The 144,179-nt window shown below is 37.6% G+C and overlaps 4 protein-coding genes and 1 long non-coding RNA gene across 9 annotated transcripts; 3 read left to right on the top strand and 2 right to left on the bottom strand.

Moving 5' to 3' along the window:
- Positions 1-15,364: 15,364 nt before the first annotated feature.
- lhx3 (LIM homeobox 3) lies at positions 15,365-23,120 on the bottom strand. 2 transcript variants are annotated; one of them, XM_043240459.1, is made up of 6 exons: positions 23,051-23,120; positions 18,704-18,875; positions 18,419-18,621; positions 16,994-17,145; positions 16,271-16,442; positions 15,365-15,896 (listed from the first exon to the last, which is right to left on the bottom strand). In XM_043240459.1, exons 1-6 carry the CDS (start codon positions 23,118-23,120, stop codon positions 15,469-15,471), a joined length of 1,197 nt encoding a protein of 398 aa, XP_043096394.1. In that variant the 3' UTR covers positions 15,365-15,468. The 2 variants fall into 2 exon arrangements, with proteins under 2 accessions (XP_043096394.1, XP_043096393.1); XM_043240458.1 differs by lacking the exon at positions 23,051-23,120 and adding an exon at positions 20,633-20,732.
- A 22,178-nt stretch (positions 23,121-45,298) lies between these two features.
- On the top strand, positions 45,299-70,692 carry gpsm1b (G protein signaling modulator 1b). Its single transcript, XM_043238496.1, has 14 exons — positions 45,299-45,462; positions 56,085-56,306; positions 56,403-56,538; positions 57,306-57,448; positions 60,173-60,296; positions 60,436-60,551; positions 60,937-61,092; positions 61,185-61,293; positions 61,373-61,487; positions 62,444-62,514; positions 62,756-62,920; positions 65,859-66,015; positions 66,515-66,720; positions 67,377-70,692. The coding sequence occupies exons 1-14, from the start codon at positions 45,404-45,406 to the stop codon at positions 67,569-67,571; spliced, it is 1,974 nt and encodes a 657-aa protein (XP_043094431.1). The 5' UTR covers positions 45,299-45,403; the 3' UTR covers positions 67,572-70,692.
- On the bottom strand, positions 65,921-73,616 carry LOC122344878. 2 transcript variants are annotated; one of them, XR_006250942.1, is made up of 4 exons: positions 72,883-73,616; positions 72,130-72,167; positions 67,369-67,576; positions 65,921-66,059 (listed from the first exon to the last, which is right to left on the bottom strand). It is a non-coding gene; the product is annotated as an uncharacterized LOC122344878 (long non-coding RNA). The 2 variants fall into 2 exon arrangements; XR_006250941.1 differs by having other exon boundaries at positions 72,130-73,616.
- A 123-nt stretch (positions 73,617-73,739) lies between these two features.
- Positions 73,740-82,907, top strand: ak1 (adenylate kinase 1). Of its 2 annotated transcripts, none has more exons than XM_043238497.1 (7): positions 73,740-73,866; positions 79,420-79,457; positions 80,666-80,701; positions 81,689-81,852; positions 81,949-82,065; positions 82,551-82,742; positions 82,821-82,907. In XM_043238497.1, the coding sequence occupies exons 2-7, from the start codon at positions 79,451-79,453 to the stop codon at positions 82,887-82,889; spliced, it is 585 nt and encodes a 194-aa protein (XP_043094432.1). In that variant the 5' UTR covers positions 73,740-73,866; positions 79,420-79,450; the 3' UTR covers positions 82,890-82,907. The 2 variants fall into 2 exon arrangements, with proteins under 2 accessions (XP_043094432.1, XP_043094433.1); XM_043238498.1 differs by lacking the exon at positions 73,740-73,866 and adding an exon at positions 77,092-77,115.
- Positions 82,908-88,863: 5,956 nt separating this feature from the next.
- Positions 88,864-129,206, top strand: eng (endoglin). 2 transcript variants are annotated; one of them, XR_006251000.1, is made up of 15 exons: positions 88,864-89,046; positions 89,420-89,580; positions 101,810-101,949; positions 113,875-113,991; positions 117,603-117,783; positions 118,137-118,302; positions 118,667-118,760; positions 120,425-120,611; positions 121,285-121,421; positions 122,591-122,812; positions 122,907-122,970; positions 126,182-126,289; positions 126,397-126,476; positions 126,621-126,668; positions 126,833-126,926. XR_006251000.1 is itself a non-coding variant. In XM_043239534.1 (14 exons), exons 2-14 carry the CDS (start codon positions 89,523-89,525, stop codon positions 126,967-126,969), a joined length of 1,659 nt encoding a protein of 552 aa, XP_043095469.1. In that variant the 5' UTR covers positions 88,876-89,046; positions 89,420-89,522; the 3' UTR covers positions 126,970-129,206. The 2 variants fall into 2 exon arrangements, 1 of the variants encoding a protein (XP_043095469.1); XM_043239534.1 differs by lacking the exon at positions 126,397-126,476 and having other exon boundaries at positions 88,876-89,046; positions 126,833-129,206.
- Positions 129,207-144,179: the final 14,973 nt, after the last annotated feature.

Raw genomic sequence — 144,179 nt, 5'->3', positions numbered from 1 at the left:
ATTTAAAGCAACAGGAAATGCTAAATTAACCAACAAGCAGTGACTAATGATCGATTGATATTATAGCGTTATGCTGCTTGGTTGCATGCATGAAACTTCTGGCGGTCCCGTGCCTCATTGATTCGGTCGTTGGCTGATAGATGCTGGGCAATTGATTTGAATTTAATTAACAATTTGAAGGAGCCTTAAAGAAAGTCTCTTATTTTCCTGCCTTTCCAGCCTCTTGCGAGAGGCAAAGCGGAGCAGTGACTCATGGGTAATTTATGATGTGATCAATAAGTCCTGGCCTAACATCCATAGTGCGAAATAAGGAGGCCGGAGAGCTGTCAGAGCCCGGCGCGAGACGATGGGAGAACAGAGGAGAAGATGGAGGAGAGAGGAAGACGAATGAAAGGTTATGAGCGGCGCGCTGAAAAACACACCGGAGCAACAGACTAAGCGGCATGCTGGTGGGGTTTCCTTCAGAAAGTTCTAGTGGATGGCGTGCATTTGTTGGAGTCTCCATTAGAGGGCAACAGTCGGTCTATCTGTCAGGATCGTTATAGATTCGTACTACGTGAGAACACAGACCAAGGCTGCAGAACCGAAGGAAAGCTGCAGACGGCACTTTATATCGTGAACGTTCCAGATTTATAAGAGGAAGCAGAAGCTGTTTGAGAGCCAAGGTGAACCCACAACACGAGTCAGACGCGGTGACCTCTCTAGCAGCGGTTACTGACCTGTTTACACATACGGCCTTCAGATGGAGTCATGCTGGTCTGTGTGTGTATGTGTGTGTGTGTGTGTGTGTGTGTGTGTGTGTGTGTGCCGCTACCACTACTTTTACTGCCGCCTCATAAAAATGCTTTATAACATATCTTGTAATGCTGCACATTAAGGCCCACTGTTGTTGTTTCATGCAAGGTCATTTTAACCCTGTCTCTGAGTCCCACATACTTCTGTCTGAGATCATACGAGCACTTTATTTGAAGAAATTTTTTTAGAAGAAGTTTAATTTCACCTTATTTGTTTAGTAATTATACATGGTTTAGTATTATATGCTATTTTGTATAGTTTAGTATTATATTTTATTAATTTTTAGAATTTGCTTTTATTTTTATGTTTAACTTTATATTTTATTGTTAGATTATTTACAGAAGTAATATGCATATGTCATTATTTAATAAAATATTTAATATACAAGCCATTTTAATACATTTTTACGTTGACTTTAATTTACATTTTTATTATTTTATTTTCATTTTATGTACTTGAACTATTAATTTTAGTGATTGAACTTAAACCAAACTTCAACTAGTATTAATGAAAAAAAGAACTTTACTTTTTTTTTTTAAATAATTAAATAAATAATGTAAATGTACATCTTTGACCCAGAGTGTTCTGTTCATATTATTTTAAGTTTTTTATACAAGTTCAGTAAAATTGTAGGCTATAAGCTTAACATTCATAAGAATTAACTCTTCCCTATAAATATTTGACAAATAACCGTGTGCTTTCACTTTTGCCTTTTAAATGGGCAGCTGATGTATTTAAGTATTCCTTCTGACAAGGAAGTTGTATATATATATATATATATATATATATATATATATATATATATATATATATATATATATATATATATATATATATATACACACATGCTGGGCAATGATTAATTGCATCCAAAGTAAAAGCTAAAAGTTTATGTATATAAATAAATATGCATATGTTAAATATATTTATATATAACATTTATATTATATATATTATATTATATATATTTATATATTCATATATAACATTTTCTGATTATAAATACATACATGCTAATACATACAATAATTTGAATAGTATTTTCTTGTAAACCGTGTTTCAATAAATTTTGTATTATTAGCAACTTTGAAGCCTTATTTTTACAGTACTTCAGACAATGTCACATTATTATCAGTGATGTTTGTTAGACTGAAGCGTGTGAGTTCAGATGGATTACTGCTTCCCAACAGACCTACTTTTTTTTTTTTTTTTTTTTTTTTTACCTTTTTTATGTTTTAGCATCATAATTCTAGCCCGTCATCTTGATATTTTATTATAACTCGCGGTGACATTTAAGTCCTTGAGCTTCCTCATAATCTGGTCAGCTCACCTCTTAACCCGCAGCTCCACATTAATAAAAGAAATGCATAATCCAGTGTTTTGAAATAGCAGATTTGCCAGTTGAAATCCAAGCGTTGCATGTTGGATTAAGTGTGTCCGTAAGACGAGGCCAAAGAGCAGCAGCCCGACAATGACCTCTGACCCCTGAGATCTTCTGCAGAACAGCCTTCAGCTTCAACAAGTTTGCAGAGAACAAAAATAATGTGAGTCATAAGTGAGTCATAACTCACGAAACTATGCATTACTGCTTAAAATACATTCACATTTTCAAAAGAAAAAAGGGAAAACACAAAAATCAAATGATGTGGAATTTTGTTTGCTATTTTTCAATGCTAAAATTCACTTTAAAAAATAAAGTGCTATTTTTTAAACTATATTAAATATTATATTCAAATATACAAATGGAATATGAATTATGTTGCAGCCACAAAAATTCACAAATCACTTTGAAAATTGACATTATTTTTATTTATTAAACATATAAAAAAGTGGACATTTTGTTGGGTTTAAATATTATAATTGTTTTTGGCTCTTGATTATTATAATAGTTTTCCATGCAGTATCGACCTCCGGTGTAAGTTTTGCATTGTACAAAATCGCACGCTCCTTATGAATTATCATGAGATTTTTGTAAGCAGTGTTTATGAAGCCACTTTTAGAACATTTAGAAATGTCTACGGCATTAAAAAAATCAACTTATGGATGCGTTTCTAGTGCGAAATAAACATTGCAGGAACCTAATAATAGACTGCCCCAAAAGCCCACTTTAATTTCATAAAATTAAAGTGGGCTTTATGTGAAGTTGCACAGTGGACTGGCCAGCTAATATAAGAAAAACTGCATAAATATGCTTGATACAAAAAGTAAATGTCATCACAGTAAGTGTGCCTTTAGGTTTTAATGATGCATATCTGTTTTGTCAATTATTTATTCTTTTGTTCACAGTTGTTCTATGTGTTTAATGCGAGAGCATCTGCCCGGCAAATAAGCGCTCTCATTTTAATATTCACGTATTTATTGTACTCATTCCTTTAATGCGGATAGACATGCATATGCACACATGCATCCAGTATGAATTTTATGCAAAACCTCCCCATAACTCTATAGGACATGATGGGACACACGAGTCCTTGTAATTTCATTACTTAAAAAGCTTGTGTATATGTTATGGAACAAAAGAGGGAGGGTCTTATTTGACCTGTGTGTGTGTGTGTGTGTGTGTGTGTGTTTGAAGGGGATGTCTAGATCAACAGAGTGAACCAGCACATGACACATTAAATAAACCGAGTGGCTTTCCCAAACATTACAATAATCCATGAGCTCAGATTGAACATGCATTACCGCTGCAGGTGGAACAATCTCAGGAATTATAATATCCGAAGAAAAAGCCGCTGATGTTTGCTTGTGCTTTGATCTCCAATCATCTCTAATATAAAATCACCCGTCCTATGTCTCGCGCGATCTCCAGCTCTATTAGGAGATGAGCTGAAGGTTTTGCTGCCGTTTGATGCGAGTCAGTGAACATCCAGAGTCTCTGGAGAAGAGCCTTTGAACCACACATCAAAAAAACACGAGCCGTCTCAGGCCATCCCTCAGAAACACGCCTCCCTTCATTTAGGAAGTGTTTTTATGAAAGAGTTTGAAGAGTGAAACTGCATTAGCTGAAGATCAGCAACTCAATCGCCGCTGATCATGAACCTCAAACTCGTGATGCCAGTATTGCTGTCATCTTCTGAGGTACCTGGCGTGTGATCGGGAGAAAATTAAAAAGGAAAAATTCAAATGCTGACGGGAAAACGAACGAAGACCGAATGAATGTAGATCAGTATATGGCATGTTGAGACTCATTCATGTAATAAAAATCCATTAAGATTCATTCTTACTGTACTGGATTGTAAAAATTTATGAGCTGCTCTTACTTTATTTCACCCTTAATATGATTGGTGCAACAGAAAGCGGGGATGGTAATATAAAAAAATGTAAAAAGAAAAGAAAAGAAAAATGAACTGAAATAATGTATATGATTATATATAAAAAGTCTAGTGCTGTCAAACAATTAAAAATAAGTTAATTGCATCCTTATATAATAAATGAGTGTGTATATATATATATATATATATATATATATATATATATATATAACAATAAATGACAAATATTATATTATTCACCAAAATTATAATATTATATAATGACAATTAAATAGTGCTGTATTTTACACTTGAATTAAACAATTTTATTTAGACATGTCTACATAAAACACAATTTTCTTATAACATCTTATTAGTACGTGAGAAAGAAAAAGACTATGTGTTTTAATATGAAAGCATAATAATGTAATGACTAATGTAACTGACATATAATCATTGCTAATTTACAAGCATAAATAAGTCCTAAAGAGGCAAAGAAAAGAGTTGTGCACCAGAACTACAGACAGGTCTCTCAGCACACACACATGCACGCATGTGCACACGCACACACACACACACACACACACACACTCACTCTCACACACACACTCACATGCAATTCTATTAATAAAGGGACTGCCAATCCATAATGTGGAAATCATGTTGCCCGGTATCGATCGGTCAGGCACGCAGAGGGTGTGTGTGTGAGTGTGTGTGTGGGTGGGTGGCTCAGACACTTCAGTCTATTGGATTGAGATTCTCTCGCCATCTAAGGGTCAGAGATCGGAGCGTGTCTGTTTGATCAATATCATGGCCAACCTGTGTGATCATTCACCATAAATACACACACACATACACACACATGAGCGCAGCATGAAGACAGTCACCACAAAACTCTGAAGAACGGATTCAGATTCAAAACACTGATACAATCAGCTATTTTATGCAGCTGAGTGATTGCACGCTATGAAATTACATTTAGACATTTAGACAATTTTGCTTTAGGCAAATTGAGCAGTAGCAAAAATCATTTGCTAAGTACCTCACTTTCTTAAACATTAATGTAAAAACAGCACATGTATTCAAGTGATTTACACGGAAAATGTCACCAAAGAAGACAAGCACAGACCATATCTGCAACAGAAATCTTTAATTATGAGACTAAAACACACTTTGGTTCCACCTCTTAACAGGCAGTATGAAAACCTTTCATCAAAGAAATTTCATCAAAATGAAAAAAAAAAGGCTGCCTTTCTTTGGAAATAAAAAACAAAGCAAATGAACAAAAACAGAGATGAATGCAAGCTAAGAGTCAGAATTGTGAGATTAAAAAGAGTCGCAACAATCTTTTCCCCTTGCAGAACCCCCCAAGAATTGTGAAATATAAATATGAAATGAAATGCAGAACAGCCAGATTTTGAAAATAAAAAGTAAAAAAACAACAACAACAAAAACACACACGTACAAAAAAGATATAAACTCTGAATTACATGATATAACCTTTTAAATGCAAAAATAAATCAAATTGTGAGACAAAAAGTCGCAATTACCTTCTTTGTTTTTTATTCAGAAATAAACACAATGTAAATCCAAAATTCTGACCAAAAAAACATTGTGTTCATCAGTGTTTGAAACGGCCTTCCGTCAGTTAGACGTCTAATCTATATATAAATACCAATCAGATCTGTTAATAGCCATAACTGCATGAAGCACGTGCTTTAGGTTATCCGAGGAAACATTATATTGTGTGTTTGTGTCGTCCTTCTCTGTGTCCTTCACACACCCTTGAGCTCCAGCTCATTTCCATATGGAATGCAAACAAGTTCCTGTCTGTAGCTCCGCCCCTTCCCTTCCCTTCATCATCACACTCTCACACACACACACACACACAGATGCACATGTTTCCTCCAGGCATCCTCCATCTCTCCTGTATCCTAGTGCGGATTTTTGCGCCTGCCGATGAGGTTTCAATGAACAGCAAGGTCAGAGACGAGCAATCTATTCAATGCACTCTCTTATTAGGGATATAAATAATTTGGATCAGGACTGAACCTTGAACCTTGAACTGTGAGCCCTGGAGAAATTTATCTCTATCTGTCAGTGCCTGCGTCTTCTGTCCGTGCGCTTGATAGTTCCATTAAGACAATGAGATGAATCCAGCCATTCTGCATATGCAATATTCCCAGCGTCCATTCTGTGAGAACAAGGGAAGTCTCTCTCACCTTGGCTGTGAAAGGCTCAGAATACGACACTGATCTACAATGCATCTGCAGACCTTTATATATATATATATATATATATATATATATATATATATATATATATATATATATATATATATATGTACATTTGAACCTTACCTTAAGTCAATATTATCTAATGCTTACTATGCATACTCAGCTAATGAAATGTATAAAAGCATTCTAAAATATGTTGAGTATATCTTTGCATTATATAAACGTACTCAAAAATAATTTTGCTCAACTTAATTCAGTTATTTTCTTAAAACCAGTTCATCCGTAAATTCAAACAGGGGTAGAAAGAAAAAATAATTAGTCAAATGTGGCAAAAATGTACTGTAATAACTTCTTAAATAAAAAAAATTAAGTAAAAAAAAAGCAATTTCTTCTTTATTTGAGTTAAACAACATATAGCAGTTTATTCAAATGAACACAAGGAGAAACACTTTCAAACCACGTTATACAGAATGTGAAACACTAAAAGTCCCTCTCTTTTCTCTCTGAGAAACAGCAGCTCGTTTCAACATTCGGTCTCTCCACAAGCGGTTTCATTTAATGCCAATGCAAAAGATTTATTTACTGTCAAAAAACCCCAACCCAGATACAATCAGCTATGAAATTACATTTAGACTTATTTTTACATTTAGACAAATTTAGCAGTAGCAAAAATCAGTAGTTTCTTTTCAGAAGCCGTGCATTTAAAACACTTTTCTTGCACCCCAGTGAACTTCTCGTGAACACGCTCTCAGCCCTAGAGCTTCATAAGCATTTACGGTTTTCTCTTATTTGTACTTTTCTTACTCAAGATGGCGGCGTCTGTGTCTGCGGCCCTGATCCACTTTGGACAAAACGGCAAAATCATAGACAGCATGATGAGATTGCTGCTCTATTATTAATCTTCAATAAATACATCTTGACCTGAGGATTACGGCCCCCGCCCTTCCTACATAAGACCATCTTACTGACATGAATTATGAAAAAACAATGAAATGACAAACAAATGTTCCCGACCTAGATTGTTCCAAAATCTGTGTATTTCAGTCCGGGGGATTTAGCAGAGTTCAGTGCTTCACTACAGGACAGAGTTTGCGACGATTATGGAATTAAAACCATATGAAAATAAATACGTTCAATCCAGTATGATCACACTTGTTGTGCTGCTTAATGATTGATTGGTTGATTAAAAAACATGGAAGAGGTCTGTCCGAATATATTTTTTGTTTTCGATCACCAAGGGTATTTTAAATTGACCAAAAGTGACAGTAAGATATTTGTAATGTAGCAAAAATTTCTAATTAAAATAAATGCTGCTATTTTTTACTTTCTAAATCAGTTCATCCTGAAAAATCAAACTGGGGCAGAAAGAAAGAATAATTAGTCAAATGTGGCAAAATATTGGGCGGCACAACTGTTTCCTTTAGCAGCAATTCAAAATATTAGAACATATTAATATTCATGTGACATGAACAATAGAGTAATGATGCCGATAATTCCACTTTGATCACAGGAATAAAAAAATATGTTCACATACAAAACAACTGTTTTAAATTGTAATAATATTTCACAATAGTACTGTTTTTACTGTATTTATGATCATATTGCAGCCTTGTTGAGACTTTCTTAAAACAGTTAAAATCTAACCGACCCTTTTCTTAACTCAAACCCTTTTCAACTTACACAAAATAACAGTTCATCATTTTATTGTCTGATTATGTAGGTTATATGCAATCATATACCACTAATGCATTGATCCACTTTGGACAAAACGGCAAATTACATAGACAGCATGACTTTGCTGCTCTAAACCTTATATTGAAAAAAAAATTCAACCACCACATCTTCAAAGTTCCTGTGGTGCATTCAGAGCATGCAAAATCAAACAATTAGTCTTTTGGAAACAATTCCTTCTTTCCATTTCCATATCAACAGTTGTATTGACTTACCTGTGTGCATTTTAATTAATTTGAGGATTTATGGATGTTGTTTATAGTTTAAACATGGAAGAGGTTGTCATGTATTGTTTTCGTCCATTGTGTTTTTAAATTACAGTCAATAAGATATTTGTAATGGGACTTTCTAGAAAATGGATTGCTTATACACTCAGTGGGACCTTCCTAGAAAACAAAGGGAATACGTTTATAGGTAAGATTCACAATATGGTTTGCAGTCACATGTATTTAACAGTTAAAACACAGTCACCTAGTTTTACATTATAACAGATTCACTATTCTTTCATTCTAAAAAAATATCTGATTAGACTAAAAAATTGTAATGTATTTCAAGATGATGTCATCAGGAAGAGAATGATCTTTGTATGATTATGTAAGCATATAAATCATATTAAAATGCTTCTGACAACAAATATGTTTTATTTATTAGTCATACACGGGATTTATTTCTAATTACATCTCACATCTCAAGTTGTTCCTGCATAAATGTTTTAAATGCTGTCGACATGATATTTCATGTGGGACCTAAAAACAAAGGGAATACAATAGGTTAAGATTGTAGTTAACGTCATCTAACATTATAACAGATTCACTATTCTTTCATTCTAAAAAGCATCTGATTGGACAAAAACCGGTGTGGTTCAAGATGATGTCATCAGGAAGAGATTTCTCTTTGTTAGCTTTAGTTAATAAAAGTAGTCGTTCATTTTTAGGTCATGTTAGTTCACAGTAAATCAACTAATGTTAGCAAACACAAAATTGTGATTTAAAAAATGCATTAGCAAAGGCTCAACTTAACATTAACTAGTATTAATAAATGCTGTTCATTCTTAGTTTGCGTTAACTAATTTTGCTAACTAACGTAACCCTTATTGTAAAGTGTTACCATTTCACGTAAAAGCATTTATCGAAATGTTCCGAGACTCTGCCCAAGATCACCCCGAAGAGCAGTTATCATTAAACAATAACATCTGAATGACAGAAGTAAATGCAGGTGGGCTGGTTTTTCCACGCTGCTTTCATCCTGCCGTCTGCTGCCACGTAATGAGAGCGGTTCTGAACTGGGAAAGAGACCCGCCACCTGATTGATTTGTTGTCAGCCCAACAACAACACAAGCAGGAATTAATGTGCCACATGTGCCGCATATTAAGACGATGTGCAACAACGAATAAACCTTGTGCTCTTCACAGCACGTCTGACCATTTGAATGAAAGCTAGATGAATGCATTTAGCTGTGTATCAAAACCTAGTAAGCCGCCTAACTAGAATGCATTTATAGGCAACATTCGGTGTGTTGGGTGCAGTTGAACATGAAGGATGTGAACAATGTTAAAGCTAAATTGTGATGTCTTTTAAGCTTCTCTTAAGGCTTAGAGTCAGAAAACATTTAATTCAAACCTAAAGAGAATAGTTTTGGTGTGTTTATTGGATGGTTACTTGGTAAATTCAATGCTCATTTTAATGGTTATTGGAATTTTCTGGTTATTATGTGGTTACTTGTGGTTCTATGGCTTTTCCATTATGTTCAGTGATTGATGGCTGCTTGGCTGTTGTGGGTTACTGTCAGGGTTACTTTCTGGTTGCTATGTTGGTCTGGCTGGTTGATAGGGTGTTGCTGAAGTGGTTTTTACGTAGGTCATCATGTTCATCATCTGGTATTTTTCTTGCTCATTACATTATAGCCTTGGAGAATATGGGCAGGTAGAAAATGTGCTTCTCAACAAGCCACATGATTTGGTGTTTAATACTTCCTTGGAGTTTATACTTCGATTCATTATTTCAATGACTTTGTGCAACAGCAATCTTAGTGACGGACGCTGCAAGCCGCTAATGCACATCCCCCTTTTTGTAAAACACAAAACATTCATTATTGCTTTTGAGCATTTCAAGTAAATAAGTCATTGGTTAAATCGCAGAGGGAGTAAAAATGAAACTCGTTTTATTAATCGGCATCCTCACGCCCAGCTGTGATAATAACACTGTATTCAAATGAAGCGGTAATGAGCGTGTCAGCGTGGCACGTGCCCTCAGACCCCGGTCCAGCTTACGAGACGCAAGCGTGGGCGGCACAGACCGGACCGATGCCTCGTAACGCATGCCGTGATTTATCATCACATCAAAACGGCAGAATCAATCAGCACCAACAGCACCAACCTACAGCTGTGCTGTGTTAAAAAATGACCTCCACGTACAGATGCACAACTCAAGATTGATATTCTAATGGCATGTGTGTGGGCCGCTGCAATGTGGGTATTTCACACACACACACACACACACACACATACGCGCGTAGTCATTTGGCAGTGGTGAGGAATGGGCTCTTCACAGCACGCCGTAATTGAAAAGTGTGGCGTCTGCGGGGACCATCTGTGTCTGTGTGCTGTGTGGGTCTGAGCGGGGCAGACGACGGCCCTCAGGGAGCTGTTAACACCTCATAGACATAAAGGGCCCCTGGGGGACAGCCGAGCACTCAGAAGGGCCTAATGAGATAGCTGGTGATTACTGAGGTTCTGGGAAATAAATGAGCACGATTATCAGTCTTTATGAATCTGCTTTTGGAGCCGGCGCTTCAAACGTTTGAGTGGAAATTCTTTGTTTCTACTCTTCTCTGAGAATAACACACAGGGAGAGAAACACGAGAGTCAAATCGCGAATTTACAGAAACGTCACACATCCAGCTTGGTAAAGAATGTGAACTCTGAGCACGATCAGCTGACTCTGTAGTGTTTGTGAAGCATCACTATCACCAGCAGGCCTGTCAAGTCAAGTGTCTTATTAAGGAGAGTTTTGCTTTTTTTTTTATCACTTGCCGGAAAACAGGTGGAAAAATCCTGAAGGAGGAATCCGAACAGTATTTTAGGACCAGAAGTTTAAAAAGGGGTCACAGAGGATTTAAGTTTTCTGCTAAAAATCCTTGAACCAGCCTTTTAAAAATTGCTTATAAAACGCTTATTATGCTACATTATCACCAAATCTTGCATTCAATCTTTTTGTTTCTTTCAGCTGGCATGTGTTTTGTGTTTCGTTTCGCAGCTGATTGGTTATCATCTGCCTCACTGACCTGAGTTTATGCACCTCAGTTTTCGAGTGAACAATGCTAAAACGATCCACAAATAATCCTTAGAGCATAAGCTTAAATCAGTGAGACAGATCATTAATCAGCTCAAAAGGAAATGCAAAACCTGATGTGCTGATTGTAAGAAAACAAGTTGTTAGAAAGATTGAGTTTCTTTTATGCATTATTGCATTTCAGACTTATAATCTCTTTTTGTGTAGATTTCTTGATTTATTTGAATAAATGAAATATGTTGTCGGATACTGCTACAAGAACATTTTTGAGTTTGGAATTGTTGAGAAAACGAATGTACATCCATGCATTTTTTTTTTTTTTAATGCATAACTGCACTGTCCTAATTAACACTACTTTCTTTTTCGAGTACTACTACTGATTTATACTAAATAAGTTCTAATAAGTTTTAATATGTGAAGTGAACTCTGCTATCTTATCAAATCTCAGGAATGGCGACAGCGAAAAAGATGAGCTCTTAACATCAAACTAAAAATAATAACTAAACAAAAGTGTGCGAACAACAGTAATGCTAAAACAGTAACTGTATCGTTTATTCATGTTGCTATGCATGCTGGATTATTGTTCGGTTTAAAAAAAACCTTCTTTAGCTCTTTAGCTAGCTTTGACTGGTTTGCGTAAGATTCGGGCGAATCCTGTTGATCATGTGTTTTCTGTACGGCGTCTCCTCCTCCAGCATGACTCTCTCATGCATCAGGGGATATTACTCATTAGCAGAGTTAATTGATTGTTTACTCATGAAAGTCGTTGAGTGCTGTAGTGTATCCCAGAGGCCCTGCAGACACGGGGCCGCTCTGCGTCGGCTCTGACTGGGTCTTTAGGGCTGCTCCATTAGGCCTGAATGCCGAGGGTGACGTGTGGGACCCTGGGGAAGTGTTACTGCCAGCACTGATTTACTCCGGCCATCTGACGCCAAACCAGCTGTGAGATCCTCCCACATGTACAGTAGCTTTTCCTTCAGCTGACCGGAACACTGTGACTAACACTGTCTTATTTGGACACATAGCACCATTACACTTGATTTAGAAGTGATTTAACATGCTTATGAACAAAATATTATGCATCAACTGCTTTAGCAATATCACAAACTACTGGCACATTGTGCAGTATGTTTGATCATGAGATGAAATAAACGTAAATCAAATTTCACCAAAATATTTAGTATTGTGCCCAAATGAAAAGCTTTTTAGATATTAATCTCAAATTTGGAGCACAACTTTTCAAAAAATAATTATATAAATATAATTAAATATCATTCCTTTGTGCATTTTCCATAATTCGAAACTTTTTTTGCTTCACTGTAGCTTCACTTCACTAAAAACACAAAATATTAAATACAATTTTTTTAACCAAAACACTGTACATTTATTTAAATTAAATTAAATTATAAAATGGAAGAGATGTTTTCACCCATGAAAATAAAATTTGTTGGTACATATCAATATATTTCATTTCATTCAATATTTGTGGCTTGAATAAAGGTAGATCATTTAGATTTTTACCATTTTAGGTCTGTGACACACACACACACACACACACACACATACATATATATATATATATATATATATATATATATATATATATATATATATATATATATATATATATATATATATACATATATAACTATATTTAGGTTTAACTGGAAATATCTTTTTACACATTATATATCACATGGTAAATATATCTCTATGTACTGTTCAAGCTGAGCTAAGTTGTGAGCATTATGTGCCACATTTAGTTCACATGATCAATGACTTATATTTATATAATACAGAATCAAAATTTGGAGACTTTTTATCTCACAAACCTATGATGTATTTAGAAAAAATTATTTTAAATGCTAATGTTCTGAAGCATTGAAGCTGAAGAAAAAGCACAGAGCATGCAAATAATTAATGGCCAACAGGCCACACACACACACACACACACACACACACACACACAACAAGGAAATTCACTTTACACATTATATGCTTGGAAAACAAACCGCACCTGTGCGAAGTGCTGGAGTTAATGTGAGTGTGGGAAGGGTAATCTCTCAGTACGGTTCACACAGCGGACATCTGCATGTGTAATCTGTGCTTTGTTGTGTCTCAATCACACACCTGTCACGGCAGCATCTGAGGTGAGAGGAATAAAAACCCGCCTTAAAACTCCTGTCTGTCTGCTTAATCAGTGTGAACAACCGTTTTACTGGCAAATCCGCCGGAGCTGCTGGTGGAAAGTGCTCTGTAAAGCGTCCAGAGCTCAGGCCTGCTTAGATTAGCTTTGCTTTTACATTTCATTGTCTCTCTGGGCTGAGTCCCACATGCCTCACGTTACATGGATCACAATTAAAGCTACACCAAATGAGAGAGGCCAAGTTAATCTTATTTAGAAGTCTGAGAGAATGGTGAAAATTCAGTATCAATACTCTAAAACGGAACCAAAGGTTTAGAGTAAACAGAACATTTTAAACAATTATCAACAACGACGTATAAGCCCTCTTTATCATAAACACCAGGCCTATAAAAAATTAAAAAATACTACTTTTTTAAAAAAGATGTTAAATGTATAGGCTACCATATGACTTGCTTTCTTTTACGCTGGCACCAGAAAGTTGCGCGGCTGGGTCGCGCGCAATGACGGCGTCAAAATATAAACTCATTCGAACCACCATTTTGTTTAATCACTAAGTTATATTTAACCGGTTCGGCGCTTTTTGAGGGCTCTTAACAGCCGCAAAGATCTCCGAGTCAAACGCGGTTGAGGTAAAAACTCGATAGGGAACCCATCACACATCCGGGCAACTGACATGAAAAGCTCCCCTCAGGTAAATCAAAACTTATACGGACATGAAAGCTGCATAAAATAAAATAGACCTGCCGCTCACAGAATTACGTTTGTGCGATTGTATTAAATTGCGAAACAGTAAACAAACCGAACCCTGACATGCTAATAGATTGAATATTTCTGTCCTTTTAAGGGTAAACAACGCACTTATCTCCAAATCGACATGTTGCGGTAGCGTCCGCCTCGAATTTCTCTGCTAAAGAGGCGTTGAACTCTTGATACTCCTCTGGTAAAGAGCCAAACCGGCGATTCGCCGACTCAGCCAGATCCGGGTCCATTATCTGTGCCCTGATATAAGATCGATGTGATTAATCTCGGAAAAAAAAGAAATAAATATCCAAGCCCGTTCCAACGCTCTCGCTGCCAACGAGCCACTGGAGAAACCTTCCCGGATCAGATGGCCGCTTCTCCGCTTTAGAGAGCGCGGAACAATGGGGAGGCTATAAACGGTACAGAAATTTGCATCCTTTTAGTAAATGAAGAAATAAAAAAAACTAAAAAAAAAAACACAAGCCCACGGCGTTAAAGAGCTCTGCCAGGAAGCGACGGCTGCTTGAGGATTTCACTGACAAATTTATTAAAGACCTTTATGACTTAACCATCATCAGAGAGAATAAATAAGACATAAAACATTTTTTTTTCACATAACACGTACGGGAACCACATCGCCTCGGCCAAACGTTTCCGACACAGTGAAATGAACGGGACACGTCTGAAAACACACAAATGCATAGAGAAAGTCCTACTGAATAGAAAGAGACAACATCTACAACTTGTCTATCCCTGTTGTGAAACATACAAAGTCTCTGTGATCATATCGTCTAAGGAGGTTGTATAAAAATAAAGACTCCACATTGATAAAATGTTATATAATGTATATAGACATTTGGCAACGACCAGACACTTGGACCAAACTGGTGATATTACATTTATACACATCAGTAACAGCAATGATGGATGATTTGTTTGTTTTTTTTGGTGCACCATACTATACTGTAACTGACTCGAATTCTCATCTTGAAGAAGAAAATAAAATATTTGCATTGTCGTATAATTAAAAGTCGAGGTCTAGGTATAGTAAAAGTTGGTGAGGAGCTCCAGTAGTTGCTGAAAGCTCTCCACTAAATGTCACGTTCTTGTAGAACCAGCCAGAAGTTCAAAGCCTTGGCGAGACTTTTTAGCTCAAGTCTTGGGTCCATCGCTAACCAATTTTTATAGAAGATACGAGCTTAATTCGCTTTGTAATCCTTGTCCACTGTTGGAGATCTGCTCCGAGTCTCTTTCCAAATTTGCATCTTCAAAACTATCAGAACTGGGCATGATCCACTTCATCCAACCAGGACGCTGGGCTCGCAGGGAAGTCCGGGTACCCACCGCTGCTTCCCGTGGACAAATCAGAGCTCGGCCCATTCCCCCCGGCAATCATACGAACTCCGGGAGTCATGTTCTGGCCTCCGCTCTGACCCACCATGGGCAGGCCGGACTCTGGGTAGACCAGGCTGGAGATGAGGGGCTGGTGTCTGGGAAGGGCTTGTAGTGAGCCCGGAGACTGCGGGAGGCTGTAGGGGCTGCTGGCCTGGATGTCGTGGTATTGCTCCTGCGAGGGGATGATGGCACCGTGCTCCAGCGGGAAGGGTGGATGACCTCCACCCTGACGACTCAGAGCCGGAGAGCTTTCGCTCAGACTGCTGTAAATGCCATTGGAGTGACCCAGCTCGGACATGGGCGGCTCATCTTCATGTAGAACACGGCAAGGGGAAAAAAAACAAACATGTATGCTTAAACATACATCTGCACTCGTTTATGCATTGCCATCAAGTAGAACATTTTTTTTAGATTACTAAAAATCTATTTACACTAAGAAGTGCTAAACTGAAGGATTCTTCGGGGATCCTGAAAAGCCCCTTCTGGAGCCTTTTATGAAGAGAGTGATGGATGGATGCCAGAATTATAACCAAACATATCACTGCAGAACTGGCATAGCTCTCACTAGCTCGTTTATTTATTAAATATTTTCTATGTTCTATGCTTTTTTTAATCATTCACGAACATCCTGGGGTACATCACACACAGTCACATTTATATAGGATTTTTGGGATCAAACCTACCTGTGAAAGAGACCTCAGCATCGCTGTCCATGCCCTCCTCTTGAGTGCTGTCTTTATCTGATTTGGAGCTCCCGCGCGACCTCTTCATGTTTCTGAAGTACTGTCCCCATCTCTGTCTGCCTGCGTCTTTTTTCAGTCTTTTCTCTTTTGCTCTTCTGTTTTGAAACCAGACCTGGGGGTTGGGGGGACATGGGTAAAAATGAGTAAAATTATAAATTAATTGAACGCTGGTGCGCGTGGATGATCTGATAAACTGTAACGTTTTCTGGGTGATTCGGTGACATTTACTGCGCTCCGTTTTACAGGTTAATAACACGAATGCGCGAGGCGCTATAAATAATAGGCTGGCATAAATAATAGGAAATAATACACGAAAAGCATGAAATAGATGATACTTCAATATATTTATTTTGCGAATAATAGCGTGAAAATATAAGGAAAATATAAAATCTGTGCGTCTTCATATGCGAGTAGCCTATTATAAAGGACTGTTTTTTATTTAGTGTTAACTCCATTGTCAGTAAACCTACGCAAGTGTGCTTCGTGTGGTAACATTTCGGCTATTAACAGATTTTATTTAATTCAGATCTATTATTTGATGTCACGGGGAAAAAGTGGCATTTTTAAGGGTGAGATAAATAACCGCGTGAGCCTAGTGTTGTTGTACTGCGCGTTTGCTGTGTTGAGGATGAGCTCAGAATGTAGTTTAGGTGTAGCTGTTACCTGCACCACCCGCATGTCGAGCCCGGTCTCCGACGACAGCTGCTCCCGCACGTGGCGCGCGGGTTTCGGTGAGTTATTATACGCGTTCTTCAGCGTCTCCAGCTGTTTGGCGGTGATTGTCGTGCGCGGCCGTTTAGCTGTCGAATCCGCCTCTGTAAAGTAAGAAACATATTTTGACTCATACGAAATTGATTTAAACGAATTGATTTCTTATTTTTCAAACAGGCTACGAATTTATGTTAATTAATACGGCATCATTAAGGCATACTGTGACAAGGTATTCTATTCTATTCTATTCTATTAATTTCAAATAATATCTAACTTTATTCCAGCCCAAATTACATTATTATTATTATTATTATTATTTTATTTTATTTTTTTTTTTTATTTTTTTAATTAGGCTAAACGAATGCAACTCAAGCTGTAATATCCTTAAAGAAACAATTCCACATTATACGTTCTGTTCGAATCTGAGCGTCGGTGAAGAGAAGGCACTGAAGGTCTGTATTAAACATTTAGAATGCACTTATTCAGTGTAATGTAAGTTTATCTGCTCAATGAATGACGCTCAGGGTCCCTTCAAGACCCCGTTCCTAAATAATTCACAACGAACGTTCCTTCCTTGTAATATAAGAAACTAATTTTAATTTAACAAACGAATTTATTTCTTATAGACACTGGGATCTATTCTTATTTCGAGATATATGCTCATTTCATCATTCTATTCTATTCTATTCTATTCTATTCTCTATTATTTTCATCACCTTTTTCTTATGTTTTTTTATTTTGCACTAAATGTTTTGCACACACTATGATGATGATGATTATTAAGCTAAAACCTTCATTAGGTAATCAAAATATGTTCTTCTATGGCGCTGTTGTTAAACCCCTTTTTTGTGTATTTCCACATTTTTATTCTATTAGATGTCAACTGAAACGCATGTTTTGAACGTTTAGAAAGCACACATTCCGCGTAACGCGCGTTTATCCACCCAGTGGATGGACGGCACTAAGGGCCTTTCCGGAATCCATTTCCAAATAAATCAGTACGCAGTCCGATTCGGCCAGTATTAAAGCGCTGAATCTGGCTGAAAAGTGCCCCGAATGCATACCGTGTCTCTCCCCGGCTCCATAGATCAGCTGCAGCGCGTGCGTTCAGCGCTCGCCAGGACGCTTCTGTACACGGAGCTGGCGCGTATCGATTCGGAGGCTGGCGAGTTCGCAATTACCTGAGCCGGGTCAAATGTTTATGGACGAGCCCGCGACCAGCGAGATTAAGCTCAGAGTTAAAAGCGGCCAATCAATGCGAGGTCGTCGAATGAAAGAAGTGAAACAATTAAGACTCAGGGAACTGTGCCCGCTCGTACAAAAGCGCGCATTTTCACAACCACCCCCGGATAAAAAAACGCACCCGTGCGCGCGTACCTCTCTGTTTGGCGGTCTCATAATCGGCTTTGCACACCAGTCGACTGTCCTCCATCAGGTAATACTCGTCTCCCGTGGCCAGCTGCCTCTTACATACGATGCAGGCGAAGCAGTGCAGGTGATACACGAAGTCCTGCGCCCTCCGGACCACCTGTGTCGGCGGGATGCCTTGCTGGCACGCGGCGCACTTGGTCCCGAATCTCCTGCGGGAGAAATAAGGTTAAACACCCGAAGCGTGCGCGCGAACGACCCGAAACCACGAGCAAGCGCTAATGAAGGACTTACTTGAAGAAGTCGTCTTTGCAGTAGACGCTGTCGCCCCGACTGAAGCATTTGTCGGCCAGCTGAGACTGACAGTCGCTGCATTTCAGGCACTTGCTGTGCCAGTGTCGATCCAAAACCTTCAGGATAAAACGATCGACTATGTGCTGGTTACAGCCCGCGCAAACTGGAATATCTGCAAGGGGGACAAAACAAGAAAGCGGTTAACGAAATGCATTAGCAACCTTTTTGCGAGAAACAAACAAATAAACAAAAAAAAAAACGGTGCCCATAAAAAAAATAACAAAACGTGCAAAACGGCCTGAGTAATTTGAACTTCGCTTTCATTTGTGCTTTAATTATATCTTTTAATTATTTATCTTTTTAATTATATGTTTGTTTTTTTAGTGTGGTTTTATTTACTAAACGTATATATTACAAAAATAAATACATGCAAATACATAAAAAAAAATTTTGTCTGGTTGTTTGTTGCAAATTGGCCATATTTGGAAGAATAAAGCGAAGGTCTTCTCAGAGCACGTGATTTCATCTTAGTAATATTCCCAAAAATATTCGCATGAAAGAGAAAAGAAAGAAAGTAAGAAAGAAAAAAGTAAGAAAGCTCATTGGAAATTATAGTCAAAAGTGTACCAGATATAGGCTATATTATTATTATTATTATTATTATTATTATTATTATTATTATTATTAAATGACTAATAATAGTTGTTATTATTATTAGGTAGTATTACTATTATTTGAAGAATATGCCTAATAATCATAATAATAAAAACATTATTATTATACAATGTTACAGCATGTAAGCACAGACCTGCGATAAATCACAATGCAACTGAAGGTCACAGTAAAGCACACCAGTAAACAGCTTTTATTAAAGTAATCATTCTCTTTAACAACTTTAATGCGTTTATTTAACATTGTGTGCTTAAGTACTTATAATGTGAATCTTCAGTCTGTCTTCGAAAACCTTCGAAAAGCAGCACCCTTTCCATTACGCACGCGCACAAAGCACATCAAATAACAACAAGATGAACGAATATAACACTAAACGTAAACAGCTACGCTATTAGACAGTTATAAACAGTTTTCGCTCTTGAGTAGATGCCACGTTTCTCTGTCGGCGTCCTTAAATAACAGATCTCTGTGACCATATGACTGTCGTAAATATCCAAAAATATTTTTAACTCTAACATATGCGATACAATTAAAGCACTATCCCCTCACCGCTCGAGATGATGTTATTAATAACAACAACAACAAAAAAAATTCGATAAAGCAGGCCGCAGTGCGCTGTATCTCTCGCTTCTCTGACATCAACACGCGCGTCACGAACAGGTGCACTAGTACCTATCAATTATTCAATCAACCCACAGCTCTAATTATTAGCCTATAAAGGACGGAAATACAGCTTCTGAAATAGCTCCGTCCCGCATCCTTCACTCAGAATGAGTGGCTGTTTCTGGAAAAAAATGTCAGTATTTCCCAACACTCATTCGTTTTATTTCGTTTTCTATTTGTACACCAAGGACTTTCCCCATTTGGATACAAGTCGAACCCCTATTTTGCACCACGGTGTCTTTCGTGCGCGTGAAAGTGCAAACGTCGCCGATCTGTGGAAACAAGAAAGACGCGGACATATGTTTTTCGTGAGCCGCTGTTTAAGATTTAATCCCACAGAAACACAATCATTCCTAATCCTGAGCATTAGAGCTGCGTTACGCATGCGGGAGAAAATGAACTCTACCGAGAAAAGATCTGCTCCACAATTACGAATCGACTGTTAAAACTAAACACAAAGAGTGCTAAACAAGTCACAAAAGTGCATTTTTAAATTAAACAGTAATTCGATTGCTTTCGGCAAATGCGCAGGATGGGACTAATATTTTGAGTCGCTGCGTATTTTTCGATCTGTGAGTTTTATCCGTGCTGTACCTTTCCGTAACTCCTCTCTTTGCGTGAGTAAAGCCAGCAGCATCTCCGTGTGATGAGAGGACGGCTCTTTCGGCGAATCCCGAGCCTTATTCTGCTCCATTTTCATAACTCCGATCAAAAAAGTCAAAACGCGCGCGATAAAGCAACTCTCCAAGCTTCACGTGCGGCGCGGAATCGTCGGAAGGCGCGCGCGTGTCGGAAACGCATCCATCGCGCGGCGACTTTCTCAGTCTTGTGGCTCCCGACGCGCAAAAGAAACGCCGCCCCGTTGCTCTGGCGACTGATAAAACACACGAGCATCACCTGGACGAAACCAGCACAGTTTCTGCGACAAACGTCGATAAAATATCCAGTGTCCGCATAATCCTTTCAGCGGGCCTACTTTTGCGCGAGAGACAAATGCAGTTCGCGCTATTTTCCTTAAATGCGTTTCCCAAAAGCAGCGTCCATCACACGCGCACCTGTCAGATCCCGGACTAGACCTGAAGTGGGCTGTTCACAGTGCGCAAAACACACACACACACATACCACATTTGCAATTAAAGGAGAAACGTGAATGCTAAAAATAAGACTGAAACATGCGCACGGAGACATTTCCAATGCGCGCAAAATGCATTTATAAAATGCGCACTTCGACTCAGGTTAACTTAAAAAGTAAAAAGTAAAAAGTCTAATCAAATACCAGTGTCTGATTTATTTTTTAAACGCTTTAAAACAATTTCTCCGAATGTCTTATTTTTATTATTAGATGAATTATGCAGATTTATCCACTATTGATGGACGAGAAAGCCTGGCACAGATGCACACGTACACTAAACTTAAAAACGCGCAACAGGCGAATTAACGAATGAATGCTTAAGAGTTTCACGCGATGCCAACGCAAACAGTAAAAATGAATGAAAAAACGCACTTTTTTTTATCAACCCGTAGTTTGGCAAAGCGGAAATTAATCGTGTCCTTTCGAGGTGCGCGCGAACCGAACTTTTAAATCCAGATCGTTCCGTTTCTCTCACATCGATTCGGGCCAGACAACCGTTTGCTGTAGGAAAGAGAGGACGGTTGCGTGAAATGCTGATCGAGCTGCTCAAGCTCCAGATGAATGTTATTGACACTGATCTGCTGTGTCTGGGGAAATCAGCTTTAGTGCCACTGCGGCCGCCGCATGATAAACTCAAAATCAATGCCACATTTGCTTGGATTTCCGCACTTTATGAAGCGCACATCGGCGAAAGGTGCCGCAACGTTCCTGCTTACTTTCAGCTTTATCATTTTTATGTCATATTGACCTGTTCACCTTTGATGTGGCAAAATCTCCTCAGTGAAGGCGGGGCGGGAAAAAACCCAAAACATTTGACAGCTATTTCCGAGCTCGTCGTTTTGACGGCTCTGTAACTTGTTTTATTTTGTTCAATGTTTTTTAAAGGTTGCTGTATTTTACAGTTTTGTACGTGACAGCTTGTAGCTACCGAGCAGGCTAATTCATTCGTAGGGCTGCTAATACTGCGTATTGTTACTGTAAAAATTACTCGGCGTGTGTCACGCGCATATTAAAGAAAACCAAGTCTCTCGCGAGAAAACATAAATACTCTCCAGGACAGCCCTAAATCGGGTCTCCTCCGGTTCAGGTGCTGCACCTGTTGAGGGGAAACCCGATACCCGCTGGTCTCGCGGACGGAGCTTCGGTCCGCTCGCGGGTCTCTCGTGACAACCCCGACCGCGTGCGCTTCACATCTGTTCCGCGCGCTGACAATGTTGCTCATTACGTATTCATACGGCGTCCTGCAGGCGAGTGCTCGGAGCAGGGACAGTTGTCAGTGGGGCAAAAAAAGACGACTTTATCAAGACGCGTCAGTGGGTTTTACGCGTGTGCGAATAGCTGCGTGTCTAAAGAAGAAACGCTTGACCTTCAGAGCCGCACTTCATCCACCAGACACTCTCCAGAAGGGTTCACGAGGTTCATCGAAGACACGTTTACTTCTCTTTAAACGCTCTTGAGCTGAAGCAAATGATACTTTAGAGGTTAAAACGTTCATATAATTTCGAATGCACTAATACTGACTTTTAAAGAAGTCTGGAACACAGTTATTTCAGCGTCTTAAAGAGAGCCCCTAATGACATTAGGGTGTAGTGAATTTATCAAATAGCGCCTACATACATTTTTTCCGTCTTACGAGTGAGAGATAACACGCAAATTACGATTAAATTTACTCTCTCGAACAGGCCTAAAGCTGTGATAAATACTAGCCCATATTTTGTAAAAAAAAAAAAAAAAAAAAAAAAAAAGTAGCTACAGGCAGATTGTCTTTGGTGTTTTCGATGACAAGAAAAAAAGCTCATCGGGAGCGAGTTTTCTGCTCGATCTCCACGTTAAACGGCTCAAAGGAACCTGCGTTAAATGTAGAGAAATAGCTCTCTTACCTTGACTCGAACTGTATCTGTTGTAATTCCCAGCATTTTGACAGCTTGATCCCGGATGTTCCAACAACATTCTGACGCAAATAAAAAATAAACTAACAGGAAACAAAAGCGTTAAAACGAAAAACTATGCAGCACTGTTTAAAATGGATGGAGAAAAAAAATAAAATAAATAAGAGCTAAAAATAATTAACGGAAAACGGCCCGGGCGTCGGTCCCTCGGTGTTTCTGGGCTCTACAACTTTTCAAATGTCTAGATTGAGTCGATGTGTTGTTCAGGAGGTCTGAGGGAGGAGGAATCCTGATGACCTGCGGTTGTTTAGCATCACAAAAGCGCAGGAGCGGAGCGCGTCACGCGCGTGTGTGTGTGTGTGTGTGTGTGTGTGTCTCTGTCCGCGGTGCTGAAGGAGTTCCTACAGAGGCGTGAACACACCGACCGACGCCCCCACCCACTGCACCCCACCCCGCCTCCGCCTCAGACGTTTCCCCGAGCATCTCAAACGGAACGTGTCCATCTGACACGGTCAGGGGCTGGAGATAAAAACATCCCGGGACCATCGGGACAGCGAGCAACGTCTGTTTCCAGGGATTCAGGCTCATTTCATTCTATGACAATAGAAACGTGAGAATTATAATTAAAGAACGTTCTTATAAGATAGAATAAAACTGTCCCTGTCACGTTATTAGAAGGTTGAATTAGGATTATTAAAAATGAAAAACCAAAAACTGAAAACTTTTATCCACCACAGACAGATAAATAGATAGATAGATAGAGAGATACATAGACAGATAGATAGATGGATAGATGGGTAGATAGATAGACAGATGGACAGATAGATAGATAGATAGATAGATAGAGAGATAGATAGATAGATGGATAGATGGATAGATGGATAGATAGATAGACAGATGGACAGATAGATAGATAGATAGATAGATAGATAGATAGATAGATAGATAGATAGATAGACAGATGGACAGATAGATAGATAGATAGACAGATAGATAGATAGATAGATAGATAGATAGATAGATAGATAGATAGATAGATAGACAGATGGACAGATAGATAGATAGATAGATAGATAGATAGATAAATAGACAGATAGATAGATAGATAGATAGATAGATAGACAGATGGACAGATAGATAGATAGATAGATAGATAGATAGATAGATAGATAGATAGATAGATAGATAGATAGATAGATAGATAGACAGATGGACAGATAGATAGATAGATAGATAGATAGATAGATAGATAGATAGATAGATAGATAGATAGATAGATAGATAGATAGATAGATATGGACAGATAGATAGATAGATAGATAGATAGATAGATAGATAGATAGATAGATAGATAAAAATTAAGGAATATCTATCTATCTATCTATCTATCTTTTGTAGTTCATGAAAATTGTAGGAGCATACTTTTTGCTTTAGTTTTTAATAATCTTAATTTAGTCTTCAATCTTAAGCCTTTTTAACAAGATGATCCCGGTCATTAAAATTTAAATAAACAAATAAACATAAACGTTTGTTCTAAACGATGATTATTCAGATGTTAAGCAAAAATGAAATGAAATGTGTAACAAGTTTGCCATTTTTGTAGATATTAACGAGAAAAGGAAATATGCAAATATGTTTTTGTCTACATCAGAGATAACTTCCTGCAATACATATCAAAATAAAAATACATTTGAATCGTATCAAACAGTCATGGTACAACAGTCACACTGGCTAGTTGACTATGGATAATATTTCATGATCAGTTGGTCACACGCACACACGCACACACACACACACACACACACACACACACACACACACACACACACACACACAAACAACTGGCCTCTTGACACACTTAAAAATTCAGACCTACTAGCATCTTACCAATACACTCCCTCAATAGAGCGTCCCTCTCAGGTCTGAGCATCTCAGCTCTTGTCTCTGTGCTGTCCCTCTTGTTTCACTCGATTTCAGGAAATTGCTAAAGTGTTAATGCACCTGGGGCCCACTTACAGGGCCATCTCAATCAGGCTTTAATAGAGCTCTGTGGCATTTGCCCCGGCGTGTGTGGCCTGGTGGCAGAGCTTCAGCTCATCGCGCACATGCAGGAAACAGCGCGTCCTCTGAGCTCAGCGAGAGACCCTTGAGGATCCTTGTGTTGTGAGGAGCACACCGCAGATCAAAACTATATATTATTCTGGAGTGGAATGTCCAGCTTTTTTAAATGATTGTGCATTTAAGGGCTGCGAACATCAATGGTCCGCGCATATGTGTCTTTGTGAGGAATCGGGTGATAGAGTCGTCTCGAGAAACAGGACCAGATGAAAGCTGGTGCATCATCATGTTCCAAATAAACCAAAGCCGTGCCATCAACTCCTGCTGTGAGCTTTTTAAAGGAGTAGTTCTCTAAAAAAAAAAAAATCAGGTCACCCGAGATGTAGATGAGTTTTTGTTTGTCAGTTTTTAGAAATTTAGCGTTATATCGCTCGCTCAATCAATAGATCATTAGCAGTGAATGGGTGCCATCAGAGTCCAAACAGCGGATAAAAGCCATGCACAAGCAATCCACGCATCTTCAGTCCATCAATGAACGTCTTGTGAATCTTAAACCATCATCATGGAGTTTTTAATTTCAAACCATTGTTTTTAGCTAAAATACAAGTCGCCTGGTCTGAATCAAGAGAAAAATCTGCACACCTTTTACAGTTCAAAACAGCTCCAAACAAACACGTGGGTAGATTTTGATGCGAAAAAAGACAAGGAGGTTGTTTTTTATACTTGAGAAAGCTTATGGATGTTTTGACTCTCGTTCTGACGGCACCCATTCGCTCTACGTTCATTGCTGAGCAAGTGGTGTGATGCTACATTTCTCCAAATCTGATGAAGAAACGAACTCATCTACATCCTGGACGCCCCCGAAGGCGAGGACATTTTCAGAGCGTCTTTACTTTCGGGTGAGCTATTCGTACAAAGGCAAAGCCAGAATTCAATGGCAGTGTGGTTTCTTTCGTACGAGTAGCAGTCACGCAGTTATTCAGTCCTGCTGGGTTTATGAGCAATATAAACTAAATCCACTGGCATGCATGCAGTAAAGATGGCAGCCCTGAGTCCTTTAGCATCTCCTTCCTCTTTTTAACACACACACACACACACACACACACGCTCTAATCTGTAAGACTGTAAGTATAAGTCTTAAATTCTGTCCAAGATATTATCCATTCTAAATCTGCTAATATTTTGAAACTCATCATCATATCTTAGTGTCGAAAAATAAATGTGCCGGCAGGGTGGATATAAAACAGCAGGTGCCCGGAAGCGCAGGCCACAAATCAAGTTAACAATCTGTAACGATGACCTGCGAGTATTGAAAGGCAGATTTGAAATATGATTTCCATTCCTTTACTTCACTAATGTACACGCGCTCGGAAATATCCTAAATAAGATTAACGAGTTTGCTAAGAAAAGGCTGATTTGCTCTGTAAATTCAAAGCGAGACTCGGAGCTTCTTTGCATGCATAAGCGGCGCATTACTGCATGCGGATATTGATTGCAGGGTCGTTATGAATTTACAGCATGCTTGAGGAACAGCACACGCGCTGAAACATAGCGTAGTGACGCTGAGAGCTGCCCCCCAAAAAAACACCAAACCATTACAGAGAAAACAAGAGCAGAACCAGTCTCCAGAAAAATCCTGATTGTAATTAGTGCTTTGCATGAACTCTTTCCTATGTTGAAAGTTTGTCTAAAGTTCTGAAATTAAAAAAATCTAATTCTGTCATCATTTGCTCACGTTGGTTACCAAACATTTGCTGGTAGCCACTTTTTTAAATGGTATTTTTCCCATACTGTCAAAGTCTATGGCTACCAGCAGATGACTAGTTACTTTTTTTTAACTTAAACTGAATCATGGATTAATTGCAACTTATATTAATAGTATTCTTATTCAATGTTTAATACCATAACGATACGAAAAAAACTTGTTTTATGAGTCCAATACTGAGTTTTACATTATAAAGGCCTAATAATACGGTGGCTTTGTTCCAAATATCATAATGGTATGCCATTTGTCAGCAGCATGCACTTAATATCTGCATGATTTGTCAAAACGGGCATTACACGCCGCAGAATGTGCATTTGTTATTTTAAAGAGCTTAAAGAGATTTTTTACTTTACTTTATATGATTATGCTGCAACCCGTTACGTTTAATGTTGCTTGTATGAATTAATGTTTGATTTGGTTCATATGATTTTCAGTGTGACAGCTGAAGTAATATCAGTTATAAATATCATTATGCTTCATTTCCTAATCCTAGCTCGTAATTTGATTAGCAAAACTGTAGACACTTTATATCATGTGCTATGTATACTGTACAGACCATTAATCCAGTATGCTCACATTTACTGCTAGTGAGTTTTCAGTATGGTTAGGTTTAGGAGTAAAGGGTTAAGGATAAGGTTTTAAGGGATTTTGCAGTTAGGTTTTAGGGTAATGTCTGTGTTACGGTTAAAGATAAAGGAAGTACACATGTTAATTAAATGCAATCCTGTGTATAAACGTATTATGTTCAGATGGATAATTACACAAGGCCAACTATTATAAAATTTGACCCTGGACTACAAAACCAGTTTTGAGTCGCTGGGGTATTTTTGAAGCAATAGCTACAACTACATTGCACGGGCCAAAAATCATTAGGATATTTTGTAAAGATCATGTTCTATAAAAATATTTTGTCATTTTCCTACCATAAATATATCATTTAATTTTTTACTAACGACATGCATTGCTAGGAACTACATTTGGACAGCTTTAAAGGTGATTTTTTTCAGTATTTAAAATTTTTTGCGCCCTCGAATTCTAGATATTCAGACGGTCGTATCTCGGCCAAATATTGCCCTATCATAAAATCAACGGTAACCTTATTTATTCAGCTTTCAGATGCTGTATAAATCTCAGTTTTGAAAAATGTACACTTGCGACTGGTTTTGTGGTCCAGGGTCCCCAAATGTGAAATAAACATTATCAAATGGATGCTATTTGCTAAATTAAACACGCAGCATAACACGCGTATGACAGGTTTATGGTTGTGTTATGATGTATTCTGTTTCACCTACTACTTTTATCCAAGTATTCCAGCAAAACACAAGCTATTAGGAGTAAAGGAGGAAAAATGAACAATTAAGAGTATATGAGAGTTTATTAAAAAAATACTGTAAAAAATGAGTATGTTTTTCTATCTCAGACATTATTTAATAATGTCATGTTTAATTTATTTCTTTGTAAATCTAAATGCATTTTCTAAACAAAAATGTTTTTTTTTTAAAAGTAGAATAGAGATTTTACTAACTACTAACTACTGCTAACTACATTTTTATGCACCAAAATTTCACGTTTCTTTGTAACATTTTCCAAAATTTGTGTTTCCCCTGCCAAATATTTATCATATGCAGCTTCAATATTTGTGCAAATTTCATAAACTACTGGGTTGCCATGTATGCATGAGTCCTTGCGCATATGCATGCGTTCGCAAGCATGTAAACAAGCGGCGTGTGCATGGATGCTGGAGTCTGGTGGTCAGAGGCTGAGCACGCTGGTCCTGACACCAGCTCTCCATTGTGTATCTGTCATAATCAATCACGCCTCTGAATAGAGCGTCTTGTGCGGGGAAGGAGGGCACCAATCACACGCCTCATTAAACAGGCTTGGTTACTCAATGCAGTGGTGATCCCGGGACACTCAGCCTGTTGCCGTCTGAGGGAACACCAGCCAGACTGGAATATGGAGGCTCGGGGGTCTTGGATAAGTTATTTGTATCCGAGAGCAAGCGAAGGCGACATTCTCCCTAGACATCCAATAGCTGCATCCCGGCCGTTTTGAGGCTCCGTCGATGACCCGTGTGGCTGCATGTCTGGCTAGCCGTTAGCCTAGCTGCTAGCGCAGTAAACTCTCATTGTTCTGAAAGTGTGTCCATCTGGCAGTTTCATTGGTGAGCGATGGCTTTCAGAGCAGCTGGCTAAACTGCCCAACCGCTCTTGTCCGCGCGTTCCTGACCGCCCAACCGCCACCAGAGTGTGCTGACCATTCAGAGGGTCAGCGGGCCGCGGCGGGTCTGGACGGGTGACACCATTGAGCCTTTTGTTCACTAGTGTCCTACTGTAACTGTCTGAATATGATTAGCTGTGGTGCACAACCCCATTAAACAGAGTCAACGGTGACAGTGATACCTACCACTTCACTCAGCATCAACAACAAGCACAACGTGCCAGTTTTATTTAGAATTATTTTGCTATTTATGCAGTTTTTTTGGTTGATTCATTTATTTTACTCTGTTTTTTTGTTGTGAAGAACACAAAGAACACACTTACACTCAAATGTTTGAAGCCAGTAAGAATTTATTTATTTTTGGAAAAATGCATACATTTATTTAACATGCATATCAAATGGATCAGCAAAGACATTTTTAAATACAAGATATTTCAGTTATATGCGGTTCTTTCGAAGTTTTTATTCAACTGCAAAGGCTGAAAAAATTTTTATTTACCATGATTTCCACAAAAGCAGCAAATCAGAACATTAGAATGATTTCTGAAGAATAATTTGACACCGAAGACTAGAGTAACGATGCTGAAAGTTCAGTTCTGATCAAAATATTCACATAGTTATTTGAAATTGAACTCATATTTCACTAATTGCACTGTATTTTAACCCTGGTGAGCAGAAGAGACTTTTGAGGAAATTTTTGAATGAAAATGTGAATAAAAACAAAAATTTACATGAATATGTACAAAACATAACAACATAAGGGCATTACATTTTACATGATTAAGATGCTTTTATGAATGTTTGTTGATAAGTTTCAAGGTTTTATATTACTTATATTTTAGAGGACCAGAAGTAAATATATAAAGATATATATTTCAAACGAAAGCTCTCGATGAGCTCTTTCTACTGGCAAACGTATATTGTCGGCCATGAGTGTACGCATTTTTATTATAAATGATTAAAAGCTGTCATATCAAAGTATGGTTTTTGTTTTGGCCCTCCACTTACACCATTCTGATTCTCAGCCCTGGAGTTATTAGTTTTAGTTTACTACATTTTACAGTTTAGTTAACTATAACATCCCTGTTATTTACAGACTCAAACTGGTAGTTGTTTGATGCAGAACCTCCAGCTTATCAGTGCGGCGAGTGTCGGTTTCGAGATGCCGCTCGGTTCAAAGGGCGACTGCACTTCTACTGACATCAGCCTCCTAATATTGAGATGCTAATGATGGAGCGCATAATGGCACAAAGGCAGAATGCTGTGACTCTCTCCACAACAATGGCCTTTAGCTCACGGCCGACACATTTACAGCCCAGCATGTGTCGCTGGCTTCATCCGGCAACAATACGAAGCCACAACTGCCCACCGCTGAGGAATCTCTGCACTCTCACTGGCCTTTTTATTCCTCAGCGCAACTGCCTCATATTTCATGTTGCTTTGAGTGACCCTTAAGACCCCTTCTTTATTTGGAGGAGTTTGTCTAAAAGAGCAAAGACAACACACGTCAGGTCAGACACATTATTAGAGGTCAAAGTTCAAAGCCCTTAAGAGAAGTTAACACGTCCTTCTGGACCGGCTGAGCTCTTTTGTAGGTGGTCTGATGTTTTACCTGCAGAAAACAAAAATGATTTCACTTAAGACAGTTTGGTCTATATATATATAAAAAAGCATAAGAGATGAATGTCTTGAAGACCTGTTATAGTTCCCCCTCGAAAAAAAACATAATTTGCATAAAGAAAGCAATGGCTATTGTTAGGACCATTACAAATAATTTTACCCCACCCGGATGCTATACTTTTAAATTATTATTATTTTTATTATTATTATGAGAATAATTAATTTGAATATTAAATTAGAATCTCTCTAGACTACAGTAATGACAATTTTGAGAGAAATTTGCTTAATTTCACAAATAATAATGTCAGATAAAATAAAATAAAGCCTATTAAAGTCAAAACAATATTTTGATTTCAGACTGAAATATGATTATTTAAAGTTGCTCTTCAACGGAAATCAGTCAAACTAATTAAATTATTGCAGAACTTAAGCAGGGTTAGCGCTAAAACTAAACTTGGACCTGAACATTAACTGAAAAAAATAATAAAATAAAATGATGATGATAACGATAATAAACACTTTTCAACTAGTTGATATCAGTATTTCTCATTTTGTGAGTAACTAAATATACTGAAATTTATAAAAAAGTATAAAAAACTAATAAAAATTTGAAAAACACACAACATTAAACACTAAAACGTGCACGTTAAAATGCACTAATTCATGTTATTTCTTATTTAGATTCCCCCTTTTTTTCGGAACCTAATATTTTTTACTTAAAATGTAAATGCGTTTATTAATGAACACATTTGCATGGTCACAGTTCTGTGATGCTAGTTAGTGGTCACACGACATGCAGGTAAGTTTCTTTTAATAATGAAAATATATAATTTGATATTTTAATGATTTTCTTTATGCTGTTAATGTCAACAAATACAATATATATCCTTTCCCTTAATGTTTTATGTCAATATGGTGCAACATTATCCTGTTTAAATCAATACGATAAGCGTGTTTGGTCAAGAGTAAACTAAAATATCACCAAATGTGTAATGTGATGTAAGTAACTACAATTTGCAAGTAGTCTATCCAGCATGCAAATAACGTTTTTAGCCTAAACAGATATCTTTTGACCATTTCAATCATGTTTTAAAGCAAATGTTCTTTAACACATGCAACCCATTCAGGTGCTTTAGTCAGCAGAGAGTGTTTTAGAAAATCATCGGGGCAGCTGATCGGAGCAGGACCGACTCACATAATGATGGATGTAACGTATCAGCTCCAAAATGAATGGATTTATTATGTGCAATTCATTTGTGGCATGTCAGTGATTTCGGGACGAATTTGCTGCCGCGAGGAGCTCCGGGGTCAGCCGTTTAAAAGCCTGCATTCATCAGCGTGTCATTATTGTACGTCATTAACGCCGAGCCGCTCTTGATTAGAAAACGATTCATCCAGCTCTCTGCAGATCACACAGGTGTAGGAACAGGAGGACATTCCTCTTTTTTTCCTCCGGTGGTTTATTGAATTAGTTTTCGTGGAGATTGAGTGACGTCTTTCGTACGCACTAACTAAAGGAGAAGCGGACGGAGGGGGTTTGTTTTGGGAAGGGGAGCCGGTCTGGGTCAAGAGGGGGACGTGTTGTGTTTTTTTTTTTCTTTCTTTCAGGGGCAGCAGGATTTAGGAATCGTCTCCCAGCCCATAATCCCGCAGTCTCAGACTCGTGACCCACTTTCCTGGAGGAGCGGTGCGGGTGATGGGCCGTCCGGCCGGCGCGGAGAGGCGCTCGCGTGCGGGGCGGGTGAGCCGGAGGGCAGCGGGTCAAAGACAAACGCAAAGGGCAGAGCGCGGGTCCCCGGGGGCCTCATCCTGAGGAGGAGAGATCTGCAAGGGTCACTGAACTGCTTCTGAACGCGCTGCATCTCAGACAGGAAAGATAAGCGCGTGGCGATCAAATGCACCGAAAAAGCTAATTAAAAGGGACAGTTCATCTAAAAGAAATGTATTCTGCCATCGTTTCATTCCTAAACCAATATGAGATTGTTGTTTCTCTGTTGAAAAGAAAAGATGTTATTTTAAAGAATTTTGCTAACCAAATACTGTTCAATGTATAGAACAAAATACTATGGAAGTCAATGGCTGCCGTCAACTGCTTAGTATAGTTATGAACATTTGTGTTCAACAGAAGAAACAAATTTCTTATTTTTCGTACTTTTTTCACCCCTTTAATTAATGCATGCTTTTTTTTTTACCAGTTTCTTTTTCAATTTATGCACATGATTTATCATTTTCGGTTGCCTTAGAATCAAAAATGGGTCGAAACCGACCAATCATATCGATCCTTAATCATCTGACATCAAATTTTTGCTGATACCAACGCAACGCAATCTGTGTCTTTGCTAAATCAACCTCACAATCATTTAGTTTTAACCAGTTCAGTGCGCAGAAAAACAGATCCTTAAACCTGAGGAGCCTGGATTTCTGCGAGATCCCATTCAATTCCTTCTTATAATCCAGCATTTAGTGCAGATCATCCATTGACATAAAGGGATAAAAGAGAGCGCTGCATTATCTTCGGCCTTCTTTATGGAAATGGGACAAAGACAAACAGGAGCTCATATCGTGGTGACATGCTGTTTTGCTCGTCTCTGGACACTCTTTTGTGTGGGACTGGAAGTGTGTGTGACGGGCTCTGATAATCCCTGTCCCTGATCCACCTCCGGCTAAAGTAGGCCAAGATCCGGAGGAGAGCATCGCCCGACCTCAGCCCAGACACGGGCATTAGACTGCTTCTGTACTCAAAGTGATGCGATGAAACTTCAAAATGATTCAGAAGCGAGGGCTAGTGTGGGTTTTGAAGAGCTCGTTCCTTTGTTAAATAATATAGCAAATTTAATTTATGACAGAGTCCTGCAAAATCTCTGCTATGGATCCTGTTATTGGTCTGCTTTCACAGAAGTCTTCATGCAATATAACATTATTTATTAATATGTTTGAGTTGGCTTTATTTTTGCCATTTTGATCCAATTCTTGCTATCAACAAACTATTATTATTAGATATAATACAATTAAGCTATTTTAATATTTAAATAAAAACGTATTTAAGTTTATAATTCAATTCAATGTCATATAATATTACTTAACATTATACTTAATTTTAATTAATAAAAAACAATTTAGCAGTAGTTTTACTTTCAGTTTTAGATAACAATATAGATATTAAATATTATAGCTTTCATAAATGTTGAGTTTTCTGTGCAAATATGTCTGTAAATATTTTTAAAATTTTTTATTTTAATCCAATAAACATCAAATTTTTCTGAAATAAAATGATTTAGAATTTTCTTAAAAATGTATTTTATTTCCGTAAATTATTAGTTATAATAATTATTAATTATAATTATTATTATAAGATTTATTATACATTTTTATTTTAATGTTCCTCATGGTTCACTTTAACTTTAAGTGAAATAGATATTTAAGAGATATTTGAAATGCATAGATGACACACATGGTCATGCCACGGGGTCTTCATAAGTTCACGATGCATTGCAAACATGGAGGCACAGGAATAAGCTAATGCTAAGCTAAAGATGCAGCTGTGCTGATTTGGCTCCATCTGCTGAAACCTGAGTTTGTCATAAGGTTACTTTTGTGATGGTGAACCCGCTGCCATGGTGACGGCAGTAACTGAACCCGGCCAGCAGCGGTCCGTCTCTCTTCAGCATCTGGTCAGCAGCCAGTCTCCTTCTCAACAGGTAACGCAAGACATGCTGGGACGCCAGACAAATGCTCAGTGCAACCGACAGGCCAGAAAATATCCACAAACTTATTTTTTACAAAAGTACATTTGTGAAGTGTTTTCTGCTTTCACAGAAGAATACATCTCTCTCTCTGCTTTCCATCAGACAGGTTTATTGTTTCTGAAATACACTGCAAAAACCGTGAAGGAATAACTTTCACATTAAAGTTAAGTAACAGCATTCACATTACATCTTTTTGCACTTTTGGATCTCTCAGATGCAGGTGCATCTCTGATAACCACAGAGTGAACAAGTATACTCACATAAAGGCAAAAAGCAATTATAAATAAAACATCCATAATCCATAATAACGCTTCCAAAATCCATCTTCTGTTCTGCTTCTGTTGTGGCTTGTAAACAGTGCTTGATCTCTGCAGATTTCTCTGCAAAAAATGTCTCAACGATGGATTTTTTCTTACAAAAACAGCTTTTGGTCTCTCAGGATGTTAATTGATGAATTTATGCGGCACGGATTACTTGTGGATTACTGTGATGTTTTGATCAGCAGTTTTAGGCTCTCATTCCGACGGCACCCATTCGCTGCAGAGAAGGGTACATTTCTCCAAATCCGCAGAATAAAGAAACTCAGAAGAACTTTTTCAGTAAATGTCCATTTTTTGGTCAAACCATTCCTTTAACAGGGTTCTTCTATAGTGATCTGCCGGGATTTATCAGTGAAGTCCTCCACATTGCCACATGCCTTACGGATTAGAGTTTCATTCCCAAACTCGCGACGGCATCACTTGCATTGCAGCATTGTTGTCCAAAGAGTAAACGCAGCATCAAATCACTTCCTGTTTTTCTCATCCGCGAGAAAGTACTGTCTGTCTGCTTTCAATGCAGAGGTCAGGGTTCAACTTAACCTGGTCAAAGCGCGTACAAACACAGACCATCATGGATGAAACTATAACAACAAACCCTACTTCCTTTTCTTTTAGAGACTAAAAAGTCCTCTAGAATTTTAATGTTCTTTAATGTTTCAGCAGTTTACAACACAAACACATCATTTATTCAAGCATTCCTTTTACACTATACCACCATAACCACACAGCTGTTAGCTTAAAGAGCGATTCCTACCAGGTTTAACTTATACATAGCTATTGTGGTTGATTCAGGTAAATTAAATGATGCTTAACGCTTATCTACAGTGTTCACCTTCTGTTAGCGGTGGACCGTAGTCTCAGGGCACGTTACTGAGCACTGACGGCACCCAGGAGGAAATCTTGAGACTGTATGAAGATATGACATCATTCTTTCTTGTTTTGCAGCCCACAAAAACAACACAGTCGGAAAAACAAACACAAGGAAACAATAAGCATAATACAATAAAATAACAGCAATATGGATTAAATCGAGATGAGTAAATCGTGAAATTCATCCCCCTTGGCGCTGATCCCCACGTCCAGTATATTTTGCATTTCGCACACCAGGGTCAATATCTTCTCAACATGCAGGAAACTTCTCTAGTCAGCTTACCGGAGCGGTCCGAACGACATAACACGCATTACTGCTAGACTAAAGCGCATTGGAAGTCAAGGCAAAATGGCCATTAGCCTAAGGAGCTTGTCTGCCGGCCGGAGGAATTGTCTTGGGATTGTGAGCTTGGGTGGGAGTTTTAAAAGGTTTTAGAGGAGGGCTAAAAGTCTTGTACCGTGAGCGGATCCAAAAGATGTGGCCGAGCGGAATGAAAACAATGCCACGGATTTGCCAGCTCACCGCCCAGAGTCCCTCCCTTCCTCTCTGCCGGCTTTGGTCCAGCGGCGGGGCTTTGGGAGGATTTGCAACTTTCTCATTAGGTAAATTGGTTTGGTGGCTTCCAAACTGTTTGGCTTGACCAATGACATCGGGTGCATGTATCGCTTACTCTCTCTGTCACACAAGAGGCTCTGTACGAAAGATTTTAGTGCTTGGAAATGTTTCTTAGCCGCTGCTAAACGTCACTGGAAACAGATGAGGCTTAAAGCGCGTGCTGTTTGTTTTCTTGATTTTACGAAGGCACAATGTTTTGTTTTCATTGTGAATGTAGGCTACACAAATAAAAGCGAACATCCTTATCTGTATGACCAAAAATTACAGCATTTTATGGACTTTCAGCAGTTAAAAGGAAGTGATGACACTAGGCCTATACGTTTCAGTTTTAAACAAAATAGACTCATTTGCATTTTTTATTATTGTATATATAATTTGTACTATAATTTTACAGCTATTTATATTTTTTTTCTTTGATTTTTATTTTACAGTAAAATTGCTGGCTTTTTTTCCTTTCAAAGCAATTTTGACTGATATGTGAACATTAGAAGTTATACCCATGCAGCAAGCGTTTAAAAATAGCAAATAAGGAGTGGCTTTTTTTGCTAGGAATGCATTTTTAAATATAACTTTTACTGGTAGAACGCAAAAGTCGTCACAAATTCGTTGCATTCAAGACAAATAGCAAAAAATAGGGGTTCACTTTATTTTGATCTTCCTTTATGAACATTCTTTTGACAATAAGTAACTTTGCACCTACATGTCAACTAACTTTCAACTATCAGTAGCATTAGTGTCTGTTTGTAGAAAATCACAATAAAGAGTTAGCAGATAAAAATAAGACTTACTTATACTCTAATGAGAGTTAGTTGACGAGTCAAAAATTACTTATTGTCAATGAAAATGTCACAGAATGTTCATAAGGGACCAATTAAAATAAAGCGTTACCGAAAATAGTTCTGAACCAAAATAAACTATATGGCACGGCACTTCTTGAATGTTTAGAGTTAATATAAACTATTAAAGGCTATCTGCTGTAAGGATGTTTTTGCAACTGGAGGTAATAGTTTAAGCCTAATGAAAAAAAAATGCTGCCATCTGTGGTTGAAACATAAAAGTACACACATTACTTGCAGAGAAGCCCTTTTTTCATCCATCTGCACTATTGGTTTTGTTGTTGTTGTTGTTGTTGTTGTTTTGATTTGACAATAGGGGTCAAAGGGACGTGTTCGGTGAGTGCCATTAAAATTATGACACTTTTCTCAGCAGTGTTGGTTGTCGTATACTGCGGCCATTCAGAAATAGATATCCAGTTATCCATCATGTCTGGAAACAGAAAAAATCTACACTAAAAATACAGTGGTATTTACAAGCAAACATGAGACGAAACACATTTGATGTGTGGCCGAGTATAGTGTCCCATAATCTGAATTTCACCCGTCTAAGTGCACACACACCGTAGTGAACACACACCCGGAGCAGTGGTGTATTCTAGTTGCTAAGATTCATTTTTCATTAGCATACGCAAGCATGCGGGTATTTGTGTGGTTCTACAAAACAAGTAGAAACAATGGTATATATATTTTAGAACTTAATGTTCACCACAGCATAACAATGCAATAAACAATAGCAAGTTAAAGCTAATAGTTAGAAAGACATTAAAACACATGCAGGAGTAATAGTGTACGCTTTCAACACTTCATAAGTTACTCAACTTTGGTCAGACGGGGAAATCGAACCCGCGGCCGTTTGAACCAATGACGTCGCACGGAAAAGCTTGTGCATATTTTTCTGGTCTGAAGCCAATTTTAAATTGATGTTCTCGTTTCTGGACATGAGCATATATTTCTGTTTTCATTTGCAAATAATGCTATTTCCCACAGTGATCCACATACATAAACCAGAAACTCTTGATCTTGGGACCTTTTGACTGAAAGTGGCTACACTTATATTCTAATCGTTGTCCATAATGACTGCATTGGAAACAAACGGAAAGCAAATTAGCAAAATCAAAAGCAAATATCATCCTCAAATTTGAAACACAGCTTGTTTAGATTCGTGGGCTTTGCTTGTCTTTAAATTTTATGTGAAATGAATAAGCAAAATAAATAAATCTGTGAGGAGAACCAGAGGGTTATCAGAAATTGTGTGCTCCCCAGTTTTTGTTTCAAAAATTTGCACCTTGCTTTGAAATAAAATCTTCACTTGAATTTAGTAAAAATGATACAAAAAATCATTAGACTTAAATTAGACACACCTGAAGACCCCCAGCTAACATGGAACTTTTTCTAACGTTTATGATAGTTATGGAACATTTTTATAACTTTGTTGCTATGAAAATGTTCTTAGATCAACATTTTCAAAATGTCTTTATGATGTTATATGTACTGGATGTATATTCTAAGAAATGAGTACCTTAGAAAACTAGATATTTTGACATAAAACTGAATATTATAAATAAATGACCAAATAACAGTATTTTGGGTGGAAATAACATTTGTAAAACGCTGTGAGAATGTTCCCACACTGTTTTCATAGCCTCCATTTGTTATACCTGGGGAACAGATCAGTGCTTAAAAGATATAGAAAACATGTATCTACTATCAATGTCTGTTTATCAATGATTGAACCATTTTTTCTTTTTGTACTCCATGTTTGAGAGAATTACCATCCACAGGTTTTTTTAAACTCTGCTGAGGGCACAACATTGATAGAAAAATGATCTGAAGAAAGAAAACAACAGGATCCGAGCATTAAAAGAAATGTGAAAAGGACAGATGGTTCATACACTTACTGGTGGACGGTAAAACAAACACAGTAAAAGTTCATTTGGCCATTTTGAACCTCCAAGCAGCTTACTGAAATCTCATTTTGTCTTGGCATTTTCTTTTTGCTCTGTACAGTAATAAGCTGTGCCGCTGTGATGTGACATAATATGTGACCCTTGGATTAAAAGATATGCTCGATGGCAAAACAGCCTGTTTTTCTTTCCTTTCAAGACAATAAGAGAAAACAAATCCAGAAATGTGCTCTTCATTATCTCATATCTGATTCTGAAGATAATCAAGGACATTCTCTGTGTGTATATATATATATATATATATATATCATATATATATATAATTAAAAAATATTTACATGTATATATTTATAAGTTATATTATATATATATATATAATATATATTCGTTTTGTATTCTATATATATATATACATGTGTATTTTTGTGCACAAATATATATATATATATATATATATATATATATATATATATATTATATAGTTATATTATATATATAAAAAACTATGATAAAAATTATTTTTTTTTTTTATATATATAGTAATTTAATAAATTTAGTGATTTTGCAAGTCACATAAGAGCAATTTTATGAATTAATAAATTTTATAAAAGTGATGGGGATTTTTATATATTTATATCAATATATAATATATATATATATATAATACATATACATATTTTTATTAATATTAAATGTAAATTTACATTATTCTCAAAATTATTATTATTTATTTTTGCATAAAAGGCTGTGGTTTTACACAAAACATCGTGACAATGCTTAATAATTAGTGAAGTGGTTGTGTGATAGTATCTCTGTTAAAAATGACACATTTTTACGGTGCCTGCGATGTTCAAACACATTTTCAAAATAGATTATACATACATCAAGAAAAAGAATAAATACTGCCGTCACGAAAAATAATAAACATGGCCACGTGATTCTCTGTAGGATAATGAGATAAAAACCAAATATCATATACGACATTTTCAATAACAGTAAAATACTATTATAGCAGCATTAAGTGTAACTCTAATCTTCAAGAGATTATTTTCTCTGCTTGTTTGTAAGAGTGCAGATTACATTAAATAGTGTTTACTGTGCAAAAAAAAAAAAATCGAGTTTTCTTGAATATGCAGATGAAATCTGTGAATGGTGTCCTTACATGCTATTCAAGGAAAATCCCTAAAAACATACTGCTGTTCTGCTGACTCTGGTCTTAGATGACAAGAGTCCAGGAAGACCTGCATTTGACAGGCTCATTAAATAATGATCCCTTAAGCCCAAGCTGCTCACATATTTCATATTTGCCCTGCATTTTCAGCCTTGATTTTCTTAAATGGAGGGTATTAAAAGAGCAAGTCTTTCCAAAATCCTGCTGCTGTGCTAAAAGAACAGATGATTTGATTCCTCTTAAGATTCATTAAATAAAGAGTTCCTTAAACCCGTACTGTCCCGTCCGGCACTCTGCTGATAGGATACGAGAGCAGATTATTACCCGAACATACAATAATTATTTCCTTATGATGGGGAAGAGGGGGTGATTTGGGGTCGAAAGGCCCGTGTCACAAGATGCTACAGGCAAAAACAATAGGAGCGCATGCAGGCACGCCACGCGCCACCACAGATTAAACCACATTATTCCTTAGAGTCAAAGACAATCTCCTTATAAACAGTCCACAAAAGTGTCATTGTTAAGGCTCACGCAAGCATAAACTGTGTGTGTGTGTGTGTGTGTTTGGGTGTGTGTGTGTGTGTGTGTGTCTACTTTACCCTTGCTTTAACATTATATATATATATATATATATATATATATATATATATATATATATATATATATATATATATATATATATATATATGTTTATATGCCTCTATGGGTTCTGGGCCCCCTGGACAGCATGCATTGGGGCGATTGGGGTTTGGTAGACATTGCGATCATGGTCTGCCAGGTTCCCTTTCATACTCAAGTCTGTACAGTTTCACATCTTCTGAACATGCAAAATGTACATTTATTATTTATTATTAGCATAGCCTACGTATGTTTGCCTCTGTACATGCTATTCCGATGCAGCTAAATTCGAAATAAAACCATTTTTGATTTATATTTTTGTTTTCAACGGTATATTTTCTGTTATTGTCAGTTAAAATGAAAATAATAGTGACTAAATCACGACCCATTAAGAATACATAACCATAACCTTTGAAATTCTGATTTAATTGAGCCGCCGTCTCAAATAGCAAACATATGAGATAAAGACAATAGCTCTGCTGTGATTTTGCCTGTACTTACATTCAAAGCAGCACTATGTTAAGTTCTGGAAGACGCAAAAGTGCAAAAGAACAAAAAGGTTTCTAAAGGCGGCTGAAAAGTCGCTAAGCTAGCAGCAATGACAGCGTCGCCATTAATTTATCCAACCACCGGTAAGACCACGAGTCAAACAGGAAATGCAGAAAAACAAACTAAATTATTTTATTCATTATATGTTTTTGTTTTTTAATTATAGGGTGACCTGACATGTTTTTATGGAACAGTAGCATAAAAAGTTAATTTAACTACATATAAAAACTATTATTGGTCAATTTTTTTGGTATTTTTTTCAATTTAAGATGCTATCACCTTTTGTCACGCTGATAAAAAATATATAATTATTAATAATAATGAATTTTAGCTTATTAAAATGAATAAAATAATCAAACACACCTCAACACCGTTAACAAGGTCCTCAAAGTCACAAAAAATAAAATAAAATAAATACACACACACACACACACACACACACACACACACACACACACACACACACACACACACACACACACACACACACACACACACACTAATTATACATTGTTTATTATTGTCGTTAGCTGTACGTTACTGTAGCCCACCCATACAAATGCAACCACGTTTGGTTTTTTAGAGAAAAAACAATGCTTTGTATGAATCCATTGCCCCCTCTAGTGGACAATATACAACAGCACACAGAAAGAGGACAAACGCTGCGCTTCATCTCATAAAACACACCGTGAATCCTGCTTCTGAGCTATAACCGCTATGACTCGTCGGGGAGCATTATGAAAATGTCACGGAAGATTTATGATCCGGTTATTTTTGAAGAGTGTATCGGACGACGCGATTGTGACACACAGGCAGACATGAACAGCCACACGTTTATTATCCAAACATCCATAACGCGCACAACGAGGCGTATTATTCCCCTGAATTCCTCAGGAAAACCCCCAGATCTGTGACAACTCAAACAGAGACGGCCCCAGAAGAGCTGAACACAAGCCACAGACATTCTGCCATGTAAAGCCAGAATTATGACGGAAATAATGTTCAATTCAACAAGCCCCGACCACACCGGAAAAACGAAGAGGAAAAGAAGAAGAAAAGGAAAAAAAGGGAAAAGAAGAAAAGATCTTCATCCAAAGGAATTTTCACTTGCTCACACCAGGGGGCAGTCAGCTGCTGTTTACGACACTGTTGATGTGACAACAGGGTCAAGGTTATTGTTGTTAATATTTAAAATTAGAGTTTAATATTTTTCATTTTCATCGCATCCATATATATATATATATATATATATATATATATATATATATATATATATATATATATATATATATATATATATATTTGAGTTAACATATAATATAGTATGTATAACCTACTGTGTATATTTATTATAAATACAAACACATGCATTTATATAGGCTATTTAATAAAAATAAGTTTTATAATATATATATATATATATATATATATATATATATATATATATATATATATATATATATATATATTCTCAAATACTGTGTGTGTTTTTATATATACATAATAAATTTACACAATTAACTGCTCAACAGCTCTAGTTTTAGTAATTTTGCTGTGTTTTTGTGTTACGTTTTTTACACCGTAAGCTACAACAGCCCTTCTACTAATATTCAGCTTTACCATGTTTGCAAAACCATGGCAACTAGAGGAAATAAAATAAGATTTTTAAACAACGGCACAAAGGCCAAAGTAGGTTTTTAATGTACAACATGTCTAGCAGAGTCTCTCAGGTTTCTATGGGAACAGGAGCTTCTAACGACAGCTGCAGTGCAAGGACTTTATCAGCGTTTGCCTGTTTTATTCAGAAGACGGGACTGCTCCAACACACTGCATGTTGCAGTTGTTTCTCCCATTTAATAGTAACTGAGCCGTCTTTCAGTTGTTCAGTTTTGCTCATTTTCGCTTCAAAAATCTCACGTAATTTCCAGTAAACGAGAATAGTGAGCATCGAAAAATCCTGAGTAGTGACGCCCGCCTCAGAAAATCCCGAGTTTAAATTGCCGCTACTCTGTCAGGTAAGGGAATTTAACAACTTCTAAAACACAACTAGTAAAGCCTTTCAAAACACCATTGAACCAACTGAATCAATTGCTTCGTAAAACGATTCACTTTTTGAAAAAACCTGAAAGGCCGCTGGCTAGCACCACCTGCCGGTCAAAACATGCAATAAATTAAATGCAATAAAAGCTCAGCCCAAACGGGTATATTGAAAGTAATTGAATAAAAGTGTATTTGGTGTCTAAAGACATTGCGGTATTGGTGCTTAAAGTACATATACTTCAAGTACCAATACCACAGTGGCACTGCGTTTGAATGCTAGCTGAGCTAAAGCTGAACGTACCTTCCAATGCTTTATTCAAATAAACACCTCAGGCTTTCGCTGCACGTTCAGAAAATTCTGAAATAGTCCTCGACCTTCTGCAGTGATGTTTGTTAGATAAAGCCATTATTTGACATGTCTGCACTGACCTTCAGTAACGAAACACTCAAGCCTGGAAAACAATAACAGCACCAATTTAATGGTTAGCAACAAGGCTATAAGTGCATACATTATTTAGGTTTGGCAGAAAAAGTTCAGGATTTTCTGGCCCTTTTAATGTTTATGATAACACAAATGAGCTCAAGGTGACATTAGTTTGTGGATATCGTTACGTTATGAGGGCCGAGGGGGATGTGCGCTTCTGAAATCAAAGGCCGCGTGTCCTCCCTCCGTCTCATTCATCTGTTGACAGACAAAACCTTTGATGCACAATTTGTTTTTCTCATTTGTCCTGAGGGTTTGAGGAAAGCGTTACGAATAAGGGTTTGACAAACACTCAGGTAGCGTGTACACTAAATACAACGGATCTGCTTGACAACATCAGCTGCTGAAATCGTTTAGATCTCCAGTTGGCTTTAAAAGGGTTTAAGATCTTAATGCAAATCTTAGTCAAAGTTTAAATGATCACTACATGTGCGCTACACGGTGAAATACTGACTCATTAGTTTCTCCTTTGTTTCTTGAAAACACATTTAAAGCTGTAGTTCACCCAAAAATGAAAATTTTAGCCTAATGTTATTTGAAACCTGCCTGTGGCATGCAAAATTAGAACTTTTGTAGGATATTTTTCTATTTAATAAATAGCTCAAAAACAAAATGAAAGAAAACACCTCTAAAAGATCATAATGAGCATGAGCATGATTTGAGGAGTTGGGCCTGTCACTCAAACTAAAAATGGCATGACTTCAGAATATTTATAATAATAATAAAATTTTCCTCTTCTCTAATTTGCTTCCTAATCTATCTGCCTAGTAAACCTAGCATTGGACAGTATATTGTGAATGTTGCTGGCTTTTTGGTGAATTGCAATTCTTTTGTGAGTGCATTGGTTAAAAACTTCTGCTAAATGCATAAACACATATGCAATACAGTGCCCATTATAACTTTTTAATATTCTTTTATGTTTAACAGAAAAATAACAGCATGCAGGTTTTGAGCGTCGTGAGGGAGAGTAAACAATGACGGGGTTTTCGAGTCTTCTGATCTTCGAAAGAGCAACAGACCAAGAGTGAAGAAAGTGCTCCTCTAGATGCATGAATGAAGGTAAGAGCTATGAGTGATTCAAAAAGGGATTTATTGCATGCACCCAAGGAATCTGTCTTTGTCCAGTGCGCAGACAAAAATAACAATGAGAGATATTGAAATAAAGATAAAGTAAAACTGTACAAATTTTACAATTGTGCAGGGGAATGAGAATAAGAAAAGAGATAGCATATATTTGTGTAAGAGTGTATGCAGCACATTTACATTTACAGTCTCTCACACTCACACACACACACACACACACACACACACACACACACACACACACTCTTTGCTTCCTGCTCACCAGCGTCACTCAGAGGAGGGACTTGCCTTTTATGGTCTATTGGCACAATACCTCACTTCCTCAGCAGCTGCCATTATACACACACACACACACACAGGACTGAAGTGCGTCTGCTCAGAGCCCCAGAGGAAGAGGGAAGCAGTGAGCAGCTGGAGTTTCTCTACGGCTCCTACAGCTCACCAATGGCTCAGTCGGCGGGCAGCATGGACTCGGATCTGGCCAGCAAGCGGCTCCACTCGAGGTAGGAGCTCACGCCGAGGGGGGATGGGGGTCTGATCTGCTGCAGACCAAAGAGAAAGATCTACTCTTAATAGGGGGGGGAGGAGGTGGAAGAAAAGCAGCAGCGGGAGGAGAGGGTCTGCCGGCTTGCGTTTGCGCGAGGGAGGGCCCGTCTTCAGCTTGTAGACGTGGGCTTGATTCTCTTGAAGACAGTGCTGTCAGATTGGCAGAGACCGGCCAGATTGAGATGGCAAACGCCACTGTTTGGGCTCATTGTGGTCTGAGAAGGGATAAAACCCACATAAGACAGATTAGACACGGCAGGGAAGCGATATTCAACTCACACAGGCAGTTTCTCTCTGTTTACGGAGACATTTGCATGTTTGCCAGTGCTCTTTGCACCTCTTCCCTGGTCTTTGCATACGTGTCGAACAGTTACGCCGCTCTGACAGATCTCACTGTTGCTGCTGAAAGCGCCAAACGACATTCTTGAACAGCTGATTTTGACTTGTTCCGATCACGTTCAGTGACACTGGAATTATGCATGCTTGCATATTTCATATGAATGTTTAGGGGGATTTTGTAGTGCATGAGACCGGAAAGCAGAACATTTATCCGCTTCTGCATGGTCAGCGGTGAACAAACTTTCTGACGCTTGGGAAAAAATGTTTGGGATGACAGTGATGTTGTAATCATTAGCATCTCATTTGAGTGGTATGTTGTGGTAACAGCATTGCGTCATAAGGAATAAGAAGCACTATAATGCTGTAAGACAGCACACAATGAATAACAAAGAGAGATTTGCAGACCATGAACGTCAGTTCATAGTGATGTGTGTATGTGTGTACGTCACGTCTCATAGTGACCATAGAAATCTCTCTCCGTTCGCGCGTGTGATGTCAGAGAAGTGAGTCATCGACCTCCATTGACTCAAGTTTGTCGTTCGAGATTCATTTATTACAGACGTCTATAAGTATCACAGGAAAGAGTCTGAGCAACACAAATGTAATCCGTGTTTATAATGTGAGAATCATTTCGCACTGAAATTTAACACTGAAACCTTTTGAATAAATCAATGCTGCCACAGAGCTTGTCTGATGCAACTAGAATAAACTCAATAGTTGATAAATTGTTAATGTAATGTATTAATTTAGCGTTCAGCTTGGTTAGCAAAGGTAATCAAGTCTACAGATAAAGCCAATAGGACTGGTCTTAAAATAGTTTAAATAAATAAAGCTATCGCAAACCTATTGAGCTTTATATTTACTATATTTTTTGATATTTTTAAATCGGTAGTCCACTAATATCTATGGCAAGTATGGTTTTTGTACTCCATATTTAGCAAATTTGGGTTTTTATTAACAATATTTACAAAGTAAATATCTCAATTATTTATTAATTAACTTTTTTTTCAATTAAGAATCACATTTTGATTGATTAAGTTTAAAATTTGCCTGCTTATATCAAATGATAATCGTGTAACATTTAGTGTCCTGTAATAAATATAATAAGATATAATAATATATTGATATGCTAAGACAGATTAAAATGGCTACTAACAGTTTTGACTGGAAAATTTAATTTCACATGGTTTATAGTCAATATTCCTATGCTTACTCATAAATTGCCTTATATTTTAATTAAAAAAGTGCTTTGTTATATTTATAAAATTAATTAAACCCATGATCAAAAACAAGCCCCTTTTGAGTGATTAGCAAGATGCTAAAAGTTCTCCTTGGCATTGCTATATTGACTAATATGTCTCATTGTATATATCATTGTGCTTATTGTCAAGCTTTAATCATCATCATAGAAACGAGCCATTTAAGTCTTGCAGACAGGGAGGAGTTAAAGAGTCTTGATATCGTCGGTCTGTCTGTGGAACATGACAAAAACAGCATCCTGTCACTGAAGGTGCTCTTCTGCCTGGAAATGATACTGTGCAGTGGGTGATGGACATTGTCCAATATGGACAAATGCTTGCTAAGGGTCCTCCTCTTCCCCGCAGATGTTCTTCACCAACCACAGAACCAGCCTTCTTTACCAGCTTATGTCATCCTTCGTCTTAATGCTGCTTCCCCAGCAAACCACAGCATAGAAGAAGAGGACCGGCTGGCAGAACATCTGCAATAACTTCTGACAGATATTAAAGGAACCAAATCTTGTCCCTTTCTGTACAGTGCATTTACCTTTTTTGATTTGATTGGCCATCGCAGTCATTTTGACATCGACAAGTTGTCAGGTTTAGGGCATAAATAGAAATGTTTACAATTTACTTTGCAGCAAAACAAATAATTTTGTGAAAAGGATTGTGAATAGCCAGAATTCCAATAACAAGAGGTGCATAAGGAAAAAATACTTAGCTTGAAAGCTAGCTCCTTAATTGTGCCGAGCAAGGTTTTTGATCATGATTCAGCTGTTGATGCTTTCAGAGTTTGAACAGGTTGTTGTGTCAGTAATAGGTCATGAGGACACACATGCCACAGTGTTTTGAGAAGTAATATTTCCTGTTTTCAAACCGTGTTTGAGTCCAACACACTGACTGTAAGAAACAGCTCACATCTCTTCATTATAGACTGAACAAATGGTCCAGTTCATGACAGGTTTAGCCGCAGGAATGATGGCTTTTCAGGAGCCTGTGGCTTTCTCATCATCTAGAGAAAGAAATGTATTAGGGTTACGTTAAGTTTTGTGTTATGCTTCATTTGATATAACTTAAATGACCGACATTATTGTTAATAATCAGAATTGGGAATTGTACATATCTGCAGCTATAACTAAAACTTTCTTTTTAGATGTGCAGTGGTCCTATTTGGCAAGACATACTCTTTTAATTTTACAGTTCTTCCAAATTTCAAGCACTAAATCGAAGGCAAGCTTAGTTACCGCACACTTGTGGCTAACTTGTGGAGACTATAAGTGTAAATCACACCATTTTTGTTATAGTTCATTGTGTTTCTGAGCCGCCTGTCGTGGCTTCGGGGAGGTGTTTTATTTGGCCAGTAACCTACAGTTTGTATACTTGGCTTTGAACTCCTTTTAACTTTTTTACTAGCTGAATAGTCTGCTGCTGACTGCAGTACACTCTGTATATACTGCAAACTAGTTTTTATTAATAGTACACTTGCAGCAATGTAGCAGTTATAAACCTATACTGTCACTGATGTCACTGAGGTGATGTCATAGCTGACACATGACCTCATTACATTGTGCTCAACAAACGGTCCTTGATGATAGGCTTCATCTCGCCCCGTCTCTTGTAAACTGCTTGTTTTGGCAAATACAGTCCCGCTGTTCAATGCATAATCACAATTTCCACAGTAACTATACTACATTGACTTACTGTGTCAGTGAGTGTATAACCTTATTACATTCAGTGTAATAATGTCAGAGCACTCAGCTAATTACTAAATACTCGGATACTTAATCTTAGTTGTTCCAAATCTTATTAGCACTAATTTGGGATTAACCAGTGAATAATCCACAAAACTATTAGAAAGAGCAGCTGTGCAGACCTGTCTGAAGCAACCAAAGCAAATTTATTGTAGAAATCAGAAATTATTTACATTCAGCATACATAAGGTCTAGTGTTCTACATTTTCATGATGAAGGCCCTCGCTTGATGTTGTAAAATGTGAAGCGTTAAATATTCATGCAGGATCTCGGCCTTTAATTGATAGAGCGAGGTTGTGAAACACTGTGGAGCGACGCTAGATGAATGTCTCACACACACTTATGCTGCTGAGATCAAAGAGCGCATGTCAGGATAATAATGGCCTTTTTTTGAATGCACGTCACATGCTTGGTGACATGCGTTTCCTGAACTGCATGACCTACTAAGCCTCTCAATGCGTGCCACATTCCCGATCTAAAGACTTCAATGTAAAGCCAGCAGGTGCTAATAAAGCAGTATATTTCACATGACATGAGCAGGAGTGCTGCACAAGGCCGCAGGAAATGACAGACAGCACCCGCTTTTGTGAAATTACTGTTATATGACAGTTCATTTGGAGGTACTTAGATTTAATATAACATCCACGCAGTTTGTTTTGTTACTTAACGAATGCACACTGCATACTCGTTTCATTCCAGTCAATGATTCAATGACGCAATAATGTGGCTTGTTTTGTAATTTAATGAATGAGTGTTTTTGAAAACAAATGGTTGTTTGAGTGATTCAGTCACAAATTAATGCATTCTAAATGAATCAGTGTTTTTGGAATTAATTTGGTTGAGAGAACAATTCAGCGACTAATTCATGCAGCTTGTTTCGTTCATTAATGAATCAGTGTTTCTGAATATATAAAAAATCCACCATTAACACACAGAGACAGTCTGTCTCGAACAAATGCAAACAAGCAGAATGATACAAACAGTTCCGTTGGACTGTATATCAGCCCTTTTGAAATGCTGCTCCAATTCATTTGATTCAAGGACCAAACCGACTGTTGTATAGACAGCTAAAAAAATGTTCCTAGATGTTTTCAAAGTTATGAAAATAATTCCCTGATAATAGTTCTCTGAACATTCTGTTTTTAAAACAGTTTTTTTTCTTTATTATTTGATCTTTAAAGGCAAAATTCAGTTTTATAATTTTGAAAACATTGTGGTAATATTAAGATAACATTTAACAAAATGTTTTTACAATTGTTAGTCTAACATACAACTAAAACAGTTCCCTGAACATTGTATGAATAAAAAAAGTGTTTTTGTGTTGAGAAGGAACACTATTAAAGACCAGATATCTTTGAACAAACATTTTGAGAGAACCTTACCAGAATCTTAGCCAAAGTTCTGAGAATGTTCCCTGTTAGCTGGGTATATGTTTGATTTGTAACTTGCAATTTGCAAACCGCAGTCATGCCACAAATGTTCTAGAGAAATTTGATTTATCATTCTGGTGGTTTGTATGTAGAGCTTCATGTTTGTCATGTGAAACACAAAGGGCTTCTTGGGTGTCCAAACAGAATAAAGCATAGGGTGAAACCAACATCGGATTAATTTAGGCAGATTAGATGTATTCAGTATGTGTGTGTGCAAGTGTCTGTTTTTCATCAAGTTGTTACTAACTGTGCAACGACTGCATTTGTAGATGTTTTGTCATGGTCATCTCCTGCGTTTGAGCTCTTTGGGTCAGCAGAAACAGGATTAGTTAGCCTGTGCCCTAGGTGTCCTTCAGGAGAATTAGGGCAGCTTCCAGCTCTCACGGGAGCAGTCGTCCTGTTGGTCAGCGCTCATGTGGGACATGCAAATGGATGTAACGACTTCAGAAGGAAAAGTCAACTAGCAGTTGTTTTTGAAGTATCAGAGAAGTTTGTTGGTGATTTTGGAGAGGACAGTGTGCATTTTCCTCAATGGATCCTACTGAGAACTGTCTGACTGGCTATTGATCTGTAATTACATAGGAAAGATGACACCCTGGTCACAGAAAAATGCTGCAACTCATGGAATGGGATTTTGAACTATCATCATGTGATCATCATGTGTTGTAGTTTTCCTTGCTCATTGATTTGTTGTGTTGCTTTGGGACTGTGAGTTTTATATATTGTGGATGATGACGACTGAAGCTTTTCCTCTGAGTGGGGCTCAGATAGCCTTGTGTCGTCTGGTTCATCGTGGCCCCAGACCGCAGGGCACGCTGAGACCTCTGAACCAGGAACTTGGGCTCTATGTTGAGAAGACACGCACCAAACCTAAATGCAGGTACACATGAATGTTTTATGGAAGCTTTTCTATTATGTAGTTAAGGAAGAATAAGGAGCTGACCAGTCTGAACAAGCTGGTAATACATGTATATACTGTAGATGTATGTCTTAGAATAGTTTCTGTTTGTATGTGAGACAAGTGTGGTGCTAATCTGCAAGAGAAGGTGCCAAAACACCATACTAATCAAGCAATACAATTGTTTATTGTTGATACGCAGCTGATGTCAATAATAATGCTAATAATGCTAATAAGTAAATGCATAAAAAGCATAATAATAGTCAGAATCAAAATGCATGAAATAGGAATAATCATAAACCGGTGCATGAAACAATAGTGATAATCATAAAAGAAGAACGATGATGAATTAATGGATTAAGGTTAATAATCGAGAATATATAATACACAAATTCAAACCTACTCTAAAACCCAAGCAGAAAAATACATTATTATACTACTTAAGAGACGTGCATTCTCAAAAGATTGGGGAGCCGTCACAGTAGAAGACTAACACGTATGTCTTAGAATTCTAGTCATTGTTAATATCATCTCAGAAGTTTCGCAACCATTATCCTTGGTACTTCTCAATAGGCAGTTTATTCTACACTAGTTCTACACAACTTTATCTTGAAGGTCAATATCTTCTCAAGAAACCAAGGTGTTCCCAGAAACAGTGATGAGCTGCAACAAAAGAACAATTATTTCTTGTATTATGTATAATATGTCCAATATCGTTATATACACTAAAATAAATACATATTAATCATATTTACAAAGCATGAATAATGCATTAATACATAATATATCAATGTGCTATGTTATACTCAAGTATATTATTTAGTATATTATTGTCACGGTGTGCTGTGGGAAGCATATGAAGATGACAGAACTATTAACAGTCTTTTAATAATCCACAAAAAGGCAATTCTAAACAGACGGGTAGCAACACACACACAGTACGATGAAGTAGACCCGACGAAAAACACTGAACAGGAAAAAACTTATAAAGGGGAGATAATGAAGATAATTAAAAATAATAAAGATTATTAACGACACACATCTGAACATAATGATACAATCACGGAAGACAGAAACTATGTCTCACAGAACACATGGGGAATGCAAACAAACAAAACAGGTAGGCTGGGCTCCGGGTCCTGAGTGGGGCTGGTGTCGTTGTCCGCAATGTCCACAGTGAGGATTTGCAGGACACCAGCATCTACTCGATGAAGGCAGCCGTGCTCATGTGGCAGCGTTCAGTCCAGTCAAATAGAACGAGCAGAGGCAGCTGTCTGGGTAATACACAAAATAAAACTAGCTGCTTAAAACCTTTTTTTATGTTCTGGTCTTCTGTCACGGTGTGGTGTGGCAAGAAAAGCACGACGATGACAAAAAAAACATTAACAGTCTTTTAATAATCCACAATAAGGCAATTCCAAACAGAAGGGCAGCAACACACACACTCACAAGGTACGATGAAGTAGATTGGACAAAGCACAAAAAGGGAAGGAACTTAAAAAGGGGAGATAAAGAAGATAATTAACGACTCGCACCTGAACAATCACGGGAGACAGAAACAATGGAGACATGGAGAATGCAAACAAACACAAAAACTGTCCAGGGGTGTGACAATTATAAATTTTTAACTGAATGAATTAAAATGTAATTGAAACAATTGAAAATAATGTAACATCAACACTTATTAAATTAAAATGAACTGAAATAAAAATTAACTGACTATATCTGAATAATAAAACTATCTGTAGAGATGCTACATATAAGGAATTGAATTTGTTTCATCATTGATTAATTTTACATTACATTTTATCAACATTTATTACTGTGACACGTTTTACTCAATGACCTGTTAAGTTGACAATTGTCTTTGTATTTTACTAAGTCTTTACATCCACCATTTTCACTTAAAGAAGGAATGTGAGCTATATTTAGAGAGCAGAAGGTCACTAGGTTTGCAGGGTCTCTTTTCATACCAGACAGAAAAAAACCCACTTAGAAACCACCCAAACCAACCCACCATGACAGCCACATAGTGACACTGTCATTGTGATTATTTTTGAAAAGTCAAGCACCAATAATATGATTTTAGAAAATATGAAAATGGTGTGGTGTTATTTTTATTGAAGATCCAGAGAGGAAAGAAACAAAGCAGAGGTGGATGTGAACCCATCTACTGCTCCAGCCAAAATACTTTTCTAACCGCAGCACTGAATAAATCTTGTTCTTGCTCTACAGCAGCCAAGCCAAAAGCATGACTGTTTCAGACATTAATGGAAAAGAAGCAAAACCAGTGAGCTGCTTGTCAAAGCATGGTGATATAATTGCTTTCAGACAGTGAAGCTGTGAGGCTCCTAGAGCGCGATGGAAATATGTTTTGTGTTCATCTATAATGAGAAAAAAGACTGATTGAAGCAAAGCTGAATACCATATAGTCATACAACACTTGTGTTTTGTCTGGATGTGCTTCAGTCTCATTTTTGGGTAAAATCTTGAAACTAGTATAGTGTGAGAAAATGTGTATCATCAAAGTTACTCATCCAAACATAAGTAGTTAATTAAATAATGTGCTGTTTTTGTTTAGCTCCCTTGTTTCGTCAGTCCCTGTTTCATCCTACTCTTTGTCTGGTCTTGTTGATGTATTCTTTCATGTGGACTGGATTTATGTGGATGTTATTCCTCCTGTCTTATTAAAATGACTTTCTGAGTTAGTCATGGAATGGAGCTCCATGCACACTCCTGACCTCTGAGCCTTTTAATATTCTGGGAGAGTTTTGGCTTTGGCCTCAGTCGCTCCAGCTCCACAATGGTCTTCTGGGTCCCTGCCTTTGCCTCTTATCTCTGACTTGGCCCTCCAGGCCTCCAGTTTCACCCTGGCCCTTCGTCTGCTGGCTCCAGCTATGTCCCCACCTCCGTCAGCTCCATCACAGGAGTTTGTTTCCCTGGTTCCTTTCTTCAATGCCTCCACCATAGCTCCTCCCTTCTGTGACTACACTTTGGGTGTTCTTCCTAACTGGATGGCTGACCGTCTGGTTCCTCCTGATCCTGACTTCTTTGCTCCTCCAAAACTACACTGTTCCAAGAGCTGTATATTGTTTACTGTAGAGTACTCTGTAGATAAAAGTCCTGCATTGTGGTCAGAGGGATTTTGAGCCATTCTTCTTGCAGAATAGTGGCCAGGTCAATACGTGATGCTAGTGGAGGAAAATGTTTCTGACTTTGATCTGGTGACTGTGCAGTCCATGGAAGATGTTCACCTTCACTTTCATGTTCATCAAACCACTCTTGCTGTGTCAGTCTTGCTGTTGCAGTCTTGCTGTGTGTATTCGTGCATTATCATCCTTATACACGGCACTGCCTTCAGGATACAATGTTTGAGCCATTGGTCACATGATCCTCCAGAATGGTTCGGTAGTCCTTGGCAGTGAAGTGCACAAGTACTGGGCCTATGGAATGCCATGATATTGCAACCCAAACCATCACTGATTCACCCTGATTCTTTACTCTGGGTCTGGGTGGTGCGCTTCTTTTGGGCTTCTCCACACTGTAATTCTCCCAGAAAGACAATGAAGGTGGACTCATCAGAGAACAATACATGTTTCACATTGTCCACAGCCCAAGATTTCACTGCTGGCACCATTGAAACAGACGTTTGGCATTGGCACAAGTGATCAAAGGTTTGGGTATAGGAGCCCCGCCCTGTATATTTTTTGGTGGAAACAGGAGAGCTGAGGTGCACAATTTAATTCTTTTATGTTTATGTTTTTTGGATATAATACAGGTTAGCACCTGGACATCCCTTTCAGACAGCTTCCTCTTGTGTCCACAGTTACCCCTGTTGGATGTGGTTCATCCTTCTTGGTGGCTTGCTGACATTACCTTGGATACCGTGGCTCTTGATACATTACAAAGACTCTCTGGGTCAGAGATGCACCAGCGAGACGTGCACCAACAATTTGTCCTCTTTTGAAATCTGATATGCCACCCATAACGTTGTGTTAATTGCAATACTCAAGCAAAACGGTGCTATTACTAATTCAATTTTCACACTCTGCTCTCACTGGTGGAATGTGCAATCAATGAAGATTGGCCACCAGGCTGGTCAAATTTAGCCATGAAATCTCCAACACTAAAATGGCCAGTGTTTCAGTTTCGTTGTCCAACCCCTGTATATGGTCCCTTTTAAACATTCTGTTGACAATAAATAACTCTTGCAGCTACATGCAAACTCGTATTAGAGTATTTGTAGGTTGTCTGACTAATATCTGGTAACTCTTTATTGTGATGGTGTCCTAATAGATATTTTACGTAAGTAACTTTGCAAGTGCATGTGTTAGTAACTAATTCTAACCTAGAGAGTTAGTAGCTATGTAGGTGTAATGTTACTTATAGTCAACAGAAAGAGTTAAAGCGACCATCCAAATAAAGTGAAACTCTTACTTTGGCAAATGCATCTGTTGCATGAATATAAGTAGTTTTAGATTAATAACCAAACAATTAAACAAATAATTACAAAAGCATTTGGCTGATGATGACATTATTTGTAGTCGTGGATTCACAATGGCATACAATGGTATACAAAAAACATAACAGACAAAATATGATGATTATTTTGGATGCGAGTATGGCATAATGAAAATGTAATGGAAACCAGCTGGCATTATTATAATACACAAACCTCATCATTTGATCATCACAAAATCTATGTAGCTGTTAGCTTCACCATGATACTTGTTCATTGTTCAAAATGCTCAGATTACACCCTGTTCTTTTGTAAATCATGCATGTTCATTTGCTGAGGATTAAGGTCTTAAAAATCCGGTCAAGTTAGTGTGCAGTTTAGTGTTCAGCTTTTCCCCAAACTTGACAACATTAAAGCCCATAATTTTTTATTGATTACTGGATCTGAATGCCTTGTGTTTGCAGGATGGAGGCATCTTGTCTGGAGTTAGCGCTGGAGGGGGAAAGACTGTGTAAAGCAGGAGATTTTAAAGGTGGTACAGCGTTCTTTGAAGCAGCTGTTCAGGTAGGAACAGAAGATCTCAAGACCCTCAGTGCCATTTACAGCCAGCTGGGCAACGCTTACTTCTACCTGAAGGAGTATGGCAAAGCCCTGGAGTACCATCGCCATGACCTCACGCTCGCTCGGTGAGAATAGTGCATTAGATGCCATTTATAGATATCAGTAGTTTCAGTTTCATGCAAGTTTGTGTTCAAAATAAACAGAGTTGTATTGTAATTCAGGACGATCGGGGACCGGATTGGGGAAGGCAAAGCCAGCGGAAATCTGGGAAACACTCTGAAGGTTTTGGGCCGCTATGATGAAGCTGCTGTGTGCTGTCAGAGACACCTGGACATTTCTCAAGAACAAGGAGATAAGGTGAGAAAATCTCTGTCTGTATGTCTTTTATTAGACATGACTAGATAAAGAAAGTGATTTGCAGTTTTGTAAGCAATGTTTATCAGACGGTTACAAAAAACATGGCGTCTGAGGTTATGCTGAATGAAATCACTGCCGCTCAAGCTCAATATCACCTTTACAGGGGTTATTTATTTATTTTTTGTTTGTTTGATCAAGTACTCTCACTGAATGGAAATGGAATATGTTACACACATTGATGGATTTGATAGCCAAATAAACCACAAATATGATTTGTATTCTCAGGGAATGCATAAGCATGATAAAAATACTTTGAATGCAGTGTAAGACACCTTGGATGAAATAATCTGATAAATGCACAAATGTAAACATAAAGCGATTCTGTGATTGCCTTGAACATGAGGAATACATTTTTATGCAGTGGAACATAGGCTAGTTTGGAGCAACTCGTGTCTACTTTTTTAGACAATTAAAAAAACATGTTAATTGCATTTCAATTAAAATATGTTGTAGTTTAAATTTATAATTAATTATTTTAAATTTATAATATATAATTAGTAGTTTAAAGTTATAATGCAGTATTTGCAAGCCATTGTACCTCTTTAATGTGATGTGTCTCATAATTTTGATCTCAAATGCTGTCTAGTTAGGTGGCACATTTGGTTTAACAGCAAAGTCAAATGTTTTTGAAAAGTCTGTTGAGTCTGGTCTATTGAATCGAAGAATTAAAAAATTCTAAGCAGTGTACAATTGACTGCTATGTGCAGGTCGGCGAGGCCAGGGCTCTGTATAACATGGGGAACGTGTTTCATGCCAAAGGAAAGCAGCAGCTCTGGGGAGTCTCACAGGATCCTGGAGAGCTTCCTCCTGATGTCAGAGACACGCTGCAGCGAGCCACAGCCTTCTACGAGTTAGTCCAGCACACATACACACACACAGAGGCAGGAGAGATGGAGAGTTTACTGAAGCATCTGAGCATCATTAGGCAGAACCCACCGAGACCTGTTTGCCCGACTGCAGCGCAGCTCATTATTAGCAGCGACATTTAGCAGATCCAGAAGGTTAAAAGGCACATAAATGAGACGCAGAGAGACCAGAGGTGTCAGAAGGAGGACAAACAGCCTCAAAAAGTCATTAGTAGCTCCTTCTGTGTGTCCGTTTAGTAGGAATCACACGCCTCACAAATATTTAAGAACACTACAATTGCATATCAGATCTGGATTGCAAGGTTTTACCATTCATGTTCCATTCAATTCACCATGTGATTCATGTTTATCAGTCATGCATCAGTGAAACTGGGCAGATTTATGCACTCAAAAAAAGCTATTTCCATTTTTTTGATGTTATTTAGATGATAGAATTTTCAGAATTTATTTAAAAAAAACCAAAATATATTACATTATGTTTATTATTACAATATTCTTTGTTAATGCAGACATGCAATCTTAAATTTAGGCCATATTTTAATGTTATTTCTATTGAAACTTCATATCATATCATGTTGTAACAAGAGACAAGTGAATCTATATGCAATTTTTTATTGTAAAACATGGTCATAACACAGGCAGGGTCAAATAGCAGGAAACAGGTATGGCACGGATGAGACACAAGAGTACTTCTAGGGCAAGTATGGGTCTTCGATTGGCAAACAATATTCCAGGGGACTTGACAAGAGGGGTAATGCGTTAACATGAACTGATAGCTCCGTAATGTAGCTATCATTAGGAGAGCGATAAATGCTAGACACTACTCAGAGGGAGAAACTGTTATTTAAGGTGTGTGAGTGATTAAATGCAGGTGAGCGTGATGAGTGCAATCAGGTGTGTGTGTGTCATCAGTGCAGTGATGGGAATTGAAGTCCGGAGTAAAATAAAATGGTGGTGTGAGTTATTGTGGTAAGGAAGTGACATATGGTGGTGAGTAAACGGGGAGGGATGGAGGGCCAGGTCCATGCTGTAGATCTCGGGACTGAAGCATAGCCAGGATGGAACAGGAGCCCCCCAGGGTGGAACAGACATAGAAGGAGCCCACCAGGTGCCGTGCAAACAGTTTAGGAGCCCACCAGGGCTGAGCAGTTTAAGGGAGCAGGAGCCCACCAGGTACCGTGCAAACAGTTTAGGAGCCCACCAGGGCTGAGCAGACGGAGATGGAGCAGGATCCCACAAGAGAGGAGCAGGAGGTGCAAGAGACCACTAGACCAGAGCAAACAACCCCCAGACTGGAGCTGACAGATCTGAAGACCACCATGGCGGAGCTTTAGACTGGCCAGGAGACCCTAGCAAGGACTGAGGGAAAAAGGAAGCAGAGACCGACAACATAAACAGAGAAGAGACAAACAACATAGACATAGCTGTAAGGGTATCAGAGATCGATATTGGATGCACTTAAAAGGTTCATTAATAGTGTCCTTGTAGATCTAGATGGATTGACAAATCAGGGAAAGGATCTTTGATTAAAAATTAAACAAAATAACCAAACTAGTGACTGAACAAGGCAAAGCATAGATTGCATGATACACCTTAAAAGACAAAGGGCCAACAGGCAGGAGATTATTCTAAATAGGCTCATGGCATTGATCAGACAAGATAGAGAGAACATTCATATAACAAGGAGCTAAGCCAACAGACAGTCCTTAATTAGATACTAACAAACTAGTGCAAACTTTACAAACAGACATATTACTAGAGTCAAGACAGTTTGACAGTTCATAATCAGATAACAGGGCTGGTTTGGAACAGGACGAGAGCTCATTAATGACCTCCTCGGCCGGGACAGGACAGGGCAGGAGATCACTGATAGCCTCAATAGCAGAGATAGTACAAACTGGAGGTTCAGAGACGGCCTCCTTGGCCGGGACAGGGCAGGACGAGAATTCCCGGCAGAACTCTGGAGGTTCTACACTGGTGTCAAGAGTAAACTGAGAAAGTTCAACAGTAGTCTTCTTGACAACAACATGATGAACTGGGGTAGTGTTGCTGGACGCCTTCACCATACCAGGAACTGAAGTGAGCACCGTCGCTTCGGGAGGTTCTGCAGCATATGCCGCCAGCTCTGGAGGAACTGTGGTGGGTGCCCTCACCTCAGGGAACACAGCAACGTGCGCCATTACCTCGAGAGATTCTGCAGCATCAACTCCCACTTTGGGAGATATAATCGGGGCCGTCGCCGTTTCAGGGGAATTAGTTCAGGAACAGAAAGGTTAGAGTGAGTGGGTTTGGGAATGCCAGCTGTGCGTGTAGAAAAAAAAAGGAAATTACACATATTAATGTTGCAATTTAAAATTTTACAAAATATTTTAACTTTAAATATACTCAATAACACACTAGATTTTTAATAAAATACTTTGCATGTCAAAATAAGTGTACTTTAAGAGATTATAAACACATTAAGTAGGACTTTTATTTTTAACATAATTACAAATTCCACTTTTTACTTAAGTGTGTTCATGAAAGTGTCTCTCTTGAAAGTCACTTAAGTGGCCTTTTATTTAAATTCATTTTATGTCATCTGCAAGTATATATATTTTTTTAATCTAAGAGTTGAATTACACTACAAGTGTTACTGTTAAAAATCTATTTTTCTATAATGAAAATGTATGTGTTTTTACTTGAATAAAGTATTGTTTCCGTTTCAGGATGAATCTGTCTCTGGTTAAGGAGTTGGGAGACCGAGCAGCACAGGGAAGAGCCTTCGGTAACCTTGGTAACACTCATTACCTTCTGGGTAATTTTGTCGAGGCCATCAAGTTCCACAGAGAGGTATGAGCCAAACGCCACTGACCATCAGTTCATTCACTAACCATGTGCTGATGGGAAGTCTCTGCTGCGGCTGAGACAGCAGCTCAGTCTAGCAGGGATCTGTGTTTCAGAGTAACACAGTCCCTCCTTGTTTTTCCAGCGTCTCTCCATTGCAAAGGAATTTGGCGACAAGGCCGCTGAGCGCAGAGCATACAGTAACCTAGGCAACGCTCTCATTTTCCTGAGCCAGTTCAATGCAGCCACAGAGTATTACAGGTAACATTGACTACAGCGCCATCTAGAGTATGCATCATGTACCAACAGCAGAGACAGAAATTATTTTCTGCAAACAGGAGGACATTAAAGAGCATCGGCAGAAAATGTTATAGGCATAAGCAAAATAAAAATGAATAAAATAAAAGAGCAAACGTATGTTCCGCATTTTACACACATTTACGGATTATCGTGTGACACTGACGGCTGGAGTAATGATGCTGAAAATTCAGCTTTAATGACAGGAATAAATGGTATATATAATTAATAATTAATAAAACATTATTCTTTTCATTTAAAATAATATGTTACATTTTTTACTCTATTTCCGATCAAACAAATGCAGCCTCTGTGAGTTCTTTCACAAATGTTTTGCTGTATTTTTCAGGAAAACCCTGCAGCTCTCTAGGCAGCTGAAGGACCAGGTGATGGAAGCTCAGGCGTGTTACAGTCTGGGGAACACATACACATTGCTGCAGGAGTATGAACGTGCCATAGAATATCACCTCAAACACCTCCTCATAGCTCAGGAGCTCAACGACAGGTGTGAGCCGTGAACACACACACACACACACACACACACACTGTCACATCAGCAAAACTCTGAGCAGTAACATAGTTTTGTGTGTCTGGTAGGGTCGGGGAGGGCCGGGCCTGCTGGAGTCTGGGTAATGCTTACGTGTCGTTGGGAAAGCACCGTCAGGCTCTTCATCATGCCCGGAAACACCTGGAAATCTCCAGAGAGGTGAGACCACACTGATTCTCCGTCCAGCAGTGACAGTAGTGCTTTGTGTGTGAGTAACTGTGTGGTTTGCTTTGCTCAGATCGGAGACAGGAATGGAGAGCTGACGGCCAGGATGAACGTGGAGGAGCTGATGGAGGCTCTAGGGGTGAAGGAAGCGGATCTCTCTCCGTCTGAATCGGAGTTTAAAGTGCAGGGTAACACAGTCTCAGACAAATCATATCTATACAGTATGTGTATCAATGACAAGCACATCCATTAAACACTTCACCCATTCTTATGGGACAGCAGGGCATGGATATTAAGTAAAAAAAAATAAATCAATTATTTTACATTTTTGTTTAGTTAAATTCAAAGTTCTAACATGTTAATCAGAAATAAAAATAAATGAAATTGGTGTGGATATACTGATCATATATTTTATATTATATTAGTGTGGTTATAATTATATATATATATTTTCAAAATAACAAAAAAACAAACAAACAAAAAAACTAATAAACCCACCCAACCCCACAACATATTTTAAATAACAAAAATCTTAAATAACAAATCACACAGCAAATTTATTAAAACATAAAATATAAAAGTGAAAATATTATTAAAACCTATGCATAAATAACACATCTGCTCCTTTTTGAAATCGATATCTAACGGAATTCTTTTAAAGGTGCAGTGTGTAATATTTAGCAGGATATATTGACAGAAATGCAATATATGTAACTATGTTTCAGAGGTGTACAAAGACCTTACACAATGAACTATTATGTTTTTATTAACTTAGAATGAGCTATTAGAAAGTCTCCATTATGTTAGTACCGCGTTCCGTTATGTTGTGCAAATACAATACAGGCATAATTATTTAATAATTAAATGAAATATTTACCTTTGTAAAGAAACATAATTGCTGGCTATTTCCTCCGAATCAGACTAGGACATAATCCTGTAACGGCCACCGTAGCTTGTAAGCTGTTGGTTGCAATTTTGCTTATATTTACACAGTGCTCCTTTAAAGAATTAAGAAAGCTGTAAAGTTACAACTTCTCTAATCACAATTGACGGCCTACTTCAGTTCCCGATGTATGGTGGTCCTAAGCTATGTGTCTGATATTAAATTAATTTGTCATCAATATTTTCTTCTCTACTCCATCAGGAGCCAGACCTAAGTTCATCAAGAAAACCAGCATGGAGAGTGTGGACCTGTGGAAATACAGCTCTGAAAAGGTCACATGCTCAGCATCTGGAGTGACCAGGATTGTACCATGCAGGACATGAACCTGAATCAAAACCTTTTGTAGTTTAAATGGCAGTTAAACAAACCCTAACCCCAGGGTCAACGTCAATCGAAGGATTTACATCCAGGAGCATGTCCTTTGGTAGAATCATGGTCGCGCAGAAGCACAGACACATATTGCCATGTTGTGATGTTGATGTGAGGCTGATGTATGCTGCTGTTGTGCTGCAGAATGGAGATGCACCAGATGTTGATGGCATATCAAGAAGGTCGAGGAACCAGCTGTCTCTGTCTAGCAGAAGCAAAAGTTACACAGAAAGTCAGTCATCAGATGAGAGACATTGGCTCGACTCACCTGTGGACACGGATGATATCACTGTTCATGTCACACCTCCAGTGAGTATCCATCCATCCATCCATCCATCCATCCATCCATCCATCCATCTATCCATCCATCTATCCATCCATCCATCCATCCATCCATCCATCCATCCATCCATCCATCCATCCATCCATCCATCCATCCATCTATCCATCCATCTCCATCCATCCATCCATCCATCCATCCATCATTCTGTCTGTCAGCTATCTATACACACGCACGCAGGTGTATATATAATATAATTTCAAAGCATAAGCTGTGCATGTACACAGACACACACACACACACACATTTATATACAGACACAGTTTACTGCTTAGGTTTTGAAAGTTGCAAGTGCAGCAGTGTTTTAATGAGATGAATAGTTTTTTGCTGACAGTCATAGGATGTAAGTGCAGATGTGTGTCTGACTGCAGGGCTTTAATTCAATCTATGTTTTAAAGTGCTTCACTAAAGGTTTCACTTGATAGCCGTGGCTCTCTGTGTTCCTTTGTTAATCAATACACACCAGCTGCGCGACTGCTAATGCTTCTGTGTGCATGTGACTTTCCCAGAGGACGAGGAATATATGAAAATACGTCTCAGTGAGCATCCGTTCCTGCTGCTGACGCCTGTTCAAGACCATCATTTTATAGTAAACTGTGAGATTATTTGACCAAATTATCGGAATACAGTATTCATACGCTACAGTAGGTATATTGTAGGTATATTCGGTATATTGTTTCAGATTAATCAATAGATTTATACTATTGTTTTGTTACTTTTTTAGCTGCGTGAATCAAAATTTCAGGTTGTTCAACACCTTTACAATACAAAAGCAGTAATTTTGCTTAGAGGCTTCACACGATTGCCATAATTTAAGGGTCATTTTTAGCTCATTTTACGTTTATTGTTGACATGATCATGCAAAAAAGACCCCAGTCCTCGACCTTCAACGCGCAGTGTCTGTGGGTGTTTTAGGGTTTACGCGTGTGACCAAAGGCCGTAACACCGGGGTCAGGGGTTTCTATGGAAACCGTGATGATGTTATTTGGACAAAGCCCTTTCATGGTCCATTCACTCACTCACTCACTCTCTCTCTCTCTCTCTCTCCGCATCTCACCCTCCGTGTAACTGAATTATTGAAGTAAATGCATGAGCAGCAGTGAGAGCTTAACAGAGACAGACAAGCAGTCAAGGGAAGGTGTAGCAGAGACCGGACGCTGACGGATGACAGACAGGGAGAAGAATGTGAGGCTTTGCTGTGCATGACTTTGTATTTGCATATATTTGTGTGTGATGGTGTGTTTTAACAGTCTGCCGTCTTTGAGGGTGTGTTTAAATAGTTTGTTTAACAGTCTCTGTTCATTATTGACCCTAAAATCCGTCCTCCCTCCCCCACCCGTCCCATTATCAGAGCCAAATTAATGAGTTGTTTTCCCACAGTCAGACACAAAGATGGACAGAGAGAGAAATATAGGACACACACTGATGGAATAGAGTGAGATGCGTCTGTGATTGGAGGATCGGGCTGTGGATTAATATATCGCTCCATAAGTATTCATATTTAGTCTCGCTATGATAGTGATCTTGCTGGCTTTATATTGCGTTGTGTTGTAAGATTGTGCCGTCAGGACACTTGAGCATGAATATCAATTGGTGTTTCGTTGCTCGATGAGTTGTGACGATTAAGCTTTGTCATGATAGGTGATTTTCTAACAGTGGTTGAATGTCATTAGTATGCATGCTGATACAGGACAGCAGTTGTTATGGTGGAATGTGTTATATGCGTCTGGTTTGTAGAAAGTGTTGTTGAACAGGGCTGGGTCGCTCCGCACAATCATTTCACTCTGCTATTGACCGATTCCAGATCACTGAATCAAACAGCAGCTTATGTGCCACCGGTTTTAAGGTGACCTTCGAATCAGAGATGTGTTAAAAGGGATTTAGGTGTTTAGTTTTGAATCTTTCAGTATTCTTAGTTTTTGTACTGTTTTGGTCTCGGTTTCCGTGCCCTGCTGTGGAGAGTGTTTTAGCGTGTTATCTGACCACTGAAAGGTCATCGTGACACACACACACACACACACACACACACACACACACACACACACACACACACACTCAGTCACTCTCACACACTCACAGAGACAGAGCTGTTGAGATGTAGATAAGAGCTCACATGAGCATTCACTAATATCAGGACAAATACACCAACACATGACCAGGAACCCGAGGTTCAGACGCTCGTATAATACTGCATTGTCACTAATATTGTTTGGTGAATGTCACAAAACGTGTTAGGAATTTGTCATATTTCCAAACCAAAAGAAAAAAAAGAAAACCAAAAATATTACATGCTTGAAACATGAATTCTATTTATAGGAACCAATCTCATAAATAGACTTGGGTCCATTTCTCATTACTATAATGTGAGAAAAGAAGCTTATATTTGTTTCAATAATACATTATTGCTTTTTAATGGTAATTCAGAAAAATCGCTGTAATTTTACAGTATACAAAAATTGTAATTGCAAAAGAAAAAATGAAGAACAAATCAATTTTTTTTCTTTGCATTGTGACATTTTCATTACCATAACATGAAAAAAATTATATAATGTTTAAATAATAATAATATTTATCATGTGAAACTGTATCTTTAATTTAGAAATAAATGTATTACAGTTAGTGTTGTCTAACAATTAGCCATGGTTTATGTGTGTATACTGTACTTTTATTATGTACTGTATATATAAATACACAAACATACAATATGTTTTTAAAATATTTGTATAGTGTGCTATGTGTTTTAGGCTCTATCCATTCAGAGTCTAACGTCTGTAAGAGTGACGTATGAATGTGACAATTATTTCGTTTTAATCGTGCACACTGATATCATGCTCTGGATGTAACCGGTATGAGCAGAGCTGATTGTGTAAAGGGGAACGCAGATGTTTTGATGTGTGTTTTCTGCAGAAACTGGCTCGTGACGCATCGGATGAGGACTGCTTCTTTGACCTGTTGAGTAAGTTTCAGAGCAGTCGTATGGATGACCAGCGCTGTCAGCTGGACGAGCCGCCCAATGGAGAGAATGCCGGAGGAGCGGATCCAAACACAATCAATGACATGATCGGTCAGTCACACAGTCTCTCTGAAGCTCAAAAGATCTCACGGTTCCTTAAAAGGAGGAGATCACACAACTATTAATTACTTTCAGCATTCATTAATGCATAAAAAAAGAAAAATCGTTTCATCTGTTCATATTATGCAATGGTCTTGAGCTAAGTTTAATAAATGCAGTAATACATTGTTTGTTATCAATGCATTAACTAACATAAACTAATGGGAAGTATAATATACAAATTTTTATTTTTATCTTTTGCATTTTCAAATAATTGTAATTATTTTAAGTGAAAATTTAGTAATTTAAAAATAACTTGAATGCCCTGAAATCAACTTATAAATTTGCTAAAATTATATCGTTCCCTCCCATTAAATTCATTAGCATCTTCTAATTTGCTTAAAAAAACAGTTTAGTCAGGAACAATTTTATCCAAAGATCTGATGAAGCTCATTGTGAAATGATCACAGATTAAAATCCTAAAGCATGAGTTGTTTGTGCCGTTTCTCAGATGCCAGTCTGCTGACGTCTCCACAAACGGAAGAGCTCTTTGATTTGATCGCCAGCACTCAAAGCCGCCGCCTGGACGATCAGAGAGTGAGCGTCAGTAACCTGCCCGGACTCAGAATCACCCACAATAACCTGGGCCACCTGTGTGGAGAGAGTGACCTGCAGGAGCCCAGCGACGACTTCTTCAACATGCTCATCAAATGCCAGGTGAGGCGTAGAGCCTTCAGTAATAAATGAAATCTGTGACAGAAATGCATTAAGACTAAATTCTCCAGTGAGCTGCCCAGAAACATTCTTCCATAGTACAAGTGCGTTCGGTGTTTCCAATGCAAAGGCAAAAAATGTTGAATTGAAGATGAAATCTTGACTGAACTAACGTAAGTTTGTAAACCAGTACTACAGTTACTTAAGCTGAAAATAAAAGCAAAATAGAACTATTAAAACAGTTTGAAAGTGCAAAGCAAAACAAACATTTTATTTCAGTTATCAGATAAATGTGTAATTTTAAAATATTTTAGAATTATTTAGAGACTATTATAGCATTTTTTTAAATTTTAATAACTGAAATTCTAATGAATGAAAGTAGAAAAATAAAAAAAGATATAATAGTGCATACCACCAAGTATATGAAGTTATTTACATGCTAAGTAAAATCAAAGAGTGAATGGGAATAAATTAAGCCATTTTGATTTAAAGCCAAAAAACAAAGCTGATCAGGAGGTTATTTCAGTGGATCAAAACAACTTGCCAGGACAAACCCTAGCTCGATTTTAGGTTGCTACATCACTGCTGCTAGTTAGTTGCTACCCAGCAATGCTCTGATTGTATCAAATAAAAGCGAGTTTCTCTGTGTACTTGTTCAGTCGTCCAGGATAGATGACCAGCGCTGCTCTCCTCCTGAAGGGGGTCCGCGGGCGCCAACCGTCCCAGACGAGGATTTCTTTAGCCTAATCCAGAGAGTTCAGGCCAAGCGAATGGATGAACAGCGTGTGCAGCTGCCGTCTGACGAACAGGAGCCGGATGAAGACGACGGTGAGCCAGGGGCTGCAGACTCCTGAAAAACCTGGGGCCAAATAACACATGCAACGAGGACTGAATGAGAACGGACGCTTGATGGGGAGTGTTTTAGACTGACTATTTCATGAGATGAAGAAACGTGCACAAAGAGACGCATGTGAGACATAAAAACACAAGTGCCATCTCAGTATACGGTGCAGATTTACGCCTTCTGTGCTTTACAGCCAATGATCCATGACGTTTGATAGAGTTCATACTGACTGGAGGAACAGATACCTTGGAAACTACTCTTTGGGCGAATTCACATTTGCAAACACTGCCTGCACTGTTTCAGCACCTAATTAACAACAATAATTCATTTAATAAATCGGGCGTAAACGCTGCAAACTAATTTTATAGTTTGGTCTTCTGTTTTTACCAAAATATCTAAACAACGGGAGAGCTGATGTACTTTACAGAGACCGTAGAGCATCCAGATGCCTAAAAAAAGTCTGAAATGGATCTGAAAGTACAGCCAAACTCCTCCTCAGATTGATTTTTTCATGCATTTAGCAGGCACTTTTTAACCAGAGTAACTTATAGTAACAAATGAACAAAATTAAGAGATCGTTCACCCAGAAAGGAAAGTTTGCTGTTAATTTACTCATTCTCAGGCCATCCCAAGACATGGAGGACTTTTAGCTGAAACCATGGTGATTCTCAACATTTTATTCTTTGTGAATTAAAAAAAGGCACTACTTAACAATATTTTGAGGTCTTATGAAGCAAAACGGTCGGTCTGTGCAAAAAACTGAACATTAGTTACAGCATTATCAGCTGTAATTCAGAGCCTTAGGCCTGATGTCAAAGCATTCTTCTGAACCTGTTTTTTGTTTTTAAACTAGTTCACAGCCTGAGCAGCACAGATCTACTCAATCAAAATTCACTTTTGCGTTAATCTTACTATGCATGAACTCATTCAGCGCTCCAGTTCCTCCAACCCTCACTAAACGGAGGAAACTGTTTGTCTTGGACATACATACTGGTGAATTGGCAGAAAAGAATCATGGGGCGTTTGTTCAAAAAGTTAATCTGGGTCAGAACGATGTGAATTTGGATATTCCATGTTTTTTTCCAGGATCAGGAAGCCAATCTTTATTTTGTGTCAGTTTTTAAAAGCAAAGTTGAATTGGATCACATTGGAGAAGATACTTTTCCAGATTTCCAAATCTGAAAATTTTACCATTACTAAGGATTTTTTTAAAACAGATTACTAGTGATCTAATACTAAAAATTAAATATTTCCATCCTTTGTCCCCCAGTTTTTCTGCTTGCCTGAGGCTCGGGATTACGTGCAATAATTTTACGAATAAAGTTCAGTTTGGATTGTTTTACTTCAGAGGCCTCGATGTAATAGTCAAGAGTCACAGGTAGTAATTTTGTGTTGTCCGATATGCTGTTTTTGCCTCAAAGTGACACTAGCCATTCACTTGAATTTATGAATCGTTATGGTTTCAGCAAAAAAAGTAAATACATAAAATAAAATAAAAATTTACTTTACTGCACTGGTCAAACAAAGCCACCTACATCCTGGATGACCTAAAATGCATTGTGGCGTTTGGGGGAACTATCCCTTTAAGCTCCACTGATGGTCTGCTTTGTCCAGGCAGTAATAAAGCAGTAGTTAGCTAATAGTATCAAGCAAATGCTGCTGACCTTTGTATCTGGCTATAATAAGCCTCATATCAGCACCAGGTTAAGGTGGATGGAGGGTAGATAATGCGATGCGGTGCTGGTGTTAAGTGAATTCGCCCTGCTGTTTCCCTCGCCAGACTTTCAGATCAAGCTTCTCATTGTCACGTGCTTCTCGTCTATTGCCTTAATTAGACCTGCAGACTCTGATTGTATTCTTTGATATCGTGTTTTCTGAGCTCGTCAGCAGTATTTGGTCCGTGTCCATTGACAGTATTCCCAGTGTCGCACAGCCGCCGCTGTATCTTTCACTTACTTAAATCGCAAGTGCATTTTGGTTCGGCTTTAACCGTTTAGCTGCTGACAGCGCTGTAAAAAACTATTTCTAAACATTAGGGCTGCTTTACGTTCCTATTTGTTTCTTTCGAATTGAAGATGCTGTTGTAACTCCGCAGATGTATTTATTGAAAGTGTTGAGAAATCTGTAAAAACAAACAAAAATAGACTGTGAAAAGACTTTTTTAAGTGTTGTTAATTTTGGGAGAGTATGTGAATGTGCATAAAAGCTAAATGGAGTTAGCACTTTCATGCTTCACAGTGCTTTGACTGAGTTGACCGAAAGCTTTTAGTTTCTAATTCAAAAAAAGTGATTAGTGAGTTTTCCATAATTGGCTCAGAATCACTGAATCGTGCAAACATCGACCGAGTTACTTTAGTTGGTCGATATTTTAGCCATTTGCGGCTGACTGAACAGCAGAGTAATGCCTCATTGGTGGCAGTTTCATGTAGAAGCATTTTGAAGTCATTTTAAAATGTGAACCGGCAGTATTTTGGAAGTAGAACAATTTAAAAAAGTTTTTTTTTTTTTTGAGCAATTATTATTATTATAGGGAATGAAAACAAGTCAATTCACTGCCATATTGTGGTAAAAGAAACTAAGCAAATGCCTCAAAAATGTTAGATTTGTTTTGTTAACTCAAGTGTTATGCATTATGTATAATTCCTAAATATTGAAGAAGAAGGTACTTTTATTTTTCACTAGTTAAAAAACTATTCATATCGATGGATATGTTTTTGACTGATGCATGTATCTAACCCTCATTTCTAATATTACTTTATTTTACTACGGTGACCAAACCTTTAGCTCACTGACTGCAGATCAATAATATATAGGAAGTATGTACTAGATTCATAATGGTACGATGTAATGTTGATGAGGTTTAATACGGAGCTGTATTATTAAATTATTAAACGGTATATATTATTTGTCATGGTTTAACTGAAATGATTTATAGTCCATTTGAGTTAACTGTTTTCTCCCTGTGCTATGATTTGCCTTCCATGTACTGTAACAAAATGGTGTGAATAATATGGAGTCTAAAAGCCTTTAAAAAGCCACTGCCCCAATGTACATAATTGTTTTATATTTATTTTCTGTTCATGAACATGGGAAAGAATCCCTTACTTTTAATAAAATGTTGATAAACTTGATATTAAGTACTCATCTTCATCAGCAGAGAAATATCATCAGGCACTTTTGGCTGCTTTAAAACACATTAAAGCAGACATCACTCTTTCTAAACTAGTCTACTATCAGTGTTCAGAAGTGGACGTATATGTTGTGGTGTCAGTGAATTAACTTTAAAAAAGGTATTCAGCCATCTTACAGGAGCCAACATGTTCAGTTTGAAGGATCCTGTGAATGGCATATAGGGGAACATGAAGAAATTTACCATTTATCATTTATCAAGCACTCCAGCACGTAAAGTTTGACTAAAATAAAGTGGGACCAATCATTCTTTTCAACCCTTCTTTAAGAAAAAGGGATGAGGACGTTGAAGATCTAGATGAAGGTGTTTATTGCAGTAAGTAGTATTTCGGAATGAATCCTGAACATCTAAAACTCAAACCTGTATACAGTTAAAAGTTGCTCCTGTTATTACAGCTGCCTGTATATTAATTAGTTAATTAAGCACCTGTTCCCCATCATCACTTCTGTAAAGCCCTTCCTAAAAAGCGCACAACACTAAGGCTGGGTACACACAAAAATAATTTTTAATCTCACGATTTTCCTAACTTGCACCGTTTTGCTCCTATAGTGTGTGGTGTGCTGCAATGTGACGAACACGGGAAATCTCACAAAGTCTCTCGAGACTTGAGAATAAATGTTTTCTGTTGCCACAAATCGACAAGATGATCCTGAAGCTGTCCCAATCTTCTTATGCCGAGCCATGACAGCGTTTGCAATTATGCTTCGGTCTTCTGTCAGTCTGGATATTGTTTTGTTTCACCATAATCTCCAGATCGTACGCGCGTTTGTCCTCGGTGCTCCCCTCCCACACCTCATGATTGAATATTTATGATTTATGTGCCACCGATGTATTTCGGAGCTGATTTTGTCACTCTTAACAAACACCACACCACAGTAAAATCCATATTATTATTGAAGATAATCTTTAGAACCACCAAGATAATCGGGGCATTACCTAGGATTCTTGAAAGGGGAGAAATCGGCTCAAAATTAGCTCGATTATCTTGTGGTGTGTACCCAGCCTATCTAGGACTACAGACTCCTGCCTGTGAGGATTCCCTTGTTGTGTTAACTTCTTGTGTGTTATCTTAAGCCTTAAACACCCTTCATGATTTTTGGCTGTCCCGGATAAAAGACTACTCGGTAGTCCCGTGTCATACAGTCTAAATGTAGACTGCTACGATCTACGTTTACAGACAAACCAATACAAATAGGTGTCATCATCGTATAGTTTACACACAAGTTGTGGCCAAGTTTATAAGATCCATGTCGCACAGTATGACGTGTAGTGATCTTACAGGACTGCTAAAGTAGTGCAGTGTGTTTAGGGCTTTAAACAATATATTACATTAAAGGGATAGGTCACTCAAAAATCAAAATGATGTTTAATTACTCACCCTCAGGTTGTTCCAAACCGATAAAGCTTATGTTCATCCTTGGAAGACAAATGAAGATACTTTTGATGAAATCAGAGGTTTCAGACCTTGCATAAACAGCAGAACTACCACGTTCAAGGCCAGGGAAAGTAGCAAGAACATGGTTAAAATAGTCATGGTTAATGCAAACATTTTCCTGTAAAAATAACAGTTCCTTGGGAATTCTTCAGCTTTTTACAACATGCTGGTTTCTCTGGTAGTGGGTGGAACTAACGCGCAAACAACAAATCTCATTGGCTGGTGCTTTTTTCATCCGTTTTGATGTTAGCAAATCGTTCTGAGCGAACGCAGAAAATATTCAAGAACCAAGCAGCTCATTAATCCTAGGTTCGTTTTATATTATTATTAGTAGAAGAATTCATAGTAGTTTTATTGCTATTATTTTCCTTTTTATAGAAAGGGGCATTCTAATTACTATAGTTCTGTCATCTTCTAATGCTAAATTATAAACAAAATACTAATAATATAAAAAATTACTATGGCGATTTTAATGCCAAGGTATCCATAGTTGAGAATACTTATAATAAGATTTGATTTCATCTGTGTCTCTCACACTGTCCCAAACAAACATAAAAACAGCGTAGGCTAGTGTTCAATGTTTTATAATTTAACATTTAACATTAATATTTAACATTTAATATTGGGGACATCCAAGTTATTTGTTACTTTCCCTAGTAATTAGCTACTTTATAATAATGTAACTCAATTACTAACTCGGTTAATATTTGTGAGAAGTCTCTTCGTCATAGAGTCTCCTTCCTCTGCCAATCCCAGACAAGTCCTGTCTTCACTCGGTCCCTTTAGGTCCTCTCTTCCAACCTTGCAGGAGCAGGAAAAAGCTCCTTTACAGCCCTTTTACACAGAGTTCCCCTCAATGCCTCAGACCCTTCCTCACTCCGTAACGGTTTTCAGTGCTATAGTATACCTACATTTCTAAGTTTAAACACCTGTTGGGTAAATGCATGCTTGGGTTATTCCTGTCTTTTGCGTTGTTTTTACTCCGACACCAGTCACAGCAGTGGGAGTTTATTTCCATCACTGCAATAAGTTTTTCCACAGTGACAATGAGGATAGAAATTATTATTTCTTTTTTTGTTTCCAAATATTGGGGTTTTTGGTGCAAAATGTGCAGTTATAAACAAACGGTGAGAAACAAATATGCAAATCTGAAATTGTATATCATGAATCATTTAAAGATTTACAAACATTGCGATAACCATTCAGTTTAGGGCTTTCGAATATGACAGTTATTACAATTTATGGGTATTAAAAAAATATTCATATAAATGCACATGGCTGCGTTATATGCACATCTACTGTGTATAATATGAAAATATGGTAATGTACACTACTGTTAAAAACAGTGGGCTTTTTTTTTTCTCACCAAGAGTGCATTTATTTGCTCAAAAATATACAGTAAAAACTAAAAAGCCACATGATAATGCAAGTGAAGCTGCTCAGAATGCCGTTTCCTAAAATATATGGAAATGTTAAGAAGACAGAAGCAACCAATCATGAGCTATGATCCATCTGCTAAATTCCTGCACTCCCTCCCAGCAGCCCTCCGTCTTCCCAGCATGCTGTGCGGTGCTATATAAAGCGGTGGTGGGCAGAGGGAGGGCTGCCGTGCAGCGGGTCACTCAGACAGACAGGAGCCGGAGACGCTCAGCCTTCACTGGACCGCAGAGAGACAGACAGGTCAGTACACTGAGAGGAAGTGCAATAATACAGTACGGAAATTCCTTATCATGCGTGTTTGTGTGTGCGTGAGAGAGAGAGAGAGTTAAGCTCTTTAAGGTCTTGCTGTTCACAGGCTGATCAGTGCAAAGCTGCAGGAGAATGTGTTTTGACAGCTGCAATGTCAAACGGACAAACGCACAGATGCATGCGTGTCCTTTCATCGTTTTGAAGTCTCCGCGTGTTTTCTCACGAGCTGCTCAATGCTATGCTCGCATGCTCAAGAATAAACACACTCTGATGGAATCAGCTGCATGTTCTCCATTGTAAACACGGCCTCATTTACGTCAAACAGGGCTGCTCTGCTCTCTTAAAGCTACAGCAGCTCAGTTACTATGGCAACAGCAGAAATGCGTTTTTTTCTGAACGTGAAGCGGTCTTGGCTCTGGTTTTGCGGGGGGCAGCAGCTGCCGCCGTAGAGGAACATCTTTTTTTAGCATCTCCTCATGACTGGTTTGGTGGACAGGAGGGTCATGAAACTACATGACAGGACGGGATCGAGGTTTTCCTCATATCGGTGTCATCAGAAACTCAGCACAAGGTGTCCGCGGACGCGTCACATGACCCGGAGTCCCATTAAAACACATGCAGCTAGTTCTAAATTTTGATGGCTGATTTATGAGGTCATACGCGACATTTAATCTAGTCTGAAGACACTTGCTTGGATCCAATATTCCTAAAAATAATCTATTCCTGAATAGGGTACAAAGTATGGCTTGAAATCACATTAAGCTACCATTTAGAAAATGTTCACAAGCTAAACGTTATATATTTGGTTATTCTGATTACAATTGACTATTATGTAATGCAACTATAATATTATGCAAATGTGGCAGCACTTTATATAATAATGATCTAATAATATAACTTAGATTAGTTTAATTGTATTATTAAGTTCAAAAATTCAGTGAAAATTACTATCATTTCTGAGTGAAAAATGCCAATTCTTTTCACCTTTTTTTTTTTGGCAGGAACAATAACGCAGCAACAAGGTTGCACTACAACCACATTGCATTAAATAAGTTTAAAATGCGCTATTTGAAAATATTACAAAAATGCTGCAAAATTTAAAGGCATCTTGAAATCTGTGTTAAAACGCACTGCATGCAGAAGATTTCATTTGTGGCTGCTCATGGGAAACTGTGAGCAGCTGTCTGCCGAGCGGTCCGGCTCATATTTACAGGCAGCTTTTAATAGAACTCATTACGGCTCTGTGCACTGCAGGTTGCATATGTGCCTTCTCGTCTTGGACTCTGACATGAAACTCTACAGAGTTATGCTATCTAGTAACCAAAAAAAAGTGTTATATAATCAAAGTCCTTCCCAACCTTTCTAAACTTCGTTTGATTTTGCTTGCTGATGCACAGTGACAGTATTTCGTCTCTAGCACCAATTTGAGTAGTCATGGCAACACTTCTGCTGCAAAAATCCCTTAATTATGTTGTTTGTGAAAAGAGCAAATGGGAGTTTACTGATCTTAGAAACTGTTTATAAAAACAATTAAACTAACTTAAAAAAAGACTTGAGGCTTTATGTTCCATTTACTACAGTCACATACATTGTTTAAAAAAAAAAAAAAAAAAAAGTATATTTTATGCATAGTGTATATAATAGTGCCATTTTTGTTATGAAATTATATATTACATATTCTAAATTTATATTTCATTTTAGTTTCAGTTTTATAATGTTATAATGTGATACAGACACTGTACGTTTGGACTGGAATTTAGCGTTTGCTGAGAGTCACATAATGTACTGCAGTTTATAAAGCTGAGCGGTAAATAACACAAGCCATTAAAGCTGCTATGATTCTTAGCTAATGCTTTCCATAGACACTTTACGTCAGTAGAAATAAGACATGTAGAGAGAGAGAGAGAGAGCTGCTGGAGCTGTGTCCGCTTCACGTGTGCCTGAATCTCTGCCATAATCAATTTATCAGCATCATACAGTACATTACACACATGTAGACCATACAAACGCATGCCCAGTCAGTGCCAAGAACAACAGTCTCACATGCCAGAGGGTCTACAAAAATCACCATAATAGGCCGGAGAGGCAGCGCTGAGGTGTCCGACGCTGATTCAGGCCTTTGGGTGACATTTAGAGTGGCTCAGGGTTACCCTTTCAACCCGGAGAACTGATCAGTGCATTACATAACGCTTGCCGAGTGCCAGTGGAGTTCACTGCGTAAAACGAAACATGCGCTACACTTTCAGTTTCTTGTATCTTAAACAAACACACGTACACTGGACCAGGAATGTGACTGAAACCACTTCCTGAAGCACTTCAAATGTGTTTTCGTCTTTTCCTGATTGCATAGTTTTCTGAACGGTGGAAAACGTTCTCTAAACTCAGCAGCGTTTGACTACATGCGAGATATACAAGTCAGTATGTAAGACTTTGAACCCTATAAATGTCAATTCTGGAAACCTAGCCGTAGTTACTATGTCGGCTTGACCAAGTCAACATTAGACAATGGAGGAAATAGGAGTGGCATGCTTTTGTATTGTTTCATAATTTTGAATCTCATAATATCCCCTCATTTACAAATTTAAACGGAAACATGGCTAGACTTGTTGCTTCGGCTCAAGTTTCATTTAAGTTTATTTACTATAGCCCTATGCATTTTCTTATGCATAAGGTTATTAGAATAGATGTATTTAACCATCAGAAGTGTTTTTAACAATTAGAAATATTGAGCTCTCTATACGAGATATTAATTTTTGAGACATGTTGAGTCTTTAATAGCGAAGTAGTGTGCCTTTTAACATGACACAATAGTAATGAAACAATGTCACAATCCTTTTTTAAAAACATATTTGCGCCAACTGTGCTGCATTCAAAAGATTAAGGTGCTGAAGGCCACTGCAGAAACATCTAATAATGGACATTTGTTCGATTAAACGGTATGCAAATCCTCAAACGCTTCAACAGTGAGCGAAGATCTCTCACAGTCATTCATACAAGACACTCTTCTCTCAAAGCTTCATTGTCACTACGGGAACTCACTATAGCGCTGCTCTTTTAAAATAGCATTGCAGCTATAGCACAGACCAGCAGGTCTTAGAGAACACTGGATTTGCATGCATGAGAGACACTGTGGGTCACATGACCAGCTGTGCCGTCACAAGAAAAAGGGATCTGTTTACACTTGCCATCGAGACGCTCCAAGACGGGGGTATTTCAGCCTGACTGCAGAACTCCAGAACAGTAAGACACGCTCTTTATGAACCACTCTCTGCTGTAGCGTTTAGAGTATTCGTGCTTTACGAATCCTCTCCGGAGACTCGGTCGATGCGGTGGGTGTGTCAACTGTGAGTCACTAAACTCTTCAACAGAGCCGTTTCATACAGTTAATAATGCAGAGACTCATGCTCAGCTGTTAGACGGCAGTCTACATGTCTACGCAAGCCATGGTTGCGATTAAGTATCTGAAATATTTGCATAAACGCACGTCCAATGCGAAACTAATTCCAACTTGAGGCCAAAAATGACCTCTGCAGCTTAAAATGATGGCGTAAACGTACGTAAATAAACGAGTGTTTGAGAGTTTTGAATTCTAGCTCACTTTATACTGTTTAAAGTTTCAGGCAGTAATAGCTCTCCACGTCTATGGGTTCCTCTTCTGGTTTCGTGTTGAGGTGTAATAGCTCGAATAAGTTATAGCTAGGAGGAACGTCAGCTCGTTTATGCATAACCATCTCATTGTGTCACCGAATCTACGTAAAGACGGCAACTCGATGCATTAATAGTATGATTGGCTTCAGGGTTTCGATGATTCGCAACTGCACAATGCTAAATATTTCATCAGCTGTTAAGTTATAAGATTGCATTGACAGTTTGAAAAGTTCCTTTGTAAGAGTATTACAGTACAGAAATATATACGGCAGCTTTCAAAGTACAGCCTTTACTGAAGCCGAACTGTAAAAAGGCACTGTGAACAGATAACATCAACACATGAACATATTTGTGCTGCTCGGCAGAAGCACTGGTGATAGTGTGGTGAAGTGTGTGAAAGCTTGTGCTGTTCCTGTCTGCACGGAGCAGCTGAAGAATCCCTGATCACGGCCGGACAGCCGCTCAATAGCAACAATTAACCGATGCTAACAAATGTGATCTTTCTGTAAAGTGCTGCCATTTTAAAAACAATTTTAACTGCTTACACACATTTTCAATTTTCGTCCCTCGAAACGACGTCCGAGAACTGCATGCACAAAATGCTAAAAGAAGCACCGCATTATAAAAAACATCAACACTTCTCAAAAGCAAAATTTGTGTTACATTGCAAATATTTTTTTGCCATTATATTATACTTTCATTATATATATATATATATATATATATATATATATATATATATATATATATATATATATATATATATATATTCTAAAGCCATGATTGGTTGATGTCAAGTAAAGTAGTGATGGCAGTTAGTGTGTGGCTTTTTGATTGGTTGTGTTCCTAAAAAGGAGAAAATAACTTGTCACACAGAGAATTGTGTGTGAAATTGTAAAGTTAAAGGCCGATTTGTTGTGTGCTTCTGTTGTTTTAGTGACAGGTTTTACAGATTGTGTGACAAGTAAGGATTTTGTGCGTAAACAGTTAAAAATAGAAAAATTTAAATAAAAACGATAAAATTATATACTATAAGACAAAAACAAATTATGAAATATTATAGGAAACAGTAAAATTTTAGAGATGTCTGCAGTCGGATTTCGCGGGAAATACATACACGTGCGCGTCGCGTGATCCGTACACGGCTCATTGAAGACAAACGTTTGTGGTACGAACAAAAAAAAAAAAAACGGTCAATTATTCAAAATGCTAAACCCGATGCGAACAGTTGGTTGTAAAAACAACCAGCAACTTACCTGTCCATCTCTTCTGCTGGAATAACGTTCTCCAACCAAACGGGTGCAGTTTCATTTTTAACCGCTAGAGGGATCGTAAAGCATTTTTTTCTTTAAAGGCACCGCAGCATACAATTTGTATGAATCGTAATAAAAATAAAGAGATGCAAAAGACACATGGATTATATCATACATGTTCCCATGATATGTACAACTCATATTCATAAATTCATATCTGGTGCAAAGTTCAGATAATGGACTGGAGTTCAGTTTGGAAAAAGTGGGACATATTTAACTTCACGTACGGTACAGTGACACAGGCATAACGGTAAATAGATGAGTCATAAATGTACACTGTGTGTGTGTGTGTGTGTGTGTGTGAGAGGGAGGAGTGTAATGTATTAAAGTGTTGCTGGGTCACTGTGTGACAGTGTTACAGGACTCTGTTGGGAAACACTGATGCTTTGAGCAACATTTCTCCTCTGAATTTCTCCTCTGGAATCTGCTCATCTTCCCCACAGAAAAAAAAAAAAAAAAATATTGTGAACTTTGTGATCTGTTACCAAGAGTTCAAATGAGAATAAATGAATGACAGACTTCAAATCAACAAGACTTTCAACTCTTTATCTGGACTAATCTTTGTCTTTTATTGCTTTTACAGGACCATTACATCTCTCACATAACAGACAACCATGGCAGGTGAGAATTTTATTCAATCTGTAGCCTAATAGCCTGTTTTATGATTTGAAAGGTTTTTTGATGTTCGTGAGATGTATTTCATGGGGTCAACTGAATGAAACAGCCTTCAGGAAGTGGTAGAGTCTGCCTGGTGCAGGACGTGTGATGAAACACAATCAGGGTTAAAAAACAAGGGCCTCCTAAAGAGAGACTGCAGACTGACTGAGAAGAACAACACCTCTGACTTTCACACACACACACACACACACACACACACACACACACACACACACACACACACACACACACACACACACACACACACACAGACTGTCACTGGATCACTGTGAGAATCAGACTCAATGGCAAACACAAATATGCAGAACCGACGAGCAGATAAACAGTGACGGTCGATATGATTCACACAACTGAAAGTCTTCATCAGTCATCATCATCATCATCATGTGGTGGTCTCTACTGCCCTCATGTGGACGCTCGCTGTACTGCCAGAGTTTCTTTACAGTAGCCTATATGTATGGCGCGTTTCATATACAGTTTTAACACATTATAGACCTTATAGATACATTGTTTTAAAATGTTTCTAAACTGCTGAAATGTCCATTTTCTTGTGATTATAATGTTATTTAAAGGTTACAACGTTCTGCTACTTAATTTCCACACAAAATATATAACGTAACATCATGTAACATCACGTAACATTCATGAACAGTATATTCTAATTGTACAAATGTGTATATTATATATATTATATAATTGTTTTTTTTTTTTACACACACACACACACACACACACACACACACACACACACACACACACACACACACACACACACACACACAACTAGAATGTGTTATACCGGTTACAGCCATTGTTCACATGTAGTAGTTTAGGATCAAACCAGTTGGATGAACCTGAATGATGTTGACAACAGTTGCCATGGGGACCTCAAGCATTTAGGAGTAACTGAAGGAAAGAGCAGAATCAGAGTGAAGCTGAAAAACTGCGGTCAGAAATGGGGTCAGGTTGCTTGAGTAAATCAGCAGTCGCTGCGCTGAATACAGATGGTAAATGATGGGAAAACTCAGAAAAAGTCAGATAGCACTGAAAGACGCTTTGGAGTTCATGAGCTGTTCTTTTATGTATTAACACAGCCTCTGTTAATTCGCATGTTACATTTGGACTGATTCGAATGTTTTATTTTGTCACAGACAAAATTAAAGATGCTAAGATCGTCTTTGTGGTGGGTAAGTTGAATCGCCTTTACATACTTCACAGCTCAACAGAATTCATACCAACAATCATTAAAAAAATGGTATTTTGTTTGAGATTTTTGATGTTCTGTTTGTTTGTTGAGAAGTCTAAACATCATGTAAATCCTAGAAACACCTCTTAGCCGTTTCTTCCTCATGTCAGAGCAAGTAATTAATATTATTATTAATATTATTCATTGTTAAAAGAAACTTAAAAACATTTATTTAAGAACTGTGATTAAAACAACATGTCATTTAGCATTTTTTAACCATTTCAAAAGTCAGTATGCACTGCTGGTCCATCTAACGTCTTAAGATGACTACTGCTGACAAATGTTTTGTAATAATTAAGATGTTAAAATGTTTTGAAAGAAGTATATTCTGCTCACCAAGACTGTGTTTATTTTTTTTTTTTAAATCAAAAATGCAAAATTAAATTTGTGAAGTACTATTACAATTTAAAAACAACTCTTTTCTGTGTGAATATATGTTAAAAAGTAATTTATTGCTGTGAACAAAGCAGAATTTTCCGCATGATTAATTTTCACATGATTTTTCAGAAATCATTTAATGGTATTTTTCTGATCAAGAAAAATGTTAGGATTTTAGGATTTATTTCAAATGTTTGTGTGTGTATTACGTGATGTTTTGATCAGTTTAATGCATCCTTGATAAATTGTGCTTTTTTTAAACAGTTTTTAAGACCGATAGTAGTTAGAAATATTTATTGAGAAGCAAATAAACATATTAGAATTATTTCTGAAGTATCATGTGACACAATCAGCTTTACCATTACGTTTACATTTTAAAACATATAAAATAGTGAATTGAAATTGAATTTTACTGTATTTTTAAAGCCTTTTTTGGGCAGATGACTTCTTTTGAAATCATTAACAAATGTTAATAATTCACATCATACAGCTTGCTGAAATAAAATCAAAGAAATGTTATATTGGGATCTGACCAGTGTTGTTACGTCAGGCGGCCCCGGCTCAGGAAAAGGCACCCAGTGTGAGAAGATAGTGGCAAAGTATGGCTACACTCACCTGTCCTCAGGTGACCTGCTGCGTGCGGAGGTGGCATCCGGCTCAGAGAGGGGCAAACAGCTGCAGGCCATCATGCAGAAGGGAGAACTCGTGCCTCTGGTCAGTCCTATCACCCTTCACACGCTGAATAAAAGCATTTCCCAGGGCTGATGGCATGAGCTGATGAGCTCTGACGCGCCGCTCTGGTTTCTGCAGGACACAGTTCTGGACATGATCAAAGACGCCATGATCGCCAAGGCCGACGTCTCGAAGGGCTACCTGATCGACGGGTATCCTCGTGAGGTCAAACAGGGAGAGGAGTTCGAGAAGAAGGTAAAGCAACACAAGCTGTGATTACCATTAGTATTCAACAATGCAAAAATGCAAAGCACTGAAGGTTATTCACCATAACTTCAGGTCAAACCCTACAGCACTACTTTGCTTCAGAATAACTGAGCAAGTTGTTAAGCAAGTAAGTGTCGCCTTTAGTAAACCACACAACACCCCTAGACTCAAGGTACTCATTCACCTTGAGAACTTCATCTTTGCTTCTAAATGCAATGACTTTAGTTTTCTCCTTGTTTAACTGAAGAAAATTCAGACACATCCAGCAGAGGGAGTCAATGGGGCTATAGTCAGCTGGAGATAAGGCTAGGTATCATATCATGATAGGCAGTTTGGTTCTTTTTCATCATTTGACTTAGTGGGAGCATATACAGGCTAAACAGGAGACTTGTGGGACTCTGGTTTACCAAACCCATAAACTCCATGCAGAGTTGTTCAGATTGAGCATGACGTCTCTCCCTTCTCTCCGTCAGATCGGCGCTCCAGCTCTGCTGCTGTACATCGACGCCAAAGCCGAGACCATGGTGAAGAGGCTGATGAAGCGCGGAGAGACCAGCGGCCGTGCAGACGACAACGAGGAGACCATTAAGAAGCGCCTGGACCTCTACTACAAAGCCACAGAGCCCGTCATCGCTTTCTACGAGAGTCGCGGCATTGTTAGAAAGGTGAGCGGAAACACTGACCGGAGAGCGATTGACTCAAACGAGACTCTTTTACCGACTGATTTCTCTCTCCTCCTCCAGATTAACTCCGAGCTGCCGGTGGATGAGGTATTTGCTATTGTTGTAAAAGCTATTGATGAGCTGAAGTAAACAGCACTTGACTACAAAGCCTCGTCTGGGTTATTCTTTGGCCTTTTCTCTCACGTATACTCACCGTTTCTGCCGTAACAATAACTTTATTGCACAGAAAATCCAACATGAGACTAAAGTCATCAGATCTCAGTGTGTTTGACTGGTTGTACCCCGGCAACCGCACAATAAATACCTCAGTAACTGCTTTTCAACCAGCCTGACATCCCACAGGCTGTATAAAACCTTCAAACTTCATATCTCTCTTCAGCTACACAGGGATTCGGAAACCTTCAGATTTTTTTAAAGCCGCTTTAAACTTTTATGTGCGTTTTTGTCGAGCTGACATTTAGAAATGCCTTTTCTCTGTGTGTGTTCGGTGCTAATGGGCAGACAAATCCAGGCTTTATTTAAACACTTCCTTCACAAGCTCTCCTTCTTTAGTGATTATCTCCAGACTGAAAATCATATCTGCATTCATAAAAGTAGTCTGGTTTTTGATTGTGAGTGGCCGAGGTGCTTTCAAAGCCACTGTGAAATACTCTGCAAAACATACGGAAGCACGTTTTTGTTAGGTCATGATTATTAAGTCTTAGTTATGAGATACAAAGTCTAAATTATATTAAGCATGTTGAATTATAACACAAAGAGTCAATAAAAACTTTTGGCATAACTTTTAGATGATTCAACCTCAAAATGATGACATGCTAACTGGAAAATATAGCACAATATATAGCATATAGTCATGATTATCCTCTTGCATACTCATATGAGTACATTATATTTTAGTGAATTTCTCTGAGGATGTTAATTTTATACATGTCTTCATATGAGGACACTGGGACTACAAGCATGTTTATTATGCATTTTGGGAGACATAAGAAATGAATAGGGAAAGACATTATATGTCATTATGAAAATCTCGTCTATTATAACTCTCATTATTGCACTTCTTTTTTCATGATATGTTGCCCCCAAAAACACATTAATACTCAAATTAGATTTAGTTTATAGATGCACTGTATATAATGAGTAAACATATTTATGACAATTTTACACACGTTTGGTCAAAAGATAAACGGTATATCAAATAATTCTGTTATAACATGGTTGAGAATCATCTTTATACAATGCTTGCTATAAAAAATATGTATTAGTGATAAAAATATGCACGTTCATTCATTTTTGAAACGATGCCCTCAACCGGGGGACACAGCATAACCGATGGAAGAAATATAAAAGACATAAATAAAATTACATAAATTGCCAAAATTATGACATGCTACATAAAAAAATGTTAAAAAGGCAAAAATCACATAATTACCGGTGTTGTCATAGTTAGTTAGAACTAAAACTAAAATTTTCATTAATTAAAATACATCTGAAATGATAAGTGCTTCTTTGTTGCCATTGTTGGTTAGAATGAATATTTTTAAATAAATATGAATTTAAATAAATTTAAGCAAAATATGAATATTGCATGGAAATGTTTTTGCCTTGGCAACTGAAATAGAATTTAAGCTTACTAAAATTACTAACACTAAAGTTAAATAGAAACAGAAATGCTCAAATTAAATATTAAAATTAAAAGAAACTAAAATAAAACAAAATATTAAGCTCTCACATTATAAATATTTATGCAAATTCTTCTCCTTGGTTTTTGCATAAACTAGCTTTTCAAAAGTTCAGTTTTAGTTTGAGTTATTTTAGCGTATCAAAGTAAATGAAAATGAGAATGTCATGGCAATTAGCTGGAATAAAAAATGTTGTATTCTACGTTTTACTGAACTGTAAAAACCCTGATGAGATGTCTGCTGTTGTTCTGGTATCAGCACTGCTCTCTAGTGGACAAACCACTTACTGAACTCCTGACAACATCGTGATAATCAGACACACACTTCACACACAAAACACCATTTTTGTCTTACACATTTTATCAGCTGATCTGACACATTTCTCAAAAGTGATGAAATTGCTCTCAACACAATAAACAGCGATCTGAACAAACCCCCCCTCCAATCGTCCCAACCCCCAACTGAAGCATTGCATTTATTCATATTTTTTCCCAGCAATGACTTATTAAAAGTTAATTCTAACATCAAACCTGTGTATTCTCCACTGATTTGAGAAAAGAGTATTCTCTGTTGATTTCAGAAATTCACTCATGCATGTAGAATTGCACCGCATTACATTGCAGAATATATTCTTGTCTGGAGAATTTTTTTTTATTTTTTATGTAGAATACATGTTTGATAAGCCCCGCAATATCTTCCGCTGTGTCTGGTGGTGTTCTTCAATTCTGAAAAAAAAAAAAAAAAATGTTTTAGCGTTTACACGACCTGCCTCTCTATCAATATCAATATTCATAGTACAATACTCAGAAATATAAAAGATTCCGCATTTGTGTAATTGTTTTAATTTGTGCAGTTTTCAGATTTGGAATATAATTCATGTAGCAAATTGCTGCTTATTCAGTTTTGTATTATGCCTAACAATGGAAAAAATGTATGCAAACATGCAAACTGACCTTTATAGGTAAATTGGCAAGAAAAAACAGGCTAATTTTCTCCAGTACTGTCAATGTTTCATTAGCGTATTCATTAAAAACACAAGAAATGAAAATAATCTGTTGTTGTGACTTGATGAAAATCAGATGACTTTTAGTCACTGCAGAAAACTTTTTCTTTTTCTCTTTTCTTGTCACTGTACATTTGGTGGTGTTTGTGTCTGACGGAGAAAAGAATCCTTGCCGTTTATTATTATAATTATTATTATTTCGGTAAAAATGAACCATGTGATTTATAATTTGTGTGGAATGAATGAAAACTGTTCGGAATGACTAAAGCGTCCTGAACCGTGTTGAGAAACACTGACCTGAGCTTAGAGAAATGAGAAAAACTGTCACTCAGTGGCTGTATTTTTTCCCTCTGTAACTAGGCTTCCATATTCTCTAAGTGTATCTGTTTGCTGTAGACTCAAACCGACAGTTGTTTACCTCCACGGCTCAAAAGCGAGCCAAGCTGAGGCTGTTGAAATCATCACAGGCTCCTCACACTTCATTGGCACGCTTCCCGTGAACCGAACCAAACTTCTGCACAGGTATCCGGAGTATCCTCCTAGGAGTGCTCGTCTGCCGCCGGGAGGAAGAGGAAAACTCGTTCGTCGAACAGGAGGACGCGTCCTTCTGAACAAACGCCTGTAAGCGTTTTCATAACAGCGCGGCAGGTTGTGTGTGGAATGTCACATCCTCGCAGACGAGCGGCCGACTCGAGTCTGAAACAGGAAGGAAACGTGCGAGGAGGATGTCAGGTGTGCTGATGAAGGTCAAATAAATCAACAACAACAGCATACTGCACGAAACATGCAAACTCTTTCCCCAATAGCATTTTTTTGTTGCTAAATCTTGCATATATAAGCATTTGATCATTTTCTTTTGATCATTTTTTTATGGCCCCGGAATATTTCGTTTTATAAAAACCTGAACGTGCAACACGTCCAAAGAACGAACAAAGCATCTGCTTTTAAACAAAAACAAACAATTTTATTCTGGCGGCATGCATTTTTAATCGCCACTTAAAAGTAGGTAGATTTCGTAATGAGGCACCGCTTTGAACGGAATCGCTTTCTTGTCAAAGACTGGACTGGATTCAGATGGATGATCAAAACGCAGATGAAGTCGCTAGCTTTCATCGATGATTAAACCTCTTAATGTCTCCACATTTGATTATACGCCGTTTAAAGGGACGGTTCAACCCGAAAATGAAAATTCTGCCATTGATTGCTCACCTCATGCCGTTCCAAATCTGCATAAATTAAGATATTTTCGATGCATTCTGACTTCTTAGAGCTCTCTGAGGTATACAACGGTATACGATTACTTAAATGGTGCGAACCTCGTTTTGGAGCCATCATGGAGGCCTTTATCTTTAACAACAAGTGAGTTTATTAATGCAACCTTACCGGAAAACACAAAACACCAAGCCACTGTCACTGCAGCAGCAACCTCAAGGGGTCAAGAAAACCGCATTTGCATGCAAAAGTCTTCAGCGCAGCAGTAAGTAAAATCATAAATCAACGTCAGTAAAGGGCTCAGTCTGAACGGACACATCGGGACTGAGTTTATGCCTGTCGCTTGTGTCCTTGACCAGATCCTCGGAGGGCCATAAGGAAATGTAGGGCCTGCGCACAGACACTTTCCCTTTGTTGAATGTGTTGTTTGCTGATGACATGGAAATAAGCGGCACCATGCTGGAAGCCGCTTTCAGACGGACAGACTGCACTTCCTGCGATTGACTGCGTGGACGGTATACGTGCAGAATAAGCTTCATGTTTGTACACGTACTGTACATCAGAAGCCACTTTGAAGACAAAAGGCCACTCAAACTCACTTTCATGTCTTTAAAACGACCGCGCGGTCGTTCGTCGTTTCGGTTCGGAGGCTGAACGCGAAAACCGACAACGGTTTTATTTGCATGCAGAACGTGGAGAAAACGAACGTTCATCAAAAGTGAGAAGAGTCGCAACGATCAAAGTCCAGCCAGACGAGCGTTTACAGCGAATGTTAGGATCTCGTTCTTAATGAACTGCTTTCCTACAAGCCATTCATCATCGATGCCAATCAGAATGCGGTTTTCTCAGTCGATCAGACTAATTTCGCCAGTGTAATTGTTTTTTGAAACAATCAACGCAGACGTCTATACAAACGCTCACCGTAGGCAAACGGTTCTGTATTTCATTTACAGCCTAAACCAAGACTAAGCCATAGTTTAGTAATTAGCAGTCATTTTTCTAAACATAATTGCATTGCTGGTGTGTATCTTAAGACGAAACAAAGACAGTTTTAAGGTCGGTCAGTGCAAGTTTTTTCAGCTGATTACAGCTCAGATTTACATTTTAGTCTAGGACTAGTCTAGGGTTGCAGTTAGTATAGGGCTACATTTTCTGCCAATCATTTCAGTTTAGATGGCTTTCTGATTTTGTCTAAAATATTTTAAATTTGTGTTCCTAAGGTGAACGAAGGTCGTGTTACATAGTAGTGGACTGGCAGTAACTCCTGATCTGATTTGAAATTCATCTCCCCCTCTTCTTCCTTCAGTCCTGTCTATGTCTCTTACTGTTCTCTCTTCCCCCTCTCCTTCATTTGTTTTAGAACATCCACCTCTCCTCTCATCTCCTTCTACCCGCTTCACTCTTCTTTCTTTCTAATTACAAGAAAGGTTCCACTTTATTTCAAGTGGCTTTAACTACTGTGTACTTGCATTTAAATCAATATTTCATACAATGCACTTATGTGTAGAATAATATATATATATATATATATATATATATATATATATATATATATATATATATATATATATATATATATATATATACATACATGTTATTACACTGTATTTATGTCTTTAAAATACCTATGTAGTTACAGCTGCAATTCATTTCTGCATTAATAATTACACTGTTGATCCATCCATTACACCTTAAAACCTACCCACACGATAGATAGATAGATAGATAGATAGATAGATAGATAGATGGATAGACAGATGGACAGATAGATAGATAGATAGATAGATAGATAGATAGATAGATAGATAGATAGATAGATAGATAGATAGATAGATAGATAGATAGATAGATAGATAGATGGATAGACAGATGGACAGATAGATAGATAGATAGATAGATAGATAGATAGATAGATAGATAGATAGATAGATAGATAGATAGATAGATAGATAGATAGATAGATAGATAGATAGATAGATAGATAGATAGATAGATAGATAGATAGATAGATAGATAGATAGATTTGAAACTGTCGCAAGGACACTAGTTGGTGTCAATGATCGCGTTTCTTCTGTAGAGGGCGCTGTGATCAGACTGCATTATTCAGGCCGTGACAACTTCTATGCGTGTCCTAAAATGTTCTTCAGCATCAGTCACTTCATATGGTCGTCCATCATCAATATATCGCGCACATGACCATCTATACCATGTACCGTGCGTGAAAGTCGCTTTGCCGCGTGTTTGCTGTGCTGTGTGTGAGAGGAGCGCTGTCGCGTGAAGTGGGAGGGTCAGTGCTGCTGATGATGTCAGTGCCGAGGGTTCAGCTGGACTGAGTGACTGACTGACCGCTGGATCTCATCTGAACCGCCGGAGCCGTTCCCAGCGCGAGGTAAAACCCTGTCTCCCGGCTTGATGTTTAGTTACAGTAACTCTCTCTCTCGTTTTATTTCCTTTTAATAGATGCGCTCTTCTAATAACTTTTAACAACTTTTAAGTGACCGAAAGTGAATGAATCCGAAACGAGAGAATCGTATGAGTATGCTCAGTTCAGTTTAGTGTTACAGTGATCTAAATTATATGTATAGGCCTGTCACAACTGAAGAAGTTCATTTTGTACGATGAACTCCATATATATATATATATATATATATATATATATATATATATATATATATATATATATATATATATATATATATATATATAAATATCGCATTTACTATTATTAATACCATCAAACTAATGTTAATTTTTTCTCTCAGGAAGTGTTGAGTGTTGGATATTCTGGTCACTCTTCTACAATATCAGCCACAGTTGCCGGGTCCATCAGAAGAGGCACGTTTAGAGCCGAACAAACATCTGAACATGAGGAGCATCATATGTTTCATATGTGTTTTTCTATGTCTGAGAACCGCAGCTTCAGGTAAGCGGACCATTTATACGTTCGAAGGCCAACACACAGCAAATGTGCTGGTCTTTACTTGTGTGCTACTATAATTAATGAAAACTTTAAACTCTAGATCATTTAGGAAGCATTTGACTTCTTTCAGTACATTCAGGAGCAACTGCAGTGCCTGTAATAATGCGTATGCTATTGTTGGTACAAATGTAATGTATTTAGGTGGTGTTTAATAATATTTTGAGGCAAGTTTCTGAAGTTTTTCTGACAGTGAGAGGTATTTTAATTCAGTTATGAAGATGATATGTCACGCTGTCTATAATTTAACGTGTCTGTTGTAAAGGCTCGGTATGAATGATGTATTTAAAGCCTTTGATGCATTAAGACTGTTATTCAAGCGCCACACCTGTTTTGTTTTGGTCACTGATGTCCTGATCTCTGGAAATAAACAGGGGATGCTGTTAGTGAGAAGACATGAACCTTTAGAAACGCAATCATCTGATTTCTCCTGCGTGTTTGAATGCTATTTTTGCTTCTGTTTCCAGTGTGTGTATATATATATATATATATACACACACACACACACATACACCAGTGATTTGCTTTGCTTGTACTTTCACTTTGCATTATACTGGAAATATTAACTCCGCTCAGCAGTTTCGCATGCTTTTCTCACTCCTGAGAGGGTTAGTCGCTTTGTCCGTCATCAAAGAGGAAGACAGTGGCCCTTTAGTGTTTTTTAGGTGCAGGGCAGAGCCTGAGATTGCTTTTGCGTTCGTCAGCGGCTGCAATCCGCAAAAAAGCAGCGGATCTGACATCCTCAGGAAGAGGAACATGCAGGAGCCGTTATGTAACTACCTGATATTCCCGCCGCAGCACGATCGTTACTGCACCGCACGGACAGCACGAGAGAGAGAGAGTTAGAGACATACGGTTCCTCAGTGAATAAGCACAATGATGGTAACAGGAAAAAAAAAATTCCCCATGTTAAATATGGCGTGTAGCGTTTAAATGAGGCACTTCCGCCCGCTGAAGGACCGCCGGCTGGTCTGGGTGGCAGTGAGACCCAGCGACGCGACCTCATGGAGACCGATTTCTATCTCACTCTCCCAATTAACAATCAGTTTTTTTCCTCTTCTGACTGAACGGTTTTTTTCTTATTCTTGTTTTTTTGGAGTTCTGGTAATCCTATTTTTGGCTGAGATTTGCTGGTTATATTGCATGAATTTGCGTTGCTGTGCATCGAATGATCAGATGACATCAATGGAAAAGACAATTAAAGCAAACGTAAAAATACACTACCGCTTAAAAAGCAGTAAAACCGCTTAAAAAACGGTAAACTGTTTTCTAAGTAAACATACAGTAAAATGTAATCAAAGCTGAATAAGAGGCATCATTACTCTAGTCTTCAGTTACACATGATCCTTCAGAAATCATTCTAATGTGCTAATTTGCATGTTTTGCACATTTCATTATTTTTCAGGGAAAAAATGAAACTGCGAATTCGTCATTTAGACTTGTTTGTTTAATTAGCATGTTTTTATACAAACTAGCACGTGGAAGCACGTGGAAGCCATTGGAAAGCTTCTGCTGTAGTATGATTTCCCTTGATGTGAAGTGTGAACAAGAAGATCTTATTAAGACGAGACAAAACATCAAAGAAGCACTCGCACAATCCTCAAATTAAGCCTTACACGCATGTCTTCAAGTATTCCCTATGAAACTGGAATGAGCTCTGAACGTCTGCTGTGCTGCTCTTCCTCAGATATCCGTCCTGATTTTCTCGTCTAAGACTTTAAACTCTACAGAATGATCTGTTATTGACTCCTCAGATCTGAAGAGTGTAAATTCTACGCCATTAACATTAATAAACAGAATTAGTGTATGATAAATGTTTCCCAAACTCTCCCTGTTGTACACTGGTCGGACTGGATGAGCTGCTCAAACAAACACACTTTTTGGGGAATCAGAGACTACTTTTTCTTTAAAAAAAAAACTTTAATGTGTTATTTTTATATCTCAAAATGTATGAGGGAATCAAGAGCAGCTGTATATGATATCAGTAGTGACAAATATCACAAGTTACGGAAACCCTTAGAGACTATTCATTTTTAATTATATCTTTCAACTTTAGGGGTTTGATACAATCCCTGACAGAATCTGTTTGCATATCTGTGGGAAAGTTTCAGATTTACATGGAAAAAAATTGTTATAGGGAGACACTACTGATAGGACAATAACAACAACAACAATAATAATACTAATTATAATAATAATAGTAATAAAATTTTTAAAAACATAAAATGATAAATGTTACTTTGAAAGATAATCTTAATGTTAACTGAAATAAAATTTTAAAGTTGAAATACTGAAATTACTACTGTAGAACTAAAACGGAATTAAATATAAATTGAAGCAATTATATAGTTAGAATATAGAGGAATTATGATGAAAGCAGATGGCAAAAATACTAAAACTTTGCATAACATTAAAATGCCTTTATAGTGGATTTTTTATGATTTTGAAAGTCTCCTTTAATGTTATTAAATATTATAAAACATTTTGTGAAAGCCATGCATTTAATTTTTCAAGATGCACAGAAGAATAGAAAGTTCTGCAAAACAGTGTTTATTCGAAAAAATAAATCTTTTGTAACGTTATAAATTCTGTCGGAACCACTATCATTAAAGATGATTGACTCCTCGGCATGGAGTAAAGGATAAGAGCCCTAAACAGATACAAAAGTTTTGCAGATAGCATTAAAATGTCAAATAATTTAATGTACACATTTTAGACACTAGTCTGATTCAAAACAGAATCAGAAGGCCAGGAGGAGCTAGGGATGGAGGAGGGTGTTGAGCGCTATTGAGGGCTAATAATGTAGGGACCTTCTATATAAATGCTGAGATGGGCGTCATATTCCTATGTTTAGATGTAGAACAGCTGAGAGTCAAGCTTGACTAATGTGACCTGCCAGAACTAACACTACGCTCGGTTGGATTGAGTCCTTGATGAATTAAAGTGTTCATTTTTTTAAAACAACAACAAAAATCTCTGTACATTTCAAATGAAGCTAGTTTTAACATTCATGCTGATTTTATGCTCTTCTAACATAGTAATCGGTCACTCTCCACCTCTTATCACTGCTGTAAGCTTTGAAGTGTTACAAATAAACTCCGGACTAGAACACAGAAGGCACTTTGTGGGTGGTTGTCGCTCCCCTCCCAGTGTCTCTGTGATTGTCTGTGTCTCTGTCTGTCCCGTGTCCCTCAGGACTCGTCCTGTCTCTGGAGCGTCAGGTCTCTCGAGCCGGCCGGCCATAGCCTGGCTCATGAATGGCTCATTAGCGTCAGACAGAGATAAACTACAACTTGCTGAAACCCAGAACCGCCACACTGCCAACGGCCGCTGATAAGAGCTGCGTTATGAGCGCTTATCACAGCCGTCTGACCAACACACTGATCTGGAATCAGCTGCTAGACTTCACCGCAGTGAACGGGCCATGAACCTCCTGCCTTAAAAACAGCTTTCAATCAGAAACTTTATTATAATTCAGTCGTCATCTATTGTCTTCAAGGGAAACACAAATGTAGAAATTGTGAAGAATTTTGGTAGCCATTTGTATCAAGGTGATATTTGTTAACTATATTTAATGCATTAGAGAAAAGTTATTAGCAATGAACAATACATTGTTACTGTGCTTAACCTTTGTTGACATTAGATAAAAATATAGCTAATTAAATAACATTAATATATACAACTTTTCATTTTAATGTTTTAGTACATGTTGGAATCAGTTTTAATTAAGACTGATTAATGCTTTAGAACAAAATGGAAGCTCATTGTAAAGTGTTACCGTACCTTTGAAAGTTGCCAATAAAAATCACCTCGAATATAGTTTGTGCATGCGCTAAGTTGCACTGTATGATTCTATGTGTAAGAGACAGATATGAAAAAAAAAATGAAAATGATGATTCCCTTAAAGAGGTAGTTCACCCAAAAATCATTTGCTCTCCCTAATGTCAATCTGCATGGATTTCTTTTTTCTGCTGAATGCCAAAGAAACATTATGTCTGCTCTGTGTCTCTCCGCTGATGAACCACTAAATGGCAGATGGACCATTTTGTCAATAGCCTGACTGGTTCTCTTTTCAGAACCGTTCCATTCTGAGCCGTCCATCGATTCAATTCGAATGCGTCCAGTCGTTCCTGTGGTAATGCTGATGTTTACATACGATACGAGGTGTAAATAACACATCGTTATGTAGGATGATCGGAAAGTTTCTTTAGATTTTATTACTTATTTGTGTCTACGTTGCTCAAAATAGAGCACTTAGCAAGCTTCGGAGGAACTAGCAGCCGAGCAACAGATAAATGAAAGATCCTGAGTGCAAGGGCGCTCTGCAGCACGGTTTAGGACAGTTGTATAATCGTACCGAGAATTACAGGCAAAGAGCAGTTTGCAATGGTACCGCGCCGTTCCAGGCTAGCGTGGAAACACGACTGGAACCGTACCTGGCGGTTCTTAGAACCATTCGGCTCGGTAATGAAAAAAGCGGCTAATGTCTTTCCTACTTTCCCGGACCTTGACAGCGTCATACTAGGCAGTCAGCAGGACAGCCAAATCCCTTTCTATGTAAACATACAGTAAAATGGATTTTGCTCACTTGATCAAGGCTGAATATTCGGCATCATTACTCTAGTCTTCAGTGACACACGTTCCTTCAGAAATCATTCTAATGTGCACGTTTTTAAACGCCGCACATTAAATTGTGTTTCAAGGTTAATGCAACTCACGGTCGTAATTAATGAAAGAATTTTAATTTTGCGGTGGAGTAACCCTTTAAGTATTCATGTAACTGTTTTTCACAAGGGAATGGCTCTCAACATCTCAACAGACTAAGTAACAAGTTGTTATCAAGAGACGAGTTAAATTGTTTCTGATATCGTGGTGCTTCACTTATTAAACTTTGTCTTACAGAAGGGCCGAAACCCGCACTCAAAACATCAGTTATCGTACTCTGCATTTTTCACATCCGCTGCTAATTATCTTATCATTTACTGCCAAGATGGCTGGCAGTGATGCTAACGGTGCAGTGACGCGACCAATAAGCCTGTCCATGAATCTGAGTCAGGTCAGAGTCATTAGCACTTCTGCAGGAGCGCTGGAGGGAGATGTCTGCTCTCTGCTGATGCTTCGGGAAGCATATGTTGTGTGAAGCTACATCAGATTTGAGTGATTAGAAGCCCCTCCTGTGCACTGAGACCCGGTCTCTTCCATCTGCTTAGAGGAACCAGCTAACAGCCTCCGCTAAATGAGTCTTTCCTCCCCGAGTCGCCACGCTAATTACGGCAGAGAAGATAGATTGGCTCTCTGTGAGGTGCATCAGAAATATCTCATTATTTGCTTATTTATGCGCGTGCCGTTCGCATGGCGTTAGCGTGGAATACAGCCGCTAGAAACCTCGTGATGAATGCGTTTCGTGTTGTTCGCGTGCTTCGCTGGTTCATTTGATATCTTTTTTTGCAGAGAACCTGAATAAGAGAAAGCATGAAAGTAGCTTTCGGGAAAGAAAATCGCAAGCAAATGCAGTAAAATCTGCAAGCAATTGCAAGTATTTAAATAGCGTTTAGACAGGGCTGAGGCAGCTTTTATTTTTCAAGAGAGGAAGAAAGCACGTGCCATGCTGCTATTGTGCTGCAGCCGCACCGAGAAAATATGACTAACTACTGTAGAAAAGAAACGGCTCGCTTGTCTGTGTCAAGAAAAAAACTTTCTTGACACAGATTTGCCTGGAAGTTTAAAACACTTTGAAGGTTCGTTTGAAGTCGGAAGGTCTGTCTTTGAATACTTGAGCGGGCTGAAAAGAGACTTGAAGTCTGAAGGTTGTTTAGGGCCTGTGTAGATTAAGCACTTGGACAGTTTGAAGACAGGTTTTAGGTTTGAGGTGGCAATCTGAAGGAAAATCCTCAACAGAAAGCAATAGTGAGGAGAAGCAGTTTGTCAAAAAACAACAACGACAACAAAACGTTAGGTTCTGTATTTATGTCATGTTGACCATGTTGAGATCTCTTGGGATCCTTCTGGAAGGACCAAGCAACTTAAATTAAGGATGCTTTATAAAACTTTTTTTTTTCATGGTAACACACACAGGCCTGTGCGCATGCACACACACACACACACGGACATGAACACTCAATTAGGAATAAATATAAACATAGTGTAAATGTAATAAAGTATTAAAACTATTAAACAGTTAAATCACTAAAATGATTTTAATTTAATGAATATTAATGACCATATTATGTTAATGTATAACAAATGTAATCCAGATTTATATTTGATTTACTGATCATATGTAAACGTGTATTTTCATTGCAATAAAATGCTGTTATTTTTTTAGCACCCGATTGTCACGGTGTGGTTGTAGAGAAGCACTCGACGAGTACATACTCTGAATAGTTCTAATCATACACAAAGGAACAAATAATACTACTGCAGGCAGGCAGGCACGAAACAAAAACCACACAAAATAAAGATAAGATCCGACAGACTGAAACAAACAGGAATTAAATACACAAAGTAAATTACTACATTAACAAGACACAGCTGAACACAATGAGACAATTAACTGAAAGGTAGGTCACACCGAACACATGGAGCGCGAAAACAACAACACAGAGTCCAAAGACGTGACATCAATAAGACACCAGACTAATACAGTAACGGTATTATATTTGTATATTTATTTACTGCTTGTACTAAATGCGTACGCTTTATTTATCTTATTTCTACCCAAAATGTACAATACAAAAAAGATACGAAAAGTAACCTTTAAGTCTCTGCATCATTTGAAATGCTTAAATACTGTGTGCACTCAATATTTTAGAAAGTAGTAGACTATCTGCTAACAGTCTTCTAATACGTTAATGACTCCTAGTCGACATGCAGTTACAGTTTTGGTAGAATGTGTGGACTAGTGAAATAAAGTAACTGTTTTGGGGATTGATGAGTAGCTTTCATTTAATTCATCACCACATGGTTGGTTATGACTCTTCTAGTTTGAGGTCGGCATGTTCACAATCTGCCCCACACTCAGTTTGTTGCTCTCGGAGAGTGCTTTTTATTAACAAAAATCACACAAAATAAAGTCACTGTCACAATCTGCCCCAACTGGTGCCCTCGTTGTGCTTCTGGGATTGTTTGTTGCTCTGTTTATTTCCCTGACGCTGTGCGGGGTCCCCGCACGCAGCGCTTGTCTAGCGGCGGGGCGAGAGACAGCCTCCCGACGGTCGGCTCCCAGAGGCTTAAACAGACCTATACAAAGACAGGCCGTCTCCACGGGCCCCGGCCACGGCGTCTGGGTGAATCGGCTCCTCGGCGGGCCTCTGACCGTCACGGCGAACCCGTCTGCGATGCTCCGCGCTGCCGATGATAGGCAGGTGAATCTGGGGGGATTAGGGATGTGGCGGGGCGGGCACAGGGGTTAGAGGCCAGGGGACACCGCAGGGCTCTGTGCGCCACTGATAAGAGTTTGTTTGTCTTCCTGTGGATGGTTAGGCCTCAGTCTGCAGCCGAGGAAACGCTGGGACAATAGGTGTGCGGAGCAGCCTGTGACCTCCCTCTCTCCCGCTCTTCCTCTCCCTGTCTCCCCCAACCCTGTCCCCACCTCACCGTTTCTCTTCCGTCCTCGCCTGCAAAACACTTTCATCACCCTCCCACCCGGCCGGCGTCTGACCGCTTCTCCAGCAGGATTACAACTACAACACAGATTACAAATGATGGATTCAAATGAGAAAGGACGCTCTCATTACTCACAAATAATAAACATTATAAATAATTAAGTACTTTTATAGTTTAGTGAAATATTAGCCCAAATGAAATATAAAAATAATAATGTCTCATTTTTGTTTAAGCGCTGAAATAACTAAAACTGAAAATAACTAAAATAAAACAATATATTTATTTTATTTTATTTAGTTGGCGTCAAAGTAAATAGACGTAAATAAAGTCAAATGCAATTTAAAGTAACAAACAAAACAAACAAATAAATAAATAAAAACATAAAAAATGCACAAAGTATTTTATTTTAGACTATTTTTCTTGTTTTGATGACATTTGTTGACATTTAAGTACTAAAATAAATCAAACTACGTAAACTAAAATCAACAACTAGACATTATATAGACAAAAACATTATTTAAGTGAATGAAAATTCTCACTTTAATTTTGTTTTAAGTATTAAAAAAATCTAAAACCTTTTTTAAATAAATACGTACATACACATAAAATAATTTTTGTTTAGTTGAAACTTTAGTACATAAAAGAATTAAAAATAATGTGTGAAAGAAACATGAAAAATTAAAGAATCAAAATCAAAATAAAAAAACAACAACATAATTACTAAAACTTTAACTATAAACTATAATTTTAATATTAAATATTTTAAATATAAAATAATAGCATGTTGATAATAAATGACACTAAAATAACAGTGTTCAACATAATCAGTTCCTGTCAAATGGCCTGAAATAGTGTAGACTGACTTTCTGTTTCTGAATGAAATGTTTAACCCTTTAAGACCTATGGGCAAAACAGATCATTTAACATGCAGTATTTAGTTTATTTGACTGTCAAATGCAGGGTGTCATTTTTTCCAGAAAACAAAAATGGATTTCAAAAAAACACAGTTTTGACCATTGATGTTGTGATGAGACAAAAAACAAAACAAAACAGGAATACATTTTCAGTTTTTTTTTTTTCAACTATGATATATATATATATATATATATATATATATATATATTCTATATACTTTATACTATATATATATATATGCAGTCTATGCATTCTGAAGACTTTTACTTTACACACACTCACACATTTGCACACGCATACACCCAAAAATAAGTTCCCTAAAAATTTACGAGCTCTGTTTGAATATATAAGCTGCGAACTGCTTGAATCTGCTGAGGAAACCAATCAGGAGTGTGAAATACTCTTGCCACGGATCTATTTTTGTGCCGGAAATATCAGTGAAGCTGTTTTCCACAAAATCCGTAGCATGTTTTCTGTTTCACCGTAACCTTAACCGAACTCAAGCCGCCGTCACACATAACAGCGCGGCTTTGTTCGCGCCGCTGCAGCTCCTCAGACGTTCCTCCCAGTCTTTATTATATTCTTGACAGGAAACAGACGAGTTTACTGGTAAAGGAGTTATTCAGAAGACGGAAACTGGCCGCAGGTTAAAGAGGATTCTGGCGCCTTTGACCTTTGATGGGACTCAGAGCCGGACATGAGCTTTTCCAGGATGCCAGTTCATCACTCTTTCTTAAAAACATCAGCTTTATCTGAGATGTTTCTGCAGTGACTCAATGCTTTCGTACGACGTCTGTTGTTCTTATGACCTTTAAAAACAAGAAATAGTTATGTGAGGAAAAGTGGTCACAAAGACTCGAGCAAGATCAGCAAGATCAAGTCATCGATTTTGTTGCTCTGTGATTTGAAGGTGAAGCGTGTCATTTATTTGCCATGAGGGGAGTATAGGGAATTTTAAAGTAGTGTTCTCGAATTTTCCCAACTTCTCAAATGCAAGTCTCATAGAAGTACATTTGAAATCTGCCATCAAGTCAGTGAATTACTAATAGCAAGGCCTCTCGATTTTTTTTAAACCAATAGCTCCTTTCATCACCCCAGACGTCTGAGACCTGCCAGTCAGAGAAGTTGGCGTTACCGTAATTTTAGATTATCGTATGTTTAGTAAATCTAGCGATCAATGCAAAAATGATTACCAATAGCAAAGATAAACCTTTAATTGAATTAAACTGTAATACTTTCGTTTTTTGGTACTTGCTAAAAACCGTTAGCTGTACTTTCACCTGTACTATAATTTTTTTAAATAATGGGCACAGAAACCAATTGTGGTCCATCGTGTTATCTAGCTTTATTTAGCAAACAGATATTTCCTTCTGTTATTTTCACACTTAATTATGTATAATAATTTTTACTGTTTGTTATACTGCTCTATGGTATTTCATTATATATTTTCCTGTAATAATGCAAGGAAAAGGAACCACGTCTAATAAATAAATATATACAAGCTATAATTATACATGTTGCTGTAATACCACTTTATTGGAGAATTTTAATGAGCACAAGTAGACCTACAGGAGTGGAGTTTTGGGCCTGATATCATCTATCCATCATTTTCTATATTTAGCCTTCCTCTAGTCTAGACGATCAGTTGTGAATAAAAGTTCAGTTAAACTTAACAATTCTGACAGAAATTAATAAAATTAATTAAATGCTACTACTGCTACTACTACTACAATTCACTATATCAAAATGACATATTTTATTAATATTATATACAAAGTAATTATGCTTTATTTTGATTACATTGTACAGATTGAATAAACTGCACAAAGTTTAGGAATTCATTTCATTAGACCCCCTTTTTAATGATTGCATCAAACTAGCTTTGGCAAGAAAATTGCGATTCAGTTATGTTTATTATAATATGTTTACATACTTTTTCTAAAAAACTGTGATAAATATTGATGATACATAAAGCTTACCACGCTATTATTTTTGTCTACATGGCCCCCAGAACTGGCATTGTATCTTGAGGCCAGCAATTTCCCATCTTCACCTGACTTGAAATAAGCGATTGTATGTTCTCAGCGTGATAGTGCTCTTCGCTGATGTCTGGACAAGGCTTCTGACAGATGCTTTGATCGATTTGAAGCGTTCTTCCAAAAATTGAAAACGTGAAGCCTTCATTGGTGTCTGGTGACCTTCTCGCCGCTTGTAATGCTGGAAATGAAACTCATCTGTTGGTGCCTTACTGTTGTGTGTGTGTGTGTGTGTTTTCCAGTGTGAGAGATTCCTCTGTGAGCCGCTCTCATGTTCGCCCCGTCGAATGAGACACATGCTAGTGTTTGTTGCTTCAGATGAAAGCCCGAGGGTCAAAATGTAAAATGAAGCCTCTTTCTCGCTCATACAAGGGCAGAGAAAATAACAAACGAGCTGCCGTGAAAGCACTGTGATGGATGGCGGGGCATTATTTGTGTCTTGGCTCGGAGTAATAGGCCCAATTGGATGTCCTCAGACTTAAACATTTGGTTGCATGGGAAAGAACCATAGATGAAACGAGATAAAGCTGAGGCTTATAGCTCATTTAACACGGAAGCGCTTAGTGAAAGCTTTGGCATTTCCAGGTCATCTCTGCGGGTCAGCGTTTACGTCCCATGAGTCTGACTGATGTATGCAAGGCTGCTGGGAGAAATAATTCATCTGTTGCTCATCATTATGAACGCCAGCCCTGGCAGGCTTTCTGACATCCCATCAGAACAATATAACAAAAAAAAAATTGCTTTATGGCCTAAATTAAAGGGACAGTTCACCCAAAAATGTAGTTCTGTCATCATTTACGTGATGCGTTTTGAACTTGTGTGAGTTTCTTTCCTGTGGTGAGCAACGCTGAGATGGTTAACAATATTCTTCTGGAACATGAAGGAAAGAAGGAAACTCACGCAGGTTTGGAATTACACGAGGGTGAGTAAATTATGGGCAGACTTTGTAAAATGCTGTGCTTTATTTGAAGTAGGTTTGGATGTTTTAGCTGGAAATCAAGACAGAGACGCTCATTAAGAACAAGCAGAGTATTTCCAGCGTTTCTCCATTCAAACTGTGCTTACATCCTCGATAAGCCTTGACTTGCTAAGACAAAGCCTGGACTGCCGTCACCATCAGCTTGACGTCTAAACATGGCATTTCCTGTTGTCCTTACAGTTGTTGTAGCTTCCTGTATTTCCTCCCGCTCTGTCTGTCCTTTGTGAAGGAGCTGAAAGTGTCTGCAGTGTTTTGTTTACCTGGAGAGCTAGAAACAGATGTACTTTACGTTTTGGGTTGGTTAGATAAAAAAAAAAGTCTCTTCGGCTAACCAATGCTGCATTTAAAAATACAGTAAAGCTGTGAAGTATTATTAAAATAGATCTTTCTATGTGAATGGATGCATTTGATTGCTTTGATCTAAGCTGAATTTTCAGAATCATGGCTTGAGTCTCCAGTGTCCTTGATTCAGTTCTGCTGCTCAGGAAGTGACACCTGACCCGTGTCTTCCAGAGGAATGACATGCTTTATTCTGGAGATGATTTATGAGCTGCTGGCAGGATACTATTATTCTCCAGCGCTGCAGATGAAGAATGCAAATGATTTCAATAACTTAGTGGCTTTATTCTTTATTTTCTAGATTCCAGTCCGTTCTGTGAGCTGAATGATGTTCCCGGACACAGCAACGAGTGGATCGTCCTGGAGGAAATGTCTCTAGGATGCTGGACGAACTTCATCAGTCAGGACGGGAAAGAAGTCCACATCCTCAAGCTGCTGAAAGTAAGCGTGAGCAGTGTTGTGCAGCTACATCAACCTGTGCTTTGATTCTATGATTTTATTTTTTTATGGAAAAACACTGAAATGCTGGGTTAAATACAAAATATGGACAGAACCAGCTACTGGTTCAAAACATCTCAATTGCTTTTTCTGTCTTGAGTGTAGTTATCAACACTTTTTATACAGCAATTTATTAAAAGTTGAACCACAAATATATTTTTTGTAGCATTATGAAATCCATTTAATTAAAACAAATATTTTTCCATATATTTTCCATATTTATATAGTTTTGCTTCTTCAATGGTTAAATTGTAGTAATTTCTATTTTTACCATGTCTAATTAATTTAATAATCAAAATTATAGGTCTACAAATTGACAAAAATAAATTTTTAAGTGTGCTATGATTTCATAATTTTATGCCATTATGAAATCCATTTAATAAAAAAAATCTAATTGTCTTTTTCCATATATTTTCCATATTTATCTAGATTCAGTTCTGTCTTTTCAGTGGTATTGTATTTTAACTATTTAACTACTCTATATTTATTAGAAATTTAACTATTTAATAGTTAATTATTTTGTACAGTAATAGGAGCTTATGAAAAGCTTTATATTTTTAAGTCTCATTACAAACATTGCGATCAAATGACCGAATAAAGCATTGACAATTCAAATCATCTTTTAAAATGTTTTAAAAGAAAATTAAACACTTTTAATTTTTGGTAAACAAAACAGAATGCAGCTTAACGATAAGATCTATTGGGTAACATTGGGATATTTTTTAATTATTGTTTATAAAGTATTTATTTAATATTAGCACAATAATAAGACAATAATAAGTCTTTTGTAGAATAATAAAATTTTTCTGACAAAGGTTTGCTGTTGTGAAGGTCTTGTCTTACCAAGATGGTCTTGTCGGTGATCGAGAAGCTTTGCTGAAACACCAAAAGACTGTAAAGTCATAGTTTAATCACAGTTTGCTCAAGTCCACAATGAGCACAATGAGTACCAGATGGCACTCTGGGATTTCCCATGTTACAGTCGATCCATCTGATTCGAACAGAAACGAGTCAGCCGGCTGGGGGTCTGTCCGGTTTCTCCATGCGTGGTTGAGAAAGACCAACACAGACCGTTAGCTATGACACAACACTCCGATCCAGCCAAACCAGAGCGAGTTTGTGCGTCAGTTTTTTTGACTTGTTTACTCTTTAAAGGCGCTCGTGTCGATTAGATGATTAATTATGAACATCTGGCAGCTTGAGAGTAAATGCTTCACGGCGTGAGGACGCTGAGAGCGATGTTAGGACGATTACACTGGAGACGGGGATGTTTCTTCATCTGTGCTGGATGAGTGTCTGAATCGCAGGCCGAGAGAGCTGTGGAAATGTCCCGTCCTTTCACTTCAGCGGGGGAATTCGACATGTTGAGTTTTTACATGTTTTGCAAGAGAAAGACAAACATCTCTTCTGTTCTGATCCGAGAAGCAGCTGTAGACTCATTTGGGTCCATTATGTTTCCTCTTGAGGAATTTTGCAGAAAGCTGGTTCAGAGTGGAGAGAGAGTGTGTGCCGCTTTTGTGTTTTCAGCGATAAAAGCAGGTCGTTTTGTGAAAGAAAATGCTTGGTTCAAACATGCTGCGTTACAAACCAGCTGATAATGGATCTGCAAACCAGCAAAAGCTAAGACAGGGTTACGAGATAAAGTAGGCCAGACTCTGTGAAAAAGAAAGGCAAGTACTTAAGTGTGCTTGTCAAAAAATTTGGATTTCTGAAGGATCATGTGACACCGAAGACTAAAGAGTTGATGCTGTTAAAATAAATACAGAAATAAATAATATAATAATGACTTTTTTTTAAATGCAGTCATTACAGAACAGCTATTTTTAATTTAAATAAATTAAATTAATTATATATATATATATATATATATATATATATATATATATATATATATATATATATATATATATATATACTGAAAACCCTTGGTGAACAGAAGCAAGTTTTAAAAATAATAAAATGAAATAAAATAAAAAAAATCTACATTTAAGAATCATAATTTTCAATTTTTTAGCAACTGGTATGTTGGTATAGAAACCATTTTACGCAGAAAATTAAACAAACAAACAGAGAAACAAAGCATAACAAAGTAACACAATGACAAACATATTTTGTTAGTTTTAGTTTTAAAACACACTCCATTATATTCTTTCTTTTATGTACAAATTAAATAAAGTCCTCTTTGGAATTTTGTCAATATAAGTTTAAAGTACATTTAAAATAATTGTTATTTATTTAATAGTTTTATTTAAAGAAATCTGCTTCTTTTGAGATCTTTTTACAGGCAGATGCGTTTCATCAAAACAGTTTAATGTCCAAAATATGTCACTGACATAATCATAATCAGGTTATAGGCCAAGTGTAATTTACTTTCGCTAATGTTCTTTCAGTTTCTTAGTAAAGTGTGACAGAATTGTCATTTTAGCTTCCCATTAACTATCCCTTTAAAGCACACACACAAACAGAAGCAGGGGGTGGAGTTAAGCAGGTTGAGCTGCAGTGGGCGGGGCTTTAGGCTTCATTGATGTCACTGTCTGGCAGCGCTCCGGTCAAGCTGGCCGAGAGCCGAGTCTGGGATCCTGGAGCCGACCCGGGTCGAGAGCAGAGGCGAAGAATAACGGGAAGCTGTTATGCATCAGCAAAGCCCTGAAAAAAGTGCTCTTGAGAAAAAAAATGAGCAAAAGGAAAACAATTGTATCTTGAAAGTACAGGAACAAAAATAGCAGGGGCGAGTGATCAGGCACCGCGGTGAACATTGTTTGACCCAAACGGAGTGAGGTGGACAGCGATGGATTATGGGAGGTCTGCGTTTCTGTAAACACCATTGAGGATTGCAGCAAATTATTAACATGACTGGATTGTTTCCTTAAGCACGCAGTTTCCATATTAAATATAGAAGGCGCGTCAGCGGATGCCAACACGAGACGCGGAAATCAAAATAAAGCCGTTTGCAGTGAAAACGCACCTCACAACACATATTCACAATCATGATTCATATGTGAGTCACCGAGCAACACTTAGCCGTTGCTATAAATATACCTCACACCATTCAAAGGTTTTACTGAATGGCGTTGTTTTGTTGTTGTTGTTCAGCGACAATAACAAAATATTTCCCTTTAAAATAAATGCTGGTCTTTTGAACATGCTAAAAATAAAATGTATCAATTTCCACAAAGTGTTTTCAAAATGTTTTAATAAGTAATAATGTTGAAAATTCTGCAATAAATTGCATTTTAACACATATTCACATAAGGAATTTATAAATTTTTTTTCTTATACATTTTTTCTTAATTTTATTTTCAATTGTAATAATATTTCTCAATTTCTACAGTTTTTTACTGTATTTTTGAGCATGCAAGAAACACGTTTATTTATTGTATTTAATATACATTTATACTGAAAACACTAAAAATAAAGATAAGCAAAATATAAGTATCTGATGTAAATATAGTAAATGCAGTGTCAACTTGATAGTAAAAGAGTACTTTTAGATAGTCCACTTTTACTAACTATAAGTAACTTTCTAACTACGTGTTAACTGCATGTCATCTAATTCTCATTAGTTTGCAACTACATGTCTACTAACTCTCAGAGTAGACTGTTAGGGTAGGTTTAGGGTTAGTAGAATAAGCTGATATATACTTGCAAAGTTAGGGTCATGGTCTTCATCTTCATACCCATCAAGGAAGTTATTAAGCAGACAGCCTACAAATACTCTAATGTTAGTAGAATGTACAAAGTGGACTGTTAAAATAAAGAATAACATAATTAATGCTGTTATTATTAATAATAATAATGATGAAACTTTTGTAAATTCAGTTAATTTATTTTTTTTTAAAGACCACCTAGCGTCATCCAGCGCCGCCCGTCTATGAGATAAGTTGAGCTGTTAAGAGTGATGGATATCATAATTGGTAATCATACAGGCATTTACCCAAACAAAGTGTGATTCTCACTCCTCCTCTGAAGGCCTACAGACGCTCACAGACACCGGTCTCTGATCAGCAGAGGGAACGAAAGGCTCTTCCAACAGCTATTCTTTTGTATCTGCTTCTTTGTGCTCGTGGACGTCTGACAACTCGCCTCCAGTGAGACTAATTAACGTTTGTCAATCTCACGCTCACCGATGATGTTTCTCAGACACGCTCCACACGCAGTAGGCAAAACCTGGCTGGGAAGAACCGGGATCTTCTGGGAGCGTTTGCTTAACTGCTTGCTTTATTCTGAAGAGACTTTAAAACACACACATTTGTGATATTTAACACATTTCACAAACGTGTCAATTCTTGAATAATTTGTTTCGTTTTTGGGTTAATACACCGTACATTTCTGCTTAAAAAGGGCGGCAATTTTTTGCCAGAGTAGAACGGTACACCGGCAATGGTTTTAAAGATCAAGCGTACATTTTTATGAAAACCTATATATATATATTACGATATATTACAGCCTACTGAATCAATAATCATGTAATGATAACATTTAAAAAACACAGATTGTAGTTAGAGAGATATAAAGCATGATGAACATTAAACAACACAAAGACAACGAAAGTAAACTATTTTATTATTAACGAAGTAAACTAATATATATTTTATTATAATAAAGTTTATCGACAGAGCCTTTATGACTGCTTAGAATACTATGAAATATGTCGCGTGCCTTATTCTGCGTAAAAAGCCACATCGTCTTACAGAAGGAAATATTTTATACACTCGGCTGACATTATAGAGTTTCTAGTAAAAACATGTTGAAATTTGGTATTTTCATGTCAAAGTGTCATAGTGACGAAAAAGTAACTTTTTATATAAAGTAATCCATTACTTTGTTACTTTTGCGTTATCTGTTCTGGGCTTGCTTATGTTCGTTTTAATAAAAAAAAAGTTTTAGTGCATTACTTATTCGAAAAAGCAACTTAAATATATTTTGTCATGAATTTAGAAGTATTTTACTAGTTACTTGGAAAAAGTTTTCTGATTATGTAACTTGCTGTACTTATAATATGTTAACCCCAGCAACCCTATGAGTTCATGCGCGCGCACACACACACACACACACACACACAGTTTTTGTCCTTTATTAGCTGCACGCCGTCACTTCTCTAACGGCCTGCTGACGATGGCCACCGTATTTGACGGTGTGTGTCGAGTCGGGCACAGCGGAGAGCGTGTGTGGAACATAAAACACCACTGGACTGACCGCCGAGAGCCTTGATTAGCTCAGCGGTTGGACGGCATGGTGCCGATCTCTTTCTGAACCGCTGCGATCAGCGGGGGACAAATCCTTGTGGTAACCCTGCAGGCAAACGTAGCACGCTGGCGAATGATCGATTGAATAAAAGCCATGAAGAAACAATGTGTGCCTCTGCTCCTCTCTGGCTGGCTGCTTCAAGCAGAGCACTGAGATGTTGAAAGTCCAGATGACAGGAGGGTCAACACCTCATGGTCTGAAAGCTTCGCTTTTAACTGCACGTCTGTCTTAATTATGCTTTGAAACAGGTGAGGCCTCTCTGAAGCGATAGAGGATCATGAGCCCCCTATCAGCAGTTCTTTGTCTTTTAGGATTAGTTTTGTTGGTCTCTATTTTCACTTGAGGTACTACAGAGTTCCTTTTTTTTATTCGCTAGCAAAAATTATAGCATGTCACTAAGCGTTTTCTCATAAAAGAGTTAAAAATTTCTAGCAAAACATTTGTATTCAATCACATTGTCAACTGCTTCGCATACCTGCCAGCCAATCAGAATCAAGTATTCAAAAAGACCATGAAATAAGTATTTTTAATGCATTTTTTAATGCATATTTTAAAGCGTTAGCATTGCATTACTTAATATTTATTGCATATACATAGTAGTGTTTACATAATATGTGTATACTATGTTTATTTATTATGAGTATATGAATGCGCACACATATAATATTTTGAAAATATTTACATGTATAAACATTTATGTACGATTTTATATTATATGTAAATATTTGTGTGTATAAACAAACATTTCTATAAACATTTTTCATGCATGTTTGTATTTATATATATATATATATATATATATATACACAGAACATGTTTATATATTATCTAAACAAAAACATTTATTTATACTTACATTTTGATTTTAATTTATAACAGCATTCAGACAGTTGTTTTTAACGTTTTTTAATGCATTAATTCAACCCATTAAATGCTTGACAAACACACATAAAACATTCCGACATTTAACTCAATAAAGTAAGGAAATAAAAAATAATTGCCGTAGTAACAGTGGTGTATTAATTGCCCGTGCACCATTAAATTCGATGTGTAACAGACATTTCCAAATCAATATCCAGGTTGCTTATTGATTGTGGTCCCTGTATGTGTTCTGAATGAAATACTAGCATACTTCTTTATCCATGCAAACATTTTTACCTTTTAATGGTAGTATGTTGCATCAGAGTAACACGACCTCATTATGTCTCATCGTTTTATTCAGACAGAGGCGTCCAGTTATCATCTGACAAATAAGCAAGTTCTTTGGGATTGATAACGCATATTTTTTGTAAAGATATCAGTATGAGTCGCATGCTGACCCAGCCGAGGTTTGATTGCGGGTCATTTTTGTCGACCTTCGCTTCTACTCAGGTTAGTGGCCTGTTGGAAGTGATTTTGTGCATTGCATCACATTTCGCCGCAGGGTTTAGCTGTAATTAGCCCATCTTTTCCCGTGCTCGTGAATCTCCTGAGCTTGACACTCCCATCATGCTCCGCTGCAAGGATGGTTCTCAGCACTCAGGGATTTTAGTTTGCGCTACACATGACAAGTTGCACCGCGGTTCAGTGCGGGTCTCATCAATCCTCTTCTGTACGGTCTCATGTGGTCATCGTGTCCAGCTTGCTGTTGGGAAACTCCAGCTGAAACGTGTGTCAGATTTATGAAGTGTGAGTGTGTGTGTGCTGCTGGTGTCTCACAAGGTTTCTCCGTCTCTGTCACCGAGGACAACGGGTCTTGCTGAGGTCTTGTTACTCTCAGTTTCAGACAAGCTGAAGTCCTGGGCATGTTTTTTTTTTTACTTTTCAGCTTTTCCTGTGTAGAAACTAAGTGCGCTTTGTAATGAGTGTGCACTTGTAGTTTACTCAAAATAGAAAAAAATCCTATTTAAAAACTGTACTTTTATATAATATTCAATTATTAAAATAAAAGGCATTTTTAAAAAGTGCACTGTTATGCTATCAAAATAAATTTTACTTAAAATATTACTAGAACATAATACATTTAAATTTAATTTAAATACGCTTATTTTGAGGTGTTGACAAACATACTAGAGCACATATAAAGCATTTAATTATTATTTAAATTGTTATTCAATATCAAAATGAATGTATTTCAAATGTACCCAATTACAAATATATTTAAATCGTACATGATAAACAGGTTTCTGTAAAAATTACATTAATGTAATTTTTTTAAATTAAATTCATCAGTATCATTCTTCAAAGAAAGACAATAGAATTAATTATAAGTCCTGCTTAATTAAATTACTATTTTAAATAAATTAAAGCTCTTATAAATGTTACTTTCAGATAACACTTTATTTTAAGGTTTCCTTGTTACATGTTCTTACTATTATAATAAACATAAAATTATGCATAATTACATGCAAGCAGTCAAACCTTAGTCCTAACCCTAACCTTATAGTAAACACATGTGGTTAATTAATATTACCCAGTACTTAAATGTATAATAACATTGTAACAAGGACACAAAATAAAGCGTAACCCACTTAACGTGCAATTAAGTGTCTGAAAGTATTGCATTCAGTTTGTACTTAAAATATTCTTTAAAAGTTTATGATGTGTTTAATAAGCACTCTTTTAAAAAGTGTGCTATTTTATGGATGATTCAGCCGTTTTTTTCCCCAACAGAGGCTTTTCTTGCGTTGCCCCCTCAAACAGGTCAGATTTATGAAGCGTGTATTATTGATGTTTCATACACAGTTTCTCCATCTCTGTCAGGAGACTGGAGCTCTTTAACACTGCCGTAGGTCTCATGGTGAGGACTCTCAGTTGCTCTCGGTTTTGGAGCAGTTCTGGGCAAATTCACAGCATTCTGCATTTGGAAGAAGACTTGGACTTGTTCCTTTATATTTGAAAAGCTCCTTGGTGTTGTGCACAGATGGTGTTTATTACTACATATTCTCTTAACACGCTGATGCTAATCTACTAATGACGGTAAAGTAGGTGGTCCAAAGCAACAAGGTCATTACGAGCGTTGCTGTAAATGACTTTTAGAAATGTCTGGCTTGTCTTAACGTTGATGTTTTCGATGAACTCACCTCCTCCAGGGTGTAGTTAGTAGTTTTCATTTACTAAGCCTTCGATCCAGCTCTTCTCCGGTCTAGCGATGGGGAAGCACACAGGTGGGAATGTTGACATTGTGTGAGATTACGACTGGATTTGCTCTTAGTACGAGCTGGTCCGGGTTTGGCCCGGCCCTCTGATTCGCTCCAGATGGAAGCTCTTTCTCTAGATTCACACAGCAGTTGCTCCGAATTCCCGGGACGCGGATTTCAACATCCGAGTGTTGCTCAATTCAAAATATAGAATTTGCATTAATATGATCTGATTGATTAAGCGGTTTGCTGTTAGTCTTGCTGGACAGCGTGTATATGTAGCGTGCGCACGCATTAAAGGCACAGTTCACCAAAAACCCTCCGCCTCAGGCCATTCAAGATGTAGATGAGATTGTTTCTTCAACAGATTTGGAGAAATAGCATTCTGTCATCCTCTGCCGTGAAAATGGAAGCTACAAACAACCGATAAAAACAATTAACACAGTTAATTCATTATCACAATTAATCCACACCGCTCCAGTCCATTATTGAACAAATTGTAACGGGAATCCAAAAGCTGCATGTCTTTGAAAAAACCAAACCATGAAGAAGCGTTTTTAGCTTTAAATCTATAGTAACGCATTCCTTCGGTGAAACGGTCATCTGGTTTGAATCATGAGATAAATATTAACAGATTAAGCTCCAACACAAGCCAAAACAGTCCAAAACTGCTCTAAACTAATTTATGTGTGTGGGTTTTTTTACTGGAGGAAGTATTATTATGGTTAATGGGATGGTATTTTAGCAGCAGTTTAAGGTTATGAGTGTGGGTTGTGTGGGAAGTTTTCTCAGCTGTTTGGACTAAATGGACGAATTAATCTACATCTAGCACATTTTGATTTTTGGGCGGACTATTCATTTGAAGAGTGAAAAGTTCACGAGAACAGTCGACGGAACAGACACCAAACACACGTTACTCTGTTTATTCCTCCATGAAACATTCATGGCTTTCCCTCCTCTGACGATCTTGTCGATGTACTTGTTAAAGGAGAGCGTGATGGGGATTTCTGCAGAAACTTTCTCTGAAACCTCGCTGAAGCGCCGGCAGCAGTCGATGTGCTGCGAGATCTTTGCGTTCTCACTGGGTCACTTGCGCTGGGATTCACTTCAGCTCGTCTTTGCTTTGCCAGCTTTACTTCAGCTTAAAGTTGCATTAATCACTTACAAAAAGCATCTAGACATAGTTGGATGCCTTAAACGGTCACATTTGTTGAATATGCATAATGTTTGGATGAGATAGACGCATCCTGATTTGATTGGGGTAGGCTGAGTCAACGCATTTTCCTGTTTGTCGTACTCTGCAGGAGCGTTATGACTGTTATGACTGTAAACCTTTTCTTGCAAGAAAATAAATATTGAAAAGTTGTCTCATGCCTTCATAGAAATGGAAAATTGCCACAACACTGAAAAATGAAATGATATCACGTCATTACACTGTAATTCTACTTCATTAAATTCTATTGTAATTGAGAATTTCTATCCTGTTAGCCAATTTAAAAATGACTCTTAATCCAGTTCTAAATGATGCACCAGCTACAGGGTGGAAAATGATAAAAACATGTCATTGTGACATATTTAGCATTTTAAAAAATCTATGCACGTTAATTCATTTCTTATAAAAACATTGTTTATGCATTTATGAATTAATACCATGCAGTATATTTTTTGTCAGTAGTGTGAATTATTGTCATCAGGTGATTGTCATCTCTAATTGTTCTACTGAAGCATTTTTAGTTTGATGCGATGAACAGTTTTTGCACAGCATAATGAATAAGAATTTATATATATATATATATATATATATATATATATATATATATATATATATATATATATATATATAAAAAAACTGCTTAATTTTATTCAGATACACCAAATATAAATCGTCAGTGGAAATCCTGATATTTAAATGAACAAAAATAAGATGATATTCTAATGCTTCTAATTCTAATTTGTGACAGAAAAGTTTTAATCATGTTGATCATTTGCAGGCCTTATAAATTAATTTAATAAATACGATACAGTAGCTAAGGTTAAATTATTAATGTGCATCTCAACTTGCAGCTTTATTTTCAAGTACAATTCTCATCATAAAAAAACTTTGCCTCAAACTCCTATTTTGTTTCTTATTAGTTCTTATTAGTAAAATAACCTCACTCGTATAAATGCATACCGTTAAAGTGTGTAATTTGTGCACAACCTTAGTTCAGTTGTAAATTGTGTAACCGCAGTAAAGTGAGGTAAAACGCTGCAGGACCAGCAGCTGGACTTCCACACCACACTCCAGCGCGTCTGTATGTCTGCAAAACAACAGTGGCATTGCCAGACCAGCACAAATGTTTAGGGTGCGTGATTTCTGCGCTTCCTAATCACAGGAAAAGTGCCTGTGGGAATTTCTGCCTCCTGGATCAGATTGTGTCTCATTTACTCCAGCTATAAGCTGCTGTATTCCAGCAGATCTCACACTCACTGCTATGCGCATTCTCTACGTCTTCCTTATTTACACACCCGATCCTGATCATCAGCTTGTTAAGAAAGAGCTGCTTGAACTCAACCGGATTAAAAAAAAACAAAAAAACCCCCTGAAAACTGTGAAATGTGCAGTGCTGTGGATCACTGCATTGAGATGTTGAATTGTGCTTTGTTTGAATGATGCTCTTTTCTATTAACAATCACCCGGTGCACTCAAAATCAGTGTGGTATACAGCGCTTTCTGAAGTGTTTGTCCACGCAGAAGTGTGATGCAAACTGCTCAAGTGGATGCTAACCAGCCATGTAAATGTAATTCAGCAAGCTCATTGGTCGCATATGCAACATGAACCAATCAGCTTTTGCCAAGTCGCTTAACGCTAATAATATCAACAACAGTTCCGTTCAAGGGTTACCTCCACCTCAAAATTAAAAATTTGTCCCCATATTGTTCCAAACCCATAAAAGATTTGTTTGATTTTGGAAAAGATATTTAAGATATTTTGTAAGAAAACCGAGAGGCTTGTGATTGTCCCATTGACTGCCAAACAATTTTCAGAAAAGTATATAAGACATCGTCAGAATATTTCATCTGCCATCAGTATGATTCGACCATAACCTTAACCGAGAATACCTTTTGTATTTAATACATTACGGTGATGTATCATTAAATAAAGTCATTCTTTTTGCTTACAAAAAGTATTCTCAAAGCTTCATAACGTTATCGTTAACGATGGCACATGGAGTATTCAGATATCTTTCATATTTTTCTGCACCCTGACAGTGGTAATTGTTTGGCAGCCAATGAGACAGAAGCCTCCCAGTTTTCATTAAAAATGGTAAATTGTGTTTTAAAGACGAAAAGGTTTGAAACCACATGGTTGTAAGTGATAAATTTTCATTTCGGGATGAAGTAACCAAGTGCTGTTTAACGACATAAAGCCTTTTTCGAAATTGGCAATAAAATGTTTTGTCAGAAAGAACATTTTTCGTACCAAATGGGATCAAACACTAAATTCTTGTATTTTCACAGGGACAGCAGTCAGTATCAGAACTCAACTTAACAGCGGCAAACCCATCAGTGGTGATCATCACCTCTAGCAGCGCACAAACCATCTTGCTTCACGACAGTCCCGCAGTGAACATCTACGTAAGTACCGATGCATTCAGCGTTTTCGTTTGTAAATCCCGCCAGCTTTTGCTAAAAATAACACACGTTGCACATGCAAAGGACTCATCCAGATCTACATTTGTTGACGAGCTGCCAGCAAAAAGAAGCTTGCATCCACATCTTTATATTTAACAGTGGAACAAATGGTGTGTCGCGTGGGAGCCGTTGGCAGGTGTCTGACAATAAAAGCAGCTACAGCTGCACACTTTCAGCTCTGTTTTGAGAGGCAATTAACCTTGTTTGTTTAGCCCATGACCCCATGAGAATTTGCAAACAGACTTAACTAGTGTCGAATATGGATGTGCCAGAGCTCTCGAAACAAAACAGCCCAGTATGACACAAGCGGCGCTGCTCCACGATTTGTTTTCTTCAATTTGTTCTTTCCACCGCTGAACCTTGTTAACCTTTATTAGATTGCTGTGGAACAATACGCATTGGAATTGCAGTACAAACCGAAAGGGAGCGAACGTCTATTTCCGTGCAAGAAGGGGAAAATCAGCTCCGCCCCAGTTGTGACTGAATCCAGACTATGAGATATTAAAAATGCAGTGTGTTATGAAGGGGGAATCTGATGGCCTTGGGGAGACATGCGATGTCTTGAGTCTGGAGAAACAGCATGTGTTTTTCTTAAGCGCTCTTATCAGTAGACGCGGTCAGGTCAGGCAGAGAAACCCTCCCGACCGCTTCCAACACCAGCCTGAATCCATCACAACCTGTTCGCTCAGCGTTTGAAACAACAGACAGAGAACAAAGTCTGCTTTTCAGAGTAGGCTGTACTATGTACATGCATAGAATATCAACGCTGCTTTTCAATGTTTAATTAAAGGGATAGTTCACCCAAAAATGTACATTTTATCATTAATTACCCTCATGTTGTTCAAAATCTGTCAGATCTTTGTTCACAAATTAATATTAGGGGTACGTTTATGCACATATCCCTTTAAGCGCCTATTGCTGGCAGCTCGTCAAAAAATGTAGCCCAAACATGAAATTACTTCAAAACAAAGGAAAATATTTTCAAAAAAGTTAACCGGGCTGTTTCGGGTCACCACTGACTTCCATAGTAGTAGGTAACCCAAAACAGCCTGGTTACAAACTTTTTTCGAATATCGTCCTTTGTGTTCGGCAGAACTACTTAAGGGTGGTTAAATGATGACAGAATTTTTTTTTTGGGGTATACTATTCCTTTAAATGAAAAGTTACCTACCCAGAATTTTTTCGTCATAAAACTGTAAGGTGGAAACTGTAATTCTTACTTTTTACTCCATGTATTATGTTGGAGTTATACAGTTTTGACTATGTACTTGAATTTGCTCACTGATGAATGGTAATTTCGGACCTTGGTGTTGCATCCAGAGCACTGCAGAATTAAACATTATTCCCTCTTCTTCCGGCATATGCATTAAAATATTTATCCCAGGCCTGATTTATTCTGATGTCCGTTTGCGGTGTAATCTGCAGCATGAGAGAAGCTCTTTTGAAGGAGACATTTATTGCTGTGTTATGTTATTTCTCTGCATTCGACATAAAACTTTGCTTAAGGGGCAAAGAACAATGCAAATAAAAAAATCATAATCGTCTTGTTTCTTATTTTTTTTCTGTTGATTTGTGGGTGAAGTGGGACCTCATGGTCTTTTGTGGAGATTCATCACCACATCAGATCACTGGAGTCATCTCTTGATTTTGGTTGCTTGCAGTCAAGCTGCTTCCTGTGGTTTTGATGCCTCACATCACTCCAATCCAAAACAAATGACCGTCAGTCTACAGACGCCTTGTATGTACTTCATTGTGCTTCAGATGAGCTTGTGTCTGCATGCCTTCCTGTCTCTGTATTTCCATCCAGGACACATGAAAAAGTCCAGTCACCCAGAGGTCTTGCTTCAGTCCACTTACTCCCTCTCGCTTCATCATTAACATAGACGATCGTTAACAGTATGTTGCAAATTGTATATACTTCATAGTGTATACTTCATCAAATTTGCTTATATTGACTATTTCACAATGGCTTGCAATCATCCAATCAGAATTTTGAATTGCTTTTTGAATCACATTTTGCTTCACATAGTCGCATAGTATCATGACTGTAAACATGATGCATACTGAGAACCTTCATTTCTGAAATAAATCGACCAGGTAGCTTGTATATTTCTGTCCTGTTTACAGTAATAAGTCAGAAAGAAGGCAAACACTGCAGGTTTTATTCATCAAAAAGACCTATTTAGTTTGCTATATAAAGCTTGAATCTACATTAAAATAACTGATGATGTACAATCACTCATAGCCTGGTATAATATTTTGATCAGTGCTCAGACTTATCTGCACACTTTGAAGGTGACCTTTGTCTTTGCATGGAAGGTTCATCATTATTATATTAAGTGACGATTTGAAAAACTGTGAGCAACGGTAAAGGCACGACTGTCCTAGAATCTGTGTCTGAATAATATAGAGCTCTGGCTATAAATCATGCTTAATAGTTACAGCAAGGTTGTTGCCTTTGCGTCATACATATGTGTTTGTTCATATTCTGATTTCCATATCAGCTATTCTCATTCCATTGTTTTGTTGTACTGTGCATTTATTATGCTGTGCCTATGATGCACACACACAGCACTCAAAAGTTTTAAATATTTAAGATGGTTTATGATTTTGAAAGAAGTATTTTCTGCTCACCAGAACTGTATTTATTTGATCAAAAAACAGTAAAAACTGTTTTAACAGTACAAAAATATATATTTTTATAATTGAATTGATCTGTGAAAATATAATAATGTAATTTATTGCTTTGATCAAAGCAGAATTCAGCATCATTATAGTCCTTAGTCTACATAATCCTGTAGGAATCATTGTAATTATGCTGATTAAGAGACATTTCTAATTGCTAACTATATTGAAAGCAGTTTACAAATATTTTTGTGGAAACCATTCTACTTTTTTTTCAGGATATGTAACATTATAAATGTCTTTACTGCCATATGTCGTTTTGATTAATTCGATGCAACCTTGATAATAAAAGTCATTTCTTTAAAAAAAATTTAATAAATAAACAAAGTAAAACCCATAATATTTGAATGGCAGTTACACAACTGTCTTCAACATTGATATTTTTCAGAAATGTTTCTTGAGTAGCAAATCGGCATTTGACTATTACTTTACATTCCATTATATTCATGGAAAATAAGTAAATCAATGCAGCCTTGATGAGCAGAAAAGCATTCTTTGATATATTTTGAAAAGCTTTCACCTAAGGGGGGTTTGTAGAATTTTTTTACACTTCACTGTACTAAACAGTAGATGAACTCTAGGAGAATGCTGTCAAAAGTCATACACTGCCATCTAGGATCTCTGGCAGAAACTGCCTTCAAAGACTGTAAATAAAAGGCTTTTAACAGCAGTACAGATATTGCTAGGAAAGGTTTGACATCAGGGAATTTTTTTAGTATTTGCATGGAGTCTTTGTTTTCTGTGTTGCCTGCAAACAGAACTGTCTTTCTAGTTCCAGGCCTGCATGTGGAGACTGAAGTGAATTCTCCTGACGTGCTTTTATATTATATCTTATTTTAAAATCAAACTCATTTACATCCATCTTACAGGTGACAAACGGGACCTCAATACACTTAATCCTGTCAAATAGCGGAAGTCCAAAAACACACGTCGCCCCGTTCGCAGACAGCGATTCCGAAGTTCTGGAATGGGCAGCAAAGACGTTTGGTGGAGTGACGTCCTTCACCACAGCACGAGATCCCGCGATCATCACTTTCACCGGGATAACAGGTAAGCCTTTTTCTACAGATCTGTGTACTAGTGTTAAATCTTACTGTTGTTCACAGCATTGAAAATGTAGCTGAGAGATAATATCATAATATTTTTTGGAGTTTCCCAAAATGGCATATCCGGTTAGCATTAACCTGTCCATGTGCTTATTTTTTGATTGCTGTCAGTTAAAAAAAATGTACTCCACCCCAAAATGATTACGTTAAGCAGAAAAGTACATCAAAAAGTCTGGATCTCCGTGTTCCCAAAGATGGCTACGGGCCTTAGTTCATACTCTGCATCGATGCAGTCGCCTCAGAAGATGCGTGCATTATCAGTGATCTGGTCATTTGTGAATCACTGATATCTTTCAGGTGCTCAGCGACCATCAACGTGTGACCTGCAGCCGGAAGCACAAGCAGATAAACAGTTCATTGATCTGAAGCTGACACTTCCATCTGATGAGCTGAAATCATGCCACACAGAGCTTTCTAAAGAACAACTGCACGTGATCAATATTCCTGATGACATCAAAATACGGTAAATGGCACCTTGCAACTTCACAGTAGAAATGAGATGTTGCTGGAGGACATATATAGATACATGCATGCCAAAATCTGCAGATTCATTTATTTTTGTATCACCCACGCTTGGTTCAAAATGCATCTTCTACTGTGACTGGGACAGTGGTGCCCCTTTTTCTGGCCTCTCTACACATTATCTGAAGTTGAGGTTTCAGTTGTTGTTTTTTAAAAGATTGTTTAGTTGTATATCTCTGTTTATATATCTCTGTTTCCACAACATCTCTTCTGTCAGAAGTTTAAGTTTGAAATGCAATTATACCATTTTTAAAAACTCTGCTCATGCATTAACATTACATTAATGTGTTTTTTTGTCTTTTCAGGAATGTATCTGTGCATTTACCACACAACTCTAAAGTGGTCCTTAGAGGTCCAGCAGGCACTGTGTGGAACATCGCCAATGATATTCAGTTACTGGTAAGAATGACACATGGAAGCTTATTTCCATCACAGAATACAATTATAAAATGTACTTTTTATTAGTTTTTTTCCCCCTTTCTTGTTATTGTAATCTATATAGTGTATTCTTTATAGAAAATCCATTGTATCCATTGCATAAGTATTCATACCCTTATCTGGGACAGTTGGAATTTAGCTCAGGTGCATACATTTTGCTTGTAGATGTTACTACACTTAGGGTGAAGTGAACCTGTAGCAAATTTACTTGAATGGGTATGATTGGGGAAAGGCACACACAGCTGACAATGCATATCAGAGCCAAAAACAACACATTAAGGTGAAACAGGCTGAAGAACTGAAACAGGTTTGCACCAAGCCACACATCTGTGGAAGAGTTAAAAAAATCTGCTTCACTGAAGGGTCACAGAAGCATGTAGTCTCTGTTACCCTTAATGGAAGAAGTTGAAACAACCAGGTCTCTTCCTTAATCTAACCCCTGGGCAAACTGAGCAACTGATGGAGAAGGGCTTTGGTTAGAGGGGTGACCAAGAACCTGATGGTCACTCTAGTCAAGCTTCATGATCATATATGGAGATGAAAAAATCTACAGAAGGACAAACATCAATGTAACACTTCATCAATTTCGTTTTTTTGGCAGTGTGGTAAGATTAAATCCTTTCCTCATTTAAGATACATGAAAGCACATTTGGATTTCGCAAAAAAGCACCTTAAGGACCCTCAGGCTCTGAGACACAAGATTCTCTGGTCTGATGAACCTCGATTCTAAGCATCATGTTTGAAGGAAACCAGTTCTGCTCATCACCTGCAGAGTACCATCTCAAAAGTAAAGTGTGCTGTTGTCAGCCTCATGTTCAGAGTAGAAGGTATGCTCAGTGCAGCAAAATATAGAGATAGTTTTAATGAAAACCCAGTCCAGAGCATTCAGAAACTCAGACTGGACAGAAGGTTCACCTTCCAACAGGACAATCACCCTAAACACACAGCAAGAGTGGCTTATAGACAACTCTGTGAATGTCCTTAAGTGGCCCAAGGCACGGCCTGGGATTGAACCCAATCAAATATTTCTGGAGAAACCTGAACGTGCATCTACCCCCATCCAACCTGACAAAACTTGAGAGGTGAAGAGGAGAGAAGAAGAATAATGACAAATTGTTGATGAGCAAAGCTTGTCGCATCAAACAAAACAACTTGAGACTGTGAATATACTTAAGTTAAATATTTGTTAATAATGTACTTATTTTTTTTTTTTATTTGTAATAAATTTACATAGATTTTAGAAACCTGTTTTTTGCTCTACAGTTATGGTATAAGGCGTGTAGATCGATGTAGAAAAAAAAAGTAATTTAAAGCAATTTAACATAAAGCAGCAACATACAATTGGGAAAAAATTAAGGGGTATGAATACTTTCGCAAGGTACTGTAGAGGATGCAATTCTGACTTCTACTTCTCACAATTCTAGAAACAATATTTCATAATATCTAGACAATATTGTAGACATTTCACAATATCTAGAAAAAAGTTAGAATTGAGAGTTAATGGCTTTTTTTTCGTAAATAAGTATTAAATAAGCATTTTCCATCAAAAAGAAATGCTTTTGCTAGTACCTAACAAGTTAAATTTGCATTTTGAATGATTAGGTATTTACCTTTCTCTCTTACAGTCGAACAATCATATATCCTTCAAAGGGTTCAGTTTGCCTCCGAAGAAAAATATCTCAGATGACCCTAGAGAAATCAGGCAGAAGGCATTGTCATACTACAACAGCACTTCCGTCACAAGTTACTCTGAGATCCGCCTGAACGTGTCACACATCCAGCTGTGGATCAGGGACAGCACAAGCCCCTCAGGTAATGTACTGTGGATCTTCTTTCTTTCTCATTAACCTGGACATTATATTTGGTCAGGAACCGGACTTCATTGTGTAGTTCTAGGCTGATTTTTTGACAAACTTTTTTTTATAAAAGGAAATCAAAACAGACACAAGCAAGATGATTGTTTTCAAAAAGAGCAGAGCTATGAAATGGATGTCACCTGGGAAGGAAGATCTTAATTTTGAGTCTTTTCTCAGGAGAAAGGCAAAGGCAAAGTAACTAAAGTAAAAGCCTCAATTTTGCTCTGTTTAATCTAATTTCTGTCTGAGAGAAACAGCTAAAATATTGCTTATATTTGAGGTTCTTCTCTCACGCAGATTCTCTGCTCTTCCAGCAAAACCAGCGCTTGAGTTTCCTCATGGGATGCTCTTAGGGTCAATCTGTTGAAATCTTATTAACATACATGAAAACATATGCTCACTGATTTGCCACTGTCGTTTATAAGACCCTGCAGACACAATCGTGCCGCTGAAGTGTTCCTGATGTGCACTCATTCCAAAAAAATGAGTTCATGTCACTCGTAGCCTCAAGCTGCCGAGACAACGCTTTTCAATTATGGAAAGGTGTTGCAATTCCGTTACGAGAGTTGTAAGCCTTTATTAAATGTATTATTGAGACTGTTTCTGGTGTCCTGTTTCTTCATCTGTAGTATCAGCAGAAGTGAAGCACACTACACCAGCACCCAGTACTTCTACACTTCAGATGCAGCTGTTCTCATCCCCAGACTACAGGTTGCCTCTGGATCCCAGCAGCAAAGTTCAGAGTGACAAGAGAGTCTATGCAGAGGTATGTGATTCTCATATAGTATATAGTCTACATTTATTGTTATTATTCTGTGGAGATTTCTGCATGACCCATATTTGCAGCTTTCAGCAACCGGCATGTATAAACAAACTATTATTAATATTAACAACAATAATTGTTATTACTTTTTTTACTATTAAAATAACTGTTAAATAATTGTTTTTGTTATTATTGTAATTACTACTATTACTATCATTTGGTATATACAGTACAATATTAATAGAGTAATAGTAATATACAGTATTTAAAATATTTGACAGTGCAACAATAACATATTTTTATTTTTTGTTTACATTTTTAATTTAGTTTCAAAAAATGATTTTAACAATACTGCTAATTTTACAGAATATACATGGTTGTGTTCATTTCATCTATATTGCTTTTATTTTGGTGGAAAACAGCTAAACAGCTAAAGACAGTTCAGTCAATTTTTATTTCATGCCAACCCTTTTCGCAAGACTGTAAAATGAGAAAAGAAAGAGTTCACGCTATTGTGAGAGTGTTTCTATTGCAGCATCTATGGGAAGGATGGTAAATTTGGCATTATTTGCCCTCCTGACTGCCTTTAGCAGTCATGGAAACACTATCACAGAGTTTTTCTTTTGCTACGTTAACAAATGTGAATGCTAACCAAGGCCTAGTCCTGGCCTAGCTTAAGCCAGGACTAGGCATTGGTTTAATCAAGATATTTAAGCAGCCTTTTATAAAAAATACCTTGAAATGTTACAGAACACTTATGGCCCTGACATGTTTTATAATATACCAGAGCAAGAAATTTTCAGTTGAGACAGCTCAAACATGCATTTACGTCTGGGATTAGCCTTAAGCCTTTTTCTGTGAAACCTGGTGTAGGTACTTTATATCAGCTTTGTGTGAACAAAAGTAACCAAAAAATTCACATCAGTCAATGACTAAATGGCCACAAAATGGCAAAAAATTACCTGAAACATATTAATTAATTAATTAATTGGAAGTGTATTTATAATCATATTAACTCCAAATAGTCTAAAAACATCTATCAACCAATGACTCAAATATTCCCCAAATATTGCTCAAATAAACACCATAGAAAATGACTGAGGTTCTAATATACCTATGTACAAATGAAAACACCTCATTTTGTTAAAACATTTATTCTTTCTCTATACCAGATCTCAACTGAGAGTTATGGAGAGATTTCCTTAAGCATTAAGATCAGCAGCTGTAAGGTTCGCTCCATGCAAGTGGTGATGCAAATGCCGTTCAAAGAGGAGGGGGCCTGTTACATTAAGGACTGTCCTAAGAGACTCAGCTTCTCCTTTGAGATGCTTCAGGACCTGCCGTCCAGCTCGTGGGAACTCGAATGTGCAGTTCAACTTTGTCATGGTAAAATGGTTAGTGGAGTTCTGTTTTTCAGACAAAGACGATTTTTGTAAAGCCTGTATTACACAAGTATCTCTTGTTGATTCCTTTTTTTTTTTTTTTTAGTTTTGTACAAACGAAATGCACGTCAAGAGGAGCTTGCAGGTCAAGCCATATATTCCAAACGCAAGTGAGTATGAGCTAATTTCATCTCAGTGCTGCAGGAAACACAATTCTAAAAGTCATTTGAAAGTGCTCGGTCTGGTTGACATTGGCAATAACTGCAGAACAAAGTGACTGATGGCCGATACAATTATGACATAGTAAGTACAATACTAGTGGTTGCCAGAAATGTGTTATTTTTTTCAATTATTGGCATACGATTTTTTTTTTGTTTGGCTAATAAGTGGTAAACTTACATTTTGACATGTTTGTCTGTTTATAGCCTATCAATTACTTATTTTTGATTTAGTAAAAATGTAACTTTCACTGCACTATGATACTTACTATCTTTAAATCAAATACTGTAATAACATACATATCATCTTTTTATCAACATCTGCAAAAAAAATCCATATCACTAAATGGCCACATAGTGGCAGAAAATGAGCTGATCAAAATTTTTTGTAATCATCACTCATAGTCTAAAAGCAACTATCAGACAATAACTATAATATCAAAATGCTCAAGGCATTGCTTATTATAGCAGTAAACCATTCAAAAGGTAAAACATCCTTAACACACCTTCATTAAGCTGGTATGGGTTTCCCCCGGGTGCTCTGTGTAAAATGGCAATGACAAATTCACAAACGTGGATGAAATTGCCAGAAACATTTAACTCCATGGGTCATCAGTGTGCGTCAGCTGCTACAAATTGATATCTCGGATATTCAGGAAACTTGATATACCCTTAACCTTGAACCCTGTGATGCTGGATAACCTTGGTCCCAATTTGGAAACACGCAGGAAATAAATCCTCCCGTTTGAAACACCATTCAGCGGTGTTCATTTCAGAACACAACAATGGGATGGCACTATATTGTCCCAGATTCAAACAACTCCCAATTCGCCTCAGCAAAATTTGTGCTATTCTGGTGGCGCTGGAGCCGGTGGGGCCCCCCCACCTCTGCTGACGTCATCAGTCGTCATGTAGATGAGGTCAGGATATGAGGACGAGGACGACGGGAAGGGGGTGTTTATAGGAAAGCCTGCTCGCTGACCTTGTGGCCGCAATCAGAAATAATGAGCCAGTGGGGGATTTATTGTGTCCGAGGTCTGGTATGCTCGGCCTTTCCGAACACAGGGGCCTGGGTCTCCATTGTCAGCCGCACACAAAGAAGGGAAGATGTTGTTCTTCAAAAGGGAAGACGGTCCCCGGGAAGATGAGTCAAGAACAAACTCTTGCATTCCTCACCGTCGGCCCCGGCAAAGGCCTGCTGCACTCCGCACAAACGCTGACACAGGGTCACGCTTCTGCAGGACGCTACGTGCTTCGATCAGTCTCCATCCATGTTGTTTTTTCCTTCACTGTTGTCCATTTGGGACAATAGACAAGGCTTCTGCAGTTTGGTGTGATTCTTGATGTTTTCTTGGAGGTGTTTTTCCTGCAGTCCACACGGTCAGTTTGAAAACAGATCGTAGGATCTGTTAGGATTCGCCTGTGTTTTGGAGGATACGGGCCCTTGGGCTGTCCTTCCTGTTTGAGGGGCCCGAAGTTCATCCCCCCCTGACCACCTGCTTGGCTGTTTCCTGCCTCTGTTTGCTCAGCTCAGTCTATCTGACCAAACACACAAATAAAAGCTGATATTTGGTGGAAGCTCTTGTAGAAGAAAGCAAATAAAAATGGACATAAAAAAAGACCCTTCCCATGGCACCAAACCAATGTTCCTCAAGCCTCTTGGGAACCATTATTTGAGCAGCTGAGGTGTTTTTGGTAAACACGCATGTCTTTGCAAAGGTGCCTGGCCTTTAGCAAACACCTCGCTATCAAAGCGTGCAATTACACAAGACACGCACAACTTGAGCAAAAACAAGCAGCTGCTATTGACCTTCCTGCTTCCCGTCATTGTCACAGAGAGGAAGATGAGAGCGTGTGTAGAGCGGCGTATATGGACATCGGGACATGGAGGTCACATGGTGGAGATGTAAACAGAGAGGATACAGAGTGGATGCCACAGGAGACAAATGATGAACCTTTGACCCACTCGCAGACACATTTGGCTCACTGATGCACTCGAGGACCGCTGCTGTGTCTGTGTTTGCTCCACTTTTGACACGAGCAACCTGAGCTTTGTGTTAAATAACCTTTGAGAAGTTATGCTGTTGATTTCTTCCAGTTTTGGAGAGTAGTGATGCTGCTAGCTCAGTTACATTTGTCAGCAGCGTGACAGTATATGCAGTTCCCTAAAAGAGAAACTTTGTACTTCATTTTGAGCATTGCCACAGTGACAAGGTGTTGAAACCCTAAAGTATTGTTTTTTTTTCCCACCAACACACTATATTAGCTTCACAACCAAATGAACAAGGCAAATGCTCAAAGTGAAGAAAAAAGGTAAAATGGTTCATTTGGACAGTCCCTGGGACATTTCATATATTCTTTTCTTTTTTGTGGCAAAAAAATTATATAATACTTATTTTACGAATATGTGTATTTGACTTTTTAGTCGTGTAATGTTTTATGATGCGCATTAATCTCTTTCATCACTCTTGCAGAATCTATTTCACTGGTTGAAAGCTAAGAAGAACTAAAAAATTCATCGTAATAAGAACATTTTAATTTTAAGCGTCCCATAAGGGTTTGATTTGTAAATAAATGATCAGAAACAAATGTCTTTTGCTGAGAAACATGTGGATGACTATAATCTTTAGTCTGTGCAGCTCTGATCTGCTAAGAATGTTCCGATCAATTTTGCAATGAAATGTCAAACAAATGCATTAAAATGTTTATTATATATATATATAATATTTTTTTGATTAACTGCCTGTGTTAATGTATTTTTCCAGTCTTTAGATATACCATAAATCAGGGCTGGAGGGCCAATTGCAAAAGCATTTAACTCTAACCTTAAGGAAAAACACACCCAAACAAGAACGAAAGGTGTTGAGAATTGCTTGCAAATGACAGACACCTAGGTGGGCTAAACTGAATTGTACCTACAGTCTGCAGAACACTTGCCAATCAGGACTGGAGTCAAGGAGCGTAATTTCTACTCTATGACTTGCAGCTTGACAAACTACAGATTCGCAATAATTTCCCTGACTTTCTGGGTTACAATCCCAGACGAGCCCCCAATTTCGCACTGCTAGTTATCATTTTTTCAAATGAACCATGGGGAAAATCACTCTACAAAAGGAATATTAACAATTGACTTTCACTGAATGGAAAATTTGCTCTGTTTCAGATCGCTGTTTTGAGTTCGGGCTCTCAGCTGTTCTAGGAATCGCGTTCGGGGGATTTCTGATCGGAGTTCTCCTCACTGGTGCTTTATGGTTCATTAAGATACGAACAGGTGAGTAACAGGCATTTGGAATGAGTCATGTTTAGCGGAGCTTTTGACTTATTTAAATACTCAAGCGTAAGAAGATGTATTTGGTAGAGTTTTCTCTGCTTCTTTAGCTTATGAGGGAAGAGGTGGAGAGAGCAGCTCTAACAAGCCTTGCGATGATTTCCCCCTAGAAATAAGATGAAGCAGTTAAGTAAGGCCGCTGCCGCAGTACCTCCAGACTGATAATCTGTTCTTTCCTTGAAGGGACTTTTCGAAATGTTCTGAATTTAAGTGATCCATTTATGAGTTTGTAATCAACGGTAATGTCTTGATCTCATGGGTGCATGTGTTTCAGGGCATCCTGTGGCTCTGGGAATGAGATCAACGGCAGCCGAGCTCTCAGGTAAACTGAACTATAAACGAGTCAATCTTTTCCTCAGCACACTTCCTCTACTACTTTCCTGTCGCATTTCCGTTTCACGGTTCGATCGCACGCCTCAGTCGATAGTTGCCGTGGAAATCTGTTTTTGTTTATTTCACTCTATATTCCCTGTGTCTTTTGTCCAGTCCTCTCTATATCTGGATGCCCGTGTGGTTTGACCAAACGGCAGCCAGTGCCCACCCACTCGTCTCCCTCAGAGAACAGCAGCGCCAACGCCAGCATTGGCAGCACCCAGAGCACGCCCACCAGCAGCATGGCATAACGCCATCGCCATGCGTCCCTTCGCTCCTAACCCTCTCTCCCTCTCAAAGCCATGTCGCTCGATATGTCCCATCGTCCCGAGCGAGAGAAAAAGAGAGGCAGTAGCAATCCTGAAACGTTCCCTGTACCTCACAATGCTCCATTCGCTTTCCCGGCTACGGGAAGTCAGTGGGGACGAAGAACAAAAAAAGAAAAAGCTTGGCTCCCAGAGACAGGAAAAACAACGCATAACCCCCAGGAACTAACAGGAAATTCGTCGCATTCTTGCACCGGTGCCTCTCTGATGGAGGCGAACTAAGATTTCGCAGACAAACAGCGGTCTGACGCATCAGTTCGCTTTCAGACATGGCTAAATGTAGCTCAAAGAGACGACCGAACAAACGTCAGACCGCCCCATATCCAAACACTCGACTGTGGACTGACCTGATGAAATATTCAAACAAATCAAACTATTGGACATGAACATAAGGAAGCCCTTTTTTAGTTTTAGAGTTCTTACTGAAAAGGCTGTCTAAAATGGGACAGATTGGGAAATGGCTACCTCGAAGTCTCTGTGGATGTAGATTTGTTTAATATTTGTTTAACCATAAGTAAACAGTTGCTGAATCGCATGAAATCTGTCAAAATGTGTCCTATTTAACCCCCAAATCAACAGAAATACAGAAGCATTGTTTTGTTATTTTTTTTTTTTTTTCGCAATTTGACATTATCTAATTTTTATTACTGATGTACAAAAAAGATGACGTTATTAAGAGTTCAAATGCAAAAGCCTCTAAGTGCTGTGTGAAATGTTCTTCTTAAAATGAGCATTTTTATCAGGCTGCTATATTTATGTTCATTTATTTCAGTAATTGCAAAGAAAATGCATTACCATTACAGTAAAATTAGTAAACCTAAGCATAAGAGCCTGATAAAAATTCTTATATTAGATTTTTAGACTGCACTTAGAGGCTTTCGGATATGAAATATTCATATAAATGAATTTATCCTTTGATTATGGGGTGAAATATGACCCAAAATGTTTTCATGAGATGTATTGTTTATATATATATATATTTTTTTAATTGTGTAACTTTGTCTTCATTGAGTGACAAAATATATTTTAATTACTTTAGTAATTAAGTAACTTTAAAGGTGTTTTTTGTGTGTTCTTGACCATAATATGTAGATTCTTTAAGCAGTGAAATCAGAATAAAGCAGATTCATAACTAAATATGTAATTTCCATATATTGGGAACTCAGCTTTTTCCCCTATGATTTAAAATTTTGCAAAGGCAGTAGAACCAAAACCTCTTATGTGATTAGCTTAATTTACAAAAGCATACTATATGTTACACATTTTGTGTGTATTTATGTACACTGAAAAAAATGGGTTGGAATCAATTTATTTTAGCTACATTTAAATAAAAAAAAATTGACTGACTTTCATCTAAATGTGTTTATTTAAAGGTAGCTAAAAAAAAGGGTTTGCAACTACTTACCTTAAATTTATGAAAAAAGTATGTATATTTTCAGTGCATTTGTATAGAAGATTACATTTATTTGTCTTTTTATATGACAAAAGAGCTGGAGATTATATAAAGTGTGTCAAAAACCAAAGGGCTAGTTGAGAAAAATCTGTGGTTGTCAACCCTCATCTTTCCAAGCTTGTATGACTTTCTTTCATTTGTGGATCACAAAAGTAGATGTTTAGCACAATGCTCACGCTGCTCTTTTTCATACAGTGAAAGCAGACAGTAACCCGGAGCTGTCAAGCTTCAAAGAGGACCAAAACACCATAAAAGCATTAATTATGAACACATTCCAAGTCTACTAAAGCCATGTTTTGAGCAACGAGCCAAAATGAAATCCATTTTTTAAGCCAGAGAGGAAGATTTTCAATGTGCAACAGCTTTAATTAAGGTGCATTGCAAAAGTGTATATGAAGTGTACTGCTGTGAACTGTTCCTTTAACATCAGGTGGATGTGAAAAGCAGGAAAATGCCACTTGAGCATTTGTGCAATATCTGTGGTATTTTTTTTTTCATATAATTGTTTGTGTCTATATGTTATTTTTATACTGGATTTGTATATTAACTCAACATTTGTACTGCATGTTCTGTTCTCTCTGCAACATTTCCATTTAAAGCACTTACCGTATGGTCATTATCTGAAGTCATATTTCTTCTGTTCTACCCATTCTGAAGAATCATTTTATTCCAGTTGGACATACTTTAAATTAAATCATGAAAACATTGACTCCTTATGCCTTTACAGTTCAGTTATTGTTTCTCCATTTATTTATTGATGTTTTGGGAATTGCATAACTGCCCAAAGAAGCAGTGGTACAAGCAGGAGTTGTCCCATGCAAAGTCCGTTCCAGTTTCCTTCTGTTGACCCCTATGACCCCTAATATGTATGTTGTTGCCATTAGCAACCATCATTAAAAACATTGCAAATATAGTAGAAATTATATAGATACAAAGCTTGTATCTTGTATTTCTCTACATTGGTTTTTGCATAACTCCGGGTCGTTGACACAAGCTTTGTAGTAATTTCTTTGTAGGAATTAATTTCTTTCGCTGAACTTTTACAGTCTATCTGTGAGCGATTGTACAGGTACGAATGTATCTGTGGCAACTCAGCTATATATATATATATAGTGACTAGTATCGCTCCCTTGCCGGATCTCAGCTGAATGACAAATGAACTGGGAAGAAAAAGAAAAAATCTGCCATCGCTGGTTCCACCGTAATATTATGAAGCTACGAGAATACTTTTTGTGTGGAAAGACAACAAAAAAGCAACTCGACAGTGGCTTTCATGCTTTTCTGCACCTTGAAAGTGGCAATTGTTTTCAACGGGACAGTCACAAGCCTCCAGGTTTTCATCCAAAATATCTTATCGGTTGAAATAGTCAACCGTCCGAGTGCTTTTGTGATACTCGGGTCAACATACTATGAATTGGGACACAATAATACTATTTTCAGATAGCATTTAGGATAGATAGTATGCAAATGTATTAATCAGTCCAAACTATTTTGCACTGTAAAACAAAAATAGCTGTTTCGAAATAACTTGTTACCCTGCATGCTGCCAATTTACCTAATGTTAATTTTAATGGCAACTGTAATATTCTAGTTGACTAAACTAAAAATGTTTAGGCAGCAGGGTAACAAGTTATTTTAAATTTTAATATTTTTTTTTTTTTTTTACAGTGTGTGGGTAAATTATATAATTTTGTATCTTGGGAACCATTATCTATGGCATGGTATTTTGGGATTTTTTTCTGCTTAGCTGCAGGAACAGCTCTCCATTTTCTCAAATCTATTCACACAATTTCAAAACTCACACACACAGCTAACCTCTGGATCCCAATTCAAGATAAATCACACAAGCTGTCTAAAACACTGACTGCATGACTGTTCATTACACACTGGAGGGATTCATTCAAAACAGTGCTACCGAAAGCTTCAGAATAGATTTTCAGAGAAATCGTTTGGGACTTTGTGAAATCACAGCATTGAGTGATAACTACTGTTAATGCTGTTCTGAACCCAGCACGACCTTTAAAATGTCACTCTGACAAACTATGCAAGGAAGAGTCCATCCACAGTAAAACATATTTTCAAAAGCTTAAATTAAATGTACAGGTAAATATCGACATAACGTCTCGTCTCATAACATCATAATATCTCATCGACATTACACATTATGTTTGCTCTCGACAGGCAGCATATAAACACCCTTATACTACTAAATACGAGGAGGTTTTGCTGTGCATAGGGGTTGCGTTCATACACACTCCATTTTCGTTGCTCAACAAAAAAGTAACTGGTGATGCCACAGTGAATAAGGATGTGGCAATCCTCCTGAACCTTTTGACAGGTTGAAACTAGCCTCAACGAAGGTCAGCCATGGCATACAGCTCCAAGATCCTCTACATAAGTAAAAAAAATACAGTATATACAAATACAGTAATGCAGTGGCACTGGAATGAGACTACTATTACAGTACAGTACTATAATATTACAGTACTATACTGATATGCTGCTTAGACACGCAATACTCTACATATTGTAAAAACGTCCACACAGCAAAAATAAACATGTTGAAGAGCATAAAAACAAAAGTCTATTAATAAAATAGTCTAAGATTATGACATGTACACTGGTATTTTTATATACAGAATTTTTCCTTCTTCCATTAAAAAAAAAAAAAAATTCAGTTCTCCTAAAAACACTGTCAAGAGCATGACAAACCAACAGGTAGCAATATATTCTCAATCATAAAGCCATGTTGGCCAATCAGAAACCTGAAAAAGTAAGCAAAGATAAAAGAGCAGGGTTTGATGTCACAAGCCTAAAAATTGAAAATCTTCACCATGGCAAGACTTTTCAAAAACGTTCTGCAAAGAAAAAGCACCGGTTTTAAAAATAACCGTGTTCTCGTGGACAGGGCCTGAAACAAGAACTGAATAACCATTCTCACGTGCCCTTGATCCGTCCATCAGTCCCCTGGTACGAGTGATACCCATCTGCACATACATCTTTCTCGTTCTTACTACTTGGAAAATGACATTTTGAACCTTAAGAACTCTTTTAAGGCTTAGGATGCTTTCTGAATTAGTCATTTCTTAATTTTTTTTTAGAGGTAACACACATTTCTAAGAATTTTCAACATCAAGATTTTTCATGCATATTATATTAACACGATAAATATTTCACAGGCATTGCTGATACGTCTGCCACTTCACTCAGATTGCGTCTTTGATAACATACATTGCACAAATGTTACACAAATCAACGGGCACCGATTTGCCTCTGATTTCTGCCTTTGATGGTGACTTCCACAAAAAAAAGTTCGGTCCAGTGAAAATTGCGGCTAAAATCATGCACTGTTGGAATTAGGTTGGGTTGCACTAGTTGTTCAGCCTCTCTCCGTTGTCCCGAGCGTGATCACGTGATAAACTAGGGTTACACAGATTTCATTTGAGATTGCTTGTCTTTGTCTTCATATTCCTTGTTCTCTCTGTAATCTTGCGTCATTGGCATTGTTAGAACGCATTGTTCCATTCATTGTTTTTTTACTTCTAAAATAACAGTAGCCATTGACTTTTATGAACCATTTTATGAATCGTTATAATTTCAGCTTTTTATTGAAGATGCTGGTCTTCATCTTGAATTTAGTAATCACAGATTACTCAACTAAATCAACAAATAGGTAACAAGTCTGCAAAGCTATATATTCTGAGCAAATGAGGAATAAAGCATTACAGTAGATCGCACTACCAACGGCGATTTAATCTAATGTTCGATTAGCTCATATCCCATCAAACCCTGCAAATGATTCTTATTGTTATGCTTTATTATTACTAAATTATTAACATCCACGTTGCTGACTACGAGTATATTGTGTATTAGCATGTAGATTTAAATTTATGTATAGTCTAATCTCTAATTGTCACACCATTCCATTTTCATATTAAGAAATTCTTTTAACCCAAAGAGTAAACTATGCTCCCTTCGAACTGGTTGTCTTTAAAACACAAATCTTGTGTAATCCCAGGCTATTTGCAATCAGAAGCACAACTGGAATATAATTTCATTTCATTCACGTGTTTCCTATAACCCTTTTCTTAATTACAACCCGCCATTAAAATGTTTTAATGACTTTTTTATGACATTTCATTATTCTAGATGCTGTGAGAAACAGCTATAAATGATCCACCTCCTGCAGGATCCTCACAGGCAATAGACTAGTAGCCTGGACAACAGACATGACGTAATGACGCAGTGCCGTGCTTGAATTTCCCGTGAAAACCTACCCGTAGCACTCAAATTAGAAAACATTATTATAAGCTAATTGTTGTAAATCATGCTAAAGTACAGGGGATAGTCAGGGGATTGTCATGAGGAGAATAAGTGTTTTTAAAAAGAGTTTGCTCTCACTTTCCACATTTCATTATTGTTTACTTCACACATATTACATGATGAAATGCATATTTAGAACATCCCTCTCCTGATACAGTGTCGACAACGCTGCTGTTTTTAACATTTTAAGGCTTCAGGAGGGACACAGACAATGAGTCAAAGAGTTTCGCCACAGAGATGCTTTTGCCGTGAGCGTCTTCGTCACGTGAACACACGTGTTATCTGTAAATAAATAAATGAATCCCGTTTCTCACAGAGATAAAGACGCAACGTTTGTTTCGTGAGTGGACATGGAGAAAAGACAGACAGAGATATCAGACGCACTTGACATCGGATAAAAATAGAGTTTTTCTCTCTCAGAGCCGTCACGTGTTTCTTCATATGCGGACGTCCCAAGGGCTGATTTTATTTAAATAAAATATCTTTTTCACCATCTATCATGAAGGTATGAACAGTTTCATGATGCATCATTTATGTGAAAATAATTGACCCAAGTGCTTCAAAATCAGTTGTTGTATCATGTCTATAGAGCCATCCTAGCCAAAATATATGCTGTACATAGTACAGCTCAATGAAATGTATTATTGAAATTGAAAACAAGAGAGTTTTTGGGTGAGCTATTCCTTTAAGATGTCATAGAAATTGGTTAAATGACCTAGAAATCAATAAACGTGATCATATCTGCCTGTTGGTGATGTGATTAGGGATCTAGTGAGCGAGTTTAAAAAGTTTATTTTCTGAAAGTCCACAAAAGAGTCTTGTAATGAAGAAACGCTGCAGTATGGTCACAGAACCAAGCGCTCCGGCTATAATTCATAAGCAGCTTATTTCCCCTTTCTGTTTAGTTCTGTAATTGAAAGTATTTATTTTTCACATATATATCACCAGAGTGCAGCGAAACAAATAAAACCCATTTTCATCAACACCGTGCTGCGTCTGTGATATTCATAATGCATTATTTCTTATTAATGAACTTCATTTAACATGCAAGAGATGGCGGAGGGAAACGAAATATGATGCTGCAGCAAGTCCAGGTCTTTCTGACTTTGGGAATAAAGCAGCACTTACAGTGTTTAGGGGAGAGAGGGAATATTAATCACAGAGCCCTTATAAATGCACCCTGTTTAATTAGAGATGAAAAGCTGCTGTTGTACTCCTGAGACGTGTGGATGATTTTTTCTGCCCTCCTGTGGTGGATGAATATATGGCTCCGTGGCAGTGTCCACAGCCTCCAAAGCTCTGTAGAATTAGCTCATTTCATTATTGCACTAATCGTTTTCATAATGAATATTGTGGTGGTAACACATGTTTAGTAATAATGGAAATTTTAATTATAATCTTGGAGAATCCTGGAGAACAGAATTATTGACAAAATATACATCAGGTATATATATATATATATATATATATATATATATATATATATATATATATATTTTTATAATTATTGGGAAATTAGGAAATTATATATTTCTCAATTAGGTATCAAAGTTTAATAAAATTTACATGGTTCGTTAATTACAATGTATACTATTTTAAGGCATTATTCTGCAGTTTGTCACTTGATCTGTCAATCATGATCTATTAATTTTATGACTTTATGACATGTCACATACATATGGGACTGTATTCACAAAGCATCTTATGGCTAAAAGCAGCTCCAAACTTGCAAAATTTAGGAGAAAATCTTAAAAACAGTGGGCGTGTCAGTCTTAAACTTTTGCTCTAAGAGTATTTCACAGACACTAAAACTAGCTCCTAAATCTGTGAAGATTAGAAGTAGTGAAAAGGACCAGTTGAGCAAAAAGTAAAAGCTGTTTTTTCATCCAGTTTGGTTTGACAATTACAAACCCCACACACACACACACGCACGAGGAGCCAAAAGACGGTCGGATCCATTTGCAAGCTCTTTATTCAGAATGGTCAGACAGGCAGGAGATCGACAACAATGACAGGGGTGTCAAAGGTAAAGACAGAATCATAACCAGAACCAAGCGAAGGTAGAGCAGGCAGACATAATCAAGGCCGGGGTACACAGGCAAGAGGGTCAACAGACAGGCAGCAAACAAGGGCAAGAACAACACAGAAAGACAGTGGAAATGTAATAATGCTGAGAACTACAAGTGAGGGCAAGGAGAAGACTTTGCAATGACAGAGAATCTGAGCACAACTTAAATACCTGATCTAATGCGGTACACCTGGGCAGGTAATCAGTCTAGCGTAAGGGCATTATGGGAAATGCAGTTCTGAATGTTAGTATTCGGGAGAGGGTTCCCTCCAGTGGCTGTCGGAGAGAGCCACAGAGGCGCAGTTCATGACTATATATATATATATATATATATATATATATATATATATATATATATATATATATATATATATATATATGTGTGTGTGTGTGTGTGTGTATGGGTGTGTTGTTTGGTATATATATTATGTTTATACATTTAAAAATCTTTTTTTTGTATGTAGCAATTAACTTTTTTTTTAACCTTTATTTGAATATGGCAACATAACATTGCTATACAAACCCGTTTCTGCTCTGATCTAAACATTTAAAAGGTTATTGCAACTTTTTATCTCACAATTCTGTCTTTTTCCTTAGATAGAAATTTGCTGTTTTGAGTTATAAGTAAGTCAGAATTTATATAAAGTTGCAATTAATTGGGTGTTATAAAAGTCAGACTTGCAACTTTATATCTCGAAATTCTGACTTTATAACTCACAACTGTGTGATGTAAAGTCACTTTTTTCTCTCAGAACTGTGAGATATAAACTCATATATAAAAGATATAAGTCCAATTTTGAGCGGAAAAAAAAGACTATGTTCTCAGAATTGCAAGTTTATATCTCACAATTCTGATAAAAAAAGTCACAAAAACCTTTTTTATTTTTTATTCAGCGAATAATACATTGCACTCTGCAATATTTATATAAAAAAATCTCTGATAGAGACTCCTCCCATTTCCGATCAGCCAATCACGGTGTGCATAGTTAGTAAGCATGCTGACATCATCCATAGAAACGAGTTCAACTCTGCCCTTACTCTTAGCTTAAGACTTCAGTCTGGTCCTTAATAAAAGTTTGTATCAACAGCTTTGTGAATAGGTTCTAGGAGAAAACTCAAAACCTTTACTCCAATTTAGGAGAACTCTTAGTGGTAAGATAGAATATTTTGTATATATGGGCCCTGTTCTGTAGCTTTTGAAAGATTCCCTTAAACATTCCTGTTTGTTTATAAATCTGCTGCAAGTACAGTGCTTGTTTGTAGAACACTGAAGCATTTTCTTTGGAGTTTAATCGTTTCATCCCATTTGAAAAGGATCGTGCTTTACTTTCAGGAAGTGAAATCACACTTGAAAACTATCAGCAGTGTAAGAAGCTCAAACTCCTAAACATATTCAGATCACAGGTCAACGCGTGACTGATTCTTAAAGGGACAGTTCACCAAAAAAATGATCATTTTGTCAACTTTTACATCATTCCAAAAACAATTTGCCTTGTAGACATGAGATGGAAACAGTGCTTTATTCACAGACGGTTTATGCAATATTCAAATTTTAAACAGTTATATGTACAACTTTGGATATATACATAATATCATTTTTTCAACCAAAACTATTTCACATAAACAATTGTAGGTGAGAAGGAACATGTACCCTTGGACTATTCCTGGGAAAAGGAAACACATGTCACCCGGCTGTCATGTGTATGACATTGAACAGCAAACTAGGTCAAAGCTATAGAGAAGATAATAACCTTCCCTTTAGGGAATGTGTGAGCGTATGTATGTTTTGAGAGTGTGTGTGGGCAGCAGCGTGTGTATTAATTGTGTATTACAGTGCTCTCAGCCTGAAGTGGTGTATAATGATGTTCTTCTATGCATCTGATCAGCCTACAAACAACCTTCACACAGTCTGTTTTCAGCATACAGCCGCAAGCGAATATAAAAACAGATATGCTGTGAAAGTGCTTGTGTCAAAAAGTAAACCTTTATGATTATACTAAATTCTAATGCTTGGATCCCACAGTAAAACATGCTGTATGGCAAAAGAAAAAGATCCAAAAATGCATTTTTTGTGTACGATGGGTCGTGACCCTTGGCTGGGTCGTGAGATGGGTTGCCAGGATGATTTAAGGAACTGTATATATTTATATATATATCTGTAAGAAAGTTCAAGACAGCTGTCTCGTGGCAGACTACAGAGAAATATATGGAAAAGCTTTGCTGATATTGAGCTTGACATCAAAAATGGTATATCAGAGATGATTGATGAGATCACAGATGGAGATACGGAGGAAGAAATGAGCTAAAAAGTATAGGGTTACCAGCATATCACAATTACAACACATATAATACAAAAGGATTTTTTTGAACATTGTGAGAAAATCAAAGGTACAAGTACTGAACCTTGGAGTGCGTCAGTAGTTTGGGCATGAATTGATTGTTATCCAGATAATGTTCAGCTCTGCACATTTAGAGATCAAATGTATGTGGCTGATAGTGTTGAAGATTCCTGCAAAACTTGGTGAGGATACTGAGTTCTGGTCATGGTAGAAATAAAGTTTTGCAACAAAGAAGGTTAAAGAAAGAAGGTTAAGTTGTTAAACATAACTGTGTAATTTTACAGATAAATAAATGGATAATCTTTGCTACTTTTAGCTCCAAAAAGTGAGGTAACTATCAAGTAGCCATAGCAACCTTTTCTCTTAGTCACCAAATGGCACTTGGAGGGGTTGAGGATGTTTTTTGTAATTCAAGTTTTAATTTGCTCTGATTCAGACTTTCAAACCTTTAAGCTTTCCAATCATGTTGAGGTGACATATTGACAAAGAAGCTACGAGAATACCTTTTTGGACAAATAAACAAAAAAATTTGACTTTATTGCACATTTTCATCTATATTGCATCACTTGTGATGCCAGCGCTGACCCAAATCTGGTGTGATTTAACACCTGATGTGTTTAACGTCATCACACCGGTCTGGGTCAGTACATCAAGGTACCGTCGTGAACACGAGTCCATGAGTCATGCAGTAAAAATGAAAATGTGGAGTAATTCGCTATTTTTGTGCAAAAGTCTATTCTCGTGGCTTCATAAAATGACATTTGACAGATGGACTATCATCTTGATACCTTTCTAGGCCTTGAAGGTGGTAGTACCCTTGCTGTCTATGGGAGGGTGAGTAATTAATTTTTGGGTGAACTATCCCTTTAATAATCTTTTAAACTTGCAGCTCCAGTAATAGTGAAAGGATTTATCTCTGTCATGGAAGCTTGCATGTATAAACCTTAAACGATTTAATGATTAATTAAAAATAATCTATACTGGTATGATTTTATGCTGTGAACAATTTTGGACATAGCCTCTACGTTGATTAAATTTATTGCGGGCCTTATTTTTGAAACTGAAAAACATTAGAGTAGATGACCTGTTGACCTTTTAAGTTTTATGTAGAAAACTCAATACCACATTGCACAGGTCTGATTGTAAAAGGTATGAATTGTTCGCATATTTTTTTTTCTCAAAGTTGATCGTTTGAGTAATCTTGGTGTGCTGATGAGCAAATCACTCATGTGTGTCATTGGTGCCAGTCAGGTCTGTCTGAAATGGAGGAGAGATATCTGCATTTACATTTTTATCCAAAAATACTTATTGCACTTTATCAATTCATGCATTCCCTGGGACATGAACCAGTGACCTTGCAGCTGCTTATGACAACCTTAACCGACCAATTGAACCGAACGAACAGATATCTACATTTTTCCAGGTGCACCACACCGCCGACCATGTTCTTCGGGTGGAGGCTAACACGTGGACTTGCTGACCATCACGCCACTAAACAAAACAGAATAAAGAAAAAAAACATGAAAGTCCAAATAGCACATATCCTCCCTTCTCCAAAATTAGAACAGTCAAGTATCGATGTACTGTCTTCACCTCTGACATGTGTAGACAGCTAATGCTAGATTGGTGTCTGGGGTGGATTTGATTGACTGAGATGGAGACAGATTTATCTGAATTAATAGATACAGATGACATCTTTCAAAATAATTTCAAACTGGACGCTCAGCATATGACAGGCAACGCTTTATTAATAGCATCAGTCCATTAAGCTCGAACAGAACGGCATTCCAGCGGTGCAGTGGAGCACGTTGCATTTTTATTCTGCTCAGTCTTACTGGTAAATTACTTCTTAAGCCTCTGTTACGCTTGACGGAGGGCAGGAGTGTGTCAATAGCAACAGCAAAATCAGAAGAAAATCCATCCTAAAGGAATGAGAGAGTAAATGAACTTGAGGGAGAGTAAAACTTCTGGAACTGAAGTGATTGCTTTCGCCATTGCTTCAGACGGGTTGGTCACACTTTTGCGTTTCATTCGCTTCCGTTCTCGTGCACGAGAGCGGGAACACAAACAAATGTTGCACAGATGTTTTTGTTTATGTGCACCATGGTTTTAGTTGAATTCTGACTTACGAGTCTATGTAGTGAAAACAAATGCATTACCATTTAAAACCAATAGCAGCACGACGTGCCATTCCCTCTCCAATCGAGATGAGTGACAATGCTCTGTCCTGTTATATGTGAACTGATTCTTGCATTTCTCTTCATCTTATATACAGTGGATCTAAATGTTGATTTGGCACAGCAGTTCTGCTGAAGTGGCTTGTTTTGTCTCTCGAGTCTGCAATTGCATCAGCAGATCCATCATATAGTTTTCTTCACAACCCGCCCAACCCAAACCTTTTTTTATTTGGTCCAGAGAAGCAAAAATGTTCTGTTGCATCAACGACTCATTATTCATAGTAAAGGGCCGTTCTGCCCACTGACACACTGTACGTTTTTCTCTCTGTGAGTTTCCAGCTGTATCAGAGACACATCTGAAAATAAAAGACATCCATATTCAGGATTTGCTCAGAGCGAGGAATATATATATTTCATATGCCCTTCAGCAAAGATTAAAATGAAACAGGAGCAAAGCATTCACCTCAATGCCAATGTGCTGCTGTAAATATTCACTTTTTCAGCATGTTCTCTTCTAGTCTAGGACCAGTTTGAACTCAGTGGACGAGGCAACAGTTATTCTTATTATAATGATGATTAGTATAGGTGTTTTTTGTCTACGCAGTGAATTGAAACACCACATAACCAAGTATAAAAGAAATTAATTAGTGTGGAAAGCATTTAAAAATCAAGGATGCAAATGTCAAATTAGAAATATTTAGAAAATGTGATTTTGATTGCATTTATTAAAGAGTCAAGGTCAGTCTATACGATACAGATAATAATAATAATAATAATAATCACACACACTGGTATTCCTATCATTATAGGCTCATTCCACAGGCATAATGGTTTTTATACTGCGCAAACTGTATTTTATATCACCTTACCTTAACCCTAGCCTTCACATGAAACTTTCTGTTATTTTTGAATTATTTTAAACTATATATAATGTTTTTCCACTCAGGTTGTCATATTTATTAATATATAATATATATATATATATATATATATATATATATATATATATATATATATATATATATATATATATATATATATATATATATATTTAGTGTTTAGTTACTTGGTTACCAGGGTGAGAAAAGTGTCAGCTGAAGAGTTTGAGATGAAACATGAGGCTGAAAACATAAAATTCATTCACGCTTAACACAATATATTTATAGTTCATAATTGCATAAAAGCTGTGATTTTTCTGAAAGTATGAAAAAAGTGAAAAAACTTTTTTTTTTACTGAATTTCACCTCAACTGCAGAAGTGATGGAAAGAGATTGTCTCCAACACTCTCATGCCAATTTTGCAACTATTTTACTTTTTGCCAAATTTGAGGCTAATTTATGGAAGCCTGCCTCTGCTACTCACGTAAAAAAACCTATGCAACTTTTTAAGCTTTTTTACATTTGTTAGTTTACAACAAACTTATGACTTTTTTAAAATTTTGAATATAAACTAGCGATTGCAAGAGATGAGTCAGGTTGTTTGATTATCATATATGTTCAAGTTAGACATTGTTCAGAGACAAACTACTGAAAGTATGAGATGTGCATCTCAAGTTCACTTTCCTAAAGTCCATAGGGCCAGAAGCGCCCACAGCTGAAGAAACACTCTTCTACAGACTAAAGACAGTAATGAATACGCCTCTGAACGTGAACGCCACGACATGCTGCCGAATAATTAGGTTATTCCAAACGCTGTTTCCAGACTCTCCCACATCTCAACTTACTCGGATGATTTCAAACGCTTCTATCCATCCTCTCCTATTTTCAGTCGGCAAACCTTATTACGGTGAGAGAAAAACATGATTGATGTCCCGCGCCCCCCCATCCACATCCCTCGCAGCAGATATGGAAATAACAAGGCAAAACATAAATGTAAATTAGTGGGAGTTGCTTTAGGTAAACCTTGAGCTGTCTGTGAAGACGACTGGTTTCACTCTCAGAATGCTAAGCAGCCGCAGCCGCTTGTAAACAAACCGGCCTCTATTCAATTTCAATGGTCGTAATTAGAATGAATGAGACACACGCTTCATGCCGAGAACAGGAGTTCGTCAGAAGAGAGCAGCAGAAGGATGCATGAACGGAGAGATAAATGCCCTAAAAGTGATCTCCGCAGCTCACGCGCGCACGATAAAGGCCAACAGAAAACAGTGCTTTTTGATGAAATTTCATTCTTGTAACTGGATCACAACATGGAGTTTGCAGATTCCTTCGCTGCATGGCTGAGATGTGGTTCGCAAACACCGTGACAAATGAATTTGATTTGCCCACATCCCTGGCAACAGCATGTGACCTAAAATGTGATATGCATCGTACCCTACAGAAATAATGAATATGAAAAATGGAGGACTGACAGAAGGAAAGGTGCACGGACTGGGAAGACAATATAACTTAATTTAACATTGGTGTAATCCTACTGTTGTTGCTGGTGGACAGTGTATATGGGTTTGGCCGGTCCATCTTTCTACACTAACGGCCCTTAAAGTGCCCATATTATGCCATTTTTAATGCTCTTAATATTGTTTTGGGAGACTCCTACAATAGGTTTTACATGCATGCAAGGTGTAAAAATTAAACAGGAAATGTACAGCAGTCAGGTTAAGTAAAGTACTTGTTAGTTGTTTGCGGCCGGCCAAAGTAGCCTACAACACAGGTGGGAATTATGCAAATGTGTACTCAGTTGACGTGGGAATTGTTCACCCAAAAATGAAAATGTGCTGAGCAGGTCCTCACCCTCAAGCCATCTAAGATGTAGATGAGTTTGTTTCTTCATCAAATTTGGAGGATTGTACCAATTGCTCACCAATGGAGCCTCTGCAGTGAATGGGTGCCGTTATAAGGAGAGTCCAAACTGCTGACAAAGACATCACGATAATCCTAATCCACACCACTCTGGTCCATCAATTAACATTTTGTGAAGCCAAACGCATCAAAAATGCATCAAAACTCATCTATATCTGGAGAGTGAGTACATTGTCAGCTAAACTTCTCTTTTTTATTAAACTGTTTTTTAAATTTGTGTTGTCAGGTTTTTTTTTACTGTTTTATATATCATATTGAAAATATTAATATACCCTATGTGGTGTTACGGCAGCTATGGTGTGAATGTCGCAACCTGTTAATATAAGTGCCAAAATAAACATCTGCTTATGTGAGAAATATACAGTTCAAGTGAGTTGAATCATTATGTTGGCTTGACACAAATAACAAAATAGAACTTGATATGTTGCACTGCAGAATAATGTGTCTGTTAAACAGGAAAACACTGCATCAAAATCTTTTAAAAAGGTCTGAAATTTGATGGAGTAAAATTATTATGCTCTTGAAGACCACAAACAATATGAGTTCATAGCCTTTTCTTTCTGTTAATGATTGCCCTCTTGTGGTCTGTTGAGGCACATTTGTGCTTATGTCTGGGAATCAGCTAAACAAACAAACATACAATCATCTGCAAACTCACACTTCTGTTTGACATGACAGACACATCTGATGGGATTTAAACCAGCTGCAGTTCTGGAGTTAAAATGCAAACGATGAAGATGCACACAATTCCTTATGCATTGTTAATTTGGCAAAAGAATGGATGGTGTCTCTAAAGCCCTCAAGCTCAAGTGTATTTAAGTGTTGGAGAAGCTCATTAGACAGTGCGGTAAAATAACACTGAATCCTGATTGCTCTGAAATGCATTATACAGTGTAGACTCCTTTGTTGTCAGAGGAGGGTGTAAACTTTCTTTTCTGTTAAAGCAGGGGTGTCAAACTCATTTCAATTTCAGAGCCGAATTTGAAAACACAGATTCTTTTATTGGTTAAAACTGGTACCTGTGCAAAGACAGTCAACATAATTAGCCACAGCCACTTACTTCACAGTCGCTTGCTTTTTTAAACACTGATCTGATGGACAGGAAATAGGGAACTTATTTAAATCATTGAGGTTACATATACAGTACTTATAAATCTGGTAGTTAGGTAATATTTATAGATAAAAATTAAACATGACATTGAAGACTGGTTTATGATGCTAACATTCACCTGGATCAAAGCAATGAAAGCAATTTTTAAAAGGGTATACTGTATGATGTTGCTAAAAAGAAGTGTTAATGTGGTTTAAGTTTCAAAAAAACAATTTTTTTCCACATACTGTACATTATTGTTTCTCTTCTAAGCACTGCCTTTCTGAAATGGGTCTATTTGTACAGGGCTCATTGTTCTAAAAAAAGCAAGGTGTGCTCTGATTGACAAGCTGTCCAGTGTGATTGGCCGAATATTACAATCATGAGGCGGAAATATTATCATATAACGTGATGCCATATCCAGGTGTTATGTAACAAAAACAGCTAAAGCCATTACAAATGAAGCATTTGTTGTATCCAGTGTGAATATAATTACTCACTATAATGACTCTGTACTGTATTTTTATGTGTCGCGTTGTATTGCTCCTCATAAACAAAACACCATGTCTGCATTTGTAAACACTGCTCAAAACTCATATTTGAATAGTAAGTAACAGGTTGTTTTAATAAGAAAATTTTACTCAAAGGTTGTGAGTCAGAAGCGCCAGACTGTCCTTGTGGAGTTGGAATTGCCTCACTTTAGGTTTTAGGAATCGGTCCTGCGTAAATACACTGAACACACTCTAAGTTTTGTGTTGAACTGTTCTGGAACAGTGTTGTAAATACAACCTACTGTTTTGGAAGAACAAATAAAATAGTTTCACTTTCAGTTTAATATCGTCTTAAGTCGCGACTGCAATTCAGTTTCGACTTAACGCAAAGCTTTG

Source organism: Puntigrus tetrazona, chromosome 5 (assembly GCF_018831695.1).
Source record: "Puntigrus tetrazona isolate hp1 chromosome 5, ASM1883169v1, whole genome shotgun sequence".
In the NCBI taxonomy this organism is placed as follows: Eukaryota; Metazoa; Chordata; class Actinopteri; order Cypriniformes; family Cyprinidae; genus Puntigrus; species Puntigrus tetrazona.
Note: the sequence above shows the minus strand (reverse complement) of the source record. Positions and strands in the feature narration are given on the sequence as shown.

What these genes read in the sequence shown, in the direction of transcription:
- lhx3 (XM_043240458.1), bottom strand. Translation starts at nt 20,732, where the DNA reads ATGGAGCAGAATAAGGCTCGGGATTCGCCGAAAGAGCCGTCCTCTCAT. An exon ending in TGAGACCGCCAAACAGAGAG is followed by an intron (nt 17,146 to 18,418) that starts GTACGCGCGCAC and finishes CTTACTTTACAG; the next exon opens with AGGCGGATTCGACAGCTAAA. An exon ending in TCGACATGCGGGTGGTGCAG is followed by an intron (nt 16,443 to 16,993) that starts GTAACAGCTACA and finishes CCCAACCCCCAG; the next exon opens with GTCTGGTTTCAAAACAGAAG.
- gpsm1b (XM_043238496.1), top strand. Translation starts at nt 45,404, where the DNA reads ATGGCTCAGTCGGCGGGCAGCATGGACTCGGATCTGGCCAGCAAGCGG. An exon ending in AGCAAGCGGCTCCACTCGAG is followed by an intron (nt 45,463 to 56,084) that starts GTAGGAGCTCAC and finishes TTGTGTTTGCAG; the next exon opens with GATGGAGGCATCTTGTCTGG. An exon ending in CACAATCAATGACATGATCG is followed by an intron (nt 66,016 to 66,514) that starts GTCAGTCACACA and finishes GCCGTTTCTCAG; the next exon opens with ATGCCAGTCTGCTGACGTCT.
- ak1 (XM_043238497.1), top strand. An exon ending in TAAGATCGTCTTTGTGGTGG is followed by an intron (nt 80,702 to 81,688) that starts GTAAGTTGAATC and finishes TTGTTACGTCAG; the next exon opens with GCGGCCCCGGCTCAGGAAAA. An exon ending in AGGGAGAACTCGTGCCTCTG is followed by an intron (nt 81,853 to 81,948) that starts GTCAGTCCTATC and finishes TGGTTTCTGCAG; the next exon opens with GACACAGTTCTGGACATGAT.
- eng (XM_043239534.1), top strand. Translation starts at nt 89,523, where the DNA reads ATGAGGAGCATCATATGTTTCATATGTGTTTTTCTATGTCTGAGAACC. An exon ending in GTCCCGCAGTGAACATCTAC is followed by an intron (nt 113,992 to 117,602) that starts GTAAGTACCGAT and finishes TCCATCTTACAG; the next exon opens with GTGACAAACGGGACCTCAAT. An exon ending in AACTTTGTCATGGTAAAATG is followed by an intron (nt 122,813 to 122,906) that starts GTTAGTGGAGTT and finishes TTTTTTTTTTAG; the next exon opens with TTTTGTACAAACGAAATGCA.